General features: G+C 37.4%; 4 protein-coding genes across 11 annotated transcripts in view; all 4 read right to left on the bottom strand.

Moving 5' to 3' along the window:
* Positions 1-21,302, bottom strand: part of LOC110448814 (RB1-inducible coiled-coil protein 1-like) — a 29,516-nt gene extending 8,214 nt beyond the window's left edge. Inside the window, exons 1-20 of the mRNA XM_021495262.1 lie at positions 21,152-21,302; positions 19,705-19,848; positions 18,721-18,847; positions 17,513-17,594; positions 16,820-16,905; positions 15,855-15,970; positions 13,254-13,340; positions 12,901-13,048; positions 10,848-11,075; positions 10,037-10,221; positions 9,186-9,372; positions 8,944-9,025; positions 8,287-8,345; positions 7,538-7,638; positions 4,491-6,909; positions 3,423-3,575; positions 2,919-3,027; positions 2,114-2,207; positions 887-1,012; positions 571-613 (exon numbers count right to left, since the gene is read on the bottom strand). Of these exons, the coding sequence (XP_021350937.1) occupies positions 571-613; positions 887-1,012; positions 2,114-2,207; positions 2,919-3,027; positions 3,423-3,575; positions 4,491-6,909; positions 7,538-7,638; positions 8,287-8,345; positions 8,944-9,025; positions 9,186-9,372; positions 10,037-10,221; positions 10,848-11,075; positions 12,901-13,048; positions 13,254-13,340; positions 15,855-15,970; positions 16,820-16,905; positions 17,513-17,594; positions 18,721-18,847; positions 19,705-19,772 (4,500 nt within the window). The 5' untranslated portion in view covers positions 19,773-19,848; positions 21,152-21,302. The remainder of the gene's footprint in view (positions 1-570; positions 614-886; positions 1,013-2,113; positions 2,208-2,918; positions 3,028-3,422; positions 3,576-4,490; positions 6,910-7,537; positions 7,639-8,286; positions 8,346-8,943; positions 9,026-9,185; positions 9,373-10,036; positions 10,222-10,847; positions 11,076-12,900; positions 13,049-13,253; positions 13,341-15,854; positions 15,971-16,819; positions 16,906-17,512; positions 17,595-18,720; positions 18,848-19,704; positions 19,849-21,151) is intronic.
* Positions 21,303-29,998: 8,696 nt separating this feature from the next.
* Positions 29,999-43,630, bottom strand: LOC110448523 (thioredoxin-like). The gene is made up of 5 exons (XM_021494807.1): positions 43,347-43,630; positions 33,771-33,875; positions 32,338-32,403; positions 31,738-31,803; positions 29,999-31,016 (listed from the first exon to the last, which is right to left on the bottom strand). The coding sequence occupies exons 1-5, from the start codon at positions 43,365-43,367 to the stop codon at positions 30,954-30,956; spliced, it is 321 nt and encodes a 106-aa protein (XP_021350482.1). The 5' UTR covers positions 43,368-43,630; the 3' UTR covers positions 29,999-30,953.
* A 7,821-nt stretch (positions 43,631-51,451) lies between these two features.
* Positions 51,452-57,416, bottom strand: LOC110448695 (TRIO and F-actin-binding protein-like). The gene is made up of 2 exons (XM_021495078.1): positions 57,375-57,416; positions 51,452-51,976 (listed from the first exon to the last, which is right to left on the bottom strand). Exons 1-2 carry the CDS (start codon positions 57,414-57,416, stop codon positions 51,452-51,454), a joined length of 567 nt encoding a protein of 188 aa, XP_021350753.1.
* LOC110448769 (neurocalcin homolog) lies at positions 52,450-113,721 on the bottom strand. Of its 8 annotated transcripts, none has more exons than XM_021495197.1 (4): positions 113,594-113,721; positions 73,684-73,882; positions 61,902-62,328; positions 52,450-58,196 (listed from the first exon to the last, which is right to left on the bottom strand). In XM_021495197.1, exons 3-4 carry the CDS (start codon positions 62,277-62,279, stop codon positions 57,996-57,998), a joined length of 579 nt encoding a protein of 192 aa, XP_021350872.1. In that variant the 5' UTR covers positions 62,280-62,328; positions 73,684-73,882; positions 113,594-113,721; the 3' UTR covers positions 52,450-57,995. The 8 variants fall into 8 exon arrangements, with proteins under 8 accessions (XP_021350872.1, XP_021350880.1, XP_021350889.1 ...); XM_021495205.1 differs by lacking the exon at positions 113,594-113,721 and adding an exon at positions 94,241-94,289; XM_021495214.1 differs by lacking the exon at positions 113,594-113,721 and adding an exon at positions 74,699-74,792.
* Between the last annotated feature and the right edge of the window lie 8,669 nt (positions 113,722-122,390).

Genomic DNA, 122,390 nt, shown 5'->3' with positions numbered 1-122,390 from the left:
AGAAGAAGTTGTTTAAAGGTTTTTTAATACAATTGACCCCTGTGACCTTGAATATAATTGAAGGTCATTCATTTGAACAAACTTGGTAGCCCTTCACCCAAGCATGCTACTGGCCAAATATCATCTCCCTGGGCATTTTGGTTATTGAGAAGAAGATGTTTAAAGTTTTTGACATATTTGACCCCTGTGACCTTGAAAATAGGTGAAGGTCATTAATTTTAAGAAACTTTGTAGCCCTTCATCCAAGTTTGCTTCTGGCCAAATATTGACACCCTAGGCCTTTCGTGCCAGGTGAGCTAAAAATTGATGAATTTGTATAATAGATATTTCATATCGGTCTGTAAAATGCAATACCTATATATCGACCATATATCTACTTAACTTCCCTGTGTGTTACAGTTCCTTCGTATATTATATAGTCTCAGGACTTCAAAATACAGAGCGGGAGAAATTTCCGAAAATCATGAGATTATATATTTTTGACTAATACGATCAGGAGGGGGGAGGGTCACACCAAAATTGGGAGGGTCACACCAAAATTGGGAGGGCTGGTGGTAAGTGTAGACTCACTTCTTCCAATTCACAGATTCTTGACTCTTTGTCTTCTGTTGTACTGAAAAAGAAAAGTAGACATTCACAAAACACTGACATACAAAACAAAGAATATTTGCAGTAGGTATAACCCTTTCACCCCTATGTAACTTTCGTTGAGTCTACCATGCATTGATATGAATGAGTCCTTTGTAGTCTACAGTGGTGAAAGGGTTAAACAAGCCAACACACACAGTCAATGAACATGCATGAACACCTCTTAACTCTAATGTGTTATATCAACTACCAAGGGACAGAGTAAATAATTCCAGGAGGGTTGATAGGTCATACATACCTGATGTTCATGACCGAGGGTGATGCTGAGACCTGCATGTGTGATGCGGGCTGGAGTTGTGTCTGGTACTCGGTCAACTGCTGGCGCACCAAAGCCACTTCACTCTCCATCTGTCTCTTACACGCTCTGTAATAACAAACAATACATATGTCACCCTCCGTCTGTCTCTTACACGCTCTGTAATAACAATCAATCATTATGTCGCCCTCCGTCTGTCTTAAACATTCTGTAACATCAGGTAAATACCAAAAACCTCAAAAAAGATCGGAGGTATTGTAATGGTTTACAAAGATTCATTTTCTGAAGTCTGAGTACTTTTATTTTTTTTCCTTTTTCACTCAGAGAAAATGTAAATTTTCAGCAATTTTGTTAATGACATGAAATAAAATTCCAGTTATTTTATTTAATACTTTATAGATATTTTTACAAACGGAAAAAAGGTTATTTTATCTGACCGACAGACACTCATAAATAGAAAAACCTTGAGAGAGAGGGTGAGAAGAGAGATGAAGGGAAGGGGATTCAGGGTACTAAACAAGTCAAAACAGCCAACAACGTACACGTTCTGTATACATGTTGTATGTAGCACGCACATGTGCACACACACACCTGTACTGTACTGTATAGTCCCTACTTAACAACAGGGAAATGAATTTAACATGAAGTGACCACCAAATTGTGATAGATCAATGAAGGGCCGACAGCAACAAAAAGGACTGTTTGCCCTAACCCATTACAAAATACCATGTACTAACAACTATGGTCATATCAACACTTATTTATTCACATTTATATAGAAATTGATTACTCATAAAAAAAATGTTTCAAGGAAGTTGTCAATTAGTGATTAACTAATTATCAATTTCATTGAAATATTTTTTTTAAGTTTCAGTTCTCAGAAATGTCATAATTTGACAATGGAATTGATCACTTTTGCTTTTTTGAAGTTAAGAGTTTCATAATTTTATGCAGTCTAGTGAAAAACTTGATTACTTTAGCAGTATATGTAGTACTCATGTTTATTTTCGCCCCCCCCCCCCCCCCCCCCCCCCCTTCTTCATCTTATAAATTTCAGAAACACACATGATTAGTTGAGAAATCAACTATAAATTTAATATGTCAAAACTTGACATGCTGTCATTGAACACAATAATAACACGTCTTTTCATTAACTATATATAATGCGAGTTATATAACAAAATCATGATTGATGTCAGTGTGACTTACGCAAATTCTCTGTCTTTATCATTCAAATGTGACATTGCCCTGGTCTTCATGTCTTCCAGTTTTGCCTTCTCCTCCTTTAGCTTCTCAATTGTGTCTGAAAATTGACATCATTGATAAATATTATTGCATAATATATATATGATCCATAGAAGGTGTGAAATTTTTAAATGTGAAGATATTTATTCATATATAAATGTTTACCAGGAGAGGGTATGGACACTACTTATATTCATGCAATAAACAAGGGAGATAATCATCTCTTTCGCGAAATATTAACAAGGGAGACAATTATAATTTCTTCAGTAACGTATTTAAATTGGGAGATAATAATAAAAAAAAAATATATATACAATAAACAAATGATTTCTATAACATTCATTCATGTACCTTGAACAAGGTATATAATTTTTACCGATTTATTCATATACATTTAACAAGGGATAAATTAAAATCTCCTATTTCATCTGCATATCAAGGGTTAAAATGATAATCTCTATATTTACAAACATTAAATAAGGGTTAAATTATATTTTCATAATATACTTTCATTAAGGGAGATAATTATAATCCTGTCAGGTTTTTTCAGTGTACAGATCTGATGCCATTATATAACACAAAATTTAAACACATTACAACAGATTTGAAATGAACAAGTCCTTCATAGAAATGAATACAGTACATTTCAACTAATATCACATCGTTTAATGTCACCGTTCGGTTATTATCACGTTTCCTTGATCCACCCTTTTTCCTGCTATACATATACCAAGAAGCATGTAGTGTAGTTGGAGCAGCATAACGATACCTTTGTAGTTGTGCTGTTGTTCGAGGGTTTTTGTCTGTTCTTGACGCAGACTTTCAATCACTTTGTCCTTCTCCTGAGTGACCTTGCTTACTGCTTCATTGAACATCATCTGGAAAGAAAAATTCCAAATCATTTAAAATGATCTTTCCTAGTTTCTACTAGTACATAGTTCAAAAGTGACAACCATTCAATGAATAATCAAACTAATAATCACTTTCTTCATTAAAAAAAAAAAAAAAAAAAGCCAGGGCTTTCATTTTGACCCTGTGCATTTAGCAATTTGAGAAGTCAAATAGCATTTTACATTACTTTTGGAGTGTCAGAACATGTAAAATTAAACTGTCCTTCAAACCCAAAGCTGGGGGAGGGGAGAGGGGGGTCACAAAAAATACTCTCAAGGACCTATTGAAAGCCCTGTTTAAAGCTTTCTAATTGTCGAAAGATGCCCTTTAAAAGGATTTTTTTTTTTTCTCTAGTACACGAAGCACTCAAACACAAACAAACCTGCTTTTCTGCAGTCAAACTGGTTTTGAGGGAGCTTGCAGAATCGTCCCGATCTTTCTCAAATTTTGCTATAAGACTGCTAATCTCCTGATCGTGTTGCTCCTTGAGGGCATTCAGCTCGAACTCTGTCTTCTCCTGGCTGTTAGTCAGGGCCTTCAAACACACATTATATATTGTTATTGTTATTTTGACATGTATATGGATATATAATAAAATCTGGGGGTTTAATTTAATGCAAAATGATAGATTCTAATTAACATCTGTCCTTCTAACTCTAAAATAAGGACTTTAACAAAATATACCTGAATTCCAGCAGTTTATATATTGGCAATGTTAATTTTTTACATTTGCATTTTTTCAATGCCTTACCTATTGCTGGATGCTAGTTCTCCTGTTGATGCCTCTTAAGTTATTTCACTGCATCTGACTGCCTGACCTTTCTGCTAAACTCACCTTGCCCACAGCCTGATCCGTCTGCTAAACTCACCTTGCCCACAGCCTGATCCATCTGCTAAACTCATCTTGCCCACAGCCTGATCTTTCTGCTATCAACTTGCCCAAAGCCTGAGCTTTCTGCTAAACTCACCTTGCCCACAGTCTGATCCGTCTGCTAAAAACTCATCTTGCCCACAGCCTGATCTTTCTGCTATCAACTTGCCCAAACCCTGAGCTTTCTGCTAAACTCAACTTGCCCACAGCCTGATCTTTCTGCTATCAACTTGCCCAAAGCCTGAGCCTTCTGCTAAACTCAACTTGCCCAAAGCCTGAGCCTTCCTGCTATTTAACTCACCTTGCCCAGTCTTATCCTGCTTTTTTAACTCACCTTGTCCACAGTCTTATCCTGCTATTTAACTCACCTTGCCCACAGTCTTATCCTGTTACTTTAACTCACCTTGTCCACAGTCTTATCCTGCTATTAAACTCATCTTGCCCACAGCCTGCCTGATCTTTCTGCTAAACTCACCTTGTCCACAGTCTTATCCTGTTACTTTAACTCACCTTGTCCACAGTCTTATCCTGCTTTTTTACTCACCTTGCCCACAGTGTTATCCTGCTACTTTTACTCACCTTGCCCAAAGCCTGATCTTGCAGCTCTCTAAGACGCTTCTCTACTTCTCTGACTGCATCTTCATGCTCCTCCCTGCTCAAGACATTTCCGACAAGTTTTAACCCCGAAGATGAATCCGTCTGCTGCTCCATTGCTTTGAGATCAGTCTGAGCCTCCCCCTGGGCATAGCTGTGTATTTTGGTCTGAGCCTCCTTTGGTAGGTATTCCTTGACAGCTGTCTGCGTCTCCCCCTGGGCTAGCACGACAGTTTTTGTCTGTGACACACCTGTTTTTACCTCCTTAGCTTCTGTTTGGGACTCTGTGTGTGTACCCTCGAATACTTCCGTCTGGATCTGTTGCTGTGCGAGCTGTGTCTTGTCTGTCTGTGACTGTGACTGTGTTACCTCCTGTGCAGGTGTCTGTGTCTCCTTCCCTGTCACTTGAGCTGGCTCCGTTTGTACAGAGAGGGGTTTACTTTCCTTCACCTCAGTCTGCGACTCTTTCTGTTCCATCACTTTGTCACGGAAGGCCTTCAGTTCCAGTAACAGAGTTGCCTTCTCCTGAAGTAACTCGTCTCTAACTGTTCCCATTTCTTTCTGATAGTCCTCTGTCAGCACAGATTTTTGTTTCTCTAAATCAGCATCTTTTTCTTTTTCTAACATAGTCCTGATATTTGTCTCACTTTTCTCATGTTTTTCTTCCAATTCTTTTCTTATTTTCTCTACTTCCTCCTCTTTTTCTGACACAAGTTGTTTCGATAGATTTTCTATTCCACTTTGGTGTTCCCCTAGAAGGGTTTCTCTCTCCTGCTGAAACTGTTTAGACAATGCTTCCTTCTCTTCCTCAATCTTCTTGTCCATCCTCTGCTCAAAATCTTCCTCCATTATTTTAGTGATGCCATCTTTCTCAGTTTGGAATTTCTCCATCATTTTCTCTTCTAACAGAATGTTTTCTTTCTCTGCCTTTTTTAGATTGCCCTCCATTTCCTTCAATAACTTTTCTTTTTCAGACACAATCTTTTCCAGTTCATCGATCTGTAGCTGCATTTCGGCCCGGAGTTTGTCTAACTCTACTTCCATTTCTAAAGAGTGCCGCTTTGTTAGTTCAGAGACTTCTACATCATAATTTTCTTTTGCCTTACTTAAATCATTTTCTAGTTTTTCTTTTGTTTCCTTTGCTCTGTCTTCCATCTCGTTTGATTGTTGTTTCAGTGATTCTGTCTGTCTTTCTAGGTCAGCTATTCTACTTTTCTCACTTTCCGATACTTTACACATTTCTGACAGTTGCAACGATAAATCTGACACTTTCTCTTCCGATGTTTTTCTCACTAAAGTCACATCCTCCTTTGCGATAACAAGATCTCTCTGTAGATTTTCCACTTCCTCTTTTTGTGCCGATATTTGTATGTTCGATTGTTTCAGTTTTTCCTCCAAATCATTTCTGATTTTCTCAGAATCAGCAAAATGTTTCTCTATGTTGATTCTTTCCTCTTCACTTCTGTGTGCATCAAACTGTTGTAGAGTTTCTAGAATTTTTTTCTTATTAGATTCAAACTCATCTTGAAATTGCATTTGACTACTTACATAGGTTGTTTGGAACCCACTTAAAGATGATTTCATCTCTGGCAAGTGTATATTTACATATTCCTGAAAAGTTTTAAGTTTAGAAGACACAACACTATTCCTAGCCTTAAACTCTATATTTTCCTTCTCTAGCTTCTCTAGATATGCTGCTTTGTTCTCTGAGAGTTTTTCGGCACTAGGTTTTACTGTACCCGGTTTAGAACATGTTGGTGGCGAGTCCGCTATGGAAGAAGGCATTGAATCCTCAATGTAGAAATCTGCTGTAGTAAACTCCTGGGATGTTTCCATGTCGGGTGATAATTCCGCCCCAACCTTCCGACGGGACATTATCTTTCGCCCGGCACTCTCACAACTTTTCTCCTCACCACTGTGTTGAGCATTATCCTGACCAGATGAATCACTCTCAGTTGACTTGATTTGCTCCCCAGATGAGGTAGAGGCTCCTGAAGCCTCCCCCGATGTTTTGAGCGTCACCTGTTCCCGTTTGACTGTTGGCGATCTTACACTAGCCACAGCGGCGCCTCTACTCGCCTCTTTTCCTTCATTAGAATCATCACTCACCTCCCCTTTCATTTGTTGGGTAAGGTCCTCTGAAAGACTTCTGGGCATCAATAGCTCTGGTTTTAGTTGGTCAGTGTCATTTTCACTTTTTATCACAAGGTTTGTGTCCAGTTCAGAATTGGCCACCTGTTCGCCGAGCGAAACACTGTCTCGGTCACAAGTCAAGTACTGATCGTCCAAACTATGGATGATCTCAATCTCTGAAGTGACTATAGAGTTATGTTTAAATAGCTGAGGAAACTTGCTCTTTGTAATGTCTGTGGTTCCCACTGGTAGAGCAGCCTCAAATGGTAGCCTGGAACAAGTGTCAAAGGTTTTGTCATCAGTGTTTACACATTATTGTATTTAACTGCAAATAAGCCCCCGTCCTTAGTGATAAAAGATTGACCAAAAGTAGGCAGGGGGCCTAATTGCGAGTATCTCCCTGTTCACAAATGTCAGCCATCTTGGATATACCACTGTTTTAATCTGTATGTAGCTAGATATCATATATACTTATTATTGTTCATGTTGTTAAAATAACCAACATACACAAAAATTAAAAACTAGTTGATTGTGCTGTTGTTTTCTAAAAAACGATTTCCTATTTTCAATTTATTATATTTATCCTTAGTTTATAATGAATACATACTCACATAATCTGTAATAAGAAAACAGTACAGAATCACAGTGTAGTCTATGACATTACATATTATTTACAATTCAGTGAAATAACTATTTTCAGAATTTTAACTTGGCTCATTTTTGTAATGCATCCAGTTGAAGAGCTAATTCGCTTATGTTCAGAGACAAAAAATAACATTATTTTTGTAAGAGAGACACAATTACGGGGAGGGCTTAATTGCAGGCACCCACCCTGTTCCCAGGACATTTTTTTTCGTAACAATTGATCCTTAAAGCTCATCACCAACATATATACATACTTCAGCTCCTCTGCCAACTCTGGTACTGCCTCTTTCAACATGGTGATATCATCAGATGTGATGTTTGGTAAGTTCTTGTCAAAATCTGACGGTGTTTTACTCTGTAAATAGACATTCATATATATAATTTTAAAAATCATTATTACATTTTTATCATTGAAATGTTAAAAAATATTCATTCTATAAATTAGTAATTTTTTTCACAATTAAAAAAATATTACTTTTGCTGATTTGACCAATTAAAACAATGATTTCAAACTACCATAAAAAAATCTCTTATACTGTCAGATGATGAAATATCTGCCCAGAATAATAATCTGTTACCAATCATTGGGGAGGGGAGGCTACTCTCAGGGGAAAACACAACATTTAATTCCACACATCAGTTTCATTTTCATGGAAGCAAGCAGACTAATGCAGGGCAGCAGTTTTGATTTTTGATTGGGGAGAAACTCGAGTCAAATGAAACATGTGTCAACGTTTCCAATTCAGAAGTTTTGAAGTAGGTTGCAGTAAATTTATCTCTAGGACATAATGTTCATTAGTTTTGTTACTACCTCATTCAACTTTTAATGTTTAATAGTAAAATCCAGTCGAATACATTCACTGTCACAAAGTACTAAAACAATAAAAATATATACCACATGTCTATTTAATTATTTGATCAGAATTTAAAACCTTCATGAACAAAAATATTTACAAAACTGAAATAATATATGACATATGATGGAGTGTTAAAATATACTCACTATGACAGTGACAGGCACATCTTCTAGACCCTGGAACAACGTCTGCAGGAAGTGATGACCTAGACAAAAAAATAATTACTATATAAACCAGATGTATCGTCATCAATCCAATAATCTGTTCTCCTACACATTTAAATGTTCTTGTAGTTGTGTCAAACCTGCTTTTTGCAATCTAACAGTCAGCTCAAGGCAAACCTTGGGTTTGACACTCAAAATGACCACACTTCAAGCCGAGATATCTCCAGCATACCCTCACGATAGAAGAAGATTCTATGAATCACTGGGTTTATAATTGTAATCAATAGTAATCAATATGTTGTTTAAATCTATCACATTTACTTTGATATTATTGACTTAGCATGTGGTATTAGGGTTTATTATATTAGAGTCACGAAAATGTTTGTTATTCATGCCATGTGCAATGTCAGAAATCAAGTGCTTTATCAATTATAGTATTTTTAGGTCCATTTGACACATATGTTGCCTTCCCTATACATCACACATAGTTTCTGAAACCTTTGGCATTTCAATGTTTATTTCTTCACCTTTTCTACTCATTATAGGTTCAATTATGGCAATTTCTTTTGGATACAAAGCTGATCATGCAGTTTATATATGCAAACTAAATTTATTAAATATACCCTCATATATACTTACCAACTTCACTTTGAAAAGTCTGCCTGCGTTTCACTTCTTCCGAATGAACCGAGTTGTAGTCATCAGCAACCGTTACTGCCCACTACAACACAGATATCGGTGTATTTACTTGTTTACAGACATCTATTTACTAATTACCTAAAGAACAGAAATTTCCTCTTTTGTCTTTTCTCAGAGACCTGTACATTCAATGATATCAAGATTTCATTTTGTTAAACAGGATATGTCAACACACTTCCTACCTTAGTGAAGAAAGAGGCAAACTTCTTCCTGCGAACCACTTCCACCACCAGCTGGGCATACACTCGCGGGGCCTCGTAGATCTGACGCAGAATGTCCAGACGTTTCCTCAGTCGCTTGAGGTTCTCGTGGTAAATCATGAGCTTTCCGTCCACATCACAGATCATTTTCTCAACCCACATCACCCACCTAATGAAACAAAGGTAGAAGTTACCACAAACACAGGTCTCATCACATCACCCGTCTGACAACACAAAGACAGCCATTACTATTACTATAACACAGATCATCATCTCAAACCAAATCACGCATCCGACCACACAAAGAAAGAATGTATGATATAGTTGTTCAGCTACGTGTCTGAACTGTGATCAAACGATGCTAGTTCTGATGTTGACATGCTCTAAACAGTCAGGGTTCTATTTATGTCAATTTGAACAATCAAATTTGGCTTGCCTACCTCACAACTGACCATCTACATCAGCTTTAACAATCAGACTCACCTCCCCTACCTCAGGTCTAGCAATCATACTTAACTCTCATTCCTTTCTTTTGCGTTTCCGGTTCAAACCGTGAACAGTTTGTCCATTTTTAAATGTTACATTTTCGGGTATAAATCCTGGCGGACCTGCAAACGTTTTTATGTTGGCCTTGCAAGTCTGTGTCAAGGCTCGCCTGAAAGCAGCATCAGATTGCTAGGTCCGACCTTATTTCTTAAACGAACAACTCTGTTCCACCGGTTCAACCGTTTGGATCGCGATAAACAAATGTGGCCTTCGTTTCCCAGTTCTTGCAATTGGACTAAATAATTTCGTTAGGTCGTCCAAACAATCACGTAATATTCCTAACTTACCTTAGTCGTGTGTGTAGATTCACAGCCAGTTCCTCTTTTGCCATTTTACATTTCTTTTTCTTGTCCCGGAGCATTTTGTGGTTGTTGACCATGACCAGCAGCTGTTTCTTGTGACTGGAGCAGAGGTCGGGCAGGATCGACTTATCTCGTAGATTACTGACTCGGTTCTGATTCTGAATAAAACCCTGGAAAAGACGCAAACTCCTATTACACATTTATCTGGAATAAACTTATTTAAAGTGAAACCCATTAATATTTTTTACCTGCAAAACTTGGACAACAAAAGTAATTTAAAATAATTTCGTTGTTTTTTTGTTTGTATTTGATAATTATTTTTATTTATAATTGCTTATAATTATCTAGCATCTTTTAAAGCAATGCCAGAGCAGATCCTAAGTTAATTATACTCTCCAAATCAAAATAGGATTCTAGGGTAAGGGACAATTATAATCTCCAAATCAAAATAGGATTCTAAACTAGGTGTATAGTTAAATAGAAAACTAGAAAATGTCTGTAAGACATAAATGCCCCCGCTCATGGATGCGACGGAACGGACATGGGCAACACTATATGCCCCCCTTTCCTCCCCCATTTTATGGCTGGAGCATAAAAAAGAACAATTAACTCAGTTAAACATTCCCATCATCTCTTGGAGTAAATCTTACTAGGGTGTGAAAATAACTTCATTTTTATATTTTTTTAATAGGCAAATTAAGAATACAATGCATATCTAACCCCATTGATACATGTATTTCCTCTTCCTTCCACTGAAGAAATCAAATTAGAAAATACATATATTCCCCACTAGTACCTGTGCCATGTCGGACTGTTCCTGGACCAGGCGCCGTGCTACAGACATCATCTGGTCGAGCCCATACAGACGATCCTCTAGCCCCTTCACTTCCTTCATACTTAAGTTGTCCACCTGTTTCAGCGTGCTCTGGACCTCACTGGTCAGAGACTCCTGTATACGTGGGTCTAGCTGCTCGGTGGCCTTCATACACTGGTCCACCATGTCGTTTAGGTTGTGCTGCGGATCCTTTTGTTTCACATACAACAAGATTTGTCAAGCTGGGTGCATATTACTGACCAGGTTAATATTCGACTTATAACGACATAAATTAATAATTAACGTTAATCATATCATTAGCCAGGCAAACCTGGTCTGTTTGAAAACATACAGATAAAACATGACTTGTACACCTGAATCAACAGATTCAAGTTACTATATATCAACCATTTGTTGTAAGTGGAAGAATAACTGGTCTAATATAAATGCTTTGACCAAGCTGGCAGAATGTCAGCGAAACAATTTGGGTAAGAACATCATTTTTACATAGTAGTGACTCGATGAAACATGCACATATATGTTTTATCATTCCAAGTTTTATTATTCCTCCAAGTTTTATTGTTCAAAAACAAAAGAATTCGACAACAGGCAAAGCCAATATTGTTCTTCTCAAAAATTCTGTTAATAAAGATTTTTTTTCAACTTTCCTTGGGTCAGTACATTGTTTTTAGAACAGGATTGGAATCTAGATTAGAATATTAAATAGTTGATGATTACTCATTACTTTTCATTGTGATACTAATTATAAATGCATTGTCCAAGCCCTTAGATTACAACTACCATAAGTCTTCCTACGTAAATTTCAAAATGCCATAAAGAACGTTGATCACAAGAAATTTCTATTGTCAGTCAGGAAATCTTCATGTTAATTATATTGTAATGAAATACTGTGTACAGCTCTTAATATGTTCAGTGTTTCATACTTTTGGAGGAAAATATAAATTTGTTCATTTAAAAAAAAATAAAAAAAATTGTTGCTAGTATATATAGCTAGAAATGTTAAATCTTATGTTGAATGAAAGCATTAAGCTTCAAGTCACCAGGAAAACTGCGAAATAACACTTCTATCAAATAAGTCTGAAGAATATATAGTGAGTACATACACCTCCAGAAATCACACTCCCTCAAAATAGAACAATTCATTGTATATAAAATTATGGTTGGAAAATTCCCCATTTAGAGAAAGTACTGGTATTGTCGAAGTTCCCTGAAACAGATTTAAGACATAGCCATGCTAGCTATAACAACAAGAGTACCGCGGGGCGGACCAATAGACGCCCGTCGAATGCCATATAGTGTTATATACTTTCTTACATTGAAGTAAGATCTCTTTGCATCATTCTAAGAGTGGTTAGCTGACATGCTATAAAAAATGCAGAAGAAAATCTCTGGACAAAAAATCAAATACTGAAATGAACCAAGGGCAATAATTTTTGCAAACATCGTTGAATCAAAATTCTTTTCAAGGAAACACAACAACATATCATGATTATTTAGCCTACTACGTTTCAAAGAAATCCATCAAAAAATGTAGGAGAAAATCTCTAGACAAAAAATCAAATACTGAAATGAACAAAGGGCAATAACTTTTGCAAACATCGTTTAATCGAAAATTCTTTTAAGGGAGACACAACCTCATATCATAATTATAATGTATACGAAGTTTCAAAGAGATCCGTTGAAAAATGTAGGAGGAGATTGTCGGACAAAAATCAAATACTGAAATGAACAAAGGGCAATAACTTTTGGAAAAATTGTCGAACCAAAATTCTTTTAAGGGAGACACAACTTCATATCATGATTATAATGTATACGAAGTTTCAAAGAGATCGGTCGAAAAATGTAGGAGGAGATTGCCGGACAAACAAAAGTTTAAGCCGGACGGACAAACAGACCCATACCATAATACTTCCGTCAAATTTGACAGGCGTATAAAAACTTTGGGTTATTTTTCACAAATATCTATATTGAAGTCTATGTAAAATGTTTAAAATCCATTTAACAAAGTGTGTACCTGAGAACTAATCCAGTCATACAGACTACCGTTGTTGTCCTCATCAGACCCAATCAGGCCCATGGCATCCTCCGACAGGAAGGACACTTCACTCAACAACACCGGCAGTACTGGGATCTTACTCAACAGCTGTAGCGAACTGACCACTCTGAGGATCAAAAACGTCAATAATCTAAATCATTATGTTTTACAGGTGTTAGTTTGTAACAAGAATTTATATGCCAATCACTGGACAACAAACACACATAATAATTGTAATTGTAAAACAACAGTTCACATTTTTTTTTGATAAATGAGAATTGAGAGCACTATCAGCTGTTCAATATAAATGTCTACACAACTAAACAACATGCCTTGAGAGAGTTTCTCTGTAGTCTTCCCGCTGTACCAAGTACTCCTGGTAGGCTGTCATGAATATCTCGGATCTCTGGTGAAGTGCACTATAAAACGTAACATAATATATGATTTCATATTTACCATGTACACATACATTTTCTAAACCTAACATGTAAATTAAAGAATAAATCATACTTTTAACCAGACATGATTGTGTCTCCTGACATACAATTATCTTGCAACGTACGTTTCTAGACAGACTGGTCCCTTTGTCAAGCTATGACAGAGTGCCAGATACTCCTTATTAACATGTTTACTGTAAAACTGATTTCTACAGGGTCTTGTAGAGTTAGTGCAGAACTGTTTTTTGGGCTCTGGACTTTACTATACGAATAATTTACTGTCAAGAACTGGTTTCTAAAGTCCCGCTGAATTTGATATAATTCTGTTTTTTTAATTATGCATAGACATGTATGGGATTTATAGTTAACACACTAGTGAGCACATGAATATTGTAATATCAGTGAAAATATATATAGCTGTATATATACATGTGTTCTGAGGACCCTGAAACTAACTTTTCTAACCTCTTTACATCTCTTGCCCTAACATCTCACACATTTTTTGCTCAAGTTTCATCTGGCCCTGACACCAGGCTTAGGCATATAGTAATGTACTTAGGCCCCACACACTCTGGCCCTGACACCAGACTTAGACATATAGTAATGTACTTAGGCCCCACACACGCTGGCCCTGACACCAGACTTAGACATATAGTAGTGCTTAGGCCCCACACACTCTGGCCCTGACACCAAACTTAGACATATAGTAATGTACTTAGGCCCCACACACTCTGGCCCTGACACCAAACTTAGACATATAGTAATGTACTTAGGCCCCACACCATCTGGCCCTGACACCAGACTTAGACATATAGAAATGTACTTAGGCCCCACACATTCTAGCCCTGACACCAGACTTAGACATATAGTAATGTATTTAGGTCCCATACCCCACACACTCTGGCCCTGACACGAGACTTAGACATATAGTAATGTACTTAGGCCCCACACACTCTGGCCCCGACTACAGACTTAGACATATAGTAATGTACTTAGGCCCCACACATTCTAGCCCTAACACCAGACTTAGACATATAGTGATGTACTTAGGTCCCATACACTCTGGCCCTGACACCAGACTTAGACATATAGTAATGTACTTAGGCCCCATACACTCTGGCCCTAACACCAGACTTAGACATATAGTGATGTACTAAGGCCCCATACACTCGGGCCCTGACACCAGACTTAGACATATAGTGATGTACTTAGGCCCCATACACTCTGGCCCTAACACCAGACTTAGACATATAGTGATGTACTAAGGCCCCACACCATCTGGCCCTTACACCAGACTTAGACATATAGTAATGTACTTAGGCCCCACACCATCTGGCCCTGACACCAGACTTAGACATATAGTATTGTACTAATTAGGTCCCATCCCCTCTGGCCCCGACACCAGACTTAGACATATAGTGATGTACTTAGGCCCCATACACTCTGGCCCTAACACCAGACTTAGACATATAGTAATGTACTTAGGCCCCACACATTCTAGCCCTGACACCAGACTTAGACATACAGTGATGTACTAAGGCCCCACACCATCTGGCCCTTACACCAGACTTAGACATATAGTAATGTACTTAGGTCCCATACACTCTGGCCCTGACACCAGACTTAAGACATAAAATAATGTACTTAGGCCCCATACCCTCTGGCCCTAACACCAGACTAAGACATATAGTGATGTACTTAGGTCCCATACACTCTGGCCCCGACACCAGACTTAGACATATAGTAGTGCTTAGGCCCCACACACTCTGGCCCCGACACCAGACTTAGACATATAGTAATGTACTTATATAGGCCCCACACATTCTAGCCCTGACACCAGACTTAGACATACAGTGATGTACTAAGGCCCCACACCATCTGGCCCTTACACCAGACTTAGACATATAGTAATGTACTTAGGCCCCACACACTCTGGCCCCGACTACAGACTTAGACATATAGTAATGTACTTAGGCCCCACACCCTCTGGCCCCGACTACAGACTTAGACATATAGTAATGTACTTAGGCCCCACACATTCTAGCCCTAACACCAGACTTAGACATATAGTGATGTACTTAGGTCCCACACCCTCTGGTCCTGACACCAGACTTCGACATATAGTGATGTACTTAGGCCCCATACCCTCTGGCCCTAACACCAGACTTAGACATATAGTGATGTACTTAGGTCCCATACACTCTGGCCCTGACACGAGACTTAAGACATAAAATAATGTACTTAGGCACCATACCCTCTGGCCCTAACACCAGACTTAGACATATAGTGATGTACTAAGGCCCCATACACTCTGGCCCTGACACCAGACTTAGACATATAGTGATGCGCTTAGGCTTGAGACCAGACACCTATCTGTCAAAATCAGGCTAACTCAACCTCATCTCTCCCTCACTTCTCTTCCTCACCTACTCCCTAATATCTCTACCATCCCTGCGACCTCTCTACCCCCCCCTCCCCCCCCTGGCGTCTGTGTACCTTGTTATGTCCTCCAGATTAGCCACCACAGCAGCCCAGCCCTGCTGCTGGAGATGTTGGTCATGGACTAACTTCTCACAGGCCTTCATTTCCTCCTTATCTACATCATGGATTTGCTACAACAGATTATAGACACATTTTGTACGAAGTAAAATCTAAAATGCAAAAGAAAAACACATGGGTATTGAATTTTCATGGTGTCTTTTCTACTTGACTTTGAGAAGAATTCACAGACAAGTTTTAAGGTAACTTGAGGGATTTACTGTCTTGTAAATTAGCATTCATGCCAGTATAAGACATCCTCGCTATCCAGGGGTTACGCCCAATTTCGCTCTCTACACCCCTGGAATATGTCATAGCAAAATTGATTGGAGGTTTAGTGTGCAGCAACTTGAGGACCAGACGAGAAGACTAGTTCTATCCTTTGATGTACATCAAAAGAATCTTGTGGTCACGTAATGGTAAAAATTGACAGGCTTTGAAGTCGGGCATATCTCCTTTGTAATCTTCAAAGGACAGGTATCAGCCTGTGATTGGTCAGGTTTTTTTACCCGAGACCAATCAAACAGCTATCTTCGTGCCTTCAATTTTGCTATGAAATATTCCAGGGGTGCAGAGAGCGAAAGTGACCGTAACTCCTGGTTATCGAGGATGGTATAAGAGGGTGAAGCCAATAGGCTTTTACAGTAGACAAATAAGTCATTTCATGCACTGTCCGAGAGTGTACATTAAGGTCAAACTGACCTGATAATAAGTTACGTCTGACAGAGCAAATTACCATTTAATACAAGTTTAACGAGTCAATACATGTCTGAATGATTAATATACAATATAACCACCATTTGTGTAAAGACCATAAATAAATAACATTAAATAAGGTTATGTCAACATCACAAAAATAGCTATTAGTCTACAGTACAAACTACAGTCATACCAATGTAAAGCATGCTTTAAGAGATACACACCAAAGCTAGTTGTGCCCGAGAGACGACGGTAGCGTACGCTGGGGGCAGCAGTAGTGATCCTTCCACCTGACTGTGGATGTCCACATCTACAATGTTACAAATATCACAGGAGTTCTCCATAACTTTACTCACATGATTTCATAAACAAGGTACATTATTGTAGATTGCACTTCTCTTTCTACTACCACAGAAAAACTGGTGTCATTACCTCAAACATAAAATTTATGTTATATTTTATTGATGCGGCCAAAACAAAAAAGTATGTATGTTATAATTACCCCAACTGACCCTAGTTTTTACCTCCAATCGTAACAATTTATCTCACTCAAATACATTCCATCCAGTGATGGGATAATTATAACTTGTCCACCGGATGCAAACAAATTGATGGACAAACAAACAAGGCAACTACTAGTATATATATATATACACTCTCTACTTCATAAGTGGGTATCAAAATCATATTTAAATTCCATATTATTATTTAAAAGTTCAGAAAATATGTTTGGTGATTTGTGAAATTTCTAAATTTAGCCCCCTACCCCTCAATTTAAAAAAAAAATAAAAAAATAGAAGAAAAATAAATCCAAACCGACCTTCCGTACTTTTTATACATTTTTTTTTGGCAATATATGAACACCATAAAAATTGTGGGGATGTCTTGGAATCTAATATCTGCATGTTATACATTACCTGATCCATAATGAACACTAGGAGAAGGTGGTGTCATGGCCTCTATTGTACTCTTGCTGAACAGGAATATTGGATTGGTGTCCTATAAGGAGACAAAATCAAGAGCAATGCGCATTTGATTTTTGTCCTTTGCCAGTAAAACCCATATTCACCCAATATTGAATTCACCCTTCACATTTAATGCTTATGTATATTATGCTGTTTACTAATGTTCCCTGTATTGATAGATTCATCCTCATTATGGAGAATGGAAAAGGCAAAAAATTAAATTGCAGCGTAAAATTTCCCGGTGTACAGTATGTTGATGATCTGCTGTGGTTTGGTAACGTATTGTATTAATAAAAGTTACTTTGGATAGATAAACCCCCAACTGAACACTTCTTACAATAGACACAATGAAAAGGTTATAGAAATTATTTAATGCAATAGAGCAATAAATAACCAATTCATATTTAGTACACCTGTTTGGTACTTGAACGTATTAATGATTATAATTGAAACACTTTATTACCTGGTATTCAAATTTTATAATTTTAAAGTTATAATGTATACAGGAACATATTACATAACAGTGTATAGCCAGATCAGCTGTAAACCAAATTCTTTTTAATTTAATTACACCAGACTACACCGGAACAAAAGTATCGCTGTCTTTGCTTTTCTTACCACGGTAAACAAAATATTGGCCTTTCATTTGGTATTAGTTTCATTCTTATAACTTTTTTTAGGTTAATGAAAGCATGGAACATGTGTCACTTACACAGACAGATATAAACAAAATAACAACATTTCAGGACATTACAGAAATGCCATGTGAGGGGACAGAAGTTAAAGTTTGAGAGGATGAATGAGTGATATATAGTGAGTTTGCCTAGTCTGTTTAAGTGTCTGCCTATTCGTTTTAGTACGTTTAATTGTCTAGATGCTTTTTTACAAGTGTTTGAGATGTGTGTATGAGTAAAGTATTGACTTTGTAACTGTTTTATTATGTAATGTGTATGTCCTGTATGTTAGTCGGTTTTAATAGCTCCTTAGAGCTAATGACCATGTACCGACTCTAAATAAAACTTTTGACTTTGACTTGACTTTCACTTTGACATTATGCATGTACATATATGCAAGTATTCATATTGAGCAGGTTTATCTACATTTCAAATTGCTATATACATGTGTAAGGAACCAGTTACAGGTCTCAGTAAGTGACTTACAGTCCCTGCATGGTATTTTCCAACTCTGGCTGAAGGGTCCAGACTCTCTCCACCACTGATCAGCAACACCTGTTTGTCCTCGGTAATATGACACGCCCTGGCTATCACCCCCTGAAGAGTGGCAACACTGCAATCAAAATAGTCAACATACAATGTAAAATATTCACAAGTTCTTGTTCTATTTTTGGATATAATACATCGTTGAATATTGCTTACAAACTTGTACTGTATGACATTTACACTCTGTCGTGACATTATGTATGCATTTCTCCCAACCCTGTGTATGCAAGATACATGTATGTGTGAGCCATATTGAACGACCATATGGGATTAATAGAATCTCTCACCCCCTTTGGGGTGAGATAGGGGAATCGCAACCCGAGGGGGAAGATTCTGAAGTTGTCAAACACGAGGCTTTGCCAAATGTTTGGCAACTTGAGAATCTTTTCCGAGGGTTGAGATTCCCCTATATCTCCCTTAAGGGAGTGAATGATTCTTTTTCTCTTACCCTGTTCACCCATTGTGTATCATATATATACCAACTACATGTACTATGCAGGTATTTTTGTAGGATTTTTTTCAGGTTAGTTTTGGACATAATTTTCAAAGTATTAGTGTGTCTCATTGTTAAGAAAGATAATGGGTTCTGAAAATGTGGGCAAGCGCCCAAGACTAAAATATCTGTGTCCCAAAAGTCACAAATACTTATTTGGTTTTTCCCAATATTTTTGTAGAAGATGAATCACATCGAGAGTAGAATAACATTGGCGTCAATTAATGGTATAACATTTTTTCTGAGAACCTTTTAGTGCCAATAATGGGCCCCATTCCAAAATTGAAATCTTTTTATATTTTTGCTTCATATAATTCACAGTTCACTCTTAAAAAAAATCCTTCCAAACTGGTAAATTTTCTTCTCAAAATTAGACAAAAAGGCCTGTTGTCAATGTTTAGTTACAATCAATTATAATGACCTATACTTACCTCTCCATGGCTAAGTTCATATCAAAGGTGAGCATGGTGCCGGTGTCTACATGGAAGACATACAACATGGTGGCTCTGTGGTGTGTCAAGACTGATCTCTCCTAAACAGCTCTCCTAGCATGACTCTGGACACCAACTCAACATCTAAAATTCAAAGTCAATGTTGTAACTGCCAATAAGATAGTATTTATGGTCAGTGACACATGTTTAAATTGGTATTAATATAATGATCTCACACTTGTAGGCATTGTAGCAGAATTGAACTGGCCATGGGTCTATCGTCAGCGACCAGCTGAAGGTTGCTAATTTGGTAGAGCTTCTGTCTGAGAGTTTGGAGGGTCCCAGGATCGAACCCCCACCTGGCCGAGCATTTTCACTTTTGTTACAGTGGTGCCTGTGACCAACAGCGTACAAGCATTGGATGTATGCTTGGCAATGCAAGGGGATACCCTAACTTGGGTTTTAAATAGTTAATTGTGTCCTCGGTAGCAAAGACTTAGAAAAATGAGGGAGGAATGTAGTGGAACTGGTCTGGGTCAATTGCCAGTGACCAGGTAGCTTGATTGGTAGAATGTCTGTCTAGAGTTCAGAGGGTCCTAGGTTCGAAACCTGATCTAGTGGCCATGCATTTTTCTATCTCTTGATACACGGTCACTTACACACTTCTTAATAATAGTTAGACAGTCTTTTTCTGATACAGGACCTAAACGTCCTCTTCACTAGATTCAAACACATGTACATCTGTTCAATTTTTTATTGTTTTTTTTTTAAGTCCTAGTAAGGACCTGCTAATTTGCCTGGAGTGTCTGTCTAAGTTGTTTTTGAATAAGTTTACCATTGACACTGTAAGTCATTAGCTATGAAGTCTCTACAAAATTGCTTTAAACCTAGTATTATTTTTAGTATGCAGAAATGTTTCTCCTGTCTGAGCTAATAGGCCATCGAAATTTACCCAGTTCAGACCCACGATCAAGCAAACCACCTTGCAATTTTTTGTTCAATTACAAAAAATATCAATACTCAGTCCATGTCCATTATATAATGAATTACTTCTATCGACTCAAAGAAGTTCACACATTTCACAGATGAATAAGCTCCATATATTTTTAAACCTGACGTGTACCTACACGACATATGTTTTTAATTCTTCACAGAGATCTACCTAGGTAGCATTTAATGACATAATCATCTATAAACTGCAATGAATCAGCTGATCAAGCACGAGACCATGCAATGATATTTTTCTTCTGTTCAAAGATCAGTTCAGCAAAAATGTCAATATATTTGTGTTAAAATCACTTTCAAATATACGAAAAGCATACACATTCCGTTGGTATTCAGACATATGTTGGTTATTAGAACGGACGATCTGTCAAGTGAAAACGAAAACAAAACATTGCTACAATTGTTCGTTGAAACCATGACATTTTGTTAGACTGTGACTTACCAGACAAGATGTAATTTTTAAAATGATACCCTTTGATCAAATTTCACATGATGACTGGTTACACTGTTTCACTTCAGAAGAAATAAACAAGGAAATCGCTGTATTTCTCTTGTCATTGTGAAAATATTGCACCAGAACAAAATACAGTGGAAGAGCGATGACAAGGGAAGTAACCCTTGGTAGGATTTATTACGCAACGTCATTGCAAAAAAGGCACGGAATTAGATTAGATAAGTCCGTGGTACAGGAAAATACAATAATTGAATAAATAAAGAGTGTTTGCCCAATGCTTTACAAACGCGGTATTAAATGAATTTTATCTAAGCCAGCGGTACTTATAAACCAGATAACATTATAGCATGTTTGGCGTATAATTAAAAATATAGAATAAATCTTATAACTTACAGCAGGTACGTATATGTAGTAACGTTATATTTTAGCCGAAAAACAAGACAAGATAAGATTTAATTGTATTGTAAAGGGACCCCATGTGGATTAAATCATCCCAGATAAATGCCTAAATTAATCAAATCCAATCCCGTTTTTAACACCCTGACTGTTACTAGTTCTATGTCATAAATAACCTATAAATAACATCTGTGATAATATATATATTTATGTCAAATCTGCAAAATTTGAGACACGTGTAATATCTGCCTTTTACCTGAATAAATATTATTATTATTACAATGTATTTGTATTGACCACAGTATTGCCTAAAGGAGATAAGCGGTTTTTTTTTAATTGGCGACCGATTTATCTTTTAATATTGTCAATACTTGACAATGTACAACAAGGCCAACAGCAGGTAGAAAAAGATTAATGATAAAAAGGTCACAGAAAGATTAAAAAAAATGCTTATAAATATCTATTTCCAAAACACGATATCAAAATAAGTCATAGAACTTTAACAGTTAAAATGCAGCATATTATAAATAATTCTACGCGAATAAGTTCCATAAGGGGGGGGGGGGGGGGGACTTTATTTATCAAACAGGAACTTGCTTTTACTGTTTCTATTATGCAAGAACCTTATTTTCCTTTTTTAGGTGTCCAACACGGTTTAGGCTTCTAAATTTTAATAAAAAATATGTTGCTCCAACCGGTAAATGCAATCTATACTCATATTGGAACTGTTATAATTTTTGTTATTCTTCCAAAAGATATTTTACTGCAAAATATTAAAAGGAATCAGAATGACCTTAAATATTCTTAAATTGTGGGACTCTAGAACTAGGCTTCCGCGTCACTTTAGTGTGACAAGTGACGTCCTTAAATTGTGTAAGACACCCATGGCCACCAGCCCCGACATTCAAACTTTCTACTAAATATTGTATAAATTTCAATCTTAAATAAAATGTGATTTTGTAGGGCATTATAAATTGAGAATCACTTACCAAAATATGTTTTAATATAAAATATAATGTTACAGATATGACGATCGTTGGGTTACAAAGCGTGAGGAGGAAAGTTGGGACACCTGAAAGCTATTGTACACAAATGTAAGTATCACATCACGAATTTCGTTTAAACTGTAGCAATCACTCAATTCCGTTTCAGTAAAAAAATACCATTTCCTTTATTATGCAAATTCGCCTTACTGTAGTTGAGACTCCGAAATCCCAATGAACCCGGAATGGAACTTAAAGCCGCACCAGCAGCCTCCGTCTATAAAGTGGACAAGACTCTTACAAGGAGCATGTTGGGAGACAGGGCTATCAAGTTTGTTCAAGTGAATGCTTTAAACCAACATTCAAGGTCACATGAATCAAATGTGTTATCAAATCAAATGACTTCTTCTAAATTACCAAGTGGTCAAAGGTGATGATACTTGGCCAGTAGCATGCTGAGATGAAGGGTTATGAAACGTATCCAAATTGACGACCTTGACTCAATTTCAAAGTCACAGGGGTATGATGATTAAAATAAACTCTTTTAATTACCAAAACTCATAGAGTGTTGATATTTGGCCAGTACCTTGCTGAGATGAAACGCTACACAATTTGCTCAAATTAATTTCTTTGACTTTCAAGATTACAGAGGCCAAATGTGTTAAAATACTCTAACGGGTTCCTTTGAAAAAAAACAGTAGCTTTATTAGTTCATTAAATTTTATTTGACCTTTGTCCATCGCTGTTCACCCCTGGAATATGCCATAGCAAAATTGAAGATACGCGGCTAGCTACTTGATTGGTGTTGGGTAAAAAACTGACAAATCGCTAGGCGGATACTACCTGTCCTTTCAAGATTACAGAGGAGCGACACCATACTTCAAAGCTTGTCAATTTTACCGTTAGGCGACCGCGACATTCTTTTGATGTTCACCAAAGGATCAAATTAGTCATCTTGTCTCATCCACAGCTGGTACTTGTGTAAAGTTATGCAGGCCAAATGGGTCTCATGTTTCAGTCTGTCCTGTGTATCTTCCATCTTTGCAGAATGTGGGAGTGTCATAATTTGATATTATTTGTTGTTTAAAAGTCACGCGATGAGTCTTTAACCTGATGTTGAGTTCAATGTCTTTCTAGGGTGATCATTATGTTAGTGGGTTTGGTTTCAGCGCGTTGTGGTCAGTTTGGACGATGAAGTCACAAAGACTAGACGGCTTCGATCTGGAGTGAATTCAGAAATCTGTTACAGGGGGAATATTCAATATTTTGATATTTTAATTAACATTGACATACTACACGACGATCAAGAAAAAAACAATGCCTTCAACATTTACTTAANCATTGTTACATCTCGTCAAGACGTTCTTGATGTTATACAAAACCTTAACTGCAAGAAAGTCGTTGGTGCTGACCGTATACATCCTCGTTTGATCAAGGAAGCTGCTGATATTCTAAATTATCCTCTTCAATCTTTATTTAACTACTCTCTTACTGATTGCATGTTCCCGTCACTATGGAAGAAGCCTAACGTCACACCTGTGTGAACTGTATAATACAATTATTTGCCGATGATACCTCCTAAGCAACTACCGTCCCATATCTTTATTATTATTTATTATTGGCAAAATGATGGAAAGGTGTTGATACAAATATGTTTACACTCATTTAATTGACAAATCTCTTTTGTCTCCTTGTCAGTCTGGCTTAAGATCAGGCGATTCCACTACAAACCAAGTTATATCTACAATCTGTATTTCTAACGACATCTACTCTGCTCTAGATAGAGGTAAAGAAATAAGAATGGTTTTCTGTGACATTAGCAAAGCGTTCGACCGAGAGTAGCATCGCAGTCTTCTTTCTAAACTCGAAAACGTTGGCATAACAGGAAATGTATTTGCTTGGTTCTTAAATTATTTATATAATCGGTCTCAACGAGTTGTTATTAATGGTAAACAGTCTGATTTAGCATCTACTACAGCCGTGGTTCCTCAGGGGTCAATTATAGGCCCATTGTTGTTTTTTAATTTTCATTAATGACATTGTTGAAGATATCAATTGTATAATACAATTATTTGCCTATGAGACAACAGAACGATTGGACAAAGTCAATTATAAGAAAATATACAGCTCGAAGCAGCCAGAATTGTTATTGGGCGACTAAACTAACTAATCATGACCGAATTTATTTAGAATCTGGCTGGGATCCTCTTTCTGTTCGAAGAAGAAAACATAAAATCATACAATTCCATAAGATTGTCCATGGTCAGTGCCCCTCCTATCTAACTAACATACTTCCTGCTCGTCATTCTGACCTGCACTCTCACAACACTAGAAACGCAAATAATTACTGCCAAATAAACTGCAAATGCACTTTCCGATGATATAAAGCCTAACCTGTCGATTACTAATCTTAAAAAGTTCTTGAATGTTGAAATTCATCTTGTTCCGCCTTATTATTACTACTGCAGAAGTACAGTAGATTTGGCCAGTAGTTCTCTCTTTAGTCATTTATATAGACGAAACCTAGTTGATCGACCCAGGTGTACTTGTAAGCAGTCTGCTGAAACTACCGAACACTTCCTCTTCATCTGTCCGAAATACTAACAACTAAGAGTACAATGCTTCAGAAGCCTTCCTCCCGACTTTAATGTAAATCTTCTTCTGTACGGAAATCCTGATCTCCCAGTTTTAAATAAAATGAGAATATTTTCGACTGTGTCCAAAATTTCATTAATCAGTTAAAACGATTTTAAGTTTAAAGTTCTCAATTTTGATTTCACGTATGTTTACATAATTGGACTTAACTGGTACGACCCAATCCTCGGTATCCAGGGGTTGCGCTCACTTTCGCTCTCTACACCCCTGGAATATGTCATAGCAAAATTGAAGGCACGAAGATAGCTGTTAGATTAGTCTCATGTATATAAAAAAAAACTGACCAGTCGCTAGGCTGATACCTGTCCTTTGAAGATTACAAAGGAGAGACGCCCGACTTCAAAGCCTGTCAATTTTTACCGTTACCTGACCGCGAGATTCTTTTGATGTATATCAAATGATCGAACTAGTCTTCTTGTCTCATCAACAAGGTGGCGCACACTGAGCCTTCAATTTTGCTGTGACTTATTCCAGGGATGCATAGAGCGAAAGTGAACGTAACCCCTGGATATCGAGGATGGTACGGCCCCTGTATGTCACGACACGTCAGTATGGATATATATATATATATTAAATTACACCAGGTTGCTGTTAACCACTGGATATCGGAATACTCAGGGGTCAGCATGGAAAGTTTTCATTATATGAAATTAATTTATTGTGTGTTGAATACCTCAGTGACATGTACGGTCCTCGACATGTGTCCATATCCAAAATATACTCCCAACCAGTTTTTCCTCGCATAATGCAGTAAACGTACTCCCCTATATATTTTACCCCCAACAACACTTTCTTTAAAACCGTTTTGCACCTCTTTCCCTTCTTCCTCCCCCATCCTCTTCTCTTCCATATACAAAAAAAAGAAGACGGATTAACATAAGTACTTTGTACTTGTTTTCGAATTCTATATGTATATCATGTTTGTATTACTGGAATATTATACCGATAATAAAATAAAGTTTAAAGTAAACGCCAGTCAGGTAAATATTAACAAGGTAAACGTCAGTCAGGTAAATATTGACAAGTTAACGTCAGTCAGGTAAATATTAACAAGGTAAACGCCAGTCAGGTAAATATTAACAAGGTAAACGCCAGTCAGGTAAATATTGACAAGTAAACGCCAGTCAGATAAATATTAACAAGGTAAACGCCAGTCAGGTAAATATTAACAAGGTACACGCCAGTCAGGTAAATATTAACAAGGTAAACGTCAGTCAGGTAAATATTGACAAGTTAACGTCAGTCAGGTAAATATTGACAAGTAAACGCCAGTCAGGTACATATTAGCAAGGTAAACGCCACCCAGGTAAATATTAACAAGTAAACGCCAGTCAGGTAAATATTAACAAGGTAAACGTCAGTCAGGTAAATATTAACAAGGTACACGCCAGTCAGGTAAATATTAACAAGGTAAACGTCAGTCAGGTAAATATTGACAAGTTAACGTCAGTCAGGTAAATATTGACAAGTAAACGCCAGTCAGGTACATATTAGCAAGGTAAACGCCACCCAGGTAAATATTAACAAGTAAACGCCAGTCAGGTAAATATTAACAAGGTAAACGTCAGTCAGGTAAATATTGACAAGTTAACGTCAGTCAGGTAAATATTGACAAGTAAACGCCAGTCAGGTACATATTAGCAAGGTAAACGCCAGCCAGGTAAATATTAACAAATAAACGCCAGTCAGGTAAATATTAACAAGTAAATGCGAATCAGGTAAATATTAATAAGTAAACGTCAGTCAATTTTTCAATGTTTTATTGATCACTTAGATACACATTAGCGTGAAACAAGAGTTCACTTATATACATCAGATACACATGATAGAATTATTTATATAAAAATGAAGATTTGGGCAATCGTAAATGTTCAAGAGTATTCAAAAAATAGGTACTAACATGGAAAAGAACACGAACAATACACACATTCCTTCCTTTGTTTGTAAGACTAGAATATGAACAGTAGTTATAAGGAACATATAAAGTTCTGCCTAATTTGAATTAAGGATCCCTGTCCCACTGCACTGTGTGTTTACCTGTATGCAGTAACCTCCCCTTAACTTCCGTTTGGACCTAACTGTATTACAGCTGGACAGGTTAACACTGTAGCGCAATCGGTTACAGCGATGGGTTATCAATCTGAAGTCATGGGTTCGAATTCCGGTCTTGGCCCGGTGATATTTTACTCTCAAAACACTGTTGTTGATTATATTTTGTTTATTTTCATCTTTATTATTATAATTTTCTAAGGTATGTTTTTTCTTTACAGATTTTTTTTGTAAAATCTATAGTAATGCCGAAAGAAACGGTCTCCAACACTTAGTTACAGTTTTCGGCAGTGGTACTGGGATCCTTAATTCGTGTTGACAAACATACAATGATACTCGTCATCAATATCTTCAGAACACAGCTGGTTACAAGTTCTATCCTGAGTAGGTACACAAAAATCTGTCGTGCTGTTTCTGTGGGTAAATGCAAATGATGTTGAACAATTTCAAATTTTTGAGGAGATAATCTTGCATTTCAAATTTTGTGCTAAAATGGAATATATTTGTTCTCTAGGTGTTTTAAACCATTTCTGTATAATCTGCTCCTGTAACCTTCGTTTAAAATTATATTTACTAGATTAGTTTGACCTCTGAATATAAAGTTTTGATATTTCAAGTCTACAATGTACATTAGAAAATAGAAGATTAAAATCGACAACACCAAAGTCGGCAACAAGTTCAAAAATATTAGACGACAACCATAAGTAACCGATCAGATTTGAAATGCAGTAGTTTTACCTTCTCCCATTCGATGAATGAAAATGAACCAGGGATATTTATTTTTTTCACAAATAAATCTATTAACTGCCAATATTATTCATTTTGCATTTACACTATAATTTGTCTCCCTACAGATGGTTGTAGCGTGATTCATGTGCAGAATGACTATCGCTAAGAAATAAATCAGGTATATTGAATTACAGTCACATATATATGTACGATATACGGGCATGGGAACAAACACAAACACAAACACAATCACAAGGAAAAAATCACATACAAGTACGGTACGGACAGACATAACCACGTACAAGAACGGTACGGACAGACATGACCACATACACGTACGGTATGGACAGACATGACCACATACACGTACGGTACGGACCGACATGACCGCATACACGTACGGTACGGACAGACAGTCACAAACACGTACGGTACTAACATACATGACCACATACAAGTACGGTACTAACATACATGGCCATACACTACACGCACGGTACGAACATAGCCACGTACAAGTACGGTACGGACAGATATGACCACATACACGTACGGTACGGCCATACATGGCCATATACACGTACGGTACGGACAGACAGTCACAAACACGTACGGTACGGACAGACAGTCACAAACACGTACGGTACTAACATACATGACCACATACAAGTACGGTACTTACATACATGGCCATATACACTACACGCACGGAAGAGACATAGCCACGTACAAGTACGGTACGGACAGACATGACCACATACACGTACGGTACGGACAGACATGGCCATATACACGTACGGTACTAACATGCATGGCCATATACACTACACGCAAGGTACGGACATAGCCACATACAAGTACGGTACGGACAGACATAGCCACGTTCAAGTACGGTACGGACAGACATAGCCACCAACACATACGGTACGGACAGACATAGCCACGTACAAGTGCGGTACGGGCAGACATGACCACATACACGTTCGGTACTAACATACATGGCCACGTACAAGTACGGTACGGACAGACATGACCACATACACATACGGAACGGACAGACATGACCACATACAAGTACGGGACGGACAGACATGACCACATACACGTACGGTACTAACATACATGGCCATATACACTACACGCACGGTACGAACATAGCCACATACACGTACGGTGCGGACAGACATGACCACATACACGTACGGTACGGACAGACATAGCCACCAACAACTACGGTACGGACAGACATAGCCACGTACAAGTACGGTACGGACATAGCCACATACACGTACGGAACGGACAGTCATAGCCACCAACAAGTACGGTTCGGACAGACATAACCACGTACAAGTACGGTACGGACAGACATAGCCACGTACAAGTACGGTACGGACAGACATAGCCGCATACAAGTACGGTACGGACATACTTAGCCACATACAAGTTCGGTACGGACAGACATAGCCACCAACAAGTACGGTACGGACATACATGACCACATACACGTACGGTACGGACAGACATGACCACATACACATACGGTACGGACAGACATGACCACATACAAGTACGGTACGGACAGACATGACCACATACACGTACGGTACTAACATACATGGCCATATACGCTACACGGACGGTACGAACATAGCCACGCACAAGTACGGTACGGACAGACATAGCCACGTTCAAGTACGGTACGGACAGACATAGCCACCAACAAGTACGGTACGGACATACATGACCACATACACGTACGGTACGGACAGACATGACCACATACCCGTACGGTACTAACATACATGGCCATATACGCTACACGGACGGTACGAACACAGCCACGCACAAGTACGGTACGGACAGACATAGCCACGTTCAAGTACGGGACGGACAGACATAGCCACGTACAAGTACGGTACGGACAGACACAGCCACGTACAAGTACGGTACGGACAGACACAGCCACGTACAAGTACGGTACGGACAGACATAGCCACGTTCAAGAACGGTACGGACAGACATAGCCACGAACAAGTACGGTACGGACAGACATAGCCACCAACAAGTACGGTACGGAAATAGCCACGTACAAGTATGGTATGGACATAGCCACGTACAAGTACGGTACGGACTGACATGGTCATATACAACTACGGAACGGACAGACATAGCCACCAACAAGTACGGTACGGACAAACATGACCACATACTCGTACGGTACGGGCAGACATGACCACATAAACGTACGGAACGGACAGATTTGGCATATAAATGACGGTACGGACAGGCATCACCAAATAAACGTACGATATGGACAGACAGTCACATACTCGTACGGTACGGACAGACATTGTCACATACTCGTACGGTACGAACAGACATAACCACATACAAATACGTTACTAACAGACATATGTCACATACACTGACGGTACGGTCTGACATGTTCGTTTACATGTAAGATACGGACGGATAAGTCACATATACGTATGCATACAGACAGATATAGTCACATACACGTACGGTAATCGGAAAGATATAGTCACATACACGTACATACGTATACAGACAGATATAGACACATACACGTACGTAAACAGACATATATAAGTCACATACATGTACGGTAATTTAGTCAAACAAAATTACAGTACGGACGGATATGCCTACATAGTACGGTTTAAATGCGGACAGACATTGTCACATAAGTGTTCGGTACGGACAGACATAGCCGCATACACAAACGATACGGACAGATATAGTCAGATACACGTACGGTGTGGACGGACAGTCACCAACAGACGTCATGGAAGTATATATCAATCCAGACGGAATATCAGTAAAATATCATTCATGTACATAATCGTTGGTGTTTCTATATCTACAAGATAACTTTAGCTTCAGTTTGCAAATTATCTTCACGAGGAGAAGACTATGAGATGGAGTATTGGGTATTGACGTAATTTGAAGACGAGTTTCTACATTGTTTCCTCAATAAAAGACTTGATCTTGTCTTTGTTGGCTCCAAGTATTTCTTTTATCTGTGAAAAGAAAACGAAGTTATTAAGACCTCACAAAATACAAGTTGTCTCCCTTCTCACGCAACGTCCAACTGCATATATAACAACACTGGATGCAATCTGGCAGGGCTGTCACAATATATCGGTAAACAGGTATATTGTAATACACGGGTATATCGTATCATACCACAATACAGAGATGAAATATTGCTGTATCGAAATATTTTTCAAAAGCACATTTTTTTGTATCTGCTTGGTATTTTAGCTTTGCAAATTACTACAAATTCTAACAGATATGCTAATAAGCATAAAGAAGGCTTTTATTTAAAATAGTTCAAATTTTGACAACCATCTTAAATCTATTTGATCCATATTATATACGATTGAGTTTGATAACATTCTGACAACAAGTTGTATTATAAAATTGAGCACATCCTTCCTATGACAATATATCGGGATACGTATCGCAATATATTCATGCTGTATTGCAATATATCGTGATACACTCTTGGCGTATTGTGTTACAATCGGGAATCGTCAGCACTTTCCGCAAACGAGAAAAAAAGGTTTTCGTTTACGGAAAGTGCCGACGGTTCCCGATTGCATAGGATGCCGACTGATATAACTAAAAATATATTGTATTTATCACACTTACTTAATGTCGAAGCTGAACGTATGGATTGTATGACGTCAGACGCCTCCGTACACATACGTTACCGCTAAATACATTACCTCAGCTTACCTTTTTACCATTTTTGAAGAACATAAAAGCTGGCATCATTTCCACTTCGTATTCCTCGGCCACCTCCTGTTGATGGAAAATGACATGTACAATATGACTTATCGGGATCACGTCTGGGCCAATACTTATGTAGTCTAAGTAACGGGCGTCACAAGGGATTTATAGTCTGACGTCCTCACAGATAGAAAACGCTGGCCTAGCTAGACAGTCTGAAATATCGCGAGGCTGGTCAGAGATATAACACTATAAAATATGGTTAACAATTATTACATTAGCATTGATGTCGTCGACTTATGCAAGTTTAAAGTAGAAAGTACCACAACATGTATGGTGTATAAAGGCATTGAACAGATTATTTTCCAGATAAACTGATGTTATTTTCTCTCTATAGGTCATGTTAGTGAGATTTGTGAAAAAAGGAATAATGGATAAATTACTTTCGTATATAAATCGTTGCTTTGGTAAATGAACTAACATGAACTCTTCTTTGCCGGAGGTACAACACCTACAGAACTCACTACCCTAAATGAAATGGAAATTCATTGTAAAGTACCTTACCTGTATGAAGAAACTACAGGTCGGTTACCTTGACCTACTTACCGGAGCCTCGTCAACGTCCACTGTACAAAATACCACATTCTTATACTCCTCATTTTCTGCCATATTCTACAAATGTGATAAAAAATAAAATATCATTGTTAATGTCGTGTTATACATCTTTATATATGGTTCAATGGTATGACCATCGTGGTAGTGACAATAGCTCTTTGTAAACATACTCCTTCTCCTTGGTAAACTTTACCAATAACCGTCACCATAGTAATATAAATCAATAACCATCACCATAGTAATATAAATCAATAACCATCACCATAGTAATAGATATCAACCTCCGTCACCATAGTAATATATATCAACATCCGTCATCAACGTTAATAGTTATCGATCTCTATCACCATATTGATAGGCATCAACCTCTGTCACCAACGTAATATACATCAACCACTGTCACCAACGTAATAGATATCTACCACTGTCACCAACGTAATAGATATCTACCTCTGTCACCATAGTAATATACATCAACCTCTGTCACCATAGTAATATATATCTACCTCTGTCACAATAGTAATAAACATCAACCTCTGTCACCATAGTAAGTTACATCAACCTCTGTCACCATAGTAATATACATCAACCTCTGTCACCATAGTTATATACATCAACCTCTGTCACCATAATAATATACATAAACCTCTGTCACCAACGTAATAGATATCTACCTCTGTCACCATAGTAATAAACATCTACCTTTGTCAACATAGTAATTGACATCAACCTCTGTCAACATTGTAATAGATATCTACCTATGTCACCATTGTAATAGATATCTACCTCTGTCACCATAGTAATAAACCTCTGTCATCATAATAATATACATCAACCATTTGTATACATGTCCGATGGTCTTATAATTACATGTCAATGTCTACACTGTTATCTTGTATACAGGTCCGATGGCCTTACATGTCAATGTCTACACTGCTACCTTGTATACAGGTCCGATGGCCTTACATGGCAATGTCTACACTGTTATCCTGTATACAGGTCCGATGGACTTACATGTCAATGTCTACGCTGTTACCTTGTATACACGTCCGATGGTCTTACATCTCAATGTCTACACTGTTAACTTGTATACAGGTCCGATTGCCTGACATGGCAATGTCTACACTGTTAACTTGTATACAGGTCCGATTGCCTTACATGGCAATGTCTACACTGTTATCCTGTATACAGGTCCGATGGCCATACATGGACCACACCAGGGGGCTTTGAAGTCCACAACTACCAGTTTGTTTCCGTAATATACATCAACCTCCGTCACCATAGTAATAAACCTCTGTCGTCATAATAATATACATCAACCATTTGTATACATGTCCGATGGTCTTATAATTACATGTCAATGTCTACCCTGTTACCTTGTATAAAGGTCCGACGGCCTTACATGTCAATGTATACACTGTTACCTTGTATACAGGTCCGATGGCCTTACATGGACCACACCAGGTGGCTTTGAAGTCCACAACTACCAGTTTGTTTCCTGCCTCTCGGAGGATCGTCTCAAACTGCTCCTGTGGATCATAAAGAGGACAGTGTTTTTTTACAAAATTCTGTTGAATTACATATGCTTTGTTGGTACCTGCATTGACTATCAACAGCAATGAGTGTCAGAAAACATGATATCGCGGACCGTGTTGCTGGATTATGCAAAAAACAACACGTTTGCCCTCACACGGCATCTGATGCTTGGAGTAAGCTGTTCTATCCAATGTTATCTAAAGTTAATACTATGTTGGTCTAGGACTCCCACTTCTCAAGAATGCGAGCTTAACTCCAAACTTTTCAAGACTTTTTCAATAAACCTTTGTCATTCGAGTTCTCTCCCATAACATAAACCAAGCTTACCGATTGTCATTGTCCTCATTTTTTTATCATTATTAGAATTTAGTTTAATACATTCACCCCTGAAGACAACTTGAACTCTTCCATTTCAAAGGTTGGAATAGTTCATTATGAAAATTCAGGGGTAAATGAGTTACACGAGTAGACCACACCATGTTCACGTTAGATCAATTTTACGAAACTAAAACTGACAAGGATTTTCGATGTGCTCGCAGCGATCAAAATAATAAAGGGGATTACTCTGGATGTTTCCAACATCGGAAAGTTTAAACAGAGTTACATTTACTTACACACATAAACGCGACAGGTAAACAGTTACAGACCTACGCCGCCCATAGTCCGAAGCCGAAACTACAACGAACAAATCCCGAGGGAATTACCACACATGATGTTGTTCCTACCACGATATACGTATTTAATACAACTGTTTCATGTTTGAAGGAATAAAGATATGAATGAATGAAAGTGAAATTTCTTTTATATTTTATAACTGTGAATAATCCGCGAAAAAACAACAACACTGCAAGCAATTCTATATGTGTTCGTGTGACGTTTTAGGGTGCACTCATTGATTACACTAATAAATACAGTAGTTTTCACTCTGCCTGAAACTACCGTGAAATATATCCACGCGCGCGTAATAAACTCGTGCAATATGTTAGACGTCAGATGAACACACATGTGTGTGATATTTTTCTATATATATCTCGCCTTCATGGCATCTGTCGCCGAGGAGAAAAAAACTGTAGCATTCCTCCAATTGTTTGTTTGAAATGACATTTTAAGCGCATTAAATGAATCAATCAAACAAAAAAGTACAAACAGTTTCTCTTTCGTCTCTGTGCAGAAGAGGATTTGTATCGAGAGTGCAGCACTTGGATTTCGAAGAATCGGACAGATTACGAAAATGTCACGTAAAATTTCAAGTATGTACACAATACAAGTACCTAATAGAGATATAGACGTCGTATATAGTTAACTTAAACAAAATCATCGGTATGATCCCACGGCTTATATTGGTTTGTCTTGGCCAGTTCACATCAATATACAATGTAATTTACGATCAAAATGTTTGCACAAGGTTCATGGTTTCATAAATAGAGGATCCCTCCGATTCCATAAGGGCATCACGTGACTGGTCAGTCTCTAAGATCAATAAGCACACAATTTATCATCAAACAATCCATTCTACAGATTACCCGGTTCTGTCTCTGCTAGATCAGCTCCGAGGTGGCAGTTTGAGGAAAGAGCTTTGCGATGGTTGGTCGAGAAAAGGAGTACTAGATTATTAGGTGAAGCACAAGGTATTAGACACAACTAATATGATGAAACTTTCATCAAATCACAACGTCCAAAGAGACGTATATATTTCGATGTTAAGCTCAAATGAGGTTTTTCGACATTAGTAACAAAACAAGTCAAAACCTTTACATATTTATCAAACTTTATTTCGATTTTTTAATGTTATATCATTTGTGGTAAATTCAACCGTTAGATGGAAATCTATCATTTTTGGTCGGAAGCATTCCTTAGGAGGTAACAAAACTGTGCAATTGGAGGGGTTGATCTTCCAGTTTTGGGGGTGGGGAGGGACTGGTGCTGAGAAGCGGGGCGAAAAATAAAATGACTACTTCTTCTATGAATATCAAAATTATTATGTTGGAAACATTTTCTATTGGTGGGGTTCAAATTTATAGTGAGGCTGACCTTAAAGGCCAATTAAGGACCTTATAAATGTCTTATTCTCTGGCTAATTTCTGCCTTTTCCCCCTCAAAACAATGCAAAAATCACTTGATTTTCCCAAAATCATGCTTTGAGTGTGTGTGATATTTCCCCGATTTAACAGGCCTGTGCCCCTGTGGAAAGGTTGTTGTTTTATTACCCTTTTTTAAAGATTAAAATATTTACTCTTGATATATTTACATATATATATATATACAAATTTTAACACAAAAAATAATTGCGTTCGATGTCCTGGTACATATCTTTCACATCAGATGTTTTTATCTCCAGATGCGTTCGCTTGTCTCTGTCTTTGACGATCTGATCGATAAAAATGTCGGTGATCACATTTCCATTACAGTGTTTCTCTCTGAAGATGGAGAGACAAGAAATTACCTTTTTGATAAATCGTAAATATCTCCACAGTTTCACAGCCCAACAGATAAGGCCGGGAGAAATGATTTACTAAGTGCAAACGAATTATTACAAGATGAGAGATAATTCACATTAACATTTTCACAAGAGGATTTCCGAACGATGATCCTTTTATTCTATGAAACGTCTTGTAGCCGTCACTATTGTTCTAAAATATGTCGTGTAGCTATACCTATTGTTCTATGATATGTCGTGTAGCTATACCTATTGTTCTATGATATGTCGTGTAGCTATACCTATTGTACTATGATATGTCGTGTAGCTATACCTATTGTACTATGATATGTCCTGTAGCTATAACTATTGTTCTATGATATGTCCTGTAGCTATACCTATTGTACTATGATATGTCGTGTAGCTATTCCTATTGTTCTATGATATGTCGTGTAGCTATAGCTATTGTTCTATGATATGTCTTGTAGCTATACCTATTGTACTATGATATGTCTTGTAGCTATACCTATTGTACTATGATATGTCTTGTAGCTATAACTATTGTTCTATGATATGTCCTGTAGCTATACCTTTTGTTCTATGATATGTCCTGTAGCTATACCTATTGTTCTATGATATGTCGAGTAGCTATAACTATTGTTCTATGATATGTCGTGTAGGTATACCTATTGTTCTATGACGTGTCTTGTAGCTATACCTATTGTTCTATGATATGTCGAGTAGCTATAACTATTGTTCTATGATATGTCCTGTAGCTATACCTATTGTTCTATGATATGTCGAGTAGCTATAACTATTGTTCTATGATATGTCCTGTAGCTATCCCTATTGTACTATGATATGTCGTGTAGCTATACCTATTGTTTGATGATATGTCGTGTAGTTATACCTATTGTACTATGATATGTCTTGTAGCTATAACTATTGTTCTATGATATGTCCTGTAGCTATACCTATTGTACTATGTTATGTCTTGCTGCTATGCCTATTGTTCTATGATATGTCCTGTAGCTACACATATTGTTCTATGATATGTCGTGTAGCTATACCTTTTGTTCTATGATATGTCCTGTAGCTATCCCTTTTGTTCTATGATATGTCCTGTAGCTATCCCTTTTGTTCTATGATATGTCCTGTAGCTATCCCTACTGTACTATGATATGTCTTGTAGCTATACCTTTTGTTCTATGATATGTCGTGTAGCTATACCTTTTGTTCTATGATATGTCGTGTAGCTATACCTATTGTACTATGATATGTCTTGTTGCTTTGCCTATTGTTCTATGATATGTCCTGTAGCTACACCTATTGTTTGATGATATGTCGTGTAGCTATACCTATTGTTTGATGATATGTCGTGTAGCTATACCTATTGGTCTATGATATGTCCTGTAGCTATACCTTTTGTTCTATGACGTGTCTTGTTGCTATACCTATTGTTCTATGATATGTCGTGTAGTTATACCTATTGTACTATGATATGTCTTGTTGCTATACCTATTGTTCTATGATATGTCGTGTAGCTATACCTATTGTTCTAAGATATGTCGTGTAGCTATACCTATTGTTCTAGGATATGTCGTGTAGCTATACCTATTGTTCTATGTTATGTCGTGTAGCTATACCTTTTGTTCTATGATATGTCCTGTAGCTATACCTATTGTACTATGATATGTCCTGTAGCTATACCTATTGTACTATGATATGTCTTGTTGCTATGCCTATTGTTCTATGATATGTCCTGTAGCTACACCTATTGTTTGATGATATGTCGTGTAGCTATACCTATTGTTCTATGATATGTCCTGTAGCTATACCTTTTGTTCTATGACGTGTCTTGTTGCTATACCTATTGTTCTATGATATGTCCTGTAGCTATAACTTTTGTTCTATGATATGTCCTGTAGCTATAGCTATTGTTCTATGATATGTCCTGTAGCTATACCTTTTGTTCTATGATATGTCGTGTAGCTATACCTATTGTACTATGATATGTCCTGTAGCTATACCTATTGTACTATGATATGTCCTGTAGCTATACCTATTGTTCTATGATATGTCGTGTAGCTATAGCTATTGTTCTATGATATGTCCTGTAGCTATAACTTTTGTTCTATGATATGTCCTGTAGCTATACCTTTTGTTCTATGACGTGTCTTGTTGCTATCCCTATTGTTCTATGATATGTCCTGTAGCTATAGCTATTGTTCTATGATATGTCTTGTAGCTATACCTATTATTCTATGATATGTCGTGTAGCTATACCTATTGTACTATGATATGTCCTGTAGCTATACCTATTGTACTATGAGATGTCCTGTCGCTATACCTATTGTACTATGATATGTCTTGTAGCTATACCTTTTGTTCTATGACGTGTCTTGTTGCTATCCCTATTGTTCTATGATATGTCCTGTAGCTATACCTAATATGTCCTGTAGCTATACCTATTGTTCTATGATATGTCTTGTAGCTATACCTATTATTCTATGATATGTCGTGTAGCTATACCTATTGTACTATGATATGTCGTGTAGCTATACCTATTGTACTATGATATGTCGTGTAGCTATACCTATTGTTCTATGACGTGTCTTGTAGCTATACCTATTGTTCTATGATATGTCGTGTAGCTATGCCTATTGTTTGATGATATGTCGTGTAGCTATACCTATTGTTCTATGACGTGTCTTGTAGCTATACTTAGTATATTTAATGGGTCTTGCGTGTTGCCATACCTATTGCTCTATTGTTTTGTGACCTCAAATGAATGGCAAGGTCATTTCTTTTACATGTTTACTTGTACCCATCCCATCGATATGACGCTTGGCCTTAGGGTTCTTAAGAAGATGCCAATTGTTATTGTTGTCAAAAAGCTTGTTATAACGGACTTTGAGGATCCTTTCCTCTCTTTGATTTTTATATACACAGTAACCTCCCTTTATCTTCCGTTTTTGATAAAACTGTAGAACAGTCGGGACCGGACACTCCCGATGACCAGGTAACTCGATCGGTTAAATCAATAGTATAACAACCTGAAATCCGGGGTTGGAATCCCGGTCTAGCCACACTGATTTTTTTACGCTCAAAACACTATGTTAAATATATTTTGTTTATTTCATCTTAATTACTTTTCATAAATTCCCGCAAGGCCTGGTTTTCTTTTCAGAGGTAATTTACAAAATCTTTAAGTCATGCTGAAAAAAATCTGTTTATTCTTTTATCATTAGTTAAGTTATCAAGAATTCGAGAAACAAAATGACATATCGAGATAATTGGTACACAAAAAGCACTAGCTCAGCAATTTTTCTAGACCAATTGTTTCCATCAATTAAATGATTATTCAATTTAATGGCGTCACCACTCTATTATCACCAATATCGGGAAACTAATAGTAACAGCTTTTAAATTCTTGGCATTGCACAATCAGATTGCGCATGTGTTTGAATTCTCAAAACATGTCAACATGATATTAGAAGGGTTTCGTAATCTGATTTTGAACATATTCGCGCGTCCTTCTTGGGTTTAATTTACACGTTAGCTGGTGATTTAACCCTCAAATACGATGGAAATTCACTTTTGGGAATTCACCGCATTAAACTTTCCTAAGATTTCATCTTGCCAGATAATGACGCTAATTATAGTTATTTCTCTGTAGCTAATTCCTCTACACCGCCGGTGTGTCGGAGAGGCGGCAGACGACCATTATGACAGATCGGCAGTGGTGTAGGAGATCACAGCGCAGTATTGCGTTTAGCGTATCGCCACGGTAATATAACAGTGTAGTACATTGCGTTACGTTGCGCAATGGCATGATGCGTGTGTACAGTACTACGTTTGTGGTACGTTACGTTGCGCAATGGCATGATGCGTGTGTACAGTACTACGTTTGTGGTACGTTACGTTTGTTACACTGGCTCAAAGAAAAGCGTAACGATACTTTGTTATGTATGACGTCACAGTGAACAAATTCGCTGACACCACCAATCGACTAAAATGTTTGATTTGAACCAATTATCACAGACACCTCAACACTCTGACACCTGTACTGTCACTGATTCATTTCAGTAGTGTTTTTATGTTCGCTCTAATGTGTATTCATGGCTCAATAAAGGAGTATACGATTTCTGAAGTGCTGCGCTTGAATAAAAAGTTAGAACGCTAAATTTTTATTTTAATATAAATGTGCTAAAAAAGCAATTAGCGGAACAGGCCCAAAAAGCACTATATGCCGTATATAAGAAAATAAGAAATGTTTCGTTACCCGTTGATTTACAATTCAAATTGTTTGACTCGCTAGTTGCTCCAATTTTGCTATACTCATCAGAAATATGGGGCCATGAGGATGTTAGTATACTTGAAAAAATACACCTCCAATTCTGTAAACGAATTCTTGGTCTACGCAGAAATACTTGTAATTTTATGGTATATGGAGAAACGGGCAGATACCCTATTGAGGTTGATGTCAAATTAAGAATGATTAAATTTTGGTATACACTTACCTCGAGTGAAAATAAGTTGTCTAGTCGAATGTACAAATTGATGTACTCATTACATGAAAATGGACAAATCGAGTTTAAATGGTTGAACTATGTTAAACATATCCTGGATAGCGTAGGTCTAAGCTATGTTTGGATCCATCAAAAAACCTGTCTGCCCGATATTACTTATTTAAAAGCTGCAATTATACATAAATTACACGATCAGTTTATTCAATCCTGGTTTAATAAAATTGACACCTCATCCAGAGGACGATTATACTCTACATTTAAATATCGCTTTGGTTTAGAAGACTATTTGATCAGATTAAACGCAAAAGATAGGAAAATTATCTGCAAATTTAGAACTTCAAATATTAAGCTTCCAGTAGAAACAGGAAGATGGGTGGGAATTCAAAGACAGGACAGAATATGCCCACTTTGTAATACTGGTATTGGGGACGAGTATCATTACTTATATACTTGTAATAACGACACTTTAGTCAAAATAAGGGAAAAACATATTCCGGCCTATTTTTATACAAGTCCAAACCAACATAAAATGAAAGGAATGTTCACAATCTTTAATATGAAATTGTTAAAAAGTGTAAGCTTATTTGTTCAAAAATTAACAAAAGTACTTTAGTGTCTCTATTCTTTAAGTTTTTCTTTTGTTTGCTAGTGACATTTTTATAAGTTGAACACTGAATTATTTGTATGTAACTACACGTATATATATTTTTATGTACTATGCTATGGTATAGAATGTTTGCCTGTCATGCACTCAAACTATGTTATATATACATGACCTCTTGTTACACATATTATGTGTGTCTGAGTGAAATAAAAATCTTGAAATCTTGAAATCTTGCTAACATAACTCGCTCTCCACACCACACAGGTAGGACATATGCACACCACACAGGTAGGATACATGTATACCACACAAGTAGAACATATGTATACAACACATGTAGGACATATGTATACAACACATGTAGGACACATATATACCACACAGGTAGGATACATGTATACCACACAGGTAGGACGTATGCACACAACACAGTTAGGATATACGTATACCAAACAGGTAGGATATACGTATACCATACAGGTAGGATAGATGTATACCACACAGGTAAGATATATGTATACCATACAAGTAAGATACGTATACCACACAGGTAGAATATACGTATACCATACAGGTAGGATATATGAATACCACACAGGTAGGATATATGTGTTTACCACACAGATAAGATGCGTGTACCACACAGGTACGATTTACGTATACCACACAAGTAGGATATACGTATACCATACAAGTAGGATATGCGTATACCATACATGTAGGATATACATGTATGTATATCATACAGGTAGGATATACGTATACGTATACCACACAGGTAGGAGGTATGCACACCACACAGGTAGGATACATATACCAAGCAGGTAGGATATACGTATACCAAACAGGTAGGATATACGTATACCTAGAGGTAGGATATGTGTTTACCACACAGGTAGGATACAGGTAAGATACGTTTATCACACAGGTCGGATATGCGTCTAACACACAGGTAGAATATACGTCTAACACACAGGTAGGATACACGTCTAACACACAGGTAGGATATAAGTCTAACACACAGGTAGGATACGCGTCTAACACACAGGTAGGATACACGTCTAACACACAGGTCGGATACACGTCTAACACACAGGTAGGATACACGCCTAACACACAGGTAGGATACACGTCTAACACACAGGAAGGATACACGTCTAACACACAGGTAGGATACACGCCTAACACACAGGTAGGATACACGTCTAACACACAGGGAGGATACACGTCTAACACACAGGTAGGATACACACAGGTAGGATACACGTCTAACACACAGGGAGGATACACGTCTAACACACAGGTAGGATACACACAGGTAGGATACACGTCTAACACACAGGTAGGATATACGTCCTACACACAGGTAGGATACACGTCTAACACACAGGTAGGATACACGTCTAACACACAGGTAGGATACACGCCTAACACACAGGTAGGATACACGTCTAACACACAGGTAGGATATACGCCTAACACACAGGTAGGATATACGTCTAACACACAGGTAGGATATACGTCCTACACACAGGTAGGATACACGTCTAACACACAGGTCGGATACACGTCTAACACACAGGTAGGATACACGCCTAACACACAGGTAGGATACACGTCTAACACACAGGGAGGATACACGTCTAACACACAGGTAGGATACACGCCTAACACACAGGTAGGATACACGTCTAACACACAGGTAGGATACACACAGGTAGGATACACGTCTAACACACAGGTCGGATACACGTCTAACACACAGGTAGGATACACACAGGTAGAAGTTAAGGATTGATTGACAAACACTTTCACACCTACGACACTCATACAACTGCTTCAGAGCTGTCATAAAACAAAATGGCGGTTGCCATCGTTTTTACCATTGAAAATAATCCAAATGCAAACTTACCATGTTGTATACATCCTTCATTCTGCTCTCACTGGCGTAATCTACTTCACTGTTAATTGCAATTAATTACAAACAAAACTCGCCTAAAAAGCTGTCGATTTCTCTGTAGGAGACAAAGCTCTGTGTTGCTTCTTGAACACCACTTTTCTGTAGATCCAAGCTTAACTGGCGGTTGCTACGCAATAAGGAGCGATAATCGAACTCTCAGGTAGCGCATTGGTTTAATGGTAACATGGGGATTTGAGTATGAGAAAACACTCTATAATCTCAGTATTGATGCAGATGCTGACATCTAGGCCCAGGTAGGACAGATAGGTTCGTGAACGAGTCTTCGGTAAACATTTTACAGGTAGAAATCGATACTGTAATTCTCGCTCAATTATGATGGATTCCAACAGGTTTTAATACACTGACCTCACACCTATAAAATCTCCTTATAGCGTGCTGCTGTGTCTCTTAGCTATTGAAAATGGGTTTTGGTACACATTCTAACCTGATCATACACACTTAGAAATAAATATATGTTTATCAAAAATCACATTTCGCGGCGTCAGATTAGGACAGCGGGTATGAGTAATCCCCTGACGACTTGTTGCTCGTTTTTCAAAAGCCACCAAAAGCTAGCGCAATCTTTTGTTTTGTGTATCTGAAAGTGTTACAGCTAGCGACACATCTTATGTTTTGTGTATCTGATAGTGTTACAGATAGCGACACATCTTATGTTTTGTGTATCTGATAGTGTTACAGCTAACGACACACCTTATGTTTTGTATTTCTGATAGTGTTACAGCTAGCGACACATCTTATGCTGTGTATCTGATAGTGTTACAGCTAGCGACACACCTTATGTTTTGTATTTCTTATAGTGTTACGGCTAGCGACACATCTTATGTTTTGTGTATCCGATAGTATTACAGCTAGCGACACATCTTATGTTTTGTATTTCTGATAGTGTTACGGCTAGCGACACATCTTTTGTTTGTATTTCTGATAGTGTTACAGCTAGCGACACATCTTATGCTTTGTGTATCTGATAGTGTTACAGCTAGCGACACATCCTATGTTTTGTGTATCTGATAGTGTTACAGCCAGCGACACATCTTATGTTTTGTGTATCTGATAGTTTTACAGCTAGCGACACATCTTATGCTTTGTGTATCTGATAGTGTTACAGCCAGCGACACATCTTATGTTTTGTATATATGATAGTGTTACAGCTAGCGACACATCTTATGCTGTGTATCTGATAGTGTTACAGCTAGCGACACATTTTATGCTTTGAATTTCTGATAGTGTTACAGCTAGCGACACATCCTATTTTTTGTATTTCTGATAGTGTTACGGCTAGCGACACATCTTTTGTTTGTATTTCTGATAGTGTTACAGCTAGCGACACATCTTGTATTTTGTGTATCTGATAGTGTTACAGCTAGCGACACATCCTATTTTTTGTATTTCTGATAGTGTTACGGCTAGCGACACATCTTATGCTTTGTATTTCTGATAGTGTTACAGCTAGCGACACATCTTTTGTTTTGTATCTCTGATAGTGTTACGGCTAGCGACACATCTTATGCTTTTTATTTCTGATAGTGTTACAGCTAGCGACACATCTTGTATTTTGTGTATCTGATAGTGTTACAGCTAGCGACACATTTTATGCTTTGAATTTCTGATAGTGTTACAGCTAGCGACACATCCTATGTTTTGTGTATCTGATAGTGTTACAGCCAGCGACACATCTTATGTTTTGTGTATCTGATAGTGTTACGGCTAGCGACACACCTTATGTTTTGTATTTCTGATAGTGTTACGGCTAGCGACACATCTTTTGTTTTGTATTTCTGATAGTGTTACAGCTAGCGACACATCTTATGTTTTGTATTTCTGATAGTGTTACAGCTAGCGACACATCTTATGTTTTGTGTATCTGATAGTGTTACAGCTAGCGACACATCTTATGTTTTGTGTATCTGATAGTGTTACAGCTAGCGACACATCTTATGTTTTGTGTATCTGATAGTGTTACAGCTAGCGACACATCTTATGTTTTGTGTATCTGATAGTGTTACAGCTAGCGACACATCTTATGTTTTGTGTATCTGATAGTGTTACAGCTAGCGACACATCTTATGTTTTGTGTATCTGATAGTGTTACAGCTAGCGACACATCTTATGTTTTGTGTATCTGATAGTGTTACAGCTAGCGACACATCTTATGTTTTGTGTATCTGATAGTGTTACAGCTAGCGACACATCTTATGTTTTGTGTATCTGATAGTGTTACAGCCAGCGACACATCTTATGTTTTGTGTATCTGATAGTGTTACAGCCAGCGACACATCATATGCTTTGTGTATCTGATAGTGTTACAGCTAGCGACACACCTTATGCTTTGTATTTCTGATAGTGTTACAGCTAGCGACACATCTTCTGTTGTTGTTTTTCTGATAGTGTTACAGCTAGCGACATGTATTCTGTTTTAGCTCATATGGCCCAAAGGCGTATGATGACGATATTTGGCAAGTAGCATGCTGGGATGAAGGACTACCAAGCCTGTTCAAATGAATGGCCTTCGCCCAGTTTCAAGGCCACATGGATCAAATATGTTAAAATCTTCCAAATTCTTCTGAATAACCAGCAGGCTGGGAATGATGATATGTTGACAGTTACATGCTTAGATAATAAATTACGTCGCTTGTTTTGCTTAATGACCTTAACTCATATTTAAGTTCACAGTGGTCAAATGTGTTGAAATCTTTTTAACAGCTTCATCGAACAACCCAAAAGCATAGGGTGATGATATTTTGCCAGTAGCATGCTTAGATGAGGGCCATAAAGTGTATTCAACGGAATGACCTTGTTTGGCTTTCAAGGTCACAGAGGTCAAATGTGTTTAAATATTTGAAAAGGTTCTTTCGAATGACTTGAAGTCACAAATACTGATATTTTGCCGGTGGCTTTATTTAAGTCCACTTTTACGGTTGCAAGTGTGAGATTAATACTAGGTGAGCGATGCAGGCCCATTGGGTCTCTTGCTGTATTTCTGATAGTGTTACAGCCAGCGACATATCTGACTTCTGTTTTGTTTTGTTTTCTGTGAGTAAAGATTGCGTACAGTATAAATTATTTGAAGCAATGTTGATGTACATAATTATAAAATTGTCGGTTTATATCAAACGAGGTGTCCGATCAAGCCCAGACGAGAACGGCTGCAGATGAAACAAGACATCCCGCTCGAGCTGAAGACGGAAAGGAAGGGATGATGTTCGTTAACAATATATATAGGTGTCAGACTTGACCTCGGGCACGCCCGAAAATTAGATGGAACTCGAACAGCTGCGTGGGAAATCCTACAATGTAAGATTCCATAAACCATCCAGCATCGATTATTTCAAGTCGTACTTGTTGCTACAATGAGTGGACATTCGTATGGTCTGTGTTGACCTTATACTACCACTGGTAAACCTTATACTCCTACTGTTAAACCTTATGCTACCACTGGTAAACCCTATACTTCCACTGGCAAACCATATACTAACACTGGTAAACCTTATGCTACCACTGGTAAACCCTATACTACCACTGGTAAACCCTATACTACCACTGGTAAACCCTATACTACCACTGGTAAACCTTAATACCCACATATATATCATGCGACACACCATTCAGTGATGATAACGTAACTCTGAAATATTTATCGTTCAGCCGTGATGGTGTTTCATCAAATGACTTTCTGTGTTGTTAGATAGTTTATGCTCAACCAAATATTACGGTGGTGTGAACTTTGACCTTTTTCTGTTACTTTTACCTTTGATAACGGACGACATATATAGTGTTATGTAACATACTCGCCTCTCATGATAATCAGTTGAAAGCCCTGGAGAAGTTGTTTTCCTTTCAACTTTATTTCTCTTTACGAAATCATAAATTTACAGAGAAAACATATTTACAACAATATACATTATCAAATGTAATATATATGGAGGACAAATCATGATAATTTTAAACAAAATTTTGATGAATTTGCATAAATTTCTTAAAATTTTAACATCTTTTGTATATTTGGCATTACATATTAGTATTTGAATAAATATAACTTCCTTTCTGTAGACAGAGAGTGACATTTTTACAAGTAGTGAAATTCGTCACCAATATCTTGGGTATCGCAATATGTGCATATTCTGTTTTGGTAATCAACATCATTCTTCCAGACTAGAATCGAATTACGTTGCTCTGACCTTGACATTGGCCTTGGGGTGCAGAAAGTTAGTTGTTGTGGACAAGCTTTACCGTGACACTTGAACTTTGATCCCTTGTTCACCTTTTATTTGATATATTTATTTTATTTAGTTATTGAGCTGTGATGGTATTGGTGCTAGTTTTGCTTTGGTCCCGTTTTGGCCGTTATTGTTTTAGGGTGGGGTGTTTATAGTTGTTAGATTCACGCCATCTTTGTACTCACTATTGAGTTGCGTAGAAATTTTAATTCCAATAAGCGTTTTTAAGACGTTGGCGCATCCGAGTTGCGCACGACAACATCCAACGCAATCGGGAACCGTCGGCACTTTCCGTAAAAGAGAAGAGATATAAGTATATTTTCTTGTTTACGGAAAGTGTCGACGTTTCCCGATTGCATCCAACGCGGCCCGCTATTTTCACATTTAGACAGTTGCACGGGTTGAGGAATAATATTCATGTCAGATCATACCACAGACTTATATAGATTTCATCTCATTCCATGATCATACAGACAAATAGGTTCATACACGTCGAGATGTTAAGATGTATGTGTCGAAACTTCACCCAGTGACGGGATACCGATTGTGGCCTATCATTTCAATGATGAAGTTTGAGCCTTGATTATAAATAATTTGATTGACGTTACAAAATAGCCCGCTAGCTACACGAAATGAACAAAAGTTGAACTATGCCAGCAATACAGCATAAAATGACGTCAAAAAGTTGAAAATTGTGCCAAAACTTTTGGAACGGACTTAAGTTTTCGAAATGGTCAATTACAAATTGTGTAACTTTTCTGTCGAGTGTTTAGGAAGAAGTACTATGTGAAATAGATGAAAACCACATGGTGGCTGATATTGTTCTACACACGCTGATGTTAAAGAATAGACTACAATAGACTCCGCGTGTACGTTAGGTACATATTGTATAGCGTTACACGTGCACACTTAAGCTTGTAGTTACCGACCTGCTGGCGATCATTGCCTCGCCCCTACAAACACATGTCACTGACAGCTTATTAGTAACATGGTCAAATGCTGGAAATGGTTCGGACACTTCGGACACCTCTGAGGCGACTAACTGGTAATTAGCCCCACGTTAATGACCTTGGACGGACAATTAAGACAGGTCGTTATAGATCTCGTAGGATGTAGGGGAAATTGACGCCTCGGGACTGCTAAATCAGATACCGCTAATTAGTGCTGTCGTTATAGATAAGTGGGCGATGGTCAGACTGTCGACATCGATCCCAGCTTCCGATATATCTCTTCACCTTACTAAAGGTTTTGTAAGGAAATATACTCAACATATTATTACATCGTTCATTCTACATGTATTTGTATATAAACTAATTCTTTTGGAGCTTTCATGAATAAATGAATATCAATATGCTTATGAATGCAAGTTGATGCATAATGTCAATTACAAAATGTACCTCGGGTTCTGGTTATTTTAACAAGTGTGCTTATATATATTTTATTACTGTCGTAAAACAGATACCCGGAACAACAGTTAAGGATATCTGCTTAAATGCATCGTCTTAAGTGCATTTTTTTTTTGTGTAATCCACGAATTTCACGGCAGTCAAGTGCTGTAAACTAAAACAGTCGGAAAGGCCTGTATCGGTCACCTGTCATATGGTGATCATGGAAAACATTTTGCCTCAGAAAGGGTTTGACGTATTCAACTAATTACCTCTATAACATTGAATATCGGCAGAGATATTTTTCCACAATCTCGATGGTCTTAAAACCCCAGCCTGCCAATCTGTCACCAGGCCTAGTAGTTATTAAGAAGTCGCTTGAAATATTTAACTATTCACCCTTGTGGGAAATAGTCTCAGCTATCCTCCTCTGTGGGAAATAGTCCCTTACTATCTACCTCTGTTGGAAATACTCCCTTTACTATCCTTCTCTGTGGAAATTAGTCCCAAACTATCCACCTTTGTGGAAATTAGTCCCTTACTTTCCATCTCATTGGAAATAGTCCCTTACTATCCTTCTTTGTGGGAAATAGTCCATTTATTAAACACTTCTGTGGGAATTAATCCCTTGCTTTCCTCCTCTGTGGAAATATAGTCACTTGTTTTCCTCCTTTTTGTAAACGTAAAACTCAAAATCTATCCTCCTTTGTCGAAATCAGTCCTAATCAATATCCTCCTCTGTTGGAACATAATCTCTGACTATCCTCCTCTGTGGAACCTAATCTCTGACTATCCTCCTCTGTGGAACATAGTCTCCGACTATCCTCCTCTGTGGAACATAATCTCCGACTATCCTCCTCTGTGGAACATAATCTCTGACTTTCCTCCTCTGTGGAACATAATCTCTGACTATCCCCCTCTGTTGGAACATAGTCTCTGACTATCCATCTCTGTGGAACATAGTCTCCGACTATCCTCCGCTGTGGAACATAGTCTCAGACTATCCTCCTCTGTGGAACATAGTCTCCCGACTATCCTCCTCTGTGGAACATAGTCTCCCGAATATCATCCTCTGTGGAACATAGTCTCTGACTATCCTCCTCTGTGGAACATAATCCCTGATTATCCTCCTCTGTGGAACATAGCCTCCGACTATCCTCCTCTGGTCCCTTACTATCCTTCTTTGTGGGAAATAGTCCATTTATTAAACACTTCTGTGGGAATTAATCCCTTGCTTTCCTCCTCTGTGGAAATATAGTCACTTGTTTTCCTCCTTTTTGTAAACGTAAAACTCAAAATCTATCCTCCTTTGTCGAAATCAGTCCTAATCAATATCCTCCTCTGTTGGAACATAATCTCTGACTATCCTCCTCTGTTGGAACATAATCTCCGACTATCTTCCTCTGTGTAACATAGTCTCTGACTATCCTCCTCTGTTGAACATAATCTCTGACTATCCTCCTCTGTGGCACATAATCTCTGACTATCCTTCTCTGTTGGAACATAATCTCTGACTATCCTCCTCTGTGGCACATAATCTCTGACTATCCTTCTCTGTTGGAACATAATCTCTGACTCTCCTCCTCTGTGGAACATAGCCTCCGACTATCCTCCTCTGGTCCCTTACTATCCTTCTTTGTGGGAAATAGTCCATTTATTAAACACTTCTGTGGGAATTAATCCCTTGCTTTCCTCCTCTGTGGAAATATAGTCACTTGTTTTCCTCCTTTTTGTAAACGTAAAACTCAAAATCTATCCTCCTTTGTCGAAATCAGTCCTAATCAATATGCTCCTCCGTTGGAACATAGTCTCCGACTATCCTCCTCTGTGGAACATATTCTCCGACTATCCTCCTCTGTGGAACATAGTATCCGACTATCCTCCTCTGTGGAACATAGTCTCTGACTGTCCTTCTCTGTGGAACTCGGTGTAGTCTATATTAATTAACCTCCTCTTTTGACTATCCTCCTCTGTGGAACATAATCTCTGACTATCTTCCTCTGTGGAACATAGTCTCTGACTATCCTCCTCTGTGGAACATAATCCCTGATTATCCTCCTCTGTGGAACATAGCCTCCGACTATCCTCCTCTGTGGAACATAATCTCCGACTATCCTCCTCTGCGGAACATAATCTCTGACTATCCTCCTCTGTTGGAACATAATCTCCGACTATCTTCCTCTGTGTAACATAGTCTCTGACTATCCTCCTCTGTTGAACATAATCTCTGACTATCCTCCTCTGTGGAACATAGCCTCCGACTATCCTCCTCTGGTCCCTTACTATCCTTCTTTGTGGGAAATAGTCCATTTATTAAACACTTCTGTGGGAATTAATCCCTTGCTTTCCTCCTCTGTGGAAATATAGTCACTTGTTTTCCTCCTTTTTGTAAACGTAAAACTCAAAATCTATCCTCCTTTGTCGAAATCAGTCCTAATCAATATCCTCCTCTGTTGGAACATAATCTCTGACTATCCTCCTCTGTGGAACCTAATCTCTGACTATCCTCCTCTGTGGAACCTAATCTCTGACTATCCTCCTCTGTGGAACCTAATCTCTGACTAGCCTCCTCTGTGGAACCTAATCTCTGACTATCCCCCTCTGTGGAACCTAATCTCTGACTATCCTCCTCTGTGGAACCTAATCTCTGACTATCCCCCTCTGTGGAACCTAATCTCTGACTATCCTCCTCTGTGGAACCTAATCTCTGACTAGCCTCCTCTGTGGAACCTAATCTCTGACTATCCCCCTCTGTGGAACCTAATCTCTGACTATCCTCCTCTGTGGAACCTAATCTCTGACTATCCTCCTCTGTGGAACCTAATCTCTGACTAGCCTCCTCTGTGGAACCTAATCTCTGACTATCCCCCTCTGTGGAACCTAATCTCTGACTATCCTCCTCTGTGGAACATAATCTCTGACTATCCTTCTCTGTTGGAACATAATCTCTGACTATCCTCCTCTGTGGAACATAGTCTCTGACTATCCTTCTCTGTGGAACTCGGTGTAGTCTATATTAATTAACCTCCTCTTTCAAAATTCAGTCCGTATCAGTCCCTAAGTGTTCTCCTCTGTGGAAGTATAATACCACATTTAGCTCTTCTGTGGAAATGAAGTATATGAAGTATATCCTCCTTTGGGGGAATTAGTCCCTTACCATCTTCTGCAATGAAAATTAGTCCGTAACTATCGCCAGTATATAGAGTAACTATTGTCAAATATCTTAAGTCTGAAACGGTCATTTCAAATTGTTTTTTTTTTTAAGTTTTCGAAATTTAATTAAAAAAAAAATCATCTTCATAAGATTTTATCCTTGTTGAAATTAATAAAGAATGGTGTTTCCGAGTGATCAGTCTGGTGGTTCATGTTGCTGTACACAGGACATCAGTCTATTCGGTCTTGTAACTGACTGTTTATAATCACACACAAGTAAGCTTTGGGAAGGAAGTTCTTTAATTCATAAAATACATTAAGATCAAGACATTTAATTTTGAACAAATTTTTCAATGATAATAAACACAAATGTACATCTTCTCACTCCTTGCTTGGATTACCGGTATATATATATATTCATATATATAGGGTGAATGGTGAAATATGTGAAGTAGAGTTAATGAACAACAAACAGCAATGATTGGTGAAGAATGAAAAAGTCGAACAACTTGATGTCAATATTTACATGTTGTCATGGATACCTTATGGTATAATCAAATAAAATTTGCCAATACATTTGACTAATATCCAAGGCTTTCATGTCTAAGCTACAAATGGCTACTTTCGTTCTTCTAGGCTAGTCTTTCTTTCCGTTTTATTCAATGCCTACCAAGTACTATTTATATTTTCATTTTCAAAGCATTTTAGACTACATTGAAATAAAAATTTCACAAGCCAAATTAATTAAACAATGTGAAAAAAAACTGGGTTCAAAAACTTTCAGCAATGGCTATCTTAGCAACAAGCTAGACATTTTCTGACGCTCCAAGCTAGACACTTTCTGACGCTACAAGCTAACACTATTTTGTGCTTGAAAAAAAACCCTAGTACTATCTTGTGCTTGAAAAAAACATCTTACTACATTTAACAACAATCTGTAAAGGAAAACACAAAAAAATGTACACCTGCATTTGGCAAATATAACAAATGAGAAAGTGAATATACAAGTAAGAGTGCGATAGTTTTAAATGTTGTCAGTTGTACATTAAAGTACCGCTGAATTCACAGCACAGAGATCATACACAACCGACTCAAAATACATGTACATTCAAAATACAATGTTGGGTTTTAAATTCTGGTTTCAGAAACTTTGATACAGTATATGTAGTATAGGCAGGTGGTTCCTCCTAAGTCAGTTCCGCTAAGATTAAGTAACAATGGCAAGATTTTTATTTTACACTTGTTCAGATCTACATGATAAGGACTATGACAAGCGAAACTGAGACATTTCTATGTCCTTACAACCTGGTACTTTTTAACAGCCAAATTATTTACAAAACAAAACCAGGTGAGAAAATCCTCCATAAAATCACTAACAATGTGACCTGTAATTAAATATAAGCTTATTAAGACCTAAGACTAATTATAACAATCAGTCAATTTCACCCCGAGTGCCATTCTTAACTGAATCTGGAATGTTATATTTTATAGTTTTAAGGCTTCATTTAAACTTTTACTACCTGAAGACAAGAACTTCAAGCAATAAAAGCAATAAGACCTGTTGGAAAACCTGTTTTTGCCTTAAAGTTTACTTGATACACTGAACTACCCATAAAAATGTCAAACTTTACAATATTGTGTTGGTCTAATGCAGAACCAACCTGCTAGTGTTAATTGTATCCAGCACACTGCTGATCTTACCTACACAAACATACTGCAGACAGCTACACCGATGTTCAGTACACATATAGAAGCTACTGTATACATGTAGTCTCCCAAAATAACTGGATATCTACACCCCCTAATGGCATCAATTCTTAACCTGGTAGGAGGTAGCTTGTAATTTTGTTTCTATTTTATTCCTTCTTTTACCCAAGACAGACATGAACTCGTTATAAACAGTCTAATCTAGAGACATAGCCTAGGATAAGTATGGTAACCTGAAAATGACGCAGAAAAATGTATATATGTGACAGGGGCTAATGAAAAACAACCCATCTGTTTGGGATTGGTCCAGTGTACATGTACCTCCTCACCAACAGCTGTCAATCAGTGGTGACAGTAGTCAAGGTCAGATAACTCTGTTACTACAGCTGACAGCTCTCATACTCCTCGTGTACCTCAAGTATAGGTCTTCTGTTTCTTGTCTGTATACATGTACAGTGGTAGGAGTGTCGATACCTACATAGTATTATATTGTCGATACATACTGGTATACAGGTATTACACTGTCAACACCTTTACAGGTATTACACTGTCAATACATACACAGGTATTACACTGTCAACACCTACACAGGTATTACACTGTCAACACCTACACAGGTATTACACTGTCAATACATACACAGGTATTACACTGTCAACACCTACACAGATATTACACTGTCAACACCTACACAGGTATTACACTGTCAATACATACACAGGTATTACACTGTCAATACCCACATAGATATATATATATGTATATAAATGGGAGTGTCTGGTACAACTGTGAGTATGATCTTTAGTATCTTCAAATGTTAAAAATGTACTGGTAACAAAACCATATACAGTACAAACACTTGTGTAGGGTTGAAATTATCTTCCCCAGACAAATATACCCCATAAGTGGTGCGTTTTCCCTGTCCAATGAATCCATTACAACCGCCTTACTCCTGGAGCTCTAATTCAGGGACTAATTTCCTGGCGTTTGAATATTGACAGGGAACGCCAATAAATTAAGCAATGCCATTACAACATTTTTAGGAAATGCAACAACTTTTCTCTTATTATGCCTTTGCCTCAAAGCTAAATGAATGCAAGCAATCACCCATTGTGGTGGCTGGATACAAAGACAAGAAGGATTGCCTTCATTTGTCAGGTTATATCTCAGCCTGCCACACTTGGTACAAAGACAAAGCATGCTAGCTAACAGCAGTAATGTTCATGGTACCAATTGGCCCCCAATCATTGAATATTGATGTACAAAGGATGGCGAAATATCACATAAAACCAATATTTGGGCTGGACAGTGAGGATTGACAAAAGCACTCAAAAGATCGATATTGTCTGAGAAAGGTCATCAATGGGGTATTGTCCACACAATCCCATAGAACAGCGAAGGTACAGAGAAAGGTAATTAATGGGGTACTGTCCACACAATCACATAGAACAGCGAAGGTACAGAGAAAGGTAATTAATGGGGTATTGTCCACACAATCCCATAGAACAGCGAAGGTACAGAGAAAGGTAATTAATGGGGTATTGCGTGTCCACACAATCCCATAGAACAGCCAAGGTACAGAGAAAGGTCATTAATGGGGTATTGTCCTCACAATCCCATAGAACAGCGAAGGTACAGAGAAAGGTAATTAATGGGGTATTGCATGTCCACACAATCCCATAGAACAGCCAAGGTACAGGGTGATTAGGTGATGGCTAAAGTGTCTATCTTGGGTTTGGGTAAAACAAAGCTAAAGGCCAAACATCAAGCAATATCTTTGTATGGTGTACCTGAAAACATACAGCAGCCATACATCTAGAGATAAGCCTTGTCAGACGGAGGAGATTAGGACTTCAGCACCAGACACAAGATTACAGGTGATTAACAAGGAAACCAAACAAAAACCTCTCTAATTAATCCACTCGATTCCCTGACGTATATATCCTGTTGTAGGAACACAAGAGACTTACACAGGAAATAAATCTAAACGTAGAGGAGTGAGAAACAGGTAAATGTGTAAATGACAGGTGGCGTTGTGCCATGACGATACAAAACTGCTATTTGTACACGCTGATGACAAGTGGATGTACACAGTCTACAGTACATATGTGTGCTCCCTGCAGCCTATAAATAGTACAAGTTCGATCAATTATCAATCTTACCACAATGAGGATTTCATTAGGACATTTCCTAAATGCTATCAACAGTTTGTCGCTAAAACCCTATCACAGATCGGAATATGAGGAAATGGTACATTTTCTATACTATTATTATGGTTACACGATTTCCCTCCCTAACTATATCATCACAGCTTAGGTTTTAGTACTTTTATATTATAGAAACAAACAATTCAAAATATTACAACATAACAAAAACATAATTGCCCCCCACCCCCCAGCAATCCTTCCACTATCAGTGCTAGTTTTCACTAGAAATTGATCTACAAATGATCTTTAATCTGAACTTATCCATTATGTACTTATGCACTTATCTGATTGTTACTATCTCTTGATCTCATTAATTTCTAACCACCTGTCTGGTTTTGCAAATTGCACAACACATTAAAAGGAAGCCTTCTGGTACCTTCAAACATGAGTCAGGCAAGAGGCCAGGATTTTTCCTGAATTAGAAACATTTTTTACCAAAAAATTACAATGTGTTTTATCCATTTTTTTTTACCTGAATATAAATTTTGAAATCCAGAATATAAAATCTCTTCTTATTTTAAGGACAAGTTTGAGACCAATTTATGTAAACATACAATTTGACATACATATTTGTGATGAAGTCAATGCAGAAGATAGTGATTTTATAAAACATAACACACAATATTTGCCATTGTAATATTCCTCACAATTAGGAGATGATGTATATGTACATCAAGTGTTGGTACAAAACAACGAAAAAGCCACACATTGTGATTCAATATCTTGGAAATTACTGAAGTAAAAATAAATCAACATATCAAATATATGTACAATTCATCTTGCAATAACAAAAAAGTATTGATAAACCTAATATCTGATGCTATTTGTCAAGGCATTTCTTTTATACCAGAAGCCTATACTATGTGATCATCCTTCTAACTTACGAATCTCCCCCTTACATTTCAGATCCTGGAGCAACACCTTGGAGCTTGATTCACGCGAGATATCCCTCCTCACTGCCAAGTTCCATTAGAGATAACCACACTAGATAACAAACCTAACCATTTTTAACACAAAATCTTGTTGATATTGCTTGAAACTAGATTACATTCAAAATGCCTCACATATTATGAGTGTTGAGCAAATTCTAGTGAGGTAACAATACACAAAGTCAAAGTTTAAAGCCGTTTCGAATGAATCCATATACTATAATATTGGAATAGACTTCAGGACAGGTGTTTCAACAGATTTTTTAAAAATTAATTATTAGTATGTATGCATATTATTGTTAATTTGTTAATTATCTTGGGTAATGACTTGACGTTCATTATCGACAGTATTCCACCTAATTACCCCTGTGCGTGCTGCACATGTTCTCTCCACTGGACACGACATTCACTGAACGTGACGGTCCTGGTTTTGCAGTAGCTGTGGGTTCACAAGTTCATTATCATGGGTGTTACTTTTAAACCAATGCTATTTTGAAGCAGCGATCACACAGCAGGCTCAGCGACACGACAAACTGTTTGAGATAGCGGTAATGATTTGTTGAGATTTTGAGAGTGGGGTTATGCAGATGTACAGGCACAATAATTATGTGGACTACGGTATACGGTATCTCTGCCACAATACAGCTCCTCTCTCCACTCCAGTAGCTTCCCCACAACATATTGCTCGATAGGCACAACCAAGAATGGTAAATTGAATTTGAAGCAATAACTGACAGCTTGGATGATATGGAGGAGGTCTGACACATTTCATCCGCGACTGTAATGCAATGACTGTCACTTTCATCACATCATCTTCTTCATCATCATCAGCTTTGGGAAGGTCTACATCCAAGTCTGAATGAATGCATCCTCAATATTTAGTCATAAAAGATTTAAATATATATCAATCATCATATATATCTTTTCATTCAGTATATAAACAGTTATTCTTTTTTAAAAAATGAAACAAAAGAAAACACCCGTCTCAGAGAGCTGCATTACTGCCGTCACACTGTAGTAGCCGCACAATGGAGGGGTCACTTTTTGCTCCCTCAATGAACTCAGTTAGGGAGAGCTTTCCATCAAGGTTTTTGTCCATTTGTTTGAATATTTTTTCAGTCCTCTTTTCAGGTGTAGATTCATCCTCAGGCATTTTCATCACCGTGCCAACCATCTTGTATATAGCCTAGAGGAAAAAACGGGAAATAGATACAAATTAGTAAAGATATTTGAGTTTGACATGTGATTGAAATATCTTTTTAAACTAGTAATCTGCAGGAAACTTTTGTAGACATAAAACAATATAAATTTTAATCAAGTCATTTTAATGTGTTGGAATGTCAAGTGCTTATATAAAGGAAACTGTCATTAATGTTTTGTTTATATTTACATTTCCACTGCACAGAGCCTAGATGTTTCTACTGGGCCCAATGTATGTTATTTCCGTATAACATCCTGACGTTGAAACGTGTTCAGACTAATATTATGTCTTTATTTCTGCGTGAACTGTAAGTTGATCAACATAAAATGTAAATATAAGTATTGGTTGTCATATTTTTGACATGCATTGGTGTGTAACATTCAATATGTAGGTAAGCCAATGTATGTTACACACCAATACATGTCAAAAATATGACAATCAATACTTAAATAAACTTAACGCCAAGCGGTAATATTGCCGATATCCCACGAATACAAGGTCGTACACTTGATCAATCTATTTTGCACCAAATGATTTTGCTGTCCTATATTCTAAAATTACCCTTTGACTGCAGAGCTTCCAATTACCTCCCATAGATAATGGCACAGAGTCCTATTACAGCATTCTACCAGTTTACTCTTATAGATCATGGCACAGAGTCCTATTACAGCATTCTACCAGTTTACCTCCCATAGATCATGGCACCGAGTCCTATTACAGCATTCTACCAGTTTACTCTTATAGATCATGGCACAGAGTCCTGTTACAGCATTCTACCAGTTTACCTCCCATGGATCATGGCACTGAGTCCTATTACAGTAGTCTACCAGTTTACCTCCCATAGATCATGGCACAGTCCTATTACAACAATCTACCAGTTTACCTCCCATAGATCATGGCACCGAGTCCTATTACAGCATTCTACCAGTTCACCTCCCATGGATCATGGCACTGAGTCCTATTACAGCAGTCTACCAGTTTACCTCCCTTAGATCATGGCACAGAGTCCTATTACAGCATTCTACCAGTTCACCTCCCATGGATCATGGCACTGAGTCCTATTACAGTAGTCTACCAGTTTACCTCCCATAGATCATGGCACAGTCCTATTACAGCATTCTTCCAGTTTACCTCCCATAGATCATGGCACAGTCCTATTACAACAATCTACCAGTTTACCTCCCATAGATCATGGCACAGTCCTATTACAGAATTCTACCAGTTTCCCTCCCATAGATCATGACACAGTCCTATTACAGCATTCTACCAGTTTACCTCTTATAGATCATGGCGCAGAGGCCTATTACAGCATTCTACCAGTTTACCTCCAATAGATCATGGCACAGACCTATTACAGCATTCTACCAGTTTACCTCTTATAGATCATGGCGCAGAGGCCTATTACAGCATTCTACCAGTTTACCTTCCATAGATCATGGCACAGAGTCCTATTACAGCATTCTACCAGTTTAATTCTAAATGATTCAAAACCTGTTCTCTATTTACAAACTGTTATGTGTCAGCATCAATTTCATCTATGTTAATTCCTCTGATTTAAAAACATCTCTGAACCCTGTTAGATGTTAATCCTTGATATCTAAATAAACAAATTCAGTGATCACTATAAACATTATCTACTGATTTGTGTAGCGTAAAATTGTCTCAATAATCGAAATTGAAATACCGAAATTTCGTAATGAACTATTCCAACATTTGAATTGGATGAGTTCAAATAAGTCTTTAGGAGTGAATGAGTTAATTGGTGTATCTAACTATGTCAGATCACTGGAGATGTCCAGTAAAAAGGAAGTCAGTCCGATACAACAATGAAATAGTATTGGTCCAAATGTCCTCAAATGTTTTGCCATTTTTAAGAAATGAAAAACCTTTCCTGCAATAAAAGACATTGATGAAATTCATTCCGGGATGCTGAGACGGTATCAACTGCTCGACAATGACACTGATAGATGGCTTCTTTTGACACACTAAACTTTTCGACTGTTTCTATATCCAAAAGTAAACATTAAATATTTTCAGGAGTTCAAAATTTTCTAGAGTGATTATGGTTTTCTAAAAATTTAAATAGCAGACAGTGACATTGACCTTGGTTGTAAAACCCTGAAATACACATGTGTTTGAAGTAATTAGCTCACAGTTGACTATGACCTCCGATCAACATTGTTCAGAAACCTGGTGATTAAAGAGTGACAAGTCAGAAATACAGTGATGAGAGTGACGAAAGTGACGAGAAAGATTTTCTATCAAAATAATAATGATGACGTTAACCTTGACCATACCACCATTCGGGGGTGTACAATTCCATTAGCCTAACTGCCACGGCCAGCAGATTTTTTTTATAAATTTGCATGCTGATTGATGGTAGCCTGAATATGAAAATGTACACCCTTAGCCTGCAACATTTGAATTAAACTCATAAGAATCTGGACCAAAAACTGTTCAGAAATGTCAGTAGAATAGAATGTCAATAAATTTAATAGTTTCTATGAAAAGTAACAACTACCTTGAACTTGGCACTGTTTGACCTTGACCTTGGCATACTTGACAAGCGTATGAAGTTTTATACAAATCAATTTTGAAATAATGCAACTAGATTGATGACAAGGTGTGCCTGCCAGAAAATCATAAATTCACTCATAATTTTGAGGCCTGATCACCTTGAATTACAATCACATTCAGTTCGTCCTCTGGTCATGCCCAATGAACAGCCTTAAGCTTTGTGCTACTATATCTTCGTGCTGTGTTACTATGAATAATAATTTTGACCCTGGACCCTATACCTAGTATGACTTTGAATTTTAATATCGCTCATCTTGATCCCATGGCAGATCATTGTACAAAGTTTAAGCAAGATTGAACAAATGATCTTTACACTGTCGGGGCCCACAAGACCGAAACCCAAAACTTGGGAGATAAAAAATCTGGTGTTCCTTCTTAAATCATATAAACATATCATATATTTTATATCTAGTCAGCGTTATTAAAGGTACTCATGCACTCTTCCAGGCTTGGCATAAAGAGCAGATCAAGATCGACATTATATATCTATCCTGATCTATTTGGATGAACATTATCATCTTCATACATAACATTTTTATAGTGCATTCTCAGCAGCACAAACAAGTAAGCTACAATTACCGTCTGCGTGTGACTGTTTAACATCAGTGTAATTTTCAGGCTTACAATCTGTGTGCTCCAGGCTTATGAGAATACCAGCAGCAGTCATCAACCTTAACGACTAATCCTCGTTATGTGATCCACTTGGGTTTAGTCTGGTCTAATGCTGTCAGATTTACTATCAAACTTTCATTATTTATTGCTACATTATTTACACAGGAGTGTTTACAACTCGGCTTCTAAGTTGATTTTACTCTGGGTGTGTTTGTATAAATATAGCCCAGCTTTCAATTATAACACGTTGTTCAGTAATGTGAATTACAAATACGAATCAGAGTATTAAGAATTCAATTATCATTCGGCCAATATGTAATAAAGAGCAGTGAATTTAAAAAGGGTCATGCCATCTTGTCCGTCAGCACCAGATCGAAACCCCAAACAAATTTTACAATGGAGACAACATATGTCTGGTGTGTTTGCTATGGACGAATGGAATGAAACATCCCTCATTCCTACCAGAATTGCATATCAATATTTTTCAAAAGTCGTACTTACTCTTACTATCTCCAACATCTCATCCTTGGAGATATATCCGTTACCATCCAAATCGTACATGTTGAAAGCCCACTGTAGTTTCTGTTCTAACTTTCCACGACTTGTGACACTCAATGCACAGATGAACTCCCTGAAATCTATCGTACCGTCACCATTTGTATCGAAGGTCCTGAAAACATGTTCCGCAAATTTAGATGCATCACCATACGGAAAGAAGTTTCCATAAATCTTCTTGAACTCTTCCACAGTCAAATGGCCACTGGGGCAGTCCTTAAGAAAACCCTTATACCACTCCTGTAGTTCATGGTCGCTGAACTCTGTTTCTTGCCGTAGGTCCTCCAAGGCATCTGGCTTCAGCTTACTGTTCTGTTTTCCCATGTTTCCTCTATAAGGCAGAAGTCCTTCGTCACCTGTTCACGCAAAATCCCTGCAATGAAAAGAAAACAAATGAACCAATTTTTATAAATTACCTAATTTTCTGTCTCAAAAAGCTCATTTTAACTTGAATTCCTCAAAAGAGTTGTTTTAAGCATTGTTGTCATGTTTTCCTTCTTGACATAAATCAGAAACTGACGAAATGAAATATGACTTGTATAGCAATTAAATAGGTACCTATATAATAAATACGTGTTACCTTTAAAGTATCAAAAACAGGAATAATCAAGTTTCAGACTAACTTCATTTGCATCTTTGTGCCAGACTTCATGAGGACCTTAACTACTTTAAGTATTACACTCATCAATATTTAGTGTGAGAGGAGAATCTCCTTTCCTTAAAACTGTTTTGTGTCATTAGTCTGGCTTTTCTTTATATCTTATTTCATATTGGAACAATGACCTTTATATTAGTTTATATCTTTCCAAAAGTGATTTATTTGCTGGAAAATGAGCAAACACCCATCTTTAATCATTTCACTACGCCTCTAAAGTCAACATTTTTTTTGTTTATCATTGTTGTAGGCGATACGATTGAAGGTGATATGGATGTTATTGCAAGAAACATCACATATTTTCATAATACAACATAAGGATAATTTACAACATTATCTTGTGAGTAAAAAAAATGTATTCTGGGATATCCATTCTAACTGATCCTTTTGAGACTTAAAGGTTGACTCAAGTATGCATCATTGAACAAATTAGACACTGAGCTGTATCTGTTTAACCTTCACTTAGGTTTATCAATATACATGGAGAATAGAGATCGGACCAGGAATGACACAGTGGTACTCCTTGGGTTCACCATCATATCAACCTCCGCTGGAACTAACAACCCCTGCTACAATTAATGCTGATGGAGCAAATACCTATATACGCTACAGGACTTGTTGGCATCATCTCCCCACTGTTATGTCCAAGGTTAAGTTGGGTCAGTGGATAGCTGTGTACCTTATACTCTCTCATGCCTTCCATAATATGACCGAGAATAAAACAGTAAACAGTCATTAAATATTAGAAAGGCCAGGATTAGATAGATGATCACCAACATTATGTCTGACCAGAGTTCAGGGGGTGAGTCGATCATTATATCTGTATTACAGCCAGCTAGCTATAGTAACGGCTCAAACTGTGGTGGCATTGATTATTTTCTCCTCCACAGCCCGAACAGGTCCCCATAATTACCCTTCATCTATACATGTACCTATCACCACATTGTATGACCTCTCAGTCGTGTTTTACTCCTCACTACAATAGGGCTGGTTCCTTCATCGATATTTCACCTACTTCCAATGGAAATGTCAAACAATATCACTGAAGCCTTTTTCACAGGAGTGATTCTAAGCATATTATATGTGGTTCACAATTGGTATTATTTCCACATCGACATTAATACACTATTTACACCTACAAATTAAAACACCAAAAGACATTTAAATTGTGATTTCAGTATGTAATAAAACCCATTGGCTGATTTACAATGTAAATGACGGAATCATGTTGTTGACAAACTCTAAACCTCAGTAATTGTTCGCCTTAACAAATCAATAGGTTACTGAGTAAATATTTAATTTGAACATTTATTAAACAACCTTGACATTGAAAGGCCCTTCTCCTACAATGGTGTACTGACATATATTGGTATATATTGTGATTCAGAACTGTGTTATTGTTGATATGTGATGCTCTGGAAGTAGTATAGCACAAATTCGTAGTCACTAAAAAGCTTGTATTCAGGGGTCAGGTCATATGAATCAAGCTTTAAAAGACAACGATCAACATTTTTTTATTGCTGTCAATTAAAAGTGTCCTGTCAACCACAAGGCCACTTGCAATTATCATGTTTGGTTGAACAACATATATACTGACAAAGTTATTGTCACGTGTGGTTGAACAAACATATACAGTTGTATACTGACAAAGTTATTGTCATGTGTGGTTGAACAAACATATATATACTGACAAAGTTATTGTCACGTGTGGTTAAACAAACATATACAGTTGTATACTGACAAAGTTATTGTCATGTGTGGTTGAACAAACATATATACTGACAAAGTTATTGTCATGTGTGGTTGAACAAACATATATACTGACAAAGTTATTGTCATGTGTGTTTGAACAAACATATACAGTTGTATACTGACAAAGTTATTGCAATCAAAAAGGCAGGGAAAACCTTTGTATGGATACATTTCAGATTTCAAAACATCAGTCTGTGTCACAAGAGCGATGACAAGATCAAATAACGTGCCAGCACAACAAATATGTGGAGTCATTTCAGACATCAGCACTAATCAATATAACAAAAGTGACCGAACTGTTTACTACATGGAATACACAGCAGTAACAACCCCCGAGTAGGTCAATCATACAAACACAATCTATCATTACTGGACGTTCATTCTTCCGTGAAATATACAGGATGCTGAACCAATTTAAACGGCTATTGCCTAACCACAGCACTTACATATTTTAATTTCTATGATCCTAGTCCGTTTAGTATCATTTTGAACAAACTACACCAGTTACTTGTCCTGTAGTATCCTCTAAGACTTGATGTATAACAAAGTGACAATACATACTTAGATAACCCTTCTGATGAACTGTACGACATGAATGAAATGAAGCCATTACATTTATACCTGGTAAAGTTGGATCCCTTATTTCATGTTGCAAGAGGATCTTTACTTCAATAGCTGAAGGACGAACCTTTGAAATATCATAATTGTACAAAGATTGCCTCCCTTTGCCCATATTACAAACAATCAACAACAGCAAAACAAAACTAATTGTATAGAGCTTGCCTCCAAGTTGCCTATGTTCCAGTTCACCATAAATAATTAAAACAAAAGAAATACCTAATTGCTGCATAATTATGGGCAGGTTTCGTTCAAGTTAGAACAATATAGCATTTGTCTTTGTACAATATCAATGTCAACCAACTTTCATCAGAATCAATTTATACTCGACTAAATATAAGTCTTTGTGTGAAACGTGGTGACCTGTTAATCAGAGCGATATATGCATGCTTACTTATGCTTGAGTTCTGATTTAACTGAACCTATAGCCTTGGTATAATGTACAGGATATCCAATTCCATTGAAACTGAAATGATATTGAAGCAAGTTATCTTGCAGAAACCAAAGTTTGAGCAGACAAACAGGTGGACGGACATACTTATTGATAGCAATTAGTTAACTTGTTTGTATTGAGCGCAGGGGGTATTATAATTAATGTGGGAGGAAACCGTAGTACCCGGAGAAAACCCATGTGATCGGACAATTTTGCAGGACTGTAAATGAAACAGGAGGCCCAGATGGCCTGTATCGCTCACCTGAATATAATTAAAGTAATTGGTATGAAGTAAAGATATAGCACTCTATGGTAGGTGCTGTAAGTACATATGAAATGTCAGAAAGATCCATCCAGTACTTGAGATATAGAGAACAAACTTCAAACAGAGCCCCACCCATATGCCCCTACGGGGGTCATACCCACCAATTATACTAAAGATGCTCGACACTAAATAAGGATAAAATCCCTTAATCCTGATGGTCGGAGAAGGATTTTAAAGGTTTTACCTCTATTTCTCCTATTGGGCCCCGCCCTTCTGCCCCCATCAGAGACCACACCTACTGCTAATACAAATTTGAGTCCCCTTGGCCCAAGGATGCTCCAGACTAACTTAGGATAAAATCCCTTAATCACTATGGTAGAAGAAGGATTTTAATAATGACAGCATGACAATAGGCCCTCTCTTTATTGATGTCAGCATGACAATAGGACCCTCTTTATTGATGTCAGCATGACAATAGGACCCTCTTTATTGATGTCAGCATGACAATAGGCCCCCTCTTTATTGATGCCAGCATGACAATACGCCCCTCTTTATAGATGTCGGCATGACAATAGGCCCCTCTTTATTGATGTCAGCATGACAATAGGCCCCTCTTTATTGATGCTACCATGACAATTGGCCCCTCTTTATTGATGCGAGCATGACAATAGGACCTTCTTTATTGATGTCAGCATGACAATAGGACCCTCTTTATTGATGTCAGCATGACAAAAGGCCCCCTCTTTATTGATGCCACCATGACAATAGGCCTCTCTTTATTGATGTAAACATGACAATAGGACCCTCTTTATTGATGTCAGCATGACAATAGGCCCCTCTTTATTGATGTCAGCATGACAATAGGACCCTCTTTATTGATGTCAGCATGACAATAGGACCCTCTTTATTGATGTCAGCATGACAATAGGACCCTCTTTATTGATGTCAGCATGACAATAGGACCCTCTTTATTGATGCCAGCATGACAATAGGCCCCTCTTTATTGCTCTCTGGTGGTATTGGGTTAACAGTGTATAACACCGACATCCCCACTACCACAGGGCTATATCTATAATAACATTTATAACACGGACATCCCCACTACCAAAGGGCTATATCTATAATAACATTCACTTATATACTATATAATGCATGAGTAATAGCATCTCTCATCCACCTGTATTGGACCAGATAAATGAACATTCAAAATGACTTGATGAATAAAATTGATTCATTAGCTATATATTGATCATATAGCAGCCATATAACACTTTGAGAGGGATGGCAGTACACAATAGCTTACATTAGGTAAATACAGCTACAACAAACATACATGTATATAATACAACAGATAATGACTAGGATGTTGAATGAAATATTGGTGGTGCTGACATCTTTATGGGAAACAAAATTAAATTTCCTACTTGGTGTGGCAATGAAGATATATATGTCATGCCTGGCTACGCTGAAAGGTTGTGTGGCTGCCATCATAAAAGTCAAACTCACAGATAGCTGGTGGTTAACCAATCTACGTTGATTTAGTAATTACACTGTATATAAAGCAGGCCTCGACTCCAAACAATGTTACATCCCGACAACACATCCTAAAACACTGGACGGACATAACCTGATTATACATTCTAAGATACAATGTACATGCAACCCAAAACCGCGTCCTAAAACACAGGGCAAATAAAACCCATCAATACATCCTAAATACAACATACATGTAGATTTAACCCAAAACTGCGTCCTAAAACACTGGGAGGATACAACCCATCAATACATCCTAAAATACAACATACATGTAGATTTAACCCAAAACTGCGTCCTAAAACACTGGGCAGATATATATTCAACCTGTCAATACATCCTAAAATATAACGTACATAAGATACAACCCAACTCCACATCCTAAAACACTGGGCAGATACAACTCATCAATACATCCTAAAATATAACGTTTATGAAGATACAACCCAACTCCACATCCTAAAACACTGGGTGGATACATTTCATCTGTCTTGAAATAGAAAGAAAGGACAACCCATCAACAAATCTAAAATGCCAATTGACCAGGTAACATCTTTTATATATATATATATGTAGATTTAACTTGTAATTAGGTGATAAAATGAACACCCCCATCCACAGATCATTGGTAGAAATTTTAATGTAGCTAATAAATTCTACTTGAAAAGATATTTGGAAAATTGATCTCAATATCAATAACAGGCCTCCACACCTTAATTTACACTCTCCATATCAATATCTATACTACATTTGTATATCAAACCTTACCTTTCTGCTAACATATCTCTATCAAACCGTCTTTTTTACGGTATTTAACACATTTTACTTTCACTATATTAATTTCATTCACCACATATTACTTTCAAATACCACTTTAACACAAATTAACACTCTCCTAGATATCAGTTTCTATATTAAACTCTAAGTCAATCTCCAGATTTGTATTAATCTCTCTCTGTTTAAACTAACACACTGTCCTAAATTGATCTCTACATCTCCAGTTACCTTATACATATATATAAATACTGTTTTTCAGCTAACACACACTGTCCCCGACTCCCATATCAATCCCTATATCAAGCGACACTTTCTTATATCAATTTCCCTATCAGCTGACACACATGAACAACACATCCCATTAGATTGGATTGACCAATCCTGCAAACATATATGAACAATAAAAATAAGCAATTTAAAATCTGTCAGGATTGTAAGAAAGCATAATAACTGTTTATAAATCTAAAGTCTTCTGGGACAGAGGTCCATTCTAGTTGATATCAATCATTCAATGGCGTTTGTTCTTTTAAAATAACCTATCACCTATCTTCCTGAATGTGCTGCGTGGTTGGAACATCTTTGGAGGTCCCATCACACGATGCCAACATACTATCAGTTTCTCTATCACCAAGCCATGTTTACATGGAGTAACTATAACAGTTTCTGGTGATGTTGCTGGCAGTATTTGCTCACAGTGCATGTATCTGTCAGCTGGTAATTATTGACACCTAAACCAATATAACAGGAAGCCATCAGCATCTAGCGTTATCTTATAGAACTTACAACAATTCCATTCAGATCTACAAAGCTTATCAGGTGTACTACTAATCCATATGGATATTATAACCATGAATCATGACTAGAACAATTCAAGAATTGCATCTAATCCCCAGGTAGAAATACTGTTAGCTCATTGTAACCACCCTGAATTAATCCATACAGCTCTCAGGCTTCTGTAATGGCACCAAGCTTTGATCCAGAGGAGATTATAATTATTGATAAGTGGGGAAAATGGTTATGATTAACTGTAGTAATGCAGGGTGGCCGTGCTATAGTGGTTTATTTATACTGGGTCCAGGCTACTGACATCTGGTCAGTATTGCTGGTAGATAGTTTCAACACCTCTTGCATCTTCTACTGTTGATGCTTCTTAAAGAAACATTAATACATCAGCTATAGAAAATCAATTGAGTATGGCGCTATTTCACCACAACACAATTCTTTTGGTGGAAGCATTCCTAAACATGAAGTGTGTAGCCTACATGCTGTGATTTACCTACAGACGTTCAGATCTAGATCTAGAGACCAGTATTGCCATCATCTCCTTTGAATTTAGGGTTACTTTGTAGTAAAGCACACATTAAGAGTGGACAAGGCTTTTGTTTTTAAGTATGCATTTCAGGCAGAAGGTGTTTATTGTATATGACTTGAGTTACATTTTAAAAGATAAAATAATCTGTCTATGATCATGACAATACAAAAGTTTTCATTTGTGTTGCTCCTGAATTCTCATATATGATCTAGTAATTATAATTTACTATTTAATCTTTGAGGATTTGCTTCAATAGGAGGTGTGTACTGAAAGTGAAAGTAAATTGAGAAAAAATGGTTTTCTACAGTAAATGTCAGATCTGTTAATCTTCTTACTGTATCATTGTATCACCATCTTATGAAAACATTCAACAGCTGCATGCCCTAGTCTATAATATCTAACCTCTACAAAGTAAATATTACCAGTTAGTATTGGGTCATAACAGGTGATATTACAACCGAGTAGATACTTAAGAGTTGCATGGTTATGAAGACAGGATGACAAAGCCACACATATGTACGCCAACTGTAGCATCGTTGCATTGAACTCCTTGTATATATACATGTACAGTGTCAAACACGTCAGCTGTCACAGCACATAGCTACTGCACTCCTCCAGATCTAATTACCAAAAAAGATGGCAACGTTCTATCCATGTAAGACACAAGGTATCGCGTTCACTTCAATTTCCCGAGATTATAGAGAAAATGAATAATTAACTTAGTTTAAATTTTAACTTCTCACAAGCTGCTCCCACATCTATGTCTTCACAACCATATGGCATCAATTTCAATTTCACATTAGATTATAGAGAAAATCAATATTGATATCTTCAAGTGTAAAAGTTTAAATCATCAAAAACTGCTCACATCAAAAAACTTTCAGACTAGTTCAATAAATATCATTTGAAAAACAAATCTCTAAATCATCAGATGCATAAAATATATTAATTAAGTGCAACAACTGAAACAATTGATACAAAGGAAAATAGCACGTTGATAAAACCACTTTAAATACGTCTCCTTCAAATTTAAGGTACAGCGATTAACCAATGCAACAGCTAGGGGAAATGAGTTTTCTGGTAAGATAAGTTGTACCGGCCCTGTGTACTGCTGGAAGGATGTTTTTTTCCCCCATTGTGATCAATGTTTCATTGTGATCTCATCTCGATATAGCTGTAAACTCAATTTACACCGATTGCTTTCAGTGTTATTCCCAGTCCCATTCAGACATTAACTCCTATCTCCAGAACACAACACCCCTAATTTGATTATCCTCCTCCTGTTATATCATAGTCAATCCCCAATCTCTGAGTTCGGAGGAGCCACACCCAACACTGTATGGTATATATATACATGTATATAAGGCACTCGAACAAAAGGCTAATGCTTAATGGTCTTGATTGTACAAAATTGAAAACAGCAGGATTTGTCCTGGGAAACAATTAATGATTGCTATTTTTTTCTGTTCTCATACTTGATATTTGTATCAACTTTGATGAAAATCTGTTAAGAAATGAAGTAGCTAGAGTGAGAACAGTGATTCAGTTGATGATTTTCTGTGCATGTGTAAAGCGACAATGACCTTGGCCTTGACCTTGGAGCCCTAAAACACAGAGATGCCCAAGGTGTTATCATACCAGACCTTTGTATAAACTTTGATCAAAAACCATCATAAAGAAAGTTGGTTAACTTATCACACTGAATTGGTTGATAATTTTCTATAAATAGTAGTGATGACCTTGGCCTTGACCTTGGAATCCTGAAACGTTAACTCCTCCAAGGTATTCTCTCATTTTATATCTGTATAAACTTTGATGAAAATCTCCTAAGAAACGAAGTTACAACGAATCAGTTGATGATTTTCAAGATATACAGCAACAATGACCTTGGCCTTGACCTTAGAACCCTTAACACAAAGATGTCAGAGACATTCTTATACTCGACCTTTGTATAAGGTTTGATCAAAATCCGTCAAAGAATGAAGTTGCTAGAGTATTTACATTTATTTGCGATCTGTTGGGATGGGACCAGACATATTTTATGGTTGGGTTATAATAGTATTTAGGTTTAAAACTGTTATATAAATAATTTAAGTGTAGTTTATAGAAACAATTTGAGTGCTGTACAGTTATAGAATCAGCTGGTGCATGCGGAGTAGAATAATTGAAACAATAATTGTGGTAGTAAATACCACCATATGTTAGCAGCTCTACAAGGGTCTATCTACTCTCCTGTGTGTGACAAGTGTGTCTCCTGTACACAAGGATCTATCTACCCTCTTGTGGGCGACACTTGTGTCTCCTGTACATATAAAGGACCTATCTACCCTCCTGTGGGTGACACTTAAGCTTGTGTCTCTTGTACATAGGGACCTATTTACCCTCCTGTGTGTGACACTTGTGTCTCTTGTACATAGGGACCTATCTACCCTCCTGTGGGTGACACTTGTTTCTATTGTTCATAAGGACCTATCTACCCTCCTGTGGGTGACGCTTGTGTCTATTGTACATAAGGACCTATCTTCCCTCCTGTGGGTGACACTTGTGTCTATTGTACACAAGGATCTATCTACCCTCCTGTGTGTGACACTTGTGTCTCTTGTACATAAGGACCTATTTACCCTCCTGTACAAGGGTCTATCTACTCTCCTGTGTGTGACAAGTGTGTCTCCTGTACACAAGGATCTATCCAACCTCCTGTGGGTGACACTTGTGTCTCCTGTAGACAAGGATCTATCCACCCTCCTGTGGGTGACACTTTTGTCTCCTGTACACAAGGATCTATCCACCCTCCTGTGGGTGACACTTTTGTCTCCTGTACACAAGGATCTATCCACCCTCCTGTGGGTGACGCTTGTGTCTCCTGTACACAAGGATCTATCCATCCTCCTGTGGGTGACACTTGTGTCTCCTGTAGACAAGGATCTATCCACCCTCCTGTGGGTGACACTTGTGTCTCCTGTACACAAGGATCTATCTACCCTCCTGTGTGCGACACTTGTGTCTCCTGTACCCAAGGATCTATCTACCCTCCTGTGTGTGACACTTGTGTCTATTGTACATAGGGACCTATTTACCCTCCTGCGGGTGTCAACGTACATACAGACCTATTTACCCTCCTGTGGGCGACAATGTACATACAGACCTATTTACCCTCCTGTGGGGGACAATGGACATACATACCTATTTACCCTCCTGTGGGTGACACTTGTGTCTCCTGTAGACAAGGATCTATCCACCCTCCTGTGGGTGACGCTTGTGTCTCCTGTACACAAGGATCTATCTACCCTCCTGTGGGTGACACTTGTGTCTATTGTACACAAGGATCTATCTACCCTCCTGTGTGTGACACTTGTGTCTATTGTACATAGGGACCTATTTACCCTCCTGCGGGTGTCAACGTACATACAGACCTATTTACCCTCCTGTGGGGGACAATGTACATACAGACCTATTTACCCTCCTGTGGGTGACACTTGTGTCCTCTCTACATGTACTGGCAGGTATGTGCATACAGTGGTGTTCCCTTCATTATAAAGAAAAATCTACGCATAGCACAAATATATCAAATATTAAATATTTCCTAAAGAATTTGCTTGTTAAGGCTGTTGTCGCAGAAAGAAAAAATATATATATTAAAATGGTTATACCCAGGATGAGCTATATCACATGACAGAAGTGGAAACATCTCAAAATAATCCTTAAACTTGTCGAGTGTGTTTGAGCAGAATAACAGTTTGATGTATTTTGAATATCTTTCTCATCAATAAGCATGCTCCTCGACTCACGGGAATACACAAAAGCCAAGAAAGGTGAATTGATATCTAATGTTCTGGCTACAAGGATATTTACATTAGGTGTTGATAACAAACCTTGATGCCATTCTAAGCTAGTCAAATTTGTATCTAGCGTCAGCACAGAATCTTATGTAACCAATGAGGCTGACTTTTCAGTAATTTCTATTTGAATGGACAAAATGACTTTTAAACCGACCAACCTTGGTAAAATTACATAACAGATATATGTAAGAATAAGGTGATTTGAACAGGCCAAAATGGGAAAGAACTGGGCATTTTGGCCTGCTGCGTGTTCTTAATGAAAACCCTGTAAGGCAAAAGTGTAATTTCATGATTATAGGGATAGAAATTTATAATAGAATCTTTCCAAAATTAGTTATCTTGAAACTAAATATCACATGCAGTACAAACAAGAAGTAATCACGAAAATTGATCCCATTCCACAGACCCAGATTTTCTGTAAATGTATTCCTTTGTAGAATGTAGGTAACAGTAAATAAAAAGAACTCTTCAGGGGACACTGAATTGAAAGACCACCTCTGGTTTTACAAAGATTAATTTGTAAACTTAAAGGTTTTTAACTTACCTTGAGTAGGAAATCTTTAAATCCAATACACAAATGTGAATATGATATTTGAATCCTTCAGTAATGTATGGTAAGAAGTATCACTGATGTCACCCACAGAGAAATGTATAATTCCTCATCCGATATGGACTACTGTCACAACGATTCATGTAGGTAGTGACTGGATGGGCAGCTGTACAAGTGAATACTCCTGTCAAACCTGCAACAACAGCAGAGAAAACAACTTATTTCACAATAGAATTACGCAACAACATCTATAATAATACAACTAATGGTGAATGGCTTGGTAAAAGGGAGTCTGTCTTACAGACAGTGCACTACGGAGCTGAGCTTGTGTGTAAAGCGAACCAAAACACCAAAATAGGGCAATAATAGTGACTATATATAAATGTACGCACACATCTCCTCACAGTCGCACAGCTAGTGGTGGCACATTCTTACAATGACTTTTTAAGAAATCCTGTTCAGATTTACCCATTCATGAAAATTTCCTATCACTTTTTTACGTAAGCTATGTATAAATCACAGTGTGGTAGTGTTTTAAGTGCTATATGTATTTTGTTTTACCTGATGATGATCACAGATCTCAAATATATCAAACGTTATAATATCCAGCGGATTACTCCATACATGTACCTGTAGTCACTGTAGAAATAATCCGGGCTAGAGCCGATATACCACAACCCACTACCTACATAATTACCTGCTTTGTATTGTGTAGCCTCATGACAAAAATACCAGCACATGTAATTTCAAGCCATGTACATGTATCAATACACAGTGTATTGATATTTGAAGGTGATAGCCAGTCCATCGATAGCCATTCTCACTATGGTGCCGTCCACAGTACTACACAAAACACCAGCAAATAATCAATACCAGCCAATCTTGAATGACTTGATGATGATCACAGCGATAAGCTAAGGATGATATTCCACCAACACTGAAGCCGTGCAGACCTCTGTACAGTATATACTTACTATACATACATGGTGCTTCCTCCTGCTAAACTTACCTAGCCAATACACCGGTCTACTGTCACCACTGCTACACACCAAATGTGGTAGTGCTCATAAAATATATAGCCAATCTCATATTGATTTTTTATTACTCCATATGTACATGGGCAAAAACACAGAGGTTGGCTTTGTACAGGAAATAGGGCAGAGGAAAATAATAACACAATATGTCACATCAACCTAACAATGCATATGTTGTTGATATTGTTTACTACAGCATATCTGCACTACAGAGCACAAAACTGGAGCATGAATTCTTAAATTTATGAACTGTGGTGAACAATGAACGTCTTGTGCATTTAAGCCTGGAACTACTTCCTACCCAGGTTTATTCAGTGATCATTTGTATTTGTGAACTCAGCCGTTATAAACGATTACAGTAATACTGTGTACTAGAAACTTGCACTGAACCCCTTTAAAAACATGTTCTTATACAATATCTTTCTTTGTGCCATCCTGGAGGTTTATTTTGAGGCTGACGTAATGAAATTTAATACCCGCTGCACCTGAATAGTGAAAAGTAGGAACTTAATACACCTTTTGTAAACTATTTACCTATTTAACATTGTATTCAGAATTTAAAGTCTTTAAACATGCACATTTTTGTATTACATGTCAGATTGACAATCCTCATCAAAAACAGTGGATATTGTGTTGATACCTACCCCAAAGAAAAGGGATGACCATCATGTGGTCACTGTATGTCTGTGGTCACTCTACAGGTGTGGTCAGTGGTCAGTCACTCTACAGGTGTTGTCAGTGGTCAGTCAATCTACAGGTGTGGTCAGTGGTCAATGACTATACATGTGTTGTCAGTGGTCAGTCACTCTACAGGTGTGGTCAGTGGTCAGTGACTATACAGGTGTTGTCAGTGGTCAGTGACTCAACAGGTGTGGTCAGTGGTCAGGGACAATACAGGTGTTGTCAGTTGTTAGTAACTTAACAGGTGTTGTCAGTGGTCAGTCACTCTACAGGTGTGGTCAGTGGTCATTGACTATACATGTGTTGTCAGTGGTCAGTGACTCAACAGGTGTGGTCAGTGGTCAATGACTATACAGGTGTTGTCAGTGGTCAGTCACTCTACAGGTGTGGCCAGTGGTCAGTGACTATACATATGTTGTCAGTGGTCAGTGACTCTACAGGTGTGGTCAGTGGTCAGTCACTCTACATGTGTTGTCTGTGGTCAGTCACTCTACATGTGTTGTCAGTGGTCAGTCACTCTACAGGTGTTGTCAGTGGTCAGTCACTACACAGGTGTTGTCTGTGGTCAGTCACTCTACAGGTGTGGTCAGTGGTCAGTGACTATACATATGTTGTCAGTGGTCAGTGACTCTACAGGTGTGGTCAGTGGTCAGTGACTATACAGGTGTTGTCAGTTGTTAGTGACTTAACAGGTGTTGTCAGTGGTCAGTCATTATACAGGTGTTGTCAGTGGTCAGTCACTATACAGGTGTTGTCAGTGGTCAGTCACTCTACATGTGTTGTCAGTGGTCAGTCACTCTACAGGTGTTGTCAGTGGTCAGTCACTACACAGGTGTTGTCTGTGGTCAGTCACTCTACAGGTGTGGTCAGTGGTCAGTCACTCTACAGGTGTGGTCAGTGGTCAGTCACTCTTTAGAAGTTGTCAGTGGTCAGTCACTCTACATATGTTGTCCGTGGTCAGTCACTCTACAGGTGTTGTCAGTGGTCAGTCACTGTACAGGTGTTGTCTGTGGTCAGTCACTTTACAGGTGTTGTCAGTGGTCAGTCACTCTGCAGGTGTTGTGTGTGGTCAGTCACTTTACAGGTGTTGTCAGTGGTCAGTCACTCTACAGGTGTTGTCAGTGGTCAGTCACTCTACAGGTGTTGTCTGTGGTCAGTCACTATACAGGTGTTGTCTGTGGTCAGTCACTTAACAGGTGTTGTCAGTGGTCAGTCACTTTATAGGTGTTGTCTGTGGTCAGTCACTTTACAGATGTTGTCTGTGGTCAGTCACTCTACAGGTGTGGTCAGTGGTCAGTGACTCAACAGTTGTAATCAATAATTATAACATCACTGTACAGATGTTTTCAGCTACAAGTAGTCATGATGTAGGACAGATCTAGATAACAACAGCCTAGTTATTAGAGCTCCCATTGTTCTTGGGCACACCTTATGTTTTGACTGATTTCTCCAGAATAAACACAAGGTGATGATGAGTTGTGATAGCAACAGGAATTTTTAGGGTACTTATGTGCCAATAGTTAACACATTTGTATACCCAAGATAACCCCACTCAAGTGATCCAGGATTGAAAAGGAAGGAGAGAAAGGTATAGCGGCCTCTTCATTACATGTGGCCTTTGAATAGTCTATGTTTAATTGGTTTACCAGAGCAGTGGGATTGTGTTTTCCGAGCATCAAATTAGTAGCATCAAACTTTTTTGCATGTAATTTGCTTAAAACTATTTTTGTAACTCAGAGTCGTCTTGAAACACTGTCAGTAATATTCTATGTACGCCTACTCATGCATTATCAAATCTCCTGACAAAACTTCCAAGACTTCTCCGTGAAGAAAACACACTACATCTGCAGCTTAATCCTATTCTAAAAGTTTGTATAAAGTAAGAGATATTAAGGCCAAGACAAGAAGCAATGGGATATCTTTAAGCATTGAATTGATTTAAGTTGGCATTCATATTGACTATGATTGCCAACTCAAAGCAGTTCAATATAAATTTATTTAACATTTTTGAGAGAAAAAAATATTGATAAGGACAAATGAAAATTAATTTATTAAAATTTAGAATCAATTTAAAGTAAATATTTTTTTAAAGTGTATATATACATACTTGTTCAATAATCAAGCTGAAGTAGAACAGACAACTTTTGAAGTGTCAGTGATATCCAGTGTTAACCTATGTTTTAATAACGACAACAATAATTCATCTAATATATATGTATGCCCTCTGACTTGGTTAGGGTTATATACTAGCATTGCCATAGAATGGAAATTATATAATTCAGTATCAAACGTAAGATTGATAGAAATCATCTAGTACCACTCTGACCCTTCAGGCATAATGTTCTGGCCCCAAAAACTCCATTGTAACAAAATTACATGTAACAGTATGCTTGCCACATACCAAAAGGATGAAAACTAACCATACACTGTATGACCCAATATCATCCAACATTTTACAATCATAATATCAGTGATGCAGTATTGTATTAATAATTTTCTACCAGGAAATGAAAATGACATCAGGAAAAATTATCAGCATAAAATTTTGCTGTTTCCCATAAAGAGGTAAAAGGGTAAAATATTTTTTTATGTCGGTATCACTAGTATCTTCCCATGACAGCGGGTACAGGCTGAATTCTACAGCCTCCAGCTTCATGAATCTTTTGTAGATAATTTGATTATGATATAAAGAGAGAAAGTTCCGACATTTGTCCAATAACCTATCAAACCCAATAAAGATTTATCAAAATGTTGCCTCCAGGGAGAAGACCAATTCACTTATAAACATTGGAAGACCAAATAAAATTTGTCAAGGAGAAAAAAACAACCCACTGCAACCTCAAGGATATAAACATAAAAAGTTTTCTAAACCAAGATGAAAATCTCATGCAGAGAAATCATACAGAACTTGTTTACCAATATATTATCAGCTATCTTCTGGGAACATGCATATCTTTGCACTAGTTTAGTGATACAAGGTTATCTTAAAGAACAAGAGGCCCAGAGGGCCTGCATTGCTCTCCTACATATATATTCCAGCAATCACGGCAAACTATTTTATTATCAGTAATATTGTACATATCTCTATTTGGGCTCTTTTTCTCAGCACTTCAGGCGACAACACCCTTTCTTCATATCTAATATTGCTTCGTAACGAACTTGGCTTAAATATTATCAACTGTTCAGCAGACTTAAAGACTTAACCACTCAAATTAACTATTATTTGTGGGCCTCAGACCAGATGAGCTAAAAATCACATTTAGTTATCCGGAGAGAAAAAATAGCTAAAAAGTGAAAAAAAACAAAACATTACAGATATATCCCTCACTGTTTGAATAAATGCAAATGTATAGCAAAGAGGAATTTATCCCACTGATGCATGTTTCTGTGTCAAGGTTACTAGGTAATCATGTCCATACAATATGCTTGTTACAGTGGTGTTTTACCATGTGGTAGAACTACATGCCCCACTGTGAGAATGTCTGTACACAGATTACATACAGAGTTGACTAAGCCAAGGCTCACTCAATAACTTGGCATACAATCAGCAGTTACTGCACCAACACTCTTCTACACTGTCCCTGGTGGCAACAAGTACAAAGAAACTTTACATGCATATTTGATACTTAAGATATTCCACAAATAGCAAGCCAGAGGAGAATGACTTGGTTAAACAGTATTTTCGCTAGAAGAGACTTGCTTTTTGCACAAACTAATCAAAAGAGAAATCCGTTCGATATCTGCATCCATGATCGTTTGAAAAATGTTGATGTTTTCATGATCAGTTGATGATTCATGTCTTAAAAGAATTAAATTGTGTCAAATACATATGGTTCATAGAAAAGAACTCCGTTATAATGTGTCAAGAATTTGTTTCAGGGTTTCCTGTTTCTTAAGTTGAAGGGCTAGCATGCAATTCCAAGGGGCATTAATTAGTGGGATTTGGTGACTGTACTTATGTACATCATGTAGATGCTTACTCATGATCAGGTAATGGTATTATCATACAACAGTATACATACAAATACTATTTGTACATTAAAAATACTGTACCGCTAGCTAACTTTCACTCTTTTTTCGTACTAACAGGATAAATCTGGCATTTCTTATTTTTCTTACATAGCAAAAATTATTAACGTGTCAAAATATAAAATGAAAAGGTATTTTAATTTTATTTTCTTATGTGCCGTAAACTAATTTGATATTCAACATAATGTTATCATGCGCGGACACATGTGATGTAATGGCAATGTCCGTGCTAATTACAACGTGGTCGACCAAGTAGGCAGTCTCGACAGAATCGACGAGAAAAAGGTAAAACCTTGAAGCCGATCAACAACGCAACAAAGCAAAAGTGGACATTGTTGAGGCCTTAGATCAATGGAATGTGTTTAGGGAAGTAAAAGGGTTCGTCCACCATTAAGTGGACATTGATGAAGCCTTAGACCAATGGAATGTGTTTAGGGAAGTAAAAGGGTTTGTCCACCATTAAGTGGACATTAATGAGGCCTTAGATCAATGGACTGTGTTTAGGGAAGTAAAAGGGTTTGTCCACCACTAAGTGGACATTGTCGAGGCCTTAGATCAATGGAATGTGTTTAGGGAAGTAACAGGGTTTGTCCACCATTAAGTGGACATTGATGAGGCCTTAGATCAATGGAATGTGTTTAGGGAAGTAAAAGGGTTTGTCCACCATTAAGTGGACATTAATGAGGCCTTAGATCAATGGACTGTGTTTAGGGAAGTAAAAGGGTTTGTCCACCACTAAATGGACATTGTCGAGGCCTTAGATCAATGGAATGTGTTTAGGGAAGTAAAAGGGTTTGTCCCCCATTAAGTGGACATTAATGAGGCCTTAGATCAATGGACTGTGTTTAGGGAAGTAAAAGGGTTTGTCCACCACTAAATGGACATTGTCGAGGCCTTAGATCAATGGAATGTGTTTAGGGAAGTAACAGGGTTTGTCCACAATTAAGTGGACATTGTTGAGGCCTTAGATCAATGGACTGTGTTTAGGGAAGTAACAGGGTTTGTCGCCCATTAAGTGGACATTGTTGAGGCCTTAGATCAATAGCCTGTGTTTAGGGAAGTAACAGGGTTTGTCCACCACTAAGTGGACATTGATGAGGCCTTAGATCAATGGAATGTGTTTAGGGAAGTGAAAGGGTTTGTCCACCACTAAGTGGACATTGTTGAGGCATTAGATCAATGGAATGTGTTTAGGGAAGTGAAAGGGTTTGTCCACCACTGAGTGGGCATTGATGAAGCCTTAGACCAATGGAATGTGTTTAGGGAAGAAACAGGGTTTGTCCACCACTAAGTGGACATTGTTGAAGCCTTAGATCAATGGAATGTGTTTAAGGAAGTAACAGGGTTTGTCCACCAATAAGTGGACATTGTTGAGGCCTTAGATCAATGGACTGTGCTTAGGGAAGTAACAGGGTTTGTCCACCATTAAGTGGACATTGTTGAGGCCTTAGATCAATGGACTGTGTTTAGGGAAGTAACAGGGTTTGTCCACCATTAAGTGGACATTGTTGAGGCCTTAATAGATCAATGAAATGTGTTTAGGGAAGTAACAGGGTTTGTCCACCACTAAGAGTCGCAAGGTTTTTACTTGACATGTGAGAGCTGAATCGGTATACGTAAAAGTAACACTCAGCACTTTAATTGTGTAAACATTACCTCTAACCCAGTCAAACATTTGTAGTCGCTATTCGTTGGATTCTGTTCTGGTTACATCTCCCGAATTTGCGTATGCATAATTGTGAAGTAAACAAGGCCTCAACCCTAATTTTGGTGAGATAAGTAGCAGTTGGGAAAACACTAAAACTTGATATAAATATAAGTCATTGAAATTCTAAATCTTTTCAACTCAATATATTTATATTTATTTATGGAATTTTATCACGACAATTTTAACCAGTTTTTTTCGACAGAATGCAGCATGGTAACTTTAAGAAACAGATATATATTGCAAATAATACATTATTTGGCGGCCAAGTAATGCTGTACCGAGTAACCCTAAATACTTGTTAGCGACATCCAAAATTAACATGATTCCTTATAACCATACACATATGTTGTTTATAAACATATCATTTTCGCAGTCCTTGACATCAATGAGTGGATTGCTCTCTGTGGCTACTTTACTGTCAATACCGTATTGGTTCTAACAAACGCCCACAACAATTACTCTAATAATCACCCATGGCCACACCCAATTTGAGGGGAAAAACATAAAATGAACTAATTGAAATTTTAAGTAGTCTACAAATAATCTCCAATCCCATTCTCCCAAAATATCTTATATCATGTTACTATAACTAAGCACCAATCTGTAATGTTGATACTTAACATTACAGTAACGTGCTTTCCATTCAGACCATACATATATCCTAAATCTAGTCACATGTTACCAGTAGTGTTTCACTCAGACTGTCTTTTAAAAAGCTCATTAATATGATTTGCACACACATAATTATATGGTTTGTTTCAATTTACCTCTCAAAAGATCATGATTTCACTTCCAACTCTTTCATTTTTACAATGGGGAATGAAAATTCAAACTGAAGCAAGGTGGCAAAAAACAATATTTTTTCATAAATATTGACTGCTCTACTTAACTGTTCACCGTCTCAATAACTTTTTTATGTCCAACTAATCACCAGGCCATTGACAGAACCAATACGGTCCGCGGGCAATATACTGTGGGCGACTGGCAAACATCAGTACACAAACAGTACACCATTACTTTCTCCCACTAACCTGATACATCATTATAATGAAACTATCGGTCATTTAGTGTAGCAAGGTTAAACCTGTTTATTTGCGGGGGGCAAATTCTCATACAAATAAACATAATTAGCAAATTATCTAAATATTTGGCTAACATTTTATTTAAATGGAGCTTTATGCTACGCAACTGCTTTCAAAGTCTATAGATTTAACTTCATGTGTGGTTTTAATGTATTGATTTCTGGAAGTGATAAACTATATATACATTTATGTGTAGGAAGGTAAAGGAATATCTAAATAGAATTCGAAATTAAATAACCAGTTTTACTCTTATCTTAAATGAATCAGTATCTTTACTCAGAAGGAAACATCCTTTAAAAGTTAAATATACAGCAACGTTTTATTTGAAAATTTATACATTTTTTAAGTTTTTATGTGCTATCGAGAACTAAATATGACAGAATAAAACAGAAAATCTCATGGAGAGTAAGCACTTTTGGATTACATTTATTCTGGATATTAAAAAATGTTCATCCATGTGCTTTTGAGAATGGATCCCTACTGATTCAATAAGGGGAAATACAGTGTTTGATAATACATCAAAGATATAATCGTTCCTTCTTAGTTTCATTCAATTCATATAGCCCCATTTATAAGTGAGATAAGATGCATCCTTCACTAAAATTGGGAGTGATGGGTGCATGATATCTATATCTCCAGCTAGACATATTTGAGAAGCATTCAAACTGAAGGGCCCGGGTAGTAAATCTCAACAGCTTGTAGTCCCCTAGCTAGTCTTATATCACATATTTCTACCCCATTTCCTTTGATTACATGTGTAGGTTACAACATAACACATGACTAACAGCTAAGCTGATAAAAACCTGGAGATCAGAACAGAAAAATAGCGCTATCAACGCCTGTCAGGTAAATAGCTAAAACTCTGATAAGTACCTGTTAATGTGAAATTTATTTGAAGGAACTATAGAATTAGGAAGGGAACAAACTGTTCTCAAACACAGATATCTGAGGAACGATCTGACATTTAAATAACACAATAAAATACAGCATAAACACCAAACTTCTCACCAAATTAATCAAAATTTTATACTATCTAATGGAATAAATTATTTCTTACAGTTGAAACGCTTTTACAGAACTTATACAGAATACTGAACATTGTGTATAAACAAAACTTGGTGATTTCTCTTGGCTTTGATCTACAACCTCCGACTGACTCCCCATTTGAAAGAAACATGTTTTACAGTGTAAGATGATTGGCAGTGTAGTGGAAATCTATGACCATAAGAGTTATGTTATTGCTCATATACATATCACACGCATAAAACACTGTTATCTACACAAAGTGAAGCTGAGATTTATCAATGTATCCGGAAATTAAATCAATACATTCCATGAGCCGTCCCTGTGAAGAAGACTAAGTATTGCTATATATATAAAAGGAGGCTCTTGAAAAGATTTCTAATGTGACATTTTGTTACACTAAGTTACGGACAAAGACTTTACAGAAGCTGCAGTTTTTAAACTATATGTGAGATCTTTAATAAATTAACTCATACACCCCGAAAGACACTTTTGAACTTCTCCAATTCAAAGGTTGAAATAGTTTATTATGAAATTTCAGGGGTGAACGAGTTAAAAATAAATCCTCTACAGAGTAGTTATTGGTTATATCCATCTCCAAATCAGGACAAACTGCTATAAATAGACATAAATTCAATCTTATTATTATTTTCACATATCTAAATCAATATAAGAAAATATACACCTCAACATTTTTTTTATAAACAAGAAGTCGGTTTAAAAAAGACTTCAAAACTGATATCTGTAAAATTCCTTATATACCCATTCAGAGGTTTTATTCTAGCATCTAGTATCGAGTCAATGAATAATGACCAGGATTGTAGTAGATCCCATGTCCTTGGGTACAGTCTGTGATACATTACCAAGACCATTAATTGAGAATAAAATGTTGATTAGACAACAATTTTCCATGAGAAAGCCGAAAGTTACTCATCAAATGTTAAGAGAAGCACATCTTTTCTGCATTCCCCCTCCAATATTACAATGGATTGTGTAACCTTTTGATCTGGAAGAGTCTATACCAGTTTATAGGAGATCAAGACAATGAGATAACTGTTCCAAGGTGAGTGCTTTCCTGACCAGCAAATGTCAAACAAGCCAGCGGAGACACACATACCAATCTATAGACTCCTGGCAACCATGGTAATTATTTCCCAAATCTAATTCACCGGGAACTAGCATCAGCATCATCGGAAACAGAAAGCTGTCAATATCAACCTTGCCTCACAGGACTTGCAACATTTCTTCTCAAATTGACCAATTATGTGGCTGCAGGAGACTTCCCGGACCCAGTCACTGGATTGTATCACATCATACATTAACTATTAACACTGAATGCAACTCAAAGATGCATCAAGACAAATTCCGTTGCACCCTAAAGTAAATGTAAAAACTATGCAATCAAATAAGTTCTAAAAATCACCACATTTATATACATTTGTGGTAGTAACACGCAAGTGTTGTTATTACTAGTCATTTGTTTCATGTCACATATTTCAAGGTGATGTTTAATTTTCATGGCCTAAAAAGAGTGAAGAATACATTACCTTATAAAATTGTAGCTCTCTTTGAATAAACTTAATTTGGACTATGGGCTATTACTGGTGTTTCATTTAATTTTTATAAAGCAAATGGTTCCAGGACAAACTCTTCAAGTTTGTTCCTGTAGCTATGAGCAAGTTAAAATTTGCTACCTTTCTTACATAGAGACAACTAGAGGCCCTGTCCCCACCCTCAGCTAACACAAATACAACTAGACACCTCCTTCCCCACCCTCAGCTAACACAGATACAATTAGACACCTCCTTCCCCACTCTCAGCTAACACAGATACAACTAGACATCTCCTTCCCCACCCTCAGCTAACACAGATACAACTAGACACCTCCTTCCCCACCCTCAGCTAACACAGTACAACTAAACAAATTATTCCCCGCCCTCAGCTAACATAGCGACAACTAGACACCTCATTCCCCACCCTCAAATAACACTGAGACAAATTAACAGCCCCTTCCTCACCCTCAGCTAATATAGAAACAACTAAACAACTCATTCCCTGCCCTCAGCTAACATAAAGACAACTAGACAACCCGTCCCCACTCTCAGCTAACACAGATACAACTCGACACCTCCTTCCCCACACGCAGCTAACACAGATACAACTAGACACCCCGTCTCCACCCTCAGCTAACACAGATACAACTAGACACCTCCTTCCCCACACTCAGCTAACACAGATACAACTAGACACCCAGTCCCCACTCTCAGCTAACACAGATACAACTAGACACCTCCTTCCCCACCCTCAGCTAACACAGATACAACTATAGCTGCTCTTTGCCCCACCTTTAGACATTACACAGAGACAACTATAGCTGCCCTTTGCCCCACCCTATGCCATTACACAGAGACAACTAAAGCTGCCCTTTGCCCCACCCTCGGCCATTACACAGAGACAACTATAGCTGCCCTCTGCCCCACCCTATGCCATTACACAGAGACAACTATAGCTGCCCTTTCCCCCACCCTATGCCATTACCCAGAGACAACTATAGCTTCCCTTTGCCCCACCCTCGGCCATTACACAGAGACAGCTATAGCTGCCCTCTGCCCCACCCTATGCCGTTACACAGAGACAACTATAACTACCCTTTGCCCCACCTTGGCCATTACACAGAGACAACTATAGCTGCCCTCTGCCCCACCCTCAGCCATTACACAGAATCAACTATAGCTGCCCTTTGCCCCACCCTCAGCGATTACACAGATACAACTACCGTAAAAACCATGTAATTTGCGCACTTTTTTTCCAGAAATTGAATACCCAAATGACGGTCAACAAAATTATTTATGTCAAACATTAATAAAAGATACAGTTGATACATGTGCTATTATCTGAGTTTATGTGAAAAGTATTATTAAATAGGTAACCTTTAACAAAGAGAGTTAGCCAAATTCCTATGCCAGAGAATCGCCGATCAACTTACGATACGTTTCAACATCTCCTTGCGTTTCCCCATACTATTACGAAAATGTAGTTGTTCAATTTAAGCTCCGTTCCATGTAAGTTCTGTTAGGGTTTTTTTCAAATCGCCTATGCGTATAGCATGTGGGTTTTTTTCTGGCTCACTTTCATGTTGATCTCGCATCTAACATTACGTAAACACGTGATTGATAATAACCTCATGATTTTTTTTCAATATTTATTAAATGAAGCATCGTAAAAATAGTTAGCTTTAACTATTTTTTTCCTTGGAGTGGATTTGAAGAGGATGTATTGATTGTCCAAGCTTCTAGTATAAACATATTTTTTATAATCCCTTATCAGTCAATGCAGTAAGGTTTCGTAATTCACGCCACGTGTTGGTGAGTGAAACAAAACAACCAACACGGTCCGTCGATCGCGACTGCAAATGATTTCAATTAGTAGAGCTAATGTTAACGGGTAATCACAGATATAATGTTAGCTAGTTACTGCTTTGTAATTTTTATTGACTGTAGTGTTGAGAAGTGTCAATAATTTATGCTTCCGGGACAAGACGATATCGGTGAAATCATGCCCTCCGGTTAACTGACCTGTAAATGTCGCAAAACCAGCAGCCATGACCACAGATGACCGATTTTAATAATTTTACAGTAGGTAAAAATTGTGTGGCCAAAAAATATCGCCAAACCACGGACTTAGGTAATCTAATTCCGTCGCCAAACTGAACTGTGACATGACCTGGTTTGAAGTGACGATCCCCAAGCCGCCATGATGAGCCCTTCTCACTGATCATAATTATGATCAATAAAAGGTATCTTATTATGTCTTTCACCAGGAGATATGCACCAGCGGTTACTAAACATCGAATTACTTATTAATCAATATGTTTTTGTAAGCAAGTAAATGCTTTATGTAAAATATTGCTAAAATGAATTGATGTATGCCGATATGCGCACACGTGTCTGTCATGTGTGATCAGGTAATTCAAACGAACAACAAAATACACATTTTACGTAGTTTCTTCTTGGTTTTTAATATCATTTTACATCAATCAATTTTTGGAGCATGAACATTGGTGTTTTTTTTAGATTTTTTGGGTGCGTAAAATATTTGAGAAGAAGCTTTTTTCCCGATTTTCAGCCTCAAAAAGTACCTGCACAAATTACACAGGTGCGCAAATTACATGAGTTTTTACGGTATACAGCTGCCCTTTGCCCCACCCTCAGCGATTACACAGAGACATATAGCTGCCCTTTGCCCCACTCTCAGCCAATTCACAGAGACAACAAACCATCCCAATCCATACTCTCAAGTCGCCATCGTCTCCACTGTTTCTTAGCAGTGACAATATCCCCACCTCTCTTATAATGGAGACTTAAAACTCACCAACCCTGGTCCGGAGCCAGGGAGATATTGATATGGTTAATGAAGTCAGGGTGTCTCCATTGAGGCTTAAATTTTTAGAAAGAAACCATACAAGGATAATTCCATGGTCTGCAACACCAATCAAGTACCATTGATCACTATTGAAATGTGAAATAACTCTTAATTTACAGAATATCAAACCAATCTCTATTCCACTAAAACTTTAATTTGCAAATACATTCTGCATGAGAGTCAATCTTTTGTCTCCTAATTTTGATGCATGACTGCCATATTATTTCCTGATCCCGAAGAGCAAAAGCACCGCAGGAAGCACAGAAGTTGTACGGATTGGCTTAGTAGTGCTGGGCAATATAAGCCGAGCTGATATATCATTATTTTGTGTCATTATTACAATACAATGACCAAATCATACTGGTAATAATCCATCAACCCTTAATTACAGATATAATGCAAATAATATATCAAGCGCCATTTCCTTGGTTAAACTGTTGACTGGCTATTATACCGAGCTGCCTCAGGCTTAACAAACAGACAAGTGGGTGCACGCTTTCTATACAATACAGGGACAAAGCACTTCAGATACAAGATACACTGTTTTATACAGATCATTATCTCGATCTGTCCAAAACACATAATCAATTGTTGTAATACCTAAAGCTGGACCCCAAATCCTGATTTTGATATTTCCATTGTCCTCATTACTAAGTAATTACTGTGCCTGTTCTTATACAGTGACCTCACTTGACTCGCAGTACCACCAAATCAATACATCTATGATCACCAAATCATCTGTGTGGGAGGGCAGGGCAGTTGTATACCAATTAACAGTCGGAAGCCAGCAAACACTGTCAAATTACTTGATGTCATCAAGTTACGAACAACTCAAAAAGCAGTACATTTTGAGGTGTACATACTAGAAAATTAATCGAATGAGTAAACTGTAGTACTTATCGATCAAACTAACTGAATTATAGGACAGAGTAATGAAACTCGCTGACACTTCACTTCAGCTGTTTAATTCACACACTGCGTTGTTCAAGACAAGCATTTTTTCCTTGCTATAGAAACACTGAAGACCTTTCAAAGTTAAACTCCAGCTACTTATAGGAAGCATCCAAGTCAACTGAAGAGCAAGATGCCATCCAAGCCAGGATAGTTCTCATATATATGTTCAAGTATTGCCTCTCAGAGGCTCAAAAGAAATAGACTTGAGATCCCTTATACTTTGACGTATAGCAAAACTATTCCACAATGTTTTAATGAAAGAAATAATTATGGATCACTGTCCGTAAGTATTAAGTAAAGTTTCTGATTTAGTAAGTGAAGATTTAGGTAAAGGAGAAGGTAGGATAACATACTTTTAAAGATGACCCCAACAGTATAAAGTTTTTAGTGCTTATTTTGACAAATGACAGAAACAATTTATGACGTTAACTCTTTAAACAAATCAATGGTTAGTTTTGACAAGTCTTAACCATCCATGCTACAAAGCTGAGGAGGAGGAATTCAGACATGTCGCCCTCATCAGAGATCATTGTCCTAAAGAACAGACACTTTTCTACCTATATTTGACAGACAATGTTGATGACACAAGGATACAGAAATAGAATGTAAGTGTTGTATAGCAGGATGTCGGTCTATGAGGTTCAGCAGTGACAGACATCAATTTTATACTATCACCATTTGATTATCTGGCTGATCTTTTCATTTTCCGCTCTGCTGAAAGGTAAATGTCACCGTAAAATGGTAGGCAATAAACTGGTAACCAAACAACAGTGGTTGGTAGTTCACAAAAATGTAATAAACCTACATATTGTGTTAAATATGAGCATCATGAAACTCGCCAGACACATTAAAATGTTGGTGATCCTGAGAACACTGAAGAATAGCTGTTCCTTGTGGTGATGCATCTGTTGTGTACAGGGTCAGAGTAAAAAGTATGTCTGTTTCCTGTAACCCTTCAGACTCTACGAAACCCTGCCGACAGAAAATATAATACAGAAAAAATTATTTATGTGATGTGTCCTTGTTACAGTAACCAGACAGTTGGTTGATAGTTCACAGCATAATTAACAGACTAATCTGTTCTTTAGTATGTGATGCCTTCAAGTATGATGGAAATTAGAAAGATCAATGATTTCTCAGCCAAAAGGAAAGATGCATCAATTTTGATTTTTTCCCAATAACCAATGTGACCCCAATCATTCCTCTTGTAGTTATACTGTGGTCTTGTCTAGATGCTAGTCAATATATACTGCATACCTTTCCCTCTTCCCCTTGACCCCTTTGAATTCTCAAACTTATTAAATCTTCTGGAAATCAACTATGAATTAATGTCTCTTAAACACTTTGTTCATCATAGCATGACACTGAGTGAAAGAGACTTGCCCAGACAATGATGTCTACCTGGCATGCTGGATAAAAAACCAGACTGTAGACATGCACTACACCAATAAACAGTAATAAATGGGATGATATAACAGTGACAAGGTGGACCCCTCAGACATATCCTACACAGGTTTAATGTACACCATACTTCCATTGTATGGGGCACAGATAGCAGTCAATAAAAACCAAGCAGACTGTAAGTGGACTCTGATGGAGAAGGTGCTTAGCCATTTTTACAACCTGTCCACTCATTAGGCCTTGCCTGTGATCTCAAGAGTGGCTAAGACCATCCAATACTACCTAGCACCAGCTGACAAAGGTCTGACACCATGTCTCATAAAGTCCTGTTTCATCAGTTGTACTTCTATGATATTCCTGCTAGTCTATAAACCCTCTAAACAATCTATAGATACATACCAGCTTCCCACTCTTGGAATACTACGGCAAGTATACGGGTGCTCAGTACAAACACAATTAGATTAGTACAGGCCTGGGTTAACTTATGATAGATGATAGACTAAGGTAATAATTCAACAAAGCTTTACAAAAAACACCAGGGCATGCTGGTAAGACATTCTCCAATTTACCTGTAAAACAACCGTTACATCAAATAACACCAGTCCTGTCAGACTGTGTTACTGTGTTCCAGTGCACAGACAATGATAGTACTATTCATCAAAGATGGTGTCATGGTTTCTAGCTATCCTTATGTAACTTTTTTACTGTATTTCTGCTCAATATAAGGTATACCTTTATGTTCTTATTAAAAAACTGAATAAATACAACAGTTTCAGTAATAATGGAATGCCAAAACAAGCAAAAATTATCCCAACTCAAAATGCTACATCTCATTAGCTGTGTACAACAAACACATTCTGTGATCAGAACAATTATATCTATAAAGTCCTACCTACAATGAACATATCAAATAATAAAACAGTTGTATAAGCCTGTTGGTGAAAAACGAGAGGCCCAAGCTTGAAGCCTGTACCATGAGTCTGCTTCAATCTGAAATAGACACAAAGAACATATGTCCAATAACCCAAGACCTTGATTGCTATCTCAGGTTTCTTGATGAGCCAATAAAAGCATTTTCCCAGGTAATGACAATGTACCAGTTTTTAACACTTTGATTCAGAAAACAATCAAACCAGTTATAGACATTGCCAGCTTGGGATCCTCTCCAGCCTTATTGGATATGTCTTGGATCACATGACCTTGAATATAGACCTGTTATCATTCTGTAGCCTTCAGATGATAGGTGTTCAATTTGTCTCCTGGGGATTGGGCATCCAAGGATGGACCTAGTGGACATATCATTGAATCTGTGGGCTGTCAAACCAGGCTGACCTGGTGGGTACTCTCAGACGTTCAGTGTAGTTTCCCTTTGGGAATGGACCAGATCAAGCATCTAAATAAGAGCAGCTCACAAGGACGAGAGATCCAGTCACATTCCAGATAGTCTGTCTTCATAGCTCGAAGGCAATGTTCGGGTAATACATTTCCAACAGTCTTGGTGTAAAATTATAAAGATATTTCAACTGCAGGATTTTATCGGTAGAAACAAGATGGCCACACAGGCCTTGGTTTTGGGAATAGTCATTTTTTCTGAAGGACTACAACCCAATGTCATTCTCTTTGTTAGATCACCAGTTCAAACTATTTCATCAAGATTGAAGTGATAAGATACAAGGCTGATGATGAATAACAACCATCATGTTTCATCATAACCTGAAAGACGGTTGTGAGGGAAAGTTGAAAATATGTTTTTCTATGGATAATGGATGATGCTGGAGGAAAGGCAATCACAGCACGTGTCATCTTAAAAGTGAGAAATCAATTAAAACAGACATAAAAATGGAGAGAAAAAAACATTGAATAGCGCAGTTAAATAATTGTCTCATGCAGTAACATTGTCATGATAGATTAGCAACTAACTTTGTTTGTGTGTATAACAGTATCAATCTTGTGGAATGCTAAAAGGTCAATAAGATTCAAGAACAAAGAACAATATCTATAAAAGATAAGAAACATTGAAATCCATTGTATGAATCCTGAATGGTCTTTATTAACTTATTAACTATCAAAAGAATTTTTTCCACTCTAACCTTTACAAGCAATTCCGAGTACAATTCCGAGTACATTATAGTTATCCATATATAATAACTTGATTGTTTTCCATGCTCTGTCTGCTGTAACCTGCTGATTCAGGCATGAAGCAGTTAATAGGTTGTAATGTACTGTGCTAAGCTACTGTATGCAACGTTCAAGTTCCTATGGCACATGTCACTGGCTACAGTGATTGAGGGATATTAGCAGAAACACAGGAAAAATACCAAAGCATATTGGCCTCTTATCAGGATCATGCTTTCCCCTACAGTTAAATAGTATATCGTTTCATAAGTATTTCATCAGAATAAAAATCAAAGTTTTTAACCACAGTTTGTTGAATTGCTTTGCCCTTGGTCCACTTTCTGTCATTGCTTCACCATGAATGTCCCAGATCAAATTTTATTTATAACAATGATTTTTTTCTTCACAGTTTGAGACAAAGTAGTCCCAAATATAAATGAACACTAAAGGATTTCAAAAGTGCAGACACGTAGTCAGAATTTTTGAAACAACATAACATACTCCTTTCCCAGACATAGAGGCAGACAAGGACTAATCATACATTTGAACAGCAACTTTCTTTCAAAACAACCATGAGGTAGTTTTGTAAGTATGGCCCATTGACTATTATACACAGAAAGCAATTTGAAGATAACCAGTGGCATAAAGACCAATAGAAATACCTAAAGAGCCGTCAAGTACCCTGAAGTGTGACCTCAACGGAAATATTGCCATCACTGACTGGTCATAATATGGTTTGGCCTCCATCAGTCTTGACATTTAGTTTCTACCCATTTGAGCTGAATTCAAGGTCAAAGTCAGTAAGGTGTGTTTTTTTAAGGGAAATGTTGTCACTTCTAGTAAACTGACTTAATTAGATAAAACTTCAAGAAGGGTAACTATATGTAATACCACAAATACTGTAATTGGAAATGAAGTCGTTACAGCAATGACAATGGTTTCAAACTTGATTGCAGTCAAAGACCTTGACCTTAAGCACGGCACCTTGAAAAAAGCATTCGAGATATTTTCCTAGAACCTAGAACTTCTACAAAGTTTCACTAAAATTAATGAAGAAAATAATTCAATAGAGCAATAACTAAAGGATTCCAATATATGTATGGCAGGACATCGCATCCCTTCCAACTTCATCATTAGGAGGAAATATAAATACCTCAAAGGCATCTTTTGGTTAAAACTAGTCCAAAGGTTATAAATGTTTCATGATCATGTCTATGATGTGGGCGGCAGGGTTTACTGGTCGCGCTATTGAACAGTAATTATAATCAAAGGCTCCTGTCAAAGGTTAGCATTGGTCTGGTGAGGCTACATCAGCGGGAGCGTTTTTCTTCAATATAAGATGGAGTAGATCTCTAAATGTCAGGTCACTGGCTTATTTAATACACAACTACAGCGTATTCACAAGAAACAGGAAAGGAAATGTGTTATGCCTCATCTATAATCCACGTGAAATCCATTTGCTGGTCCTTTGAAGATGCCACATTGCTTTTATTGAGGCATTAACTTTCAAAATACAAATGTTTCTATGTCAGTATTCACATCGAACCATACATCTAACTTGTGTATCACTATCAGTGGTGGGTGGCTCAACAACAAGTAGTCAAGTACATTGATGATTTTATTTGAATTTGAAAAACATGTTTTCAAAATCAATACCAAAATGGCAACATGTACATTTTTTTCAATTAAAAAAATTAGTAAAAAAATCACTTTAGACTGCAAACAGTCCTCAGGCTGGCTGAAATTCCCTTTCTCATTCATGGCAACTTTCAGTCTATCTACAGTAAAACCATGATTGATAAACTCAAGTAGTATAGTGAAAACCATTGATTAATTACAGTTATAAAATAGGACACTATGTGTCTTACTTCTATGCCAAACAGTTAGATTCCTTTACTTTTGTAACCTACAGACAGCTCTTTGCCAGTCCTGTATCAACACTGTAAGGCTGTAAGTGAAGTTGACAATGTTTACCATTTGTTACCTCCGTATCTTTAGACAATTATGCTGATATAGGAAAGTAGGGTTGGACATTTATAGATCCTCTAGCAATGTAAATATGATACTCTGACAAAATGTTAAATAAAACAGGTAGTACTTACGATGATCCAACGTTACATCTGTTGTAAATAATCAGTTTCCCATTCCTTGCAATAGAAAAACGACGTTTGAGGCTCCACTTATCTCCTGCAGTACAGTACCACTCATACAGAAATCGTGACACAGACATTACTGCCTGTCCATAGTTCTTGTACAGACACTCCACACACAATGAGGCAGGTTTTTAAGCTTTCATGTTGCATGTTTTGCTTAGTTTTATCAACTCGATCATGGGTTTTTTTTAACAGAAAAGACCAGCATGATCTAATTTTGATGCTAAAAGTGAGGGTTTTGTTGATTTCCATTAGCTGCATGCATGCAATAATCAAACTATCAATATGTAGGGAAATGTAACAAAGTGTAGACAACTGTGCCACAGTGTCTGTCCAACCACCACATTTTATCTGTTGTTATGCAAACACATCAGAGAAATTTGATCCTGACATGCAAAATGTTCTTCACAAGACACCCCAAGAGACATGCAAAATGTTCATCACAAGACACCCCAAGAGACATGCAAAATGTTCATCACAAGACAACCCAAGAGGAAAATGTATATAATAGATAGCCAATTATTTCCAAACTTGTTACATTGGGTCAATAGTGTAGCTATCAGCATAAATACTCTCAATGCTTCAAGCTGTACAGACAACCCCAGTTGAATTGTACATTATACAATGGCTATTTTTTCAGTAATTTTTAACAATTAGAAATAAGAGACCTGATTTGATGTTCGTTTCAACCTACTCATGGTGACACTTGAGCATGTAATGTGATTAATTCTTGCTATTTAACTTTTGTAATATATGTATTGATTCAAAAATAAGTAGAACACAGCTGTTTCATTGTTATATGTATACATATATGTATATAAACCTCAACACTAATTCCCTGATCGACCCTGAAGCTTATGATGTTTTTCAGCAAGTTGTCACATCTCTATGATCTGACAATTAATAATTAGTTTTTAAATACTGATGTTCACAGTGAAAATATATGTGACCTTTCACTTGTGTTGGATATGCATAAGGAAATGTAAATCAATTCATTTTAAAATCTGAACAGAACAATGCGTTTATGAATATTTGGGTAGCCAAAAAATTCCTGTAAAAGGAAGCGTGTCTGAGCCAATAGTTTTCTCTATAAAAAGGGCATGATGTTGAAGTGCCAAGAATCGTACAACAGTGGAGTGAAGCGCTCGCTCCCTGGGGTTAGCTGGTGACAGAAGAGTAGCATCTTATAGGGATGGTGAGACACATCCTTATGCTTCTGAACAGTTGATCCTCGACTTTACTGCCGATTATATGTACATCTATAAGCCAACCTGCATAGTGCAAAACATTAAATCATTTGATTTGTATTCCTCGCTGTCTACACTTGGTCATATAGAGCCTGCAATAAAACTGTTCAAAGTAGTAGCAAATATCTTATCAAACAGCAGTTTTGTGTGGGTAGCTATCTCACGGCATTTTTCTCAACGAAGTCTCATCACTTGGTCAACCTCGAAACCATTTACCATAACAGTAATATCACAGGTAGCACAGGGCAACCATATACCTACTGAAGCAAGGCTGCATGATAGCCCCCAATCTTACGATAAACAAACAAGGAGTCATAACTCTGTACGGCACCGACCTGATTACAGTACTCAACACTCTACCATCCCCAAGAGGGAACTCACAAATAAGATTTGGCAACTGTAGATGACGAAATATATGGTACATGCCTAGAACAAAATGACACGAGGGCGAGGGCGGACTGACTAATCACCAACAGATGGAGTGTAAACTTGCTGTATGGTCCCCTGCAGTTAGTGCTGGTGGGGGGCTAATAACCTGTCATTGCAATGTACAGGTCTACTATTCGGAACCATCTAGAACTTTGAACTTTCAACTCTTAAAGACCAATAATAAGTAACTATTTTGATCAATACACAAGCATTTCTAGAGCTCATACAGGATACAGTCTTTACCGATACCTTCACAAGTACATTCACTCCCAAACATTTTAAATTATTTTTTGTTACTTATCTTCAATCTCTCCTGTAGCAGTATTGTCATTGAGCATGTAACAGGACATTCAAAGATTTAATGAGGATGACGATCAAAAGGGATGACCGCATGAAGTGATGCAATTGACAATTGTAGAACCTCAATTCAGTTTACTGTAAAATCATTTCATCTCACGCTGGAAAAGAATTCACAGGATGCCTTGCTACAGACCGACGTTCATCATATATGCTGATGACAGACTGCTTCAGATACCAAAAACCGTGGGAGCCTGCAGTTGGCAAATGATCGAAAGTTCAGATGCTAATTAACTAGTGTAAAACCTGGTCTGTTGTAAGACCAAAGCTCAAGAAAGGTGTTCATGTGTCCCCAGAACTCATCTTAGTGGTCTGACAAAACAGCTTAAACTATTGCTGTCCCTAAGTACCCAAACACGATTCCCTTTTTATGGGAACCCAGGTCTGAAAATGTGTAACCGGGTACCTGTCAAAATAGGTAACTTTCATTGACCAAGTCAACAAAGGAAAGAATATAATATTTCAATATTCCAGATATTAAATGTTTCATATCAACAGGAAATGACATTTTATCTTTTTGCTATAAGATCACAAGCAATATAATTACCTACTTGTTTTCTCACGGCTGTATTTCTCCTCTAGAACTTTCGTCCATGTCCAACATGTAATAAAATGACTTTAGCAAGTCTAATGCAACACAATTTGTACATATTTAAATAAACGAGATCACGTTGTTATGTCCTAGCTGTGGTTTGATTCTGTGATTGCAGCTAAGTTTATTGTGTCCTGTTTGTGTTGAGCTTGCAGATGTGCAAGTATAGAACATGAGTTGAAGAAAATTATGTATGTCTTTACTTCCAGAACTATTTACACATTTACATATATATGCAGTTAGTGTGTAAATATCCTGATCAGCTTGTAGTTCGAAACGAAGGTTAACACATCTTGTGACTCAATACATACGATGGTTTATGTAAATTTATAGAAAAGGAATTAATATCGAGTGGATTTTAATATCTTTCTACAGTTGTACATATAGCCCACTCTGAACGGCCATGTATTGTGCAAGGATGAAATATTTTAAGTACTCGAGCATGATTTAAGTTTCAAATTACGATTACCCAAGCAGGAAATTTTAAACCTGTTGCATAATAAATAAAGTCAATTTTCATCATTTATAAGCCCAAATTACACACGGCACACATTCTTTCTAGTCACTGTGTATCTATCACCTCCCTAGAATGACTTTCGCAATGACGAGTCTAAATCCGAACCTTAAATGATGTAATCCTGATCCTCAAATTCAGGACTTCTAATTTCTATGGGACTAGTTGGTTACCTCAATCTTGAAACCTCTGATGATCCTGACCCTGAGCCTAGAGGATCATATATCCCTGATGATTGTTAAATCGAAGGTCCTCAGTGCTAAGGATGCTAAAAACACCAGTATTACTATTGACAGTTGCTAAAAGAAACCATTATGCAGCTACCCTACATCTACAATGCATTTCATTCTGAAGAAAATAAAGAACTAGACTGATTGAGGCTGAAATTGTGAATCCCTGTGATAGACTGTATCTCCAAAGTGCCTGCATGGCTATATTCCGTCTTTTCGTATTGCAGAGTTATGTTGTGAGCAGGTATTGATTGTTACGTCATTGGTTTGTGAGAGTAATGTCGTCAATTTTTGAGAAAACGACGTAATTTTCTCACACAAACCAATGACGTAACAATCAATACCTGCTCTCAAGGGAAGATAACTCTGCAATATGCAAAAATGGAATAGACCAGCTACACTACCTGAAACGAACGGACACAAAGAGATTGTAAGGCTAGAGCTAATGAAAATTTACTGATTCCAGTCATGCATGATCTGTTTCCCTTCATTATGTCATCAAATATGTTATAAAAAGAGATCTGCTAATAGGAGATTCAATATAATTTCCTAATAATGTGATGATGTGGCCTCTAAACCAAGCCATGTTGGCAGTTGTGATAACAGACCAGCCTATTGATTGGTTCTCGCCATAACATCTGTACAGTATTCAAGCCCTAGGTGATTGAAAATCCCAAAATCAAATCCACATTAGCTCTCCTCTCCCACTGATTTTGGCTACACAGACAAGAAATCGATACGTTGTGTCAAATATGTGTTTCCTTGACATCAATTTTTCATTGGATAATGACTTTCATGGATTAAGCAAAAGCATAACTCACAAAGTTTGAATGAAAATATAATAAAGTCATTAGTGTAAGTAACAGTGCAGATTAAAAGTAAGAAGATCACCAACAAACTCCTCCAACAAATGGGACTGTCCACAATTGTATTGAACTAACCCAATGCTGGTGAGGAACAGTATCTGGCTGCTAAATTAACAGGGGACTGGGACCAAAGACGGAGAGACAGCAGTATGTTGCTTGAGGAAAAACTTGTCTACTTTATGCTCGTCATTTATCTGCACCTGGTATCCTTATTTCATCAAATACGGTACATTGTACTTGTTTTAGTGCACAGTGACTAAGTGTTGGTTCCCTTCACTTCATCTAGGTCTTGGGAAATATATTTTTATTTCATATTTCTGTACATTAATATTGAATTTTACTCTGAGCATTGAAATCTTGATGGCAAATCAACACAGTAAGGTTATGCAGAAACCATCAACACAATAAAGTCATACAGAACTAGAATTATGTCAGTGTGACATTAAAGCCCCTCACCACTTTAAATTTAATTGCTTCAGTAACACATTGAGCATCAATATCTACTATAATACCTCAGATATGTCTTCTGTATTCTACTAATTGAAAATCAGGTCATCTGATGATGTTGCCTTTGGGATTTCCAAAATCAATCACCTCTTAAATGATGCCTTAAAGACATTTCTCCCTCTCCTCTTTTTTCACCCTCTTAAGTGTGACGCATTGTTGTTATTTTCATTAATTAGCATCCTCCAATAATGTGACATGAGCATTTACGTGCAGAATGGCAATCAGTGAATGGGTAATAAAGAATACCTGGTAGGTTTGTTTTGTGCTTGTGAAATGAGTAGTGGGAAAAAATGCATGGAGAAAAGAGACATTGTGCTCCTTTTATTTTTATTTATTTTTTATTTATATTAATATATGTAGTGATTTTATTTACTGTCATTGAGAATACAATTCATCACAAAATCTAACAAATGTTCTTGGAATATATTTAAATTATATTTCTCAATGCGACTTTACCAACGTAAGAGTTATTTCCCTTACATCGGATTGGATAATATTTTGACACAGCACGAATTCTTGTCAAACAGCAGCGGCAGTTGTGTCATGTTCTTAAATTGTCTCATTTTCATGAATAAATACACCAGAAATAGCATGCTGTGTTACAGAAATGTTTGATAAGCATACACAGTTCACATATCGTCTCGTCTCAGAGCCACATCCGTGGTAGCAACGATAGTTTATTATCGTTATCAACCAAAGCACGATATGTCATATTACGTTCCCGTTTGAAACATCAAAATAGAGGTTATACTTCATCACTCATACGGTTTATAAGTATATATATTTACTTCTTCCTTGTACTTACAAAATATAAAAGCTAGACCGTACAGACAGCGTCAACGCTTGACAGTCTTCTCGAATCAGAGTCAGGAAAACACTTGAATCTTTACGCGTGTGAAACGTCTTCAGACCTCAATCCGAGTTGCTAAAACACTCAAACCCAGTGCACGAATGAAACATTCCTATTTGTATTTAGTTTTCACCACCACAACACTCGTAGAATGCACCGGAGATAAACATTTTGTTTTCAGCAATTATTTAAAGTATGTATTATTATTTGGGAAGAGTATCAGAAGACACAGGTGAGTGTCAGAGATTCTACTTTCTATTCACGATAACGAGACTATATAGCGGAAGCATGCAAGACTGAATTTTGCGCACGCACCTCGAACAGAAGTGGGTCCGTCATTTCGTTCTCTGGACAGAATTAATAAGCCGCTCGGCTCTCGCCAAGTGCGGCTTAAAAATAGTATAAAGTATTACACGAAGACAGACACAGACTAAAATTTGTAGAAACTGGATAGAAACCAACACGGTAAAGGTTCCAAGTGTTGCAGTAAATGAAGCTTTTCTATTGTGGCCCCTTCAAAGCATAAAACAGGTAAGAAAACTCCTGATTCTTCAGGGGGTCCACATGAGTTGCCTCTTTCGATCATGTAATTGGACACTGCGGGTCAAAAGTATTTCATAACATTCCTGAACCTGTAGGGATGATAGATGCATTCAATCCGGTCAGCACAGAAATTAATATTGATCTGGTTTGTAACTTCCGATCCAGGAATGGCAAAATTGTTTGTCGATGCGACGTTAATATTTTATCATACATCAAGGCCTTCACATAATTAAAATGTCGATGATGATTAATCGTCAGCGTGGGCTGCTACAAAGGACAGGTAATCACCAAACAATTATGCACAAACAATGCCAACTTTACCAAATTTACATCTGAAAAGCTGTTGCATGCTTCGGTCATCAATATACAATTATGGCTGGATGTACACTAAACAGCTGAACAAATGAGAGGATATCCTTCTTGCGTGTAGATCTATTATTGTCAATGGTCTATAATCAAGGATACATATGTTACAGCACTTACAGTACTACACATGTCCTACACAGTATACCAAAGATTGGGGGGGGGGGGGGGGGAATTCACAATATAAATAACACTAATCAACTTTCATACACAGTAGTCTGTTAAGTCAACAGAATCTAGTAAAATATCACTCTAGTTTGATCTAATCTGTTCTAAAAACAAAATTGTAAAAGTGATGACATGTTTTCTATTATAGTAATGGTGACCTTGACCTCAGTTAAACACCAAACCTGTTTGAGTTATTATTATCCTTTACCATTGTATTGCATGAAGTTCGATGAAATCCGTTAAAAAATGGAAGTTGTTAGAATGAATGGTTATGGTAACGACCTTGACTCTTGGCATTAAGACACAAACTTGTTTAAGGCATTCTCATACTTGCCTATTTTATGATTATTTTATCAAAATTGCCTCACAAATAAGTTACTTGTGACTCTTATGTCAACAGTAGGTTTCACAAGTACATGTATGTGGCTACAGAACACAACATCCCATCAATGACCCTCCATATCTCCATCACAAGGGGATTACAATCTTCCGGTTCAGAACCACCTTAGCTTAAAATTCTTTCTTGTGTACCTCTCAATTTTTCACTGATACTTTATTCATATACATATTTTTTTTAAACATTAAATTTCTTGGTTGTGAAACTTATTTATAATGTAACTCTGATGTAGCACATTAATGCTTGAAACTACAATACTCAACAGGGTGTTCTCATTAACAGCCTGTTGACAGCAAAAATGAATAGCCTGCTGCTATCAACTTTGAACCAGTCCTACTTTAGGAATATAATCAGTCAATATGTTTAGGTCAGCATCATAGCATGTGACAATGTAATTGGGTATTTTTTAAAAGTCAACCACCTGTTTCAAAAGTTAGTGAGAACATTGCTTAACAAAGACGGTCTTTGTAAAACCCATCTTCATAAGGGAAGACGTTCAGGTGACAACATACAATATATATACTTGCAAATAATTAGTCAGAGACAAAAAAACAGTTTGCCCCACAAAAATGTACTTGATCCCCCCCCCCCCCGTCTCAAAGAATTTAAACAATTTTTCAGGAGAATTTCTTTTTAGGAGAATTTTTTTTTTTTTCTTATTGAAGATGAAAAATAGATTTTATTTTTTTGAAATTACAATTCTGCAAACAATAGGTCAGATATCTGTGATACAGTGCTAGCCTTGTGGTTTCTATACCTGACCTTTCTGGTTACTCCTGTACACAACATGTAACATTAGCTCATTACCGTTAGAACCAATCAGGAGGCGGAAGCCTGTTACTGATGCTGGACCTGTCTGATGGTCTAACATCAGGTTAGAAGCTGGAAGCTTAAGTTGGTCCATTCATGTTGATTAACCATCATCACTAGCTTTTAGTGTTCACATGCCAAATCACTTGGGTATTGACAAAATGTCAACCCGTCTGTCCATCAGTTAGTGATCATGTGACAAGGACTTCCAAGTACAGGGAGCTAGGAGATTTCAAAGCTAAGCGAAGCAGACCAGGCCTATACAAATTATCATTAGCCGCAAGACTTTTTATACCCAAGGATGTCACACCTAAAATAGATACATATATATATATATGGCGGTGACCAAACACTGATATAGGATTTAAGCTTTAACCATGACAAGTTAATAAAATTTTACATCTAAGCATCATGAATTTTATGTAAAGTCTGATACGAATGTGTGTTAATGTGGAAGTGAAAATATCAACAAATAAATCTAAAAGCAAAATACTTACATTGTAACAAAACCAACTCAAAACAAGACAAGTTTAGTCCACAGCCCGGGAAAAACAATAAACATCCATTCCAGGCAACGAAGAAGTTCAAGATGTTTTGAATCCTTGTGATGCACTCTTACATTGAAATGTGACAAGAAAAGGTAGATCTGGACTACAGAAACATTACTCAGACATTAGTCATTATAGGAAAATAAGTTAACATAGGACTACTAATTTTAGTGACATATAAAAAGAGCAAGAAACAGGGTAAAAGCAACCAATCTCTCTAAATTCATTAGGAAGAAAGAATTTATCGATATTTAGGAAATAAACTTGCAACTTATAAGTAGCAGCCTGAGAGAAAATTCAAGTATCGGTGTCATGAGCATCCCTCATATACAAGTTCTGTTATTACTGGTCTGATCCATAAGATGGTCCACTTTTTTCCGATTGCCTGAGAATCTATAAATGTTGAGAAACCAGTCAACAATACAACAGTGTAACAATATCATTTCTACAACCCTGTTCATATCTAGGTCATAATATCAACAGTAAATATGGTCAATAAATACCACAAGGACCCTGGAGTGTTCATATTGATCTCAAAGGAAATGTGACCTGCAGGGGACTGACATTTGAAGTTTCACACAGCATGTAATTTGTAGTGTATGGTGTAAGCACTGGTGATGATATAACAAACAGACATGAACACCATTTGTTGTTGTGCCTGTAAACGGTGGTGTCATTCGTGCACTGATCAATACTCAATAGTGTGCTGGTTTCGTCACAAAAGACCAGTACAGTAGGGCAGCAATCATTTCTGGTTTGAGTTGTCAACTGGTACACAATCAATACGTGTGCCCAGCTCAGGTATCCTGGTCAGTGTATGGTTCCCGGTACCACACGGAAGCCACTGGTAATGACATGAACATCATTCAGTAAACACTTGTAGCTAGTATTAGTTTCAGGCATGGTAATGTAAAGGTGCTTCATCATATTTTTTTCAGTGAATGATTGAAGATTTTGGGCACAAACTTGCTGAATTAATCATCATTATCAGAAAAAGTACATATCATTGCTCACTGTCAAAAACAAGATAAGCTGTTTTCTCCATAATAAACTTAATCCATGTTTCGCTAATGAAAGTACACGGATAATCCTAAAGAGGGGGGGGGAGCATAGCCATTAACCCCCCAAAACTGAAATTCATCCCTCTATATTCCAATTTTCAATAAAATTTACATAGAATGGCCCCTCGTAATTTTGATATTGACAAAAAAGTTGCTGAATGGCCCAGTACTGCTCTCAAATTCCAGGATTTTCCCTGTTAGTATGAACTCAAAACCAAGGAGAGTTCCATTAACTCATTCATCCCTGCAATTTCATAATGAACTATTCCAACCTTTAAATTGGAAGAGCTCAACTGTGTCTTCAGGGGTGAATGAGTTAACTTCATGAAAATTGCTGTGACATCTACAATTATTGATTATATTAAGACAGTCATCAATACTATTTAAGTATGACTTCAGAATAGTTTACACAATGAAAATGGTGTTAAATGATTCTCATGTAGTTGATACACGAACCATTTTCCTGTAATTGAATTAGGTTTTTTTATAGTATAGTGCGAGTGACCGAAATCCCATCACTACAGAGTTAAAGTTGTCAAGTTAGCCATTGATTGGCATTGTTTTTGTATAAAAATAGACAAAATCAAATATATGGGACCCCAATTATTTTGCATATATCCCACATATGTGTATTTTTTTCAAAAAGGCAATTACTATCACTGGAGTTGATTATATTAAATATTAATGCTATCAGAAACCAATCATTTTTCTGCTCTGTTGGGAAATGCCAAGATTTTGTTGTTTCCAAGTTTTTCAGCATATTTTAATGATTAATATACTGTATCAATGCCTGCAAGCTGTACATTTTCCATAAGTATTCATGAGCACAAAATCAACATTGTCAACATAACTTTCGTCCCTTATTCACTGTACGTTATTTACATTACCAAGGCAAGCAGCTCCAATGGACAAACACTATGAGAAAACCCATTCCTTAACATACACACAATAAAATAGTAACACACAGAACTGGTAAGAACACATTTCCATTTGATCGGAGAAATCAATTCAAATTAAAAGTGTTTTTTTTCAGTTTTCTTCATGATCACTGGGCTTCATAAATGTAAGCATGACTCTTTTTTTGAGATACGGTAACAAAGTTTGCTGTATTGCAGAACTGGTACTTGTAAATTTATGTAAGCAAAAGACTGCTCATGTTAAACTGGGCCCCACTCAGCTCGCATTTTCATTTCAATGTATAACAAAATGCAAATGAACACAATGTTTTACCAGGAGTCACCTTCTTTGCTCTGGATGGTATAGACAGGTCAATATTGTGCTTCCATCCCTTTGCTCTAGATAGTATATACAGGTCAATATTGTGCTCCCATCCCTTTGCTCTAGATAGTATAGACAGGTCAATATTGTGCTTCCATCCCTTTGCTCTAGATAGTATAGACAAGTCAATATTGTGCTTCCATCACTTTGCTTTAGATAGTATATACAGGTCAATATTGTGCTTCCATCTCTTTGCTCTAGATAGAATAGACAGGTCAATATTGTGCTTCCATCCCTTTGCTCTAGATAGTATAGACAGGTCAATATTGTGCTTCCATCCCTTTGCTCTAGTTAGTATAGACAGGTCAATATTGTGCTTCCATCCCTTTGCGCTAGATAGTATAGACAAGTCAATATTGTGCTTCCATCACTTTGCTTTAGATAGTATATACAGGTCATTATTGTGCTTCCATCTCTTTGCTCTAGATAGGATAGACAGGTCAATATTGTGCTTCCATCCCTTTGCTCTAGATAGGATAGACAGGTCAATATTGTGCTTCCATCCCTTTGCTCTAGATAGTATAGACAAGTCAATATTGTGCTTCCATCCCTTTGCTTTAGATAGTATATACAGGTCAATATTGTGCTTCCATCTCTTTGCTCTAGATAGTATAGACAGGTCAATATTGTGCTTCCATTCCTTTGCTCTAGATAGTATAGACAGGTCAATATTATGCTTCCATCCCTTTGCTCTAGATAGTATAGACAAGTCAATATTGTGCTTCCATCACTTTGCTTTAGACAGTATATACAGGTCAATATTGTGCTTCCATCTCTTTGCTCTAGATAGTATAGACAGGTCAATATTGTGCTTCCATCCCTACATGAAGTAATAGTGTTACCACATCTAGATCTGCAATGCGGACATTTGACTTGCAGACAGCCTCTTGATAGTGAATTATTTACTGTGATCAGCACCCATTTCCAGATCGTATCTCTAAAAGTTTACAGTATTGCCAAGAAACGTACACACAGACAACATATATGTCACAGAGGAGATGGGAGGATCAGAAAATACCACAGGCAGCACAAAATATCTTGTTTTGTATAACACCATATGAATATTCTGAACGTCTTTATATAACAACACAATATGAATATCTTTAAGCACGAGACAAATTACGAATATCTTTAGATATTACAGAATAAAATTATTTTTATATTAACCTTCCTAAACAGACCAACATAAATTGCAGCTATTGCTACATTAGGATAGCAACAATCGAAATGTAAAGACAATTTGGACAACAAATTTTGACAGTAGATGTCATTACAGCATTTGATATTGTAAAGATGAATAGAGTAGCAAACTGATCTGGAGAGAATTTAAATTGTGCAAAAAATGACCACAACATGTGGTTTCAACTATCATTTCCCCGAAAAATTATCGTGCAAAAGGGATCTAGGTAAAGTTTTAAAATAACTATCTAGAATAAGCATTGTGCCAGATTATTCTAGCTATTGGTTAGTCCTTTTTACATTTATGAATATGAAATAAATAAAAGAATATCAATGAATTTAGTTGAGATTGACGAAGATGTTCATGTTGTACATTATTTCCAAATGTATGCTAGTTAAGTGACCATCATTTGAGACACCACACACGAATGTGGTATTTTAAAAGGAAGAAACAGCATATTGGGACACTGTAAAGATTTGTCATGTTGCATAAGAATAGTATATATATTGAATTATTCAGGAGACCCAATAAGTTATGTGCTCAAATTTTGTAGTTATCCTTCAATATTATAGAGAAGAACTGAAGTGAACTGTCTTCTGCATGGGGGTATCTTAAATCTTATTCATGTATACATTGAGATGATCACTCTGTATACATCAATCCATCAGTTACAGTGGGTAAAACTATTAGGCATAGTTGAGAAAGCTGAACATAAGTGACAAGGATGGAAACAAAACTAATGGTAGACCATATCAGGCCTAGAGGAAAACTTCACAGAATGGTCTAATGGTAGACCATATCAGGCCTCGAGGAAAACTTCACAGAATGGACTAATGGTAGACCATATCAGACCTAGAGGAAAACTTCACAGAATGGACTAATGGTAGACCATATCAGACCTAGAGGAAAACTTCATAGAATGGACTAATGGTAGACCATATCAGGCCTCGAGGAAAACTTCACAGAATGGACTAATGGTAGACCATATCAGGCCTCAAGGAAAACTTCACATAATGGACTAATGGTAGACCATATCAGGCCTAGAAGAAAAACCTCACAGAATGGACTAATGGAAGACCATATCAGACCCAGAGGAAAACTTCACAAAATGGACTAATGGTAGACCATATCAGGCCTAGAGGAAAACTTCACAAAATCGACTAATGGTAGACCATATAAGGCCTAGAGGAAAACTTCACAGAATGGACTAATGGAAGACCATATCAGGCCAAGAAGAAAAACCTCACAAAATCAACTAATGGTAGACCATATCAGGCCTAAAGGAAAACTTCACAAAATGAACTAATGGTAGACCATATCAGGCCTAGAGGAAAACTTCACAGAATCGACTAATGGTAGACCATATCAGGCCTCGAGGAAAACTTCACAGAATCGACTAATGGTAGACCATATAAGGCCTAGAGGAAAACTTCAAAGAATGGACTAATGGAAGACCATATCGGGCCTAGAGGAAAACTTCAAAGAATGGACTAATGGTAGACCGTATCAGGCCTAGAGGAAAACTCCACAGAATGGACTAATGGTAGACCATATCAGGCCTAGAGGAAAACTTCACACAGAATGGACTAATGGTAGACCATATCGGGCCTAGAGGAAAACTTCACAGAATGGCCTAATGGTAGACCATATCAGGCCTAGAGGAAAACTTCAAAGAATGGACTAATGGTAGACCAGATCAGGCCTAGAGAAAACTTCACAGAATGGACTAATTGTAGACCATATCAGACCTAGAGGAAAACTTCACAGAATGGACTAATGGTAGACCATATCAGGCCTACAGGGGAAAACTTCACACAGAATGGACTAATGGTAGACCATATCAGGCCTAGAGGAAAACTTCACAGAATGGACTAATGAAAACATCTTCCTGAACAAATATCATCAACAAGATCACCATGAAAATCTGCCCACCGCACCAACCAAGTGAACTAAATATGTTATTGGAACACTTCTAATTTTTTTCTGCTGACAAGGCAACACTTGATTAAATCAAATTCTTTGATAGCGTTAGTTTAGGTTGATATGACTCAGAACTCGGCTAATGACAAAACTTCATCAAAGAGATCTAGTTAAATCAACCTAGTGCAAGCAAAGAAATGACATCATCATTCCAACATTTTCTGCAATGTCTTGGAAACTTGAGTATGTTTTTGTTGAGTAATGAACAATCTGCAAACCAAATGAAGTTGGAAATTATCCAAATGTACAGCCTTATATACGTTTTTAAATATTGACTTGTTGGAGTATCTGGCTGTTATGAGTAAAATATTCAGGTGACATTTATTAGAGTTTGTTTCATATTATATATATAGTCTACAAACAAAATAAAGTTGGTTATAATCCAAATGAACAGCCTTACGTTATTACATATTGCCTTGTTGGAGTATCTGGCAGCGACAGACTGAAGAAATTGCCTTTGAATGTATGCATGCTACACCTTCTCCAATTACCAATTACAATACAAAGCTGGCTTGCGATTGTTTAGCATACATATGCTATTATAAGTATTAAGTAACGGTGCCTTGGGATATTGATTAGGCATTTGAATGAACCTCACCCTTCCATAAAATCATCAAAAAGTTAACTTTCCACCGATAGCAATCACCATACATCATTATTTCTGGAAAATAGCATCACAGAAATGATTGCTTTGCTCCTAGAAGATAACTTGTGCAATATATCAGACTTATAGATTATGGTAGACAGCGGGACTCTGATGTGTTCCAGTCAGTTGATATATATATAACAATTGTTGAACCCGTAATACTAATAATGACAATGTTTCAGTAACTTATTGTAACGTTATTTCTTGCTATATATATATATATATATGTTACCCCCTTCCCAGCCAGTTTTCACAACACACACACATATATATATATGTAGATTAAGCAAAAAAAAAAGATTTTATTATAAGAAAGAGTTGTAGAGAAAAACAATTTCATCAACAAAGTATTTACTTACACAATGTAATACCGAGATCCTAAACCTACTTCTTAATTATTTATGAGCATGATTCAATGCAATCTGCTTAAATAAGGATGAATGCTGGACCAATTGTCTAGCGATTTGTATGTTCTAATCAGTGGTTAACTATACACTCTATCTATATATCTTTAACACTACTACGTGCACTCTTAGAACATAAGTTGTAAAATTAGAGGAATGTTAATAAGGATTGGTTAACCAGTGGGTTCCCTCCGTTGATTTTATACATGGTCACTTCATCATTTTCATTTATGACAGAATACGGTTAAAGATTAATTTATAACCACATTCCTTCATACTTACTTCTATTGTGTCAACCAGTACCAGACTTAACTCATTCACCCCTGAAATTTCATAATGAACTATTCCAACCTTTGAATTGGAAGAGTTCAAATGTGTCTTCAGGGGTCAATGAGTTAATATATATGCAGACTATCGGTTTATAAGGATATATTAATGTTTATAAAGTAATATATATTAAGAATTACCTGTACGTTTATGTAGGTTTCAATTTAAGTGTATATAAACCTGTCTTACATGCTTGTATACTTTTGTTTACTTGTAAAATTATATATATGGCCTTAACCTAGTTCTATCTGTCTGTAGAATAAATATAAGGCTGTAAATAATTCAGAAACACATACAATTAACATTTCATGTTAATGTTGACCCATCAACAAGCAGTTGTACTGCAACGAAGTAACTGATTAAGTATATAAATCTAAATGATATTCATGTTAAAGTTAGTTTATTTTTGGAAACACTGTTGAAATGACAACCATAAATGATGACAGCACATTTCATGCACTTTAAAATCAGAATCAATTCAGTTACCAATTTGACTGAACCTCCTACATTATCAACTTAGTAATCAAGCTTATTACACAAAACACACAAACATTTAGAGCTTTATTCCATGTTTCATTTCACATTTTTTTATCCTGTTTTACCCTGATTTTGTAGGATCCAATGTTCTTTTGCCAGAATAAATACTCATGAAAATAAGTTTAAAATTTGTGTTAAATGTTTTAAATTGTTCCCAATTACAGAAACCTGAAAATTTGATTCAACAAAATGTCCTGCTTAGTTTCACTGATTCAGTTATCAAGTATTCTGTAAGAATATTTACTGCTATTTCGGCTCATATTTTGACAAGCTGTGAAAATATGCCTGGACTTACGAAGTGTCCTATATATGGCCCAATGGCACTGACCAGTTTCATCTGTTGCAAGGAACAAGCACTTTACCAATTGGGCCAGAGATTTTTTCAAAGATTTTATATAGAACATCCTGAAAACTTCCACAAAAATAAAATGCTTCTGGAAACATGTTCATGTTTAATTATTTTGGTAAAGGACTGGCTGGGCTGGTTCTTGTCACTTAACAATTTCCAAGTCGATTTACTGACGCATGTCCAGCTATATTATCCAACTCATGAACTTGACAGAGAGTAGTATCATATATACATATATTCAAAATAACTTTGATTACATCAAGTGGTGTAAAACATATGGCATTTGCCAACCAGCGTAGCAGTCCTGTTGGTCCATGTCAAAGGGTCAATTCAATATTAATATCATAAAGGAAATGTACAACACATCTTCAAGATATCTTGAGTCCCAATACTTTTTTTTCTGTGATCCATTATGGCACTATAGAGGGATGTTTCATCGTAAGTATCAACACACTATCTGCATCTTTCCTCTTGAGTATCTACACACTATTTCCAAATCTCATTTGAAGGAGAAGTATGTAGGAACCATTGGTAATGGCATGACTCGAGCTCACCACAAAATGGTCATAATATATATATGAATACACACAGTGTACGGGTGTATATAACTTCAGTCAATGGTGATGACAATGCGTTAATGATTGACCAGTCAATTCCTGCTCACAATAAAATACAAATACACTGACAAACAATACTTGTAACAGTGATAATGAATGGTTACACGTGTAGTATATTATCTTTACTGTATAAAACTTTGAACTGGAAGGTGAGAATTTCAGCATACAAAAAATGGAACATCTTCACATCAAAGGTTTCTCACATAGTGCGAATGGATCCTGCTGTTATCCTTCAGACAAAATGTCTTCCTGGCAAAGAGCTAATTGAACATGTGGTTGCTTCAACATGTGTATTTTTGGTACTAATTATCTTTACCTATCTCACAGCCTAAGCTAGAACACTGACTTTATGAAGGAAATTCAGACACAGGTTACGCAAATATCGGGCAGGTTTTTGTGACCAAAAAGAATGGTCCCAGGATGACAATGTCCGGGATAATCCTGGAGGGGGCCATGGGGCCATTGACCGTTCAAAGCTGAAATTGACCCCTCCATGTTCCAATTTTCTTTAAATTTTACTTAGACTGGCCACTCTCCATTTTGATATTGACTAATAATTCCTGAAAATTACCCACTGCGCTCAAATTCAAGGATTTTCCCTGCAATGTGCTGTGTATATATACTAGCAGAATATATAAGTTTACACATGATTGTTATATGTAATGTGTATGAATGGAAACAATACTGATGACATGTTTAAATCTAATGACATGCAATCATTCAATGTATCTCAAACTGCATCATGTAACTTGTAAGTCATAAAAGTAGTGTTCTTAAATTACTGCCTGCCTGAAACATGCTGGCTACTACAGGGCTGTCACAATATATCGGAAAGCAGGTATATCGCAATACACGGGTATATCGTATCGTACCTGTAACCACAATACAGAGATGAAATATTGCTGTATCGCAATATTTTTCATTCTTTTTTTTATGTAACTGCTTGGTGTTTTAACTTTGCAAATTACTACGAATTCCAACAGATATTTGGTTAAGCATTAAGCAGGCTTTTAAAAGTTCAAATTATGTAATCAGTGGTTGGTATAACGACAAAAAAAATAATCTATGTAATCCGTATTATAATTTATATATGATTAAGTTTGATAACATTCTTACAACAACTTATTATAAAATTGAGCACATCCTTCCTATGACAATTTATCGAGATACGTATCGCAATATATTCATTCTGTATTGCAATATATATTGATACACTCTTGGCGTATTGTGACACCCCTATTGCCTAAGTGGCTACCAGACAAAAGAAGAGTACATTAATTGTGACCAGGCTAAAGTTTCTGATGTTCTGTTTAACATGGGCTATAAATAACAATGTCAATTGCAGGTGTTGTAACTTAAATATGGCAAACTTTAAAGCTATAACAACAGCTGATTTTATGACCCACATAATAGTTAAATTCCACTCGAAGAATATGGCCATAATAGTTCCCTAAAGATTTAATAAAACCATGAGTGTACTCACTATTAAAACAATTATAATTCTATGTGTTTATAAATTGTGTCATTAGTAATAGAAAGAAGGTAAAAATAATAACATCTTTACTGTATCCTTTCGCAACCTTGTCTAAGCTGACCCTTTAAAAAAAAGAAGATATTAATCAAAAGTCCTCAAGCCTTTAAGCTTCTTGTAAAGCATTGCATTTGTGTAGTGTAGACACTGAAGTGCAGCTCTATTGATTTATGTGATCTTGGGTCAAAGGCTTAAAGGCCAATATCAGTATACTGTCATGGGTACTGAATAGCTTGAAACCAGTGAAAAAAAGTATGGAGGATTTGTAACACCTGGGACCCCTAACATAACAGTCCAAACATAATGGTAATTATGTCCCTTTCCATAATTAATGTGTGTATCTTAATTGTCATAATACATTATAAAACGACAAAAAACTTGTGTATGAAAAAGCCTTTAGCAATATAAAGTAACAACGGTAACCCACCCAGCCCAACCTTATAGTCATGCAATGTTTGTTTACATTTCGGTTTATCAACAAGGAAACTGTAAGCATTAGTATTGTGGCTCGTTGTATTTCTCGATCATGATGAAGGTATGACAGCAAACATTCTAGTTAAGGAAAGAATGACATCTCATTTCTTCCCCCATTGAATATAATCTACGACACAATCGTTAAATCGTGACAAATTATTCGACAAAACCTTGTTTGTAAAAATGTCCATCATTCTCCATGCATGGCAAGTAGAGCCAGAGGTCATCCACATTAAAACAATATCATTCGAAAATAGCTGTTCTGGTCACGTTTCGACTATAGACCTAATTACACTGACAGTGAAATAAAATGTATCATCTGATAATTATGTTGATCTCGCAATGCGCTCAAGGCAGGGGTAATACACAATCCCTGTGCATTGCAATACACAACAAAATCGGAGTGCGTTCGATATCTCGGCAGACAACAACGAAACATGTTTTATATCGAAATAATGGATGAACTTTCTTAATCTTCTGGTTCTCTTACAACCTACCTTCTGAAATGTATTCGTCAAGGTGTCTTGAGTTGTACACACGGCAAATATAGGCCTACAGCGTTTCCTCCAACCTTCTGTTTCCGGAGATTATTCAGTGCTGTGTGAATTATGCAGCCAAAGTCGTCACGACCAATCAGCGAGTACGTTACAAAATTGTCAGTCATGTGATACCAGTGGCGGCTAACATGTATCATAAAACATTCGATTAGCTTACACAAGGATTTATTTATGGGGATGAATTAAAATAAAGTTTATTTCGAGTACAGACTTAGACAATTTATTATGATATATGATGGACGCAGGCTTTCCAGCTACCAAGTCCATCCCAATATAATAATGGTTCATAATTAACATCATAAGGTTACACAGGGACTGTTCGCACTGTTCCAGTCGTTGTAAGTCTTCGACTTGTGTGACTGTCCTTTATCTTGTTGTCATCGATGTAACGTTAGCAGCAAACGCACGTTCAACAAGCCCCTGATGAAGGCTATATAATCACCCTAAATTACTATTGGTCATTCTTTTTAAAAACCTGTAAAAACAGTTCTGCAAAAAGTGGGCATCTAGTGTTTTGATAAATTTTTCAGATGCATGCTTGCTTTTTAAATTGATCATAATTTGTTATGTTTAATACCCGCTATACTAGATCAAAACGAGATTTGAACGTGACTGAAATCTCAGAAGAGTACATCCTAATTAATTTCATCAACGTAGATCATCGGACTGATTTTTGAAACCCAACTCAGTAAATGCTACGGAATAACCACATATATTATCTAAAGTTCATTTATACCTAGGTCATGCGGAGCTTAATTCTTCTTTTACAAGCTGTGTCCCAGGGGCATGCAGACCTAAAACAAGACGATTGTAGCTATCACACAAATCATAGGAAAATGCCCGAGTAATATTTTCACCGGTATATACATGTAAAACCAATGGCCTTTTGACCGTAATGAACACATACACTTTATATAAAGTGTCCTTTCGTAACATTTAATACTATTATAGGAAATTTAAAGCTAGACATGACATAAACATTAAAGCCCTTTTCAGTTTTTATGTTTATCCCATGTGTAGCGTTTTCAGAACATCACCGATTGTTATGAAATGGCACATCCTATAAAGTTCATTTATCGATTTAGCTAATTTATCCTTTGTTTTTTTAATTGTAATCTGCTAAAATATATTACCAGGGAAATTTACTATGATTTTAGTGATTTCGCATGGAAACATCTATCTTGATTTGAGGCTATGCCTCTTTACAGCTAGAAAAAGAGAAATTACACTCCCGATGACCTAGTTATATCAATTAACTTCAGATAATATGTCACGGTACGAGAGAGTGAAAATTGCAACGGAGCCAGATCGGGAAACGAATCTGTGACCTTCGAATTCTACACGAACCATTGAGCTGGTTCCGGTGGTCAACCGGCCAAATCCCGCCAAGCACCTACCTCCCTTCTGTAAGTCTTACCCCATGAAAACAACACTATTTACACCACAAGATACACATCCCCATGCAAAGTGGACACAGTGCTTGAAGCAAGGGATGGTCACATGTACCTCAGCAACAGGAGAGGAACTATATAACGGAACCAGCCCCGTGACCTCCAAACTGCCTGATCACCGGTTGTCATAAGGCCCAGTCCCGCAAACATTTTGTACCAGGAAGAAAGTAGCGTGTTGCCGCAGCTTCCCAGCCCGCGATTATAACGGGAAATTCTCTCTAGTGCGAAGCTAGAATGCGACCGGAATCGTATATATATACAATTAAAACAGGCACACACACAACTCAACCCCTTTTTAGGTATGTTCGCACCCGAACACCTCTTCAGCCCAGACTCTTACTCCCTGTCATCCCTGAGATGGTCGTGAACAGGTAAATGTACCACTTGTAACAGGAAGAAGGTAATGTGTTTCCACAGGGATTCAAACCAACAGCCGTCAAGCTAGATTTGTTTGTTTGTTTGGGTTTAACGGCCCATCGACGAATGTGGTCATTTAGGGCCATGGTGATTTATTTATTTATTTTATTTTTTGAAACAAACATGTGAGTAGCGAAGATGAATCCAGATAAAAAGGTTAATTTTAAAAGCATTCGCATTGTATGTGTAGATAACTAAAATAAAAAGGGGTTTAAAATAATAAAAGAGAAATAATGCCTTCGACTCCACGGAACTGAAAAGAGTTTTCATATCCGGGACTCGAAAGTAGTTATCGCGAATGTGTTTAAAATCAGAACAAATGGAGGGTCACATGCGTGGCATGAAGGTGGATCTTCTCGTTTACAAGGTACGAATGTGTATAGGATATGTGTGCCCAGTACGGAGTGCCCAGTACGGAGCCGAGCGAGGACAACTTCCTCCCTACGATCTTTCCGACTGGGAATAGATGTTTTAAGTTTCGGTTGTACTTTAAAGATAAGCTAAAAGAGAGCCATCCTGATATAATTATACGTTTGATGCTACTTTAATATCATCACTAATCAATTGATCATTTTTTCTATCTTATCACGCCGAGCACAAATGTGTGATAATGTAGGGCCGATTGATAGTTTCTCAGTCAATATTGCTCTGGACGGGACATTTGGATCTACGGTATAAATTACTTCTGGTACATAAATCTAAAAAATCTTTTCTAAGCACTGTGAACAAAAATTGCCTTTGTTTTCGTTTCTTTTCCATTGATTTAGATCTTGATCTATGATCTACTCTTTCTTATCACTAGGTGTTGATTGTAGCTCTTCATCCTATGCTTGTGTGTATTTTTAACCGGCTGGCTCCCTTAGGTAACCGTTGAATTCCCGATGTGCATGTGTGCACTTATTCGGCTGCATTTTCGGTCGCAGTGTCACTCTATACTTGCAGATGTTACAGGTCGTGTGGGAGGATGTTCCGACCTTCCTCCTCTGTAACTAGTTTGAAGACTTTGGTGTCATCTGCAAAGAGACGCGTCTCTGAAGAACCAAGTTTGGAAGTTGGGTAACAAGATTACAAATAGAAAGGGGCCTAGCACTGATCCTTGTCAAACACCGAAGGTAACACCAGTTCGACCTTCATCCTCTCCACCTACAGGTATCCTCTATTGACCACTTGTTAATAATTTTGAAAGTTGTTCGATTTCAGTTAACGCTGGAGGCATACGAGGAATGGTATAGGAGGTTTTTTGTAAATCCATAAAAAAACAATCAAAAGCGTTTCTTTCTCAAGTGCTTAAGACGGCCATTTGCTATTACTTTAAGTAGTTTTAATGAGCTCGACCTCTCAAATGTATGGGGGTTTTTTGGTGAAAAATAAAAATGTATTTAATTGTATTCAATAATGTGTTATCTGATACTTGATGGCATATGACGTCTCGCGAGATATTGGTGTTATTTAGCGTTACACTCTATGACGTCGTTAATACTGATGCTATACCTGAAATATTAACGCATGCTATTGCGTTTAAGCGTCTTGATTGTTACTTCAGGAACAACATTCTAGCAACTAAAAGGTAAATCGCAGGTGTATATTTTTGTATGACTTCTCACCAAATGACGTGTCTGTGGTCCTGATTTATGACATAACGATACCAAGAAATACAGTTGGTATTCAATCAGGTGCTATCTTATACTTGGTGGCAATGCTTAAGGCTAAAACCCGATTTAATTTTGGACTTTGGTGTGATATAAACTCTCTGAAGATTGTGGGTAAGCTTCCTAACTTTATATCGTATTTGGTATATTCTTATGTATTCCTGGTTACCTACTTAGATCATTGTCCCTGCAGGTAGGGCGTAAGAATTGTATCTGCTGCCCCCATTGCATGATCGTAAGCGGCGACTAAATTTGCGATCTTATCTTTTCTCTTCTTTCTAAACACCTTTCCTTTTCCCTAATGTCTCCTTTGACAATACCTCACTTTTGGCCTTTAGTTGAGCGTTCGCCCCTGTCAGTAAGGCTTTGGGTTCTGTCCCCTGACCGAGACATACCGATGTGTGTAAAAATGGTAGTTTCTACTCCTGCTTAACGCTCAGCAATTTAGGAGTGGGACGACTGGTTCGCCCGTTGTCAATATAATGTGACCGGGTGGAGTGTCCTGCTGGGTGTCTTCGGCAGTATGTTTCAGTGAAGTAGCACTATAAAGTCGGCATCAGTTCCGCGCTATCGCAGCCTCCCAAAACACACACGCATACACTACACGCAAGCATCTTGCACACAGGAGAGGCTGTCCTTAATGACCATAGCTGTTGATAGGAAGTTAAATAATTCTAAACCAAACCAAACCAATCCTACTTGGATCATCAGTGTTTTGTTGGATCACTTCAACTGTAGACATGTCATCTGGAAAAGTGTCTCTGTTGTTTAAACATGTTTATCCTCTAATGAAGTTTTTGAATTTTTCCATGTTTTCGTTTACAATGTTTGATGTAACTAATAGTTACTCAATACACTTTGTTAATTTCCTTGTGTATTTGAAGGTAATTTGCTTATCGTAACATTTCTTGAAATTTATCTTCGTTGTTTGCTTTGAAGAAGTAACCTACCCATCTCTTGTTTGTAGACGGACGTCCACGTGTTACAAAGAAAGTTGTCGTGAAGTGTCCGAATAAATTTATGTTCTTATCAGTGTGATTGTTTTGTGTATTCTATATGTACATGTACGTATTCCAAACGTCGTTCGGGTAGTTGAAACCCTCCAATATCAGTATTAGAAATTCTCCTAATATGCGTTTCCTCCATAGATTGTAAATTACTTTCATCGACAAACTTTTTAATCGGGGTTTTCTGTACTTTGTATTTATAACGAGTATCTTATGTGACAAGGTGGGTGACTCTGCTGGTGGACTATCAGTCCGGCTGAGGTTGGCCGTAACCATGCAGCTGAAAAATACAGGTCGCATTCGCGTATCCCGTTTGAAACGGTTCAGGTGGCGCAGAAATATTCAACGATAAACGAACTTGGACCGAACTATAGGCAGAGCTGAAAATGCACAGTTTCGTAGAATAAAAAACAATCTATATATAGAATAATATGTCCTTCTTTCATGCGTCAATTAAATTATATAACATATATTAAAATCTACATGCGAATTTACCTTGTTTTATGAAGAAGTAACGCAAACTAACAATAGTCAGCAATTTAGTTTCGACCAGACACGTCTGGAGACCTGCGCTTGTCGTTTTCTTTCAGGTTCAACCGGTTGAACCGGATACGCGAAAGGGGCCTTAACCTGGTGCGGTTTGCGTGAAATATTCGAAAGTGTTTTAACACACCCACCCCGTTTTTGCTGTGCTTGATATGTAGGTTTGCAGAATTGTAAATCCTTAATTATTTATCTTTAGCAGCACCGAAGAATTCTTCATGGACGAATTGGCCATATGATGCAGTGAAACATTTCCCTTTTTCGCCAAACAACTTATTCAAATAAATACTTACTTCGTACTTTAGTGATAACAATATAATGTCCGTACCGATATTGTGTGACCTCGATAGAAACGTTGGCCTGCTTTTTCTGTTTTATTTCTATTGCCGTTAAAGCACTGTAAAACGTATCATTTGCTTCAAAGATGATACTGATAGTTTTTAGAAATTTTCAATTACTCGGAATGTTCCCAAAGTAAGCCTAAGTTTACATCAAACCTATGTAGATTTCTAAACAATAAAAAATTAAACATATAAATAATACTGTTATATTAACCGCAATAGTAGTATACAAGCTAAGTTATCAATATGATCAAACTGGAATGATAAACTTGTTTATGAGCAATAACATTCTATTCATATTCATCTTTGTATTGAATCATAACATTTCAGTATATGGGTCAAAGATTATCGTAATGTAGCTGTTCATGTTCGTGAATTTATATTTGATGAGAAAAATAGGTCAGAGCTACATTGGCGTCGTACGGTATGAAAGGACGTACAAATGGAAATATATATATGGGTAATTGTGCGTCTATGGGAGATCGGAAGGACTAGCATTACACAGGGACGCATACATAACGGTTGTGCAGTGTGCGTCTTTGGAAGGACAGAGGGACACATACAAAACGGTTGTGTTGTGTGCATCATTGGAAGGACAGATGGACAAATACATAACGGTAATGCAGTGTGCGTCTTTGGAAGGACAGAGGGACACATACAAAACGGTTGTGCAGTGTGCGTCTTTGGAAGGACAGAGGGACACATACATAACGGTTGTGCAGTGTGCGTCTTTGGAAGGACAGAGGGACACATACATAACGGTTGTGTAGTGTGCGTCTTTGGAAGAACTGAGGGACACATACATAACGGTTGTGCAGTGTGCGTCTTTGGAAGGACAGAGGGACACATACACAACGGTTGTGTTGTGTGCATCATTGGAAGGACAGAGGGACACATACATAACGGTTGTGCAGTGTGCGTCTTTGGAAGGACAGAGGGACACATACACAACGGTAATGCAGTGTGCGTCTATGGGAGGTTTAGTTTGCGTCTATTTTGCGTAAGACCATCTCCCCGATAGGGTGACAATCTGATCTTTCCCGGCTAAAACGTGAGACACACATGTGAAGTTTGGGAGAGAAACGATATCTGTCCACAGTAAGATATAGAGTTTCCTACGTATGTGTTCAACACGAGACATACGCAGAGGTCGAAGGAAAAGATGCTATGATACAGGTGCCCTTTCGACACGCAATTATATACAACACAGCGACTGAACTATGACTGGGGATTCGAGGTAGGCGGTAGGATATTATCAACTTCCGGCTGTCGCCTCACCATTCCGGTACCATAAATATTATCTACGTAATTGTGGTCGAAAAAACGATCGACTGTTATCGGCGGACAATGTCAGGGTTATGTAGTCTAAACTAACATATAATTGTATCAGAAGTTCATTGTACGTACGCGTTTGTACGTCAAGGCATGGCACTGATGATGTTGGCACTGTGATCTGGGGGCTGCAGGTATAGCCACCTGGCGCAATTTTAGCAATATTTCATTTTTAATATAACCAGGAAGGTTTTGCGGGTAAGCATGTGTCTCTCCTATCAATATTCAAACACGAGTACAAGTGTATGATATCAAACAGTTTGGCTTTCGGCTATATTTCTATCATTTCCTTTGTAAACTCATGAATAAGCAAATTATATAACAAGAAACGTGCTGTTTTGTTTATACATGTACCTGGAAGCTGAACATATTTCATTCGCCTTTGAAATTTATCACGCTGAAATACACAATGTAATTAGCATGGCATATGAATTCGAAACTAACATCATAAACATGCTGGCTCTGTGGAGCTGCGGGCGGTTCTGTAGACAGGGGGCGCTGCTAGGATGTGTCGCAATGCCTTCAAGTGAGGCTGTACATATACAGAAGGCTTTTACCTTGTAACAGAAGAAAGGACGATAAGAAATGCTTTCACTTAAATTTCTACAACAACCGTCCCTTTCAGCCACGCCTACGCATGTCAAACAAACGAAAAGATGCATGGTGCCGACGGTTTATCAAATATTCATAGGTTTTATTATTTTTGAAATAATGGAGGCGACTACCAGGCCTTGTGTCACAGTGTGAAATATCCAAATAATTAATTGAACGTAAGTAAACACGTTCAATACAAAGAAAATCAGTGCTCAGTACTTGAATTCGCGTTCATACACGACATATTTACTAAAGAATTTATGCGACTTAAGAAATTGACGAGAAACCATTCATGTTTATTTTCTCGAGTTAGTTTTCATTCTTTGGTAAATTAATCTGTTCAAAGTTAGCTGCACGTGCAACCTGTCATGTGAAATTTGTTGGTTTGCCGCTGTTTGTAGTTCTGCAAACTAAGGCTAGGAAAAAAACAGCACAGACGGGATGTTAGTGTGTACCCCGACGACATGTACATATACAAACGCCAATCCACGGTCATGGTATCGAAGGAATAAGAGGACCGCACCTATGTTTGATAACTGTAACTATGACGACGACATTCGAAATCTTTGTCCTTGACATTGATAACCCCCTGTACATACAAACATACAACCATTAAACCATTACAAAAGACAGGTGCCTATCTGGGGGGGGGGGTTCCAAATTTCTAGGGGGGATTTCCATATGGGGACAAGAGGCCCAGAGGGCCTGTATCGCTCACCTGGATATCTAAGCAATCATGGCAAAATATTCTACAAATGATATCCAAGGGAATATGCCAAACCCCAAGGCCAATCCTTGTAGTATATCTGTATTAGATTTTTCATGCTCAGCAATTTTATGTATGGTTATGGGGTGGGGATCTCAACTGTTTCCAAGCTGTGACTCAGAAACTAGGTCCCTAGGGTTTTCGCGACCCCATGATCAATTCTAATATCATGACTGCATTTGTCTCTTTCTGCCCAGCATTTGTATATATAGTTTTGGGGTGGGGATCTCAACCCTTTCAAAGTATGACCCAGGGGTTAAGTCTGCAAGGGTGGGGCAGACCCTGTGGTCAATTCTAATATCATGACTGCATTCGTCTCTTTATGCCATGCAACAATTGTATATATAGTTTTGGGGTGGGTATCTTAACCATTTCGAAGTTATGACCCAGGGGTTAAGTATCCAAGCGTGGGGTAGTCCCCAAGGCCATCCTGGAAACATATGTGCATTTATTTCTTTATACTCAGCAATTGTATATATGGTTATAGGATGGTGATCTCAACTGTTTCCAAGCTGTGACTAAGAAACTAGGTCCCTAGGGGTTCGGTCAGACCCCAGGGTCTATTCTAATATCATGACTGCATTCGTCTCTTTATGCCCAGCATTTGTATATATAGTTTTGGGGTGGGGATCTCAAC

Source organism: Mizuhopecten yessoensis, unplaced genomic scaffold (genome assembly GCF_002113885.1).
Source record: "Mizuhopecten yessoensis strain PY_sf001 unplaced genomic scaffold, ASM211388v2 scaffold431, whole genome shotgun sequence".
NCBI classification, from domain to species: domain Eukaryota; kingdom Metazoa; phylum Mollusca; class Bivalvia; order Pectinida; family Pectinidae; genus Mizuhopecten; species Mizuhopecten yessoensis.
This window is presented reverse-complemented; position numbering and strand designations above follow the sequence as displayed.

Excerpts from the sequence above, each read along its gene's own strand:
- LOC110448523 (XM_021494807.1), bottom strand. The coding sequence starts at position 43,367 with ATGAAGGATGTATACAACATG. Across the intron at positions 33,876-43,346 it reads TGAAGGATGTATACAACATG|GAGCAGTTTGAGACGATCCT; the intron begins GTAAGTTTGCAT and ends TATGATCCACAG. Across the intron at positions 31,804-32,337 it reads TGGACGTTGACGAGGCTCCG|GAGGTGGCCGAGGAATACGA; the intron begins GTAAGTAGGTCA and ends TTCCATCAACAG.
- LOC110448695 (XM_021495078.1), bottom strand. The coding sequence starts at position 57,416 with ATGTCGTGTCCAGTGGAGAGAACATGTGCAGCACGCACAGGG. Across the intron at positions 51,977-57,374 it reads CATGTGCAGCACGCACAGGG|AGGAGGATAGTCAGAGATTA; the intron begins GTAATTAGGTGG and ends TATGTTCCACAG.
- LOC110448769 (XM_021495197.1), bottom strand. The coding sequence starts at position 62,279 with ATGGGAAAACAGAACAGTAAGCTGAAGCCAGATGCCTTGGAGGACCTA. Across the intron at positions 58,197-61,901 it reads AGATGTTGGAGATAGTAAGA|GCTATATACAAGATGGTTGG; the intron begins GTAAGTACGACT and ends TTTTTCCTCTAG.